We start from the raw sequence: 133,891 nt of genomic DNA, 5'->3' as shown, positions 1-133,891 counted from the left end.
ACGCCTATTTCTGAGTACACCCGTCCCAAAACGTAAGATTTCTCATACAAATTGTTTTAATTTCATTTTAAGCCATATTTATTTATCGACACGTGTGATTGGTTTCATAAATTGTACTTATCCTGTATAATTTCGTTTTACTGCGTGTATAGATTACAGTGATACGTGGTCGATTAAGTTGTCATTCCTAAGCGCAACACTATGTTGAAACATGCAGCTTTAGTTTTTTAAAGTATTATTGTTTTAATTACCTACAGCTTATATTTTTTAATGTTTACTACACACGGATTACGAATAGACAGGTTTTTAGTAAATTATTGTGTAATTTTTTAATATTTTGTATAACGAATGCTTCGCCGAAATATGTTTTTGGACCTCAATACTGCCAGTTAGAATGAACATATTTTGGTCGAGTCGTGTGCGAGAACAGTTTGTGTGAATCGGTTGATTTTAATTATAAAGTGGATATATAAATTATATATACGAATAAATAAATAATTTTCGGAGCACCCCTTTTTTGTTTTATTGATTCATCAATTTTGGTTGTAACTATTTGGCGGTACACACACTCACTCCTGTCTAGGTATAATAGAATTGTAAGTGATTGACACAATCCTCATTTGGATTTGGTAATAAATCCCTTTGTGGTTCGGTTCCGGCGGCATCACCGCCACACCTATTTCTGCCTTATAACAGCAGTGTTATGCGCTGTTGTGTTCTGGTTTAAGGGGTGTGGTAAGCGAGGCCTACTTTTGCGAGGCGTTCCAGCAGTCCTCGGGGGTAGCGGGGCATCTGTTGCCAGCCTTAGGAAGGAATCTAATTCTATCTGGGGTTGCATGCTACTCCAATATTGGGTGCTAATAATAATAGTCAACTCCATTGTCATAGACTATATTATAAACAAACAATTTATAACAAATACATTGTTATATTATTATAGTTACAAGTATAATTTTTATCATAAGATTGTTCTCACTAATTAAACCTTTTTAGATTCTATAATTGACATTCGATAGCACAGGATATGCCATGAGGTGAGGAGACATGGTCAAAATTTATTAACACTAATAAAACACCTTTTTCAGTTAATAAAAGTAACAGAAAACTCATTGGAGCCAGCCCTGATGTTATATTGACAGAGATGGTGAGATGATTGAGAATTATTAACTTTGTTTTTGGTTAATTATAAAAATTAAAAATACTAAAGAGACTTGGTCAGTTTGCAAAATACTGGTTGAAGTCAACTCAACAAAATTCACTCAGGCCAGCCCTATAAATTCTAACTCAAACGCTGTTAACGCAAATAATTATTGACTTTGGTCAGGCCTGCAAAAAGTTACACAGGCCACTCACATATAAAAGATAACCGAAGTCAGCTCTGCAAATAACTGACATAGGTGTGTCCCGCATATGCTGATCGACACCCCTATATAAAGCTGATCTTTGTCATCTCTGCAAAAAACTGACTTAGGCGAGCCCTGCAATATAATGACTCGGGTTAGTTCTTCAACACCTGACTCGGGTCAGCTTTGCAACGCCTGACTCTGGTCAGCCTATGCGTTCTCAGCGGCCAGTTTCGCCTGAGCCCTCTTCATCTTCATGCGGCGGTGACTCCGTTTCCTGTTCGCGGGTATACTTCCTATCAGCTTACCGGCCTTCTGTAACGCTATGAGTTTCGCTGACTTGCTCTGTAAATAAAATAATTAAAATGAAATGAAGTTCTCGACAAAACGAAGATACTCACAAACTACATTTCTAAGTAACCAAATATTTTGACATATATTTTCTTTCAATATTACTTCTTGAATTTAGTATAGCACTTAATATGTACTTAAATAACTAACGCCCATTATTATTAATCAAACTATCCAATGTTTTGCTTACCAAAGATCGTTATTTGACAATTTCTTTATAGTCAAATTTGGATGTATGGTAGACAAAGTATATGGATAGATTGATTATTAAAAAGAGACATAGGTCAATGCATGAACTACCCAAATTGACAGTTTCAATTTAAAAGGTAAAAATAGTTGCAAAGTTTAGAAAGAAAGGAAGAAAATATTTTATTCAGGAATATTGCAACACACAGTACAATTGCAAATAGACAAAATAAATAAACAATATGCACGGTTATAAAAGTTAATAATAAATAAGACAATCAATTTCGAAAATAATCCTTATATAAATTTAAGAGTAAAAAAATACAATACACATCTAAACTTCTTTTTTGTTTATTACACAATAAATGAGTTTATTATAACATGCTATGTGCTGTTACAAACGTGAATAGGGCCAAACTCAGCGAATGCCATGACCAGGTAGACTGCGTCTTGGCTCTGAGTTCCAAGTAAAAGTTTCCAAAGTTTAATAAAAATGTACTGACCTTAGCCTCAGTTTTGCTGACCTTTCCATTCTTCTGGGTTGTATATAACACATTTATTCTTTTACTACCAAGCATTGAATGATGCTTTGAGAGGGCCAACTGCGAACAAACAAAACATTAATTTAAGGAATTAACCTATATACAATATAGACCTTATTTGAACAAAGGGAGGACTACTATCTATAAATACTAATATCGTATAAATAAATCTACATTTAATATAGATCTTATTTGTACAAAAGAGACCTGAGACATGACCAAACATAAGATCCGTAACCGTCAGATAAGTATGTCTTGCTTACCACATCCTTCAAACTGGAACACAAGTGTTAGACAGTGTTATAAGGCAGAAATAGGTCAACTTAGAAACCTCAAACACAATATTATAATTGCGTTTGAGGTGGAACCACAAAGGGTTCTACCAGATACAAAGGGTCTGCATGTTTATGCCTTTTGCGGTCCATAGCACCAATGACAGAATTGTAGCTGGGTTAAGTGTAAAAAGATTTGATCATTGCATAATACCTCATAACTAGGTTCATTCTTCAGTTCCACATATGCTATGCTGCTCTTCTTGTCTTCTGGCCGCTTGGGTATCCGGATGTCCACAATACACTCATTGAACTCAGAGAAATGCTGGAGAATCTGTCAAAATATTAAATATTATTGAACAATTTGTCCTTAAAGAGTATTTTGTGATTCCATTAGCGATTATGGTGCCCAATAGTGCCCAGGACAGTAATGGGTTGATTATGATTACACGATTATCTGTTTTATAATATTGTGTTAAGCACTGGTGTGTTCAGTCTTGAAGTGCATTGTAAGAAAGAGACTTACTTAGCAACAGTGGCCACTAACGGTCACCCATCCAATAAGGTTACGGTCCTAAAGGGTGACAACAGATTTGTGATCAGCTTCAGGTAGGAACCCTATTCCATATGGAGTTGATAACATATTACTATGTCCGTGGGCATTTAACACTTAGCATCTGCAAGCTTATATGCTACTTTAATTTTATAAAAAAAATTTTGGCACACACCTTCTAAAATGAAGTCATAATTACATCAAAAAAAATTATTTTTATTTATTTATTTTATTGTATTTTCGACACAGACAGTCATGTATTACATTACAACATCTTAAGCTAACTTAATATATGTTATTCTAGACTTTGAGTGCCAACAATTTGTGTATTAAAAATACATTAGACAAGTTTTTACGATATTGAATTGTATCTCAAGGTACATTTTATTATGTTTTAGTAGTTACATATTACAAGGTATCATACATTTTTTAAATAAGGATTTTTTAACTTTTACTTTAAATTTACTAGTTTTTAAATATTGAATTGTATCTCAAGGAACATTTTAGTGTGTTTTAGTAGTTACATAAAATTCTCAAAGGCATGTCAATTTACCGCTAAAAACACTATTAACTCACCTTTTCCTTATCAATATCTGGTGGTAAGTTCCCTAGGAACACCACATATCGTTTAGGGCCTTTAACTTTGGGAACCACAACTTTTTTTACTTTACTTTGCTTTTTAACTACATTAGCAGACTTCTTCACATCGCCCTGTTCTGCTGTTGTATCTAGCTTTTGTACCTCAGTATTTTCTGTATTTTTAATCTGTGGGACTTCTTTTTTATCGGTTTTATCTTTATTTTTATTTGGTTTTCTATTTTTCTTTTTAAGATCGTTATTTTTTTCTGATTTCAAGGCAGTTTTTAACATATTGTAGAGTATTCTGACTTTTCTCAAGTCTGTTTCGGTGAGAGTATCAGTAGAGTTGAGGATAGCCTGTATTCTGTTGTGAATAACATCTGGTAGGAGGAAGTCTGATGTACCTTTTAAACTATCCTTTAGTAGTTGACGGATTCTGCCTGCAAAAAATACTTCTGAATTTTACTTCAAATAATTTTCACAGTTGTTAAATGTTATATAAAAATATTATATATTCCGCTCCAAGTCCTGCAACGCTGCAAGTCCGCTCTGAAGTTGTTGCGAGCAGGTGTACAATACAACATACAATACAATATGCTATGGTGACGTGATTAATTTCTATATTTAGCATACTGCATGGTTTAAAATATATACCATCATACATATTTGTAGCGGATTGTTGCGAAGTAGTTTTAATCTTAACTTAATAGCATGGATTTCCGCAAAGTAACGCCTGATACAATTAACTTCTATATTTAGATCGGACTATCAGTTTTACGCGGAGTATACCATCAAATGGATTGCATCATTAGCTTTTTCTATATTATAAAAATAAATAATACAAAATTACCTTTTTGATTATTAGTCATTGGAACACTAAGAAACTTATGAATCAACTCATCATTTTTAAGAACCGGATATCTATTGCTTATATCTTTTTCTTTATCTGTTCCTTTTGTATCTTTATCTTCTGGTGTTGTTTCCTGTTTTCGAAACACAGGTGGCGCTGATTTCACTTTTTTGTTCTTTAATTTCTTTGGTGACAAATCAGTTTCTAGTTTCAAATTGTTTGATTCCATGAGAGGTTTTGATTCTCGCTTGCGTTTCTTTGCTGTTTTGATCTCTGTTTCTGGGTTCTCCATTCTGCAAAATATTTTTGAACTATGAATTATTTTGAATAGAACAAAAGAAATATACAGGATGATTTTTTCAAATGGGCCTTCAGGGCCAAATCTCAAACTATAAGGATTAGTAAAAAATGCTGAAAGGATGTATGAGGCCGACTTTGGTAAAAACTAAAATTGTGTCATTCTTTTTTTAAAATACATTTTCACCTAGCTGGGAATCAAACGAGTTCAGATTTGGCCCATTTCCAAAATTCACCCTGTATAATAAATTAGCAGACAATCAGCTATTATTATAATCATAAAAGTAGTAATCATTTTAAAATCAAAGTAGAAAAGGTACTTGAAAATGTGTTCATTTTATGTCAATATTTTCTGAAAGTTAGTAGAATCAATATGGTGCGACTGGGGTAGCACTAGTGCTATATTATAGTGAAGAAGTTTTGCCTTTTCATCATTGTCATTCATGGAAGGGTGTGGAATACCAGCTGATTTACATAACTATGAGGCGATCATTTTAGTCCTCAGGAGTAGCATTGCATCCTTGATTGGCTTCAGGTAGAAGTAGAACCTGTTATATATGGAGTAGGTTACAGATGTCCATGGGAGGCTATTGCCACTTACCATTACCTGGACTCAATGCTCTTTTGCTAACTTAATTAATATAAGAAAAACAATAGAAGAAATGTTGTTTTAACCTTACCTTAAGACCATTTTTAACCAATTTTGAGGTTACTTGAAGAACAATAATTTTATCCTTAAAGAGATTGCTACGTAATTATTAACGATAGAATTAACAATTGTTGCAACACAGTTAAAAAAACGAAAGGAGTATTGTTTTTTAATTCATAAAAACACGTGGTTTCTTCGGCAAAGTATAACAGCTCATGTTTGCACTATTAGACTCACAAATGTAGTTTTAAATGTAGCACTCGTAATCATAATTCAACATTACATCTGGTTAATTTTTGAAGTTAAGTAATGTAATGTTAACTTGGGAATTGTGTGCTCTTTTATTTAAATTTTGTTTTCATCCTGAAATTGTATGGAGAATGACTGACAAGTGACAATGATAAACTGACAAGTGACATTGGCATTTGTTGTAAGTTAAAAAGTCAAAATTATTCCGGTTATACAACAAAACATTTCGAAAAGTAAATGAAAATGAAAACTATTTCAATTAAATTATTATTTTAATAATTTTATGGTACATTATTTATTTTTTTGGTAGCTTATTTAAAATAATTACGTATTAAAAATAACAATAATTTTCTTACAGTAACTATTATTACATTATTTTAACGTATGTACTTTGTTACATATTAGACGTTTTATATATTCTATCTTTCGTGGGATACTATGCCTGATAATGTGGGCATAGTATAGGAATAGGTATTAGGTCAATTATCCTTATACTATACGTTTTCACGTCTAAAGGTAGAGTTCGCGCCAAACTGCTAGTCTGCTCGGAATATAGAAACGAGTCGCGTCGCAATAGCAAATTGTAGATATTAGCGGGACGAAGACGGCGCGGGTCCCCGCTGCCCGCTCTCGCCCACGGGTATATACCTGCGTTAGTATGCCCTTATTTTGCTACGGAATATATGCTTGTAGTTTTCTCCGACCGAATTGGCTCTCTCACTGACACCGCATTAACTTCAGAGCGGACTTGAAGTTTGGCGCGGACTATACAACCTGTATATGTTACTATACTCTTTGGGTACACCACACAGGCAATCTTGATCGAATCCGGTTGTATAAGTAATGGTACTATTAAGAATAATTTTCGAATTTATCCAGAATACGGAGAGAGCTTGGTTTCGATCACGTCTTGGGTTTTTATGAGTCAAAAGTTATGTAACGGTGAATTCAAGTTCCATGAGTTTATTAATATTATCATATTTTACGTAACTCCTTACAAGAGAAATGAATCATCATTCTATATCAAATGAAATTAGTCATAACACCAAAAATTGTTGAAAATACTAAAAATAGTTGATAAAATGATTTTCGCATTATATCTATTTCAAAATCGACATGACAATAATTTCAGTGATGGTTATGATAAAATTAAATAACGGCTCAACCTTTATATTATCTTAAACCTGAACTTAGTCACACTAAACTTTAAATGGCTCGTTACTACAGCCACTTAAGCGCTGCTGTGTTCTGCTTTGGAGGGTGTGGTAAGGGAGACAAACTTTTCCGAGGCGGTCTAGCTAAGTCCTCAGTGATAGCGGCGCATCTGTGGCCCACCTCAGGTATATCTAATCCTATCTGGGGTTGATTACCATGTTCATGGGCGGCAGTAGCCACTTACCATCAGGTGGACTGCTCGTCTGCTGCTCCCATATTATAAAAAAAACCGCAAAAGCACTTTTTTTAAAGCCAGAGGTTTAACGTAGTTTAAGGAAGGTTGAAATCAAGGAGTTTATATGAGTATACATTTATGAATAGTAGATCTAAGATTATGTACCTAAGCATAACAAAGACGATTTTTAGGGTTCCGTACCCAAAGGATAAAAACGGAACCCTATTACTAAGTCTCAACGGTCTGTTTATTTGTCCGTCTATCATAGACCTCTATCTCTGGAACCGTAATAGATATACACTTGAAATTTACAGAGTATGTATAATGGTGGCCGCTATAACAACTAATCGGTAGGTACTAAAAATTAAAAATATATTGATATTTTACAGCATTTTTTGGCTTTATATATTGAAGCGTAATAAGTAGACAGTAAAATTTTAGACAATGCATTTACTTTTATGGCTGCTAGTGCTACGATAGCAAATACAAAAAATAAAAATGTGAGCCGTCACGGGACGCCTGGCAGATGTGAAACATCGACATTATTTTGTAAAAGTAATATGCAGAAAAGAACATATTGTGATAGGAACTAAATATGTCATAATGATAAAATAAAATATTACCATTTTTTCCAGATAACGATGACTATTTATTGAATAAACATTTATTTTCATTAAATACAAAAAATTACGAATTTATTTCAAATCGTGACTACTTAATTCGTTTAATCAGTGACTTCGGTAATAGTTTGCGCATGGCGACGCGTCGCCACACCGTACACACTACTGCATATAGACTGTATACATATACCATCGGCATGCGTCGCCACGCCAGAAATCGGTTTTACGTGCGGCTATAGATGTTTCACATCAAAAAACAAATGAAACGTTGGCAAAGGGAGATCTCCCGCCGGGCTATGTGATCATACCGGGGAGCGGCCGTGCTCCAGACAGTCTCAGTTCAGAGCTTGTATATATGCAAGATGTTTAGAAAACTTCGATAGCGTGATTCAGCAGCCCCATCTCTGGACGAGTAGCAGGAAGTCGATGCAAAACTTTGGTGGTACGGAACCCTCCGTATGCTAGTACGACCCGCATTTGGCCAATTATTTATTAAAACCGCTATCGTCAAGCGTTCCGCAGTTTCCGCACACCGAAAAAATAGGTTCAAATAAACGTCATATACCGACAAGGCTTAGATAAGTAAAATACATAGATTGATCACTCCTAACAAGAAAGTTTAACCAGTTTTGAGAATTGAAATTGTTGCGTAAATAAAATTTTGCTAAAATGTCCCTAAAATGTTTGAAATACTTATCTGTTTATTACGTCAATTACGTAGAATTAGTTCTATCTATACGTAGATTTTCTTAAAAAAAATATAATTATTTGACAAGAATTCAAACAATCCATACTAATATTATAAAGAAGTAAAGTTTGTAACTTTGATTGTTTGTTTGTATGGGCTAAAATTCGGAAATACTGAACCGATCACGAAAATTCTGCCATAATCAGAAAGCTACTCAGGAGTACTATAGGCTATATTATATTATGATCGAACAAAAAGTTCAGACAAAAATTTGTATATCGAGGATGGTTTACCGGCGTGCGCTAACTCGGTATAGACGAACATAATGTTCATCAAAAATATTGTTCTCCATTAGTGCTTACCATAGACTTAGAATTTTTTCGCTACGCTAAATTTGGTTCTCACAACATAATTGCATCACAAAAATATAATTAACGTCCAACGAAGTGGGCACGGGTCGACTAGTAAATGATAAAATCATCCTTTGTGGCTTCATTCAATTTCAAGGCGGTGAAGTATCTTTCTATTCTACTTATCAATGTGACATACCTACGTAGATAATCCTAAAACAGGTATCGTGAAGCGTTCCACAGTTTCCGCACACCGAAAATACGTCAAAAATGAACATAATATACTAACAAGGTCTTAAATTAGCATAAGTTATTCAATAGCGTATATATTTGAACTTGCATTTTAATAAATTATTATCAAATTAATAATTTTATTCAAATATTATTTAATTAATTATTAATATATACAAAGTACATACCTAATAAAGTTCAGTTTCTAACGTTACGTTTGTTTAATTACACGTTAAATAAAGCTTAAATTATTAATAAATAAAAACTTTATTTATATGTATACTTGGGCACAATTATGTATCAATAGATGGATAATACGTGGTGTTATTACCATAGGTACTTAAATATTATTTGGCACTTCATTCTCCTTTTTCGCTTACAAAATAACAACAACACTTAAATTCTTTAGTTATTTCTTTTTCTTTAAATTATTCATTAAAGCGTTTTCTTTTTACTTTAAAGCTATATACTTTTTATAAACCCGTAACGGTTTAAAACGGTTGCACAGAGCAATTATATATAGCATATCCCTACATTATTAATCTGTGCTATAAAATACAAATAATCCTACAATCAAAGTAAAATTACCTCTAATTGTAATCTAACGAAACCAGTTAATTACCGAGGTAGCGCAGTACCGTTGGATTCCACCGGATTCCAACGACACCTCTGGAATCCAGTTTCGTCCTTTGTAGGCCGATAGTTATCGACTTTCACGGTAGTCTGCCGCTTAAATTTGCAAGTTTTCGATATTAGTACTTCTTACAGGCCTTGGTTGCGCTACTTTCTAGACTTTTAAAGTAAACACTAATCCTTTCTAAGTTAGTAATTTTTTTTAGGGCCACTTTTATTTCGTTTAATATCTCCCTTATAACAGAAATAGGCACTTAGTTCTGTCTTAGGCAGGAATACAATAAATGCATGACGCTTAAGCTTAGTTTTAAAGAATATCAACACATTTGTGACTATGTTAGAAATTTTTAAAGTAAATAATTATTTTAAAAGTTATTAATGATTATACTGTCAAGTGGACTTTATGTTCATCTGCTAGTTCAATTACATAAAAATGTTTGTGAGTTACCCGCCCTTAGAGGTCGGCCACAGATCTACCCCTGAGGACTAAGTTGGAATGTCTCGGAAAAGTATGTCTCCCTTACCACACCCTTCTAACCAGAACACAGCAGCGCTTAACACTGCTGTTATTGGGCAGGAATATAAGTGGCCGCCGGAGTCAAACCACAAAGGGTTCTACCACCTTCAAAACACCTTTTAAACTTACAAATTTTATCGTGTCATATTATCATTATTAAAGCTCGATTAATAAAAAAACCTAATTGCATATACGTAAAGTGTGCAATAAACATAAATAATTTGATCAGTGCGAGTCATACTTGTGCACGGAGGGTCCCGTACCATTTTTATTTTTATATTTAGTTTTTGTTATTAAAGGAACTATAAAAATAAATTATATAAATTAGGTAAGTAAATTGTGAAACTTTACAAGTGTACCTATTACGGTTCAATTAATAATCCAAAACAAAATCAAATCAAAAAATACAAGTTGAAAAGAACCCCTTTATATTGGAGTTTTTAAAGTTATTCTTCTTCAGGCGCGACATGAGAGGAATAATCTCTCTCTCTATAGTCGATCCCTCGATGCTTAAGATCGTGACTTCTTTGCTTTATAGCGTCTTTCCAGAGATTGCGATTAGTGGCCTGGTGTATCCCCTCGCTGACCGGTATCTTTAGATGGTCCGATACCTGGTCTGACCATCGTTTTGGGCTGCGTCCTCTGGGTCTCTTGCCCTCCACCTTGCCTGTGACCAGTAGTTTAGAGAGGAGTAATAAGTATTGGTAAAACGATATTAGTAACGGTAACAGTTACGCTGCTATGACGTCATAATAATAATATTTCATTGTTAGTATTTGTTGTTATAGCGGTCATAGTAATACGCTGTAAAATTATCAAGATAAATATCAAGAGCCCTATTACAAAGGGACAGACAGTAGAGACTTAATAATAGGATTCTGTTTTTACACTTTGAGTACGGAACCCTGAAAATTGCAAGATATCTGCAAAGTTTCTTTAGTATTAAGAAACTTTACTTATTGATCGTAAATGTGTTTACGATGCTAATAAATTGTATTGAGGCCATTTTAACGTTAAAACACTCTGTACTTTAATGGACCAAATTTTGTCTTATGCGGACTAAGGTAAGACTTAAAAATGTACTTATTTTTATTTTGAGACCCTGTTTTACCACTTATGAATTTTTCGCGAGATTTGACGAGTTTTGTATTTATATACCATTTGTTTAGTAAATGTATGGATGAGATACATAAAGCATTCCGACTTAGTTTCCAGCGGTAACATTTGTGGCGATATATATTTTTTTAATAAATCACATATTCAGTTCAGTACATTTTTTATGGTAATTGCTTAATATAAGTATTGAAAGAGGTTAATTGATTACTTAATCTAGGGGTTCGAGGTTCAAGTACCATTTGTGAATTTTGATGTTATATGCGTATGAAATTAATTCTAATTATATTACTTAATACATTTACGCTGAAGGAAAAATCGCGAGGAAACCTACATCGGAGAGTTCTTAAAAGAAGTTCGTAAAGTTGCGAGGAGTCTACCAATTCGCTTGGCTAGCGTGGTGGACTATCGTATAAACTTCTCTCTCTTACAAGAGATCCTTGCCCAGCAGTGGGAGATTGTAAAATAAAATACTTTTTATTACATTTACTTACAGTCGAATTTAACAATAATTAATACACACAGGTCGGAGTATGCAATAGACGGTCTTATCGCTAAGTAGAGACACTTAAAGTTAAAAATTAAGTATCCATAAGCATAATATTACAATGTAAGTCTACTAGAGTAGGTGAACATACAGATTCAAAGTAAACTACACAGGGAAAACAGGATCGTTGGCTGCCTTATCTCATTTTTTCTAGACGCACAAAAACTATCAAGATCAACTATGACAAGACAAAAAAATTGATAGACAAAAAATGCGAGCTGGCCGCGACAAACAAAGCTTAAAGCCAGATAGCTTATCTAAGCTTTCATTCTGCAATCCGGAGCTTCTAAAAAACAAAGCTGACCGGAATCAGTGCAGCGGAGCGAAAAGTAACTGTTGGAAAGTAAATTACTAGCAAGAGCTTGCATCGACAACAGCGAAGTCGTTTACTGGCAGTACGCTGCGGTCAAGGCTCCGCGGCGAACGCCTGTGCCTCTTAAAAAAAAAACAAGAAAAAAAATAAAAAAGCGCGCGCGCGAACTGTCAAACATCGATTGTCAATCGTAGATTTACTCGAAACTTTTTTTTTCACGAGCGATTAGTTGCCAGTTGTTAATTCGTCTTTTAGTACGAATAACTGTTAAATCCTCAGTGCCGTGGATAATGAGTTCGCTGTGATTGTGAGAGTATTCATTCGTCTTGGTGTCCGTTAAACAGGTGAATATAAAATCGATTTCATATTAACCGTTCTCTTGTATTTTTAGCAACACTACTTAAGTTTTTTTGTGAATTTAATTATCTATGAAAAAAAGGATTAAGTTTTTTTTTATTTGCAATGACTTTGGTATTATACAGCCAAAGTAATAAAATACGTTTGTAATTGTAATGGTTGAAAGAATAGCAGTTTTTTCTGTAGTTATCAGTGTTCATTCGATCGGGTATAACGGCCCTGCAATCATAGGTTGTTGCTCTTCCTGGCCGGGAATAAAACAAACTCGTTTAAAGGAAAGCCTTTAGACTAGACTAGCCTTTGCCTATTTACCAGTTTAAAACTATTAACTTTAATTTTATAGACGCACTAAAGTCATAATCAAACTATTATTATTATTGTTTTCTGTAAAATTGGAAACGAGTTATTTTTTCTAAATTATTGGTTTTTAATTTGCTTATGTATGAGGACAGAGACGTTTATAAATAAGAAATTTAGTTTATTCTTCAAAAAAGCAGGCATTTTAATAAAAAAAAAGAAAATTAAGAAGATTATAGGGTCTTGAAGGGTACGGGTTGAAACCAACCAGACATACTTACGTCTGGTTGGTTTCAACATTTACTAAAAAAATAAATAGTGTCTGTTTTGTGGTGATCGATAAAAAATATAGAAGGAATGCGGGATAGATATTTTTATACGTCACATTACTTATTTATTTTTAAAGATTTTGTAATAATGATGAGCTAGCGTAATTATTAATGTAGAGCCAACATTGTTTGCTATTTTAAAATATAAATAAAATTAGTTACTTCCTCCCATGAGCAGATATAATTGACCAGTTTTCAATAGAAACCCTACATTCTTTGATAAAAGGTCACATAAGATGCTATTTTTAAATGAAAGTTTGAACTCTTGTTTCCGAAAATTAGGTACATTTAAAAAACGAGTATTATTGAAGAAAGCCAAATAATATTTTGTTTAATTAATCAATACTATAAACCAGTAGTTATTTTCCAATTATGAGACGAGCATTAAAAATGTATTTAGATGTAACATTTTGAAGTGATAAATAGTCAACAAACTATTTATATTAAAAAAATAATTTAGTTAAAAATTGAAGATTTTTGTAAGCAATTAATTTGTAAGCAATAAAACAAAACACTAAACGAATTCATATTAAAAATAATTGGGAAATATCTAAAAGCTTTTTGAAGTTTTAAACAATTAGTAAGTAGCCAACAGTAGTTAAACCTATATTAACAAAACCTATATTAACTATACAAAAAAAAACCTTAGTTATTTAATATTTTAACTCCGTAAGCAACAAATTAATAGGCAACACAAAGGCATAGCGGGTCGCAAGTCGTAACGTCGGTCGTGGGTCGTCTGCGTGAATGTAGGTCAGTGAAATGATCGAAACTCGGTCCCGTTCGGAATCCGACCGAACGGCTGACTGATTTCGTCCGGCATTCGGCATTCTTTTATTATTATCACCGAATTTATTCGAAATCTTACGTGCTATCTAATGGAAAGTCCTTTGGTTGTAACATATGATATATAAATATCATTGGGTTGTAAACATTGTATTTCGTCCGGCATTCGGCATTCTTTTATTATTACCTCCAAATTTATAAATCTTACGTGCTGTTTAGGGGAAAATCCTTTGGTTGTAAACAAAGTGTTTCGTTTCCGTCTTTCAACATTCATCATCATCAACGCTTTACTGTCCCACTTCTGGGCACGGGTCTCCTCTCAGAATGAGAAGGGTTAGGCTATAGTCCATCGCGCTGGCCAAGTGCGAATTGATAGACTTCACATACCTTTCAAAACATTTTTTTAACATTCGTCAGGTATGCAGGTTTCCTCACGATGTTTTCCTTTAACGTTTAAGCAAGTGATAAGTAATTTCTAATACGCACATAACTTTGAAAAATCAGAGATGCGTGCCTGGGTTTTGATTCTCGGACCCATTCAACATAATAAATATAATAATATTATTACTACCAAATTTATTCGAAATCTTACGTAGGTACTGTTTATTGCAATACTTTTTCGTTTGTAAACATTGTTTTTTATTTGTGATATCAAAAGTATTTTCTTTTACATATTATGAGGAATTTGCTCAGAGAATTTACGAGTATTGCAAGAAACGGAAACGCCGCATACGTTACGGAAGCTGCGAACTGTATCAACACTTTTGAAGTTAGTCTATTAAGAAGGGTGTGGTAAGGGAGGCAATCTTTTCCGAGACGTTCCAGCTTAGTCCTCACACCTCAGAGATGGCGCATTTGTGGCCGACCTCAGGTAGGAATATTTAATTCTGTCCTGCTTTATTAAACATGTCCATGAGCGGCAGTAGCCGCTTACCATCAGGTGGGCTGCATGCTCGTCTGCTACTCCTATATTATGAGAAAAAAGAAAGTAAACCTAATTTAAAATTTCATAAAATTTTGGAGCTAGCAGTCTACCTGATGGTAAGGCACTGCCGCTTATTGACATCTGTGACTACTTCCGTATAAAACAGGTTCTACTTGAAGCCTTATACGTTGCCACTCCTGAGGGCTAAGCTCGCCTCATGTAAGTCAGTACATCCACACCCTTCCACCGAAACGCAGAACTGCTAAAAGCTAGACATTATTATTGTTACTACCTTGGAAGTACTATCTTTAACTATACAAGGGTTTCTTGCCATGAAAAGACCATCTACCGCGGTACTCAAGTATAGTCCGCGTAAACTGCTATTCCGCTCCGAATATAGAAATGAATCGCGTCGCCATAGCAAATTGTATGACTACACCTGCTCGCAACAACTTCAGAGCGGACTAGCAGTTTGGCGCGGACTATACTTATCGAAATATTTAACATATTTTTGATAATATAATGGGTTCTTGTGCAAAACCTGTTTTCTTTACTGTTATTGCGAATTGGGATAAAAACTTGTGCATAATGTGTTGATTAAATAAATATTTTATGTAACACATTTTTATGCTTAAAGAGGATGTGTAAATGAGATTTTTTTAATCAAAATTCGCTTAAATTATAAAATGTAAATGGTTTCAAATCATTTACAATTTTGATCACAGCGTATCTGCAGTAAAATATACCATTTCGTCAATTAAAAATAACGTGTTATGTGTTTAAAAGAAAATAATATAACATACTAACATACATAAAACTGAAAATTGGTACCTTCAACTTTGCTAAAGATCATCACTTGATCAAATGCATAGTTTCCGATTCAATCCTTACTAATATCGATATAAATAATCGACGTTTTGGGTACAAAAGGTCGATTCTCCCATTAATCGATCTTAGATCGCTAAAATCGATCGACAAAAACTATCCTATGTCCTTTCTCGGGTCTCAGACTATCTTTGTACAAAATTTCATTAAAATCGGTTCAGTGGTTTGGGCGAGAAGAAGAGACAACCAGACAGACAGACAGACAGATTTACTTTCGGATTTATAATATTAGTAAGGATTTAATTCTCCACAAAAAACATTCAGAAATATATGATGATGCCAAAAAATGCAGTGCGCATTTCCATACTCGATTTTGATTGCATTTAGTGAAAATTTTAAGTGTTTTAATTGCAGTATAATATAATCCATTTCTACCTTGTAAAATCAGTGTTAAAATCTATGTTGGTTTGTTTGTGGTTTGTGGGTGTGAGAAGGGACATACAAATACAAGGTGTTCCAACTTAGTTTTCGATACAACAAAACTTCTATGGCAGACCTCAGGCATATGAATATTATCTGAGATTAAGTATACAAGATTGCAAGGCTGTTGTCGCCCATGGACATCTGTAACCAACCCTAGATAAAATAAAATCTATCTGAAGACAGCTACAGATGTTACACCTGAGGATTAAGCTGGTAAGCCTTGGGATAGTGTGCCACCCTTACCACACCCTTCAAACCAGAAGACATTAGCGCTTAACATTGCTGTTATAACGTATTAATAGGGAAAAAGAGTAAAGGGGGACCTCTACTTATATATAAAATTCTCGTGACACAATGTTAGTTATCGTTATCGTTACTCCTCCGAAACGGATTTTCACCAAATTTTATATGCATATTCAGTAGGTCAGAATATCGGCTACTATCTATTTTTCATACCCCTAAGTGATAAGAGTTGTTCACACTTACCATTTTTTTATGTATATGGCAAAACAACGTTTGCCGGGTCAGCTAATATTATACAAAAAAGAAAACATATTTCTACTTTAGGGAAATTTTAACGTTGTAGAAATAAGGGCAGCCCTAAGGTTCCTTTTGTAAATATCTAAGTTGGTACCACACTTTCCCGAGGCGGGGTTAATGACCCCGCCAGAACCTGCTATCTCGACCTTATCTCGATGTAAGTCAATTGAAATAAGTACTCATGGTATCATGTGGATCTGTTCTAAATTATTAAGAGGTTCGAAAAATATATGCCGTTTTAAAGTTAGGTATCATACGTAATTTATTTTTAATTGTAAAGTTTAATGTAATTATATTGTAATTTAATAGTGTCTGTTGCTAATTTGTTGTATAGTCCGCGTAAAACTGCTAGTCCGCTCTGAATATAGAAATGATGGTAAGTGGCTACTGCCGCCCATGGACATCTGTAATCAACCCCAGATAGGATTAGATATTCCTACCTAAGGTCGGCCACAGATGCGCCGCTACCCCTGAGGACTAAGCTGGAACGCCTCGGAAAAGTATGTCTCCCTACCACACCCTTCAAAACAGAACAACGTAGCACATAGCACTGCTGTTATTAGGCAGAAGTAGGTGTGGCGGTGGTGCTGCCGGAATCGAACCACAAAGGATTCTACCACCTTTAAACTATAACAACTTTTATATAACTTTTATATAACATACTTTAATAGATAAGTGACTCTAATATTGCTTTCAAAATTACGAGTTTAGCAATTCACCCGCATATTTCTCTATGATTTTTTGCATAAAATGAGGGCATTGGTTGAACATAATCTGTGTTGATTTACTTTTTCTATTTTTAAACGTGTATTCTTTATGCTCGTTAGAGATGCCAGTAATTTTACATGTCCATGCACACCGTCACACAAAAAACGACAGATGAAATTGGCCATTAAATAGTGATCTTAGATTAGTTTTCTAAATGTCTAGTTGCGAAGAAGTAAATTATTATAATTATTTATTGACTAGCTGGATCGGCAAACGTTGTGTTGCCATATAATAAAAAAAATGTTAAGGGTTAACAACCCTTATCACTTAGGAATATGAAAAATAGTTTGTAGCCGATTCTCAGACCTACTGAATATACATATAAAATTTGGTGAAAATGGGTAAAGCCGTTTCGGAGGAGTACGATAACTAACATTGAGACACGAGAGTTTTATATATAAGAGAATCAATTATTTGTTTGGTATATATTTTGAAAAGTATTAAACGGGACCGATATATCGTAAAATAATGAACGCCTTTACATAAATTATTAATAATGTTTTACTCCTAAATTATAAAGGTTGTAAGAAAATGAAATAATAAATTGTAAAGTACAGCTAGGTAATTTAAGAAAACAATTGATTAAAATCTTTATATTACCATAGACAAACAGTTGTAACAACTGTTATTACTATGTGAATAGCGTAAATGTAATTATTTAGAAGTTACTTCATTTTTATTAATTACATACTTAGATAAAATCTTTTATATTCTTTAAAAGGACAATTACACTAAAATAATTCACACGCGTACTTTTCTCACGAGGAAGCTTCGTAATATGTTATTATGTTAATGAAAATGTCATAAAACCCATTAAACCTCTTAAATGTCTTCTGAAAATAATACATTTCTTAAAGTAATTTATTGTGACTTCCTTATAATAATCATTATTTTAAAAGTATCTTTTACATTGTAATTTGATTGGGTAATAATTTATTATAACACAAGGTGTGCCTGCGACTTTGTTCGTGTGGATTGAGAATATAAGGTTTATTATACGAGTACGACGCCATCTATCAAGCTCACAGAGTACATCAGTAAACTGAATTTTTCCACCGTATATACACGCCATATAAAATTACAAAAACATCTGACTTTAAATAAGAAAACTTTTGAATAGTTCATTAATATGAATGAAATCATCATCATCAGCAACCCATTACTGTCCCACTGCTGGGCACGGGTCTGCTCTTATAATGAGAAGGATTAGGCCATAGTCCATCGCGCTGGCCAAGTGCGTATTGGTAGACTTCACGTTCGTTTGAGATTTTTTTATAAATCTCTCAGGTATGCAGGTTTCCTCACGATGTTTTCCTTCACCGTTTAACAAGTGATAATTAATTTATGATACGCATATAACTTTGAAAAATCAGAGGTGCGTGCCTGGGATTTGAACCTCGGACGCCTCGATCGAGAGGCCGAGTTTCTTAGCCACTTGACTATCACTATATGAATGACTACATTTCAAGACCAATTATTTTTACACACCCCATAGTAAGGTATTCTTCTAGTACGTATTCTTCTAGGAAAACATTCCTAGAAGAATACGAAAACGAAAAATTAATTATTTGCCCGAATAATTAATATCAAATTAAGCCACAGCAAAGTGCGAATAAATTAGCCAGTGTAAAAATAAATTCGGAACTGCGACTAACTGTAATCTGAATTCAAAGTGATAAATTAACACACAATACACTTATGACCATAATTGATTCTGGCGTATTCGAGGCACGTGCGATAACGATATCGTACGATAGAGTTGACAGACAATAATTCATACGTTTTATCAATGAAGAATAAAATATCATTAGCTTTTCTGTGACTGTATTGTAGACTGTTCTAATTGTATTAGATTTTTGAATAAAAGGAGGTGTAATTATTAAGAAAGTATCCATTTACACATGTATCGAACAGGAAGGCTATATCTAGTACCTACCAGTATATCTAGCGTGAAGCCAGGTGTAGAGGCCCTGGCGCAATGAAACAGTGGAGGCCCCCAATTATTTTTCGAATTAAAAGAAACAATTTCATTCGTGACGTCTTGCAAAAATTACTGTCAACAAATTATTTCAACACTGGAAAAACACACGTAATACTGTTTGGAAATAAGTAGGTAATAAGTTACTGACCCAAAAGTTAGATGTTTTCTGTATTTTGAGGACATTTCTCCTGTGGAAGCAGTAGTCACTCCTGTCTTATCCCAGTGTAGCCTTCCGTGGAGGAGTTCTCCGTTAGAAGGGTGTGGGAGGCTGCCTTACATAGGATGCGACCATCTCAGTTATCAGGACTGGCAAAGTATTTGTGATCGCCTTCAGATAGAACCTGTTCTATATGGACTTGATTACAGATGTCCACGGTCAGACGGCCACTTAATAGCAGAAAAGGTTCTTCCACTGTTCATAAGAATAACTTTAATTTTTTACCCACATAAAAATGCATATTAAGGACGGCCACCGGGGGCCGCGGGTTTTAGTGCGGTAAAAATCCCACATAGCCCGGCGTCGCTCCCACATCGTCGGGTATCCTTTAAAGGTTTCCCCCCTCGTAAACAAAAAAAAGGTTAATGACGTTCAAAAAGAATTCTGAGGCAATGTACGTGAATAAAATATATTGATTATCATTTTAAGAAACGCCTTGCGAAGCTCAAATAGATTATTGGCATTTAAAAATAAATCTGCAAAACTATCGTAAATAAAACATTTAGACGTTTATTTTTAGATCCTACATAACATACGGAAATGATGCTAAAAATATTTGCGAAGCGTTTATACACTAAGGCTGCGGAAGGCTCTGTTGAAATGTCCTTTCATCTAGCTAACGGGACCTAACGAGGTGTCGGGTATAACCTGCTTTACAGCCTTAATCACGATAGTCCTAGCACTCGATTTTAGCCTTAAAATATTGTTTGGGTGTTTTAATCATAGGAGGTTATTAGTGATGACTTGAAAAGAAAGTTGGTCACATTATTTAGTCAGATCTACAAAGAAAGAAACAATTGAGTATATTTTATTTTTGCCTATTTTTTGGTGTGGTAGTATTATGCATAAGTAAAAACTATGGTTTAAAGGTGGTAGAACCTTTTGTGGTTCAACTTCGGCGGCACCGCCGCCCCACCGTTTTCAGCAGCGTTAGCGCTGCTGTGTTCTGGTTTGAAGGGTGTGGTAAGGGCGACTTTTCCAGGCGTTCGAGTTTAGTCCTCAGGGGTAGTGGCGCATCTGTGGCCGACCTCAGGTAGGAATATCTAATCCTATTTGGGGTTGGTAACAGATGTCACTTGCAGTAGCCACTTACCATTAGGTGGAGTGCATGCTCGTCTGCTACTCCTATATTATAAAAAAATGAAAAGAAATCTGATTATGTTTAAATTCGACCACATACCGAACGTGACTACACGTTGACTGACTACACGTGGAAGATTCCAGGTTTGATTCTCAAAAAGACTTAGATGATTCATCCATAACGGTTCCAAATTCAATCCAGGCCGATAATTAAGTCATGGTTTAAAAGAAATTAAGAAAACTATTTTGACTTTTTAACCATACCACCGAACTCATATACATTCAAACAATTTGTCCATATAAAAGACATCAACGAACGCCAACGGGTTAGTACTTTTTGTCGACAAGGGGGCAACCTTTAAAACGATATATGTAAAAGGTTATATGGAGTTTTCAACCACTAAAACCCTTCGGTGGCCGTCAAAGCTACATGGCCTCCAGGATCTCCAACGAATCACAACTGGAAAATACGAAATGTAACATAACTGTTTTGCGTAATCTCACTAATCTATAATGTTCGGATTACGCTGCTTCGCTGACTTACTGGGTTAAGTGTACTGTACTGTGTACACATGTATATTGAGATGTCATGTAAATAGCGATTTAGGTTTCAAATCTAAATGATAGTGAAGTGCGCAGCGCTCTGTGGTTAGTGTAAGTCGTAATTTATATAGAACTAGTGGTGCCCCGTGGCTTCGCCCGCATTTTAAAGAAATAATATGACATACATAAAACGGAAAATTTGTACCTGCATTGGAGTGACAGTGGTGTCATCTGTCGAAAATTGGTTTTACCAACTCCCACCGTCGTGGGCTCTTGGACGACAACTTTGCTAAAGATCACTTGATCAAATGCATAGTTTCCGATTCTATAACTACTTACGAATTAAAAATTAATTAAAAAAACCTTTTCCCATGGACTAAATTATAAATCTAAACCATTCTCATGTCCCCTTGAACACACACAACAAATTTCATCAAAATCAGTCCAGTCGTTTAGGAGTTCAGTGACATACACACGCACATAAGAAATATATATATACAAAGATGTATGTCAGTCTGTAAGGTATATATGATATGGACCACTGTATTCAATTCTACTTTTGTACGAGTATCTTTGTTTATATTGTCTGAAATAAATAATCAAATAAATGAAGGGGTAAATGGCATCAGGGTTGCGTACGTCCACAACTTTCACACGCTCTAACAGTCGGCTAACGGTACGACGGGCGAGTGACACACATTTCCGTCATAGTATCTGTGCCGATTACCACAGATTATGTATGCTTTTCAATTTTTGTGATCGAGTGTACTTACCTTCAGGGTTGGGTTTGTCTATGGCTGTTTATATTTTTTATGTTGCTACTGCGTGTCTGACTGACTGCATTACTTACTAATGTTTGCGTTTTATGAGGTAAATAAATATTTTAAGGCATCCAATAAAACCTAAAGATTGATTAAATAGCTGTAAATGTTGTAAGTCAAATAATTAAGATTAAAAATAGGCGTTCTTTATCTATTAAGCCTTACAAAAATATCGAAAATTGTGTCAATAGAACGACCGAATTTATTGCGATAAATATTACATATTTCGTCATATAATCTCGTAAATAATAAAGTTTCATCTCACGAATCGTCGATCTAATGTTTTACCCACCACAGATTTCTGACAAGTATAAATATCTGTCGGGTTTGGTAGTGAATTTATTATTAAAATTTAACTCCAAATTATGAAAGATTATTTTTATAGATACGAAATTAGTCAACAAAACGAAATCAAAAACAGGTATGAATCAGATTAGGAGTCTAATTTTTTGAGGTCACACAAATACGAGTATATTCATTCTAGAATCAATCAGATTAGTTTCGTAGCAATGCGCGGACTAATCTACATATATGTAAAAATGTAAATGTAAATGTAAATGTAAAGATTGGAAGACCTAATAAGTAGATTATCGTATGTAAAAATATTACAGTTTCAATCACTTTGAACATATAATTAATCATCAACCCATTACGTCCCACTGCTGGGCACGGGTCTCCTCTCAGAATGGGAAGGATTATGCCATAGTCCACCGCGCTGGCCAAGTGCGTATTGGTAGACTTCACATACCTTTGATTTTTTTTATTTTGTAGGATCTCATCTATGCAGGTTTCCTCACGATGTTTTCCTTCACCGTTTAAGCAAGTGATATAATTAATTTCTAATACGCATATTATTTTGAAAAATCAGAGGTGCCTGGGATTTGAACCTTGGACCCCTCGATTAAGAGGCCGAGTTTCTTAACCACTAGGTGATAAAGTTGGGCTACTCTATGTTAAGGTCTGGCGTTCGAATCTTACGCAACATAAATTGAACGGCAAGTTATTCTCTTATTTGAAATTAATTACTACTTGCTTAAACGGTACATGAAAATAGCAGGAACCCTGTCTAAGCTTTCTATTAAAAAAGTTCTCAAAAACGTGTGAAGTGTACTAATCCGCACTAAGTAAGTGCGGTGGATTTTGGTCTGAACGCACTCACTTTGAGAGGAGAACGTCACGTCATCAACCCATTACTGTCCCACTGCTGGGCACGTGTCTCTTCTTAGAATGAGAAAGATTAGGTCATAATCCATCGAGCTGGCCGAGTGCATATAGCTTCACATACCTTTGAGATTTTTTTATATAAATCTCGCAGGTTCCTCACGATGTTTTCATTGACCTTTTGAGCAAGTGATAACTTATTTTTAATACGTAAAATCAAAGTTGAAAAATCAGAGGTGCGTGCCTAGAATTTAAACCTCGGACCCCTCGTTCGAGAGGCCGAGTGAGAGGAGAATAGTTCCCAGCAATGGGAAAGGCTTCCCACACTCTGTGAGGCCTGTGCCCAGCAGTGGGTTGGCGATAAAAAGTACGTTAACTTGTTCAATTGTTACAAAATTGCTTTGCCCTCAAAGCAACAGCTCAACTGCTGTAAAAGTTTAAAACTAATCACAGAAAGTGTTTTTACGTGTTTTTCTACTGCTGTTCTTAATTAGATGTTTTACGTCTCTTTTTACTGGTTACCTCATTTCTGTTGGAAAGCATAACATTGTTAAGGTTTTTTAAACGACGTTGTAACTTATTTTAACCTAAAAAGTAATCCCATGGTGAAAATAATAATATATTTTGTTTTGTTTTCGTCTGTTTTTTTAGTACTCAAATGATTCTAATTTATTTTTATTATTATAAGAGTAAATAATTCTACTATTATCTTGAAACCTTATAAACTGTTTGGCAACCATAGAAATGATTGTTTATTTAAAACACTACCTAAGTACTGCTTACAGGCTAAAAATATTTAAATATATTGTTAAAATTAATTAAAAGATTTATTTACCTAGTACTTAGTACCATAAACTTCTCGTATAGGAGTAGTAGACGAGCATGCAGTCCACCTGATAGTAAATGGTTACTGTCACCCATGGACATCTATAGTTAACCCCAGATAAGATTAGATATTCCTATCAGAGATCGCATCTATATGCGCCGTTACCCCTGAGGACTAAGCTGGAACGCCTCAGAAAAGTATGTCTTCCTTACCACACCCTTTAAACCAGAACTCAGCAGCGCCTAACGCTGCTGTTATGAGGCAGAATACGAGTAGGTGTGGCGGTGGTGCCGCCGGAGTCGAGCCACAAAGGGTTCTGCCACCTTCAAATGTTTCAATGTCAAATTATGACCCCAAAAACATCATTATTAAGTGAATATAATTTCAAAGTTCTTGTACAAAATCACTTATTCTCACTTAAGCTTACCTAGTACTCAGTCTAACGGTTCGGCTATTTTCCTAGCGGTGCCGTGCAATTTGCAAGGTTTAATATACAGGATGTTTCGTTAGAGAAATGTCTGAGTCATCGTTCGTAATTTTATTTCCATATCATATATCGGGAGGGTAGGATATGACAGTCGTTAGATGGATTTAGTTATAACTTATTAACTAACTTAGTTATCATTTGCTTTGACGGTAACGGAAAATAGTGAGAAACATACACGCCTAAGAGTTTTATAAATAAAATAATTCGCCAAGTACGAGTCGAACTCGCACATGGAGGCTTCCGTACCGCCAAATGTTCATTTTTTTACATCTTTTTACTCATTTTATTATTTTCAAAAATATTTAATTATCAGACAACAATAGATGGCGTTGGGGTGATGATCATTGAGTAACAACGTATAATAACATTAAAATAACTATATTAAAATATGTTTTATGGCTCTTATTTGTATTTATCAGTAATAGTAAACGAATTGTAAACAAAATCAACCGTTTCCCTAGTACGGCTTAACGGTTAGATCGAAAAATGCCAAAAAATACCGGTTTGTTGTATGGAGACGCCCTTTAATATTTAACTTTTTTTAGTTTTAGTATTTGTTTTTATAGCGGCCACCGTTATCCATCCTCTGTAAAAATTTCATGTGTCTATCTATTCCGGTTCCGGAGATATAGCCTTGTGACAGACGGACAGACAACGAAGTCTTAGTAATAAGGTTCCGTTTTTACCGTTTAGGTACGGAACCCTAGAAAAGGGTAACAAGTCACTCCTAGCCCTCGCTGGATTTTGTTGCGTTTCTTATTAGGTAAATCAAATCAAACATCTTTCTTTGCCAAATAAGCTACAAAACTCTGGTGAAATGTGTCCTAAGATACAAGAATCCTCTTATTTTACCATTTCGGCGTACAAATATGGTTTTTACAGTAAGTTCATAGAAAGTTGCAGATAAACATACTTCTGAAGTCGGCGCTCATATTAGACACGCTGTTTACATCGTTATCCAACGAAATATATAGAGCGCCGACTTCAAAAATATGTACTAAACCAACATTTATTTCAATTATTTTTTACTTTGTAGTACATAGAAGTCGGTTGTATTTTTTTGTTAAATTTTTTTTGCCACATCTACACATTCGAGATCCAAATAGGTACGTGCTATGAAAATGAATACTCTCTTGTTCATATGCGACGTCGTTATCTAAGTCAGGCTTTTTTTTAAATTATTTTATCCTTTCTCAATTACGTTTTAACTGTCGTGGGGTTTTAAAAAATGTGTTTTTATTATGATGCTGGTAATATTGAGGCAACTGAGCGAAGATTGGTATGAGTGAGAGAAGTGAGTATGAGAAAAAAAACATTTTTCAAAAGATGTGTGTTATGGAGTTTCTTTCGCCGCTTCTTCTCCATAACAAAACACCTTGTGAAGTGGTGGTAGTTTTACTGACTTTCAAAAAGTGCTCTGTAAAGAACCTATTTTGAAATTGATTTTATTTGATTTGAGTTCAATTCCTAGACTTAGAACTATACCAATGATCAAACTCCCAAGAAACCAGTCGCTAGCAGGATTCATAACTGTATCCTGCAACTTCCTGTATTCCCGGTATCGAGAACAGGTTGGTTAGGTTTAATAGCAACGATTTGATACTGATAGAAACAAATTTGTTTTACTGACTAATGAGGAGAGATAACTAATTATCTATGTAAGTTATTAGCCAGTTTAGTTACTTACTTTAGTATGTTTGTAGAGGCTGTGTAGAGTTGCAGGTTCATTCCCGGTTGTAACCAATTAACTGGTTGAAAAGCTATAGTGTCTGTAGTGATTATTTGAAGGTTAAACACTTTCTGGTTCGACTCCGGCAGCACCACCACCACACATATTTCTGCCTCATACGAGTAACAGCAGTGTTGAGCGCTGCTGTGTTCTGGTTTGAAGGGTGTGGTAAGGAGGCATACTTTTCCGGGGCGTTCCAGCTTAGTCCTCAGAGAAAACTGCGCATCTGTGGCCGACCTCAGGTAGAAATATTTAATGCTACCTGAGGTTGATTACAGAGGTCCATGGGCGGCAGTAGCCACTCCATCAGATGGACTGCATGCTAGTCTGCTACTACTATATTATAAAAAAAGTTATTAGCCCGTTGAGTTGGATACTTTTCTATATTTGTAGAGGCTGTGTAGCAACGATATATTAATAGCAACGATATATTAATATCAACAATGATTTATGTATTATCTAAATACATAAATAATTGTTGTCTAGTCGCAGATTCATTCTCGGATGAAACCAATTTATTGCGTTAAAATTTGAATACTATTTTGATAACAGTAAAATAAATAAAATGGGACTGTTTTTCTGAAATCAAAAAATGTTTTCTTAAGTAATTAATATCTTTCATTTAATGACAAAAGATGAAATATAATGAAGATGAAATATGATAAATAAAAGACCAAAAAAACCATCTGTTTGTCCATCGGCACGAACCATTCTGGCAATGTCATGCAAATGTGAAAACTCTATTTATTCAATTATTTTTTTACAAAATAAGAGTTCTTGTCTCCTGAGCAATTTATGGACTCAAATTTGGATTTTATTTAAATACATCAGGAGCATACTTCAAATATCTATTTTAATTTTTATTTGTTACAATTCAATATATTTTACTTAACTATTAATATTTTTCTTTGTTTCAGAAACTCGTCATCACCTTCACAAGATGACAAAATCATAGCATTTAACAAACACAAAAAAAAAACAAGATGGGTCCGCCAATAAACACGTGGCATTACAGCCATCCTCTCCATCCCGTTCATCCTAGGATAGCAGTAACGGAGGATGAAGTGAAAGTGTACAGGAGTGACAGTTTACATAGGAAGTGTTTCGTTGTGAATTTGGTGGACAATTTTCGCGTAATATGGCTGAACTTTACGTTCGCGGTAATATTATTACAAGTGTGTTTAAATTTGAGTTCGGTGACCGCTGGCCCTGTGATTCTCAACCTGGACTACTTACAAGGTAATATATTTTACTATATTTTAATAGGACGTGTAAATTTGTTCATTTAAAGTACTGTTCTAAGTTTACTCTATTTTATTACTACTTCTATAATAAAATGGAAATCTATTTTCAAAAATCATAATTGTGTAGTGCGGTCTGTCGATAGACGGTAAATGTATTACAACTTAAGTTCCCTATATTTGGAGCAAACAAAGAACGCCAATATTTTTCAAATTTGTTACATACTTCTTAATGCAATTATAATTATATTCTTGTTATTTTTACTTTTACATTGTGAAGGATAATGTTTCATTCTTTGGCATGTCCTACAGCTCAACCGGCTTGACGGATTTTAGCATATGAGGTATCGTTGGATTCATCTAAATTATGGAAGTGTTATAAACTATATTTTTAAGCCTTCGGGTTTTTATATTAATTATGTAGTTTCACTTGCGTAAGTTTATGGACTTTTGATTCATAGTTTGTGTGGTGCTCAATATCTGACACATCACACATATTACGAAAAAAGTAGTGAAAACACAGCCTAAGACTGCAAGAAAGAAGGCGGCGCCAACGCATCCAAACCACGGAGAGATCCATACAATATAATGTCAATTACTGATTTATCTTATTTTCGTCAACACCCAATTACACGAACAAAACACTGTTGTAACTTCAAAATTGACAGCTGTCAAGCCGCCATTGTTGTCAAAATGAAATTAAAAGTTAGAAAACTTTCCCCGGCTGTTGACTGATTTCTGTGACAGGCGAAACGAATTAGCGTGATGTGTTAGGAGGTGATGTATAAAAGTGAAATTGGTTGTTACAAATTGGAAATGGAAGTCGAGAATCTATTCCACTTAGCACTTTGTAGTCAAAGTCGTGGCAGGGGGAAGGGAGGAGAGGTTTGGGGGTACAGACCACCCCTGAAATCTTAAATTACCACTGTGCATTAAATAAAAAGAAATATATATTTAAAAAACAAACAAGTTTGTAGTGACAATTAAATTATGTATTATTACTTGTTACATGCACACAATATCGAACATTGGAGGAACCTTGAGGTTTTAAACTAAGGTAGGGTTCATCCATTAACCTTTAAGTCTTTAAAGTCCATTATAGGGGGCCATCTTCCTTAGAATCTCTAGAATTGCCATAGCCACTGCGCAGTAAAATAAATAAATAATTTGATCTATTGAAGTTGGTTACAGAAAATGAAGTTAATTACAGATAATACGTTAAATAGTCATTTATCAGCTGATGATAAATAGCTACTGCGCATGGATATCCGTAATCAACCCCATACAAGACCAGATTACTACCTGAGATCGGCCATAGATGTGACTGAAAAGTAATGGCTAGAATACCTGGGAAAAGTATGTCTCACTTACCACGCCCTTCAAATCTGAACAAAGTAGCACTTAACAGAAATAGGTGTGGCAGTGGTGCCGCCGGAGTCGAACCACAGGTTTCTACCACCTTTAATTGTTTAGCTTTAATTTAATTGTGCTACCTTAATATTATAAAAAAAGTTGCTTAATTACCCATATTTCTGCTTTTTCCTTGTCATAAAATCATTTATATATGCAAAGGTGGTAAAACTCTTTGTAGTTCGACTCCGGAGGCACCACCGCCACACCTATTTCTATCTAACAACAGCAGTGTTAAGCGCTGCTGTGTTCTGGTTTGAAGGGTGTGGTAAGTGAAACATACTTTTCCGCGGCGTTCCAGCTTCGACCTCAGGTAGGTAGGCAGGTAGTGGCGTAACTGTGGATGACCTCAGATAGGAATTTAATCTTATCTAGGGTTCATTACGGATGTTGATGGGCAGTAGCCACTTACCATCAGGTGGACAGGAGCTCATCTTCTACTCCTATATTATAAAATAAAAGCATAAAATCAAAACACAGGTACGTGTAACACATAAAAAGTTTCCGCTAACGTGTTTTCCCCATACTTTCACTTCCTTTCGTCAGACTGGGTCAGGTGTGTCACTCCGTCTTAAGGATATATCGTAGGTGCGGTTTTTGAGATCTCTTTACGAAATTGCAAAATATATGTGAGACAATCAGTGACGTCATTGGGATTATTTTGGTTTATTTATTAATTTTGAAAAAAAAGCAGTGATAGCCTAGTGGTTAAGAAACTCGGCCTTTTGATCGAGGGGTCCGAGATTCAAATCCAGGCACCACTGATTTTTTAAAGTTATGTGCGTATTAGAAATTACTTATCACTTGCTTAAACGGTGAAGTAAAACATCGTAAGGAAACCTGCATACCTGAGAAATCTTAAAAAAAATCAAATGTATGTGAAGTCTACCAATACGCACTTGACCAGCGCGGTGGACTATGGCCTAATCTCTCATTCTGAGAGGAGACCCGTCCCCTGCAGTAATTTCTAATACGTACATAACTTCCAAAAATCAGTGGCCTGGGATTTGAACCTCGGACCCTTCGATCAAGAAGCCGAAATCGTAATTTGTTACCATCTTATAAAATCAAACAAAATTCTTCACTGTAACATACTTAACGAGATACGAGGAAAAGTTTTTGCCCTGAGCGGAATTCCTCTACTAGATAACGTTTTCCTGTTCGCCACCCCGTGGCGTGGGTTAACAACTTTGACTTTTTGTTTTGGTTGGATAAGACCTACAACGTCTATGAACAGATATTTTTTACTTTGATATTATACGTATTGTATTTGTTATTATATATGCCGGCGGGTATAAGGGAGAGGTTTAGGGAGACTAGACCCTTTTAAGCATTGACGAGAAACACATATATACACACAAACATATTTAAATTATTTTCGTTTCAATGTCTGTTTATGTTAGTGATATATTACTGGATAATGGGAGAAGACGCTGGTTCCTGAAACACAGTTTTGACTAACTCAGGAACCAGAGGCTTCAAACTTCTGAAATGTACTTACAATTTTTGTGTCAATAAAGTTATTATTATTTTATTGTTACATATTTTTTTAAAGCAATAAAATGAAGTACTCTTCACATATGGTCTCTTTTAGTACTTCCTTTTTTTTTTTTACTTGTAACTTATACCTTTTATATTAGCATGCAACTGAAAAATATTTACAATTATAATTAAACTTACAGAAAATGAAAAGAAATAAATTAAACTATAAATATAAAACAACTTATTTACAAAATTTACATATATGTATACATAATTTTTTTTTAAATAAGATGACTTTTCTGTTTCCCACACTCGCTGCTTACTTCAGCAGGGATCGAACCAAAGATTTCATGTCTAAACCAAGTAACTTGCTTTTCCATGTGATGGATTACGACAATCAGTAATTTATTATAGTTTTAGGTTTTACATAAAACAATGACCACCAATATTTTTTGATCATCTATTTCTAAGGTATTTTATTAGCTGTTCCTTAAGCCCTTTTTATTCTGAAAGGAGATTGGTACCCGATAATAAAGTACGAATAGGTTGATGTTAAATGTGTTACTTTATTTTTGATGTTATTGCGTTTAATTATTTTATTTTATCATTTCTTTAATGTTTAATTTTCCCGATTCATTTCTTTAATGTTTAATTTTCCCGAATATTCCCTCTCTAATTCTCCTAAATTGGTTTGAAAAGGTTATATGGAGTAGGTATATGGAATATTTCAGTTACCTATACTTATCTTTACTTATGCTACTACCTTTACTTATAATAAAGGCCCCTTGTGGTTCGACACCAGAGTAAGGGAACGTACCTATACTACGTGATCCATTTAGGGCGGGGAGGGAGGTCTTTAAAATGTTACGCTAAATCACAGGACCCTGGCTTAGATTTTTGTCACGTAGTAAAATTCATGGAAAGAAATCTCGCAAGCAAGCAAGTCGACGAGAATCCGTGTTACAGGCGTATACAATAATGTCGTTGTACGATCGGCTGCTTTTGCTCGTCGCGTCGATTCATGACATGGTTCCCGTTTTTTTTTCATACATTTAAGGCATACCTAATCGCAGTTCACCTAGTACAACCCATCTCTAATACTACGTAACAATTTGAGGAGGGGGGGGGTGTCTTAGCATATACTACGGGTGGTCACAGGAGGGGGGAGGGGTCGAAAAATATTAAAAAATAGGTCACGTAGTATGGGTACGTTCCCTAACCACCGCCACTCATATTTCTGCCTAATAACAGCAGTGTTAAGGGCAGTGGTAAGGGAGACATACTAATCGGAGGTGTTTCAACTTAGCAGTTGGACTCTAATCTTAATTGAAGTTGATATCGGATGTCCATGGGTAGTAGCCACTTACCATCAGTGGACTGCATGCTAATTTGAGTTTAATGACCGCAAAAATTATTTCACAATTAACTTCACAATGTCCTTAAGAAATACTAAGTAATAAGTATATATTTATTTATTGCCAATAAAATTACCAATCCACTTAAATGGTTTTGTCAATAAAGCACTTTATGCTAAGAAAATGGCCGGTATGTTGATTACGAACAATACCCTTAGTAATGAGTATTTGCGTTTTTACAAAAATGTCCGTTTTTGTATTTGTTTACGTATTTCCCATACATTTCCAATCAGTTCTGATACAGTCCGCTGGGGGCGCTGATTGGAAATGTATGGGCAAATACATAAACAAATAGAAAACCAGTCATTTTTGTAAAAACGTAAAAACTCATACTAAGGGTACAGACAATACAATTTATTTATTATTGAAGGCTCTGTCAATAACCTACATCCTAAATCAATAATGTATGTCAATATCCGTCAGAGGTGACTCATAAGTGTCGTTGGTCTTAAATGAATCACAAAAGTCCGGTTGGTCTAAAAATCTTACATAAAAAATGTCGTGGAGAAAGTCCATTTAATAAAAGTTGAATAAAAATTATAATAATTTTCTTAGTAAGTATGATTAAGTAGGAAACGAACATGCAGTCCACCTGTACCCTTAGTTTTTACCCTCCATGAGTTTTCGAAACATCCCACAATTTTACGTTACGTTTACTCAATCCATTATTCTGTTCCGTTTGCTTCAGTCAAGTCTTTTTGTCGCCCTCACATGTTCTCAAAAAAGAGAGACAATTTATACATTTAATGTTTTGTTACTGACACTATAGTTCTGATATAATCCGCTAGGGGCGCTGATTGGAAATTGTATGGGCAAATACGTAAACAAATACCAAAACAGTCATATTTGTCAAAACGTAAAAACTCATAGTAAGGGTACTGATGGTACAGTCACTGTCGACCTTGGATATGTTTAGATTCCTACGTCTACCTAAGGTTGGCTGCAGATGCGTTGCTACCCCTGAGAACTAAGTTGGGACCCTTCGGAAAAATTAATCCCTTACCAAAGTCTTCAAACCAGAATACAGCAGCGCTTAATAATGTTGTTAGGCAGAAATAGGTGTGCTGTGATCGTGATGCGGCCGGAGTTGAACCATGAAAGGTTCTATTACCTTCAAAATAAAAGCTGAACAACAAATGTTACTCACTTTTTAGTGGCATTTATGTAGGAAACGAGTATGCAATCCATTAACAGTAACCAACATTAAATAGGGATTCTCTCTTGTTTTTCAACAACGTGAGAAAGACGGTCGTCCTTTCGGGAGTCGCTCGCTGGGCAGTTAAGCTCCTACTTTTCTGCCTGCAACCCTGACAGCCCCCTTTTAGTCGCCTTACGACAGACAGGGAATACCGTAGCTCTATTCTGGTCCAGAGACTATAGAGACAAAAATAGGGATTCTATCTGAAAAGACTATTTAGTCTGCCGTTGACCATAAGAGACTTTGTAGTATGCTAAATAATATATATCTTTTCAATATTCTACGAAAGATATGAGTCACCAGCGTTGCTAATAGTCGATCGAAATTAATCATAAAATCCGGTTTATCTATAAAAGTAGAGAAAGTTTAATCAAATTAATGACAGTTATTTATTAGGTTGGCAACTAAGTTCTCGCTGTTTTTACATTTGAATATTTTGCATATGATTTATTAGGTCGGCAGTTAAGTTCCTGCAAATTTATTTAATTTAAGTATTTTGATTATAATCAAACGTTTCTGGCCTTTTGTGTATAGTCATTTGAAAATTCTTATAATCATCTGGAAATTTATGTTTTCTTTATCAATTGCGGAAAGTAATGTTTTACGAGCGTATGCATTTTTTTCGAATCGTATCTCGGCCTCTTAATCGAGGGGTCCCAGGTTCCAATCCCAGGTACGCACCTCTGATTTTTCAAAGTTATGTGCATATTAGAAATTAATTATCACTTCCTTAAAACGGTGAAGGAAAACATCGTGAGGAATCCTGCATAGCTAAGAAATCTTTAAAAAAATTTTTTAAAGATATGTGAAGTCTACCAATTCGCACTTGTCCAGCGCGGAGGACTATGGCCTAATCCTTCTCATTCTGAGAGGAGACTCGTGCCCAGTGCCCGTGCCATTTTATAATAAGAGGTATCGTTGGATTCATCTAAATTGTGGTTTCGTAATCATGTAATTATGCTGTTTGGTTATGTCATTCCCATACTTATATAATTTTTAATCAAATAACTTAAACAATTGGATTAACATCTTACTAATGCGCGAAATAATCGCGAACAAAACGTAATTAACAATGAATAAGTAATTATGTTCCATCAGTACTTCCATTGTGTATACAACAATAATTTATTCATATTTGAACTTGAAAATATAAATGAAAAATGATAAAATCTCGCCTTAAAAATGAACATGGTATGTAGCATTGTTTCAGTTTTAATTAGTCTTGATATGATTCTTTAGGAAATTATACTTAGACACAATTCTTTAGAGTGGCCGTGAACATGTTTTTTTAGGCATAGTCCGCGTAAAACTGCTAGTCCGCTCTGAATATAGAAATGAATCGCGTCGCCATAGCAAATTGTATGAATCACCTGCTCGCAACAACTTCAGAGCGGACTAGCAGGTTGGCGCTGACGCTGACTATACCTACTTAATATTAGAAGGACCGAAAAATAATTAAATTTTTGCTATTGTGAAAATCAATTATTTATAAAAAATATCTTAAATGATTAACGATAAAATTAATATGTTTCAAGCAAATGGTATTAAAAATGGTGGAAACTTATTTTATTAATAAACTTTTCTGAAATAGGTAACTGTTTTTCGTCAGCAAACAAATTTTGATTAATTGTTGTATCCTCCTAACATATTTCCTCTCAGAAAGAGGAAAGTTTAGGACATATTCCTCCTTCATATACCTACTTAATATACTTTTGAAGATGTTATAGAAAATTTTCAGGGTATTTCCTCGCATATTTTTTTGTTGTTGACAAATGATATAATTTCTAATTCCTCAAATGTAATTATGTGCTTAGGATTTAGTCTCTAGACTCCCTGTATAACAAAGATAAATACAAGACTATTAACTCGTATGTGAATAACAAAATAACATTATAATAACAATCAACAACATTACAATCATCATCCATCATCGTCAGCAACGCATTACTGTCCCACTGCTGAGCACAGGTCTCCTCTCATAATGAGAAGGATTAGGCCATAGTCCACCGCGCTGGCCAAGTGCGTATTGGTAGACACATACATTTGTAAACTTTTTTTTTAAGATTTCTTAGGTATGCAGGTTTCCTCACGATGTTTTCCTTCACCGTTTAAGCAAGTGATAATTAATTTCTAATACGCACATAACTTTAAAAAATCAGAGTTTTGAATCTCGGACCAAAAAGCCGAGTTTCTTAACCATTAGGCTATCACTGCTTGCACACTCATAGTCATAAAATTACAGTATCATCCTAAAAACTGTTTGTGATAATGTACGTGCCTCTGTAACGAGGTATTTTGCTATGACTGGGTATTAGGGTTGCCTGCTGTACTGTATAATAAAGTTATTGTTTATTTCAGATAAACGTACTTTACACTTTAAAAAGGCAATCATTTATACGAAAGCACTTACTTTTTAATATTTTTGCTAATATACTTAGTATGATTGCATTGTTCCCCAAATTGTCACTGTTGGAAATTCAGAACAAATTTGAATAACACGAACAAAATAAATAATATAAACGACATTAATAACAACAACAACATTAATAATGGTTACAACATTGATAACATTAACAACAATAAAGAAAAACTATATTCTGTAATATGTACTTCGAATATGACTTCTTTCGGCATTACAGGCACAAACATACTTTAATTTATTTGTATAGATGTGGTTTCACGTTACGTTAAATAAATAACGAATATTCGACGATAATAATATTTATTGACATAATCTAAAGGAACCGCTAGTATTTCATATGTGTGTTAAGAGTCCAAAATCGTTTACCTTGGCCGACAGGTTTCTACAACGGTACTCAGACGTCACTGTGACGTTTATACGTGACGACTGACGTGTCGTGCAATCGGTCCTGACGACCTAAACAACGTAAACGACTTTTTAAGTGACCTATCGTTTCCATGTTTTTGTATAAGGTTGAATGGTTATTTTTATATAGTAACTTTCCATATATGTTACAGTCGATGTTAATTTTGTCTGTCCGTCTCTACCCTTAGTAGAAATGATAGAACATATTTTAATAGTTTATTTTGGATTTGCTGTTTATTAGGGAATTATTTAGTTAAATTTTTACTGAAAGTTTAAACAATTATTTCCAAAAAAAAAAATATTTTAGACATATTTGGTTGGATTTTGTTCATCACATTTTTATTGTAATTTTAATTTTTGTCTTTTTCTTTTTCTGTGTGTTGTTGGTTGTGTAAGTCAGATATAATGAAATAAGTTCATAAAAGTAAGAGAATTTTATTATTATTATAGGAAGCGTTATTAGCGCGTTAGTGGTTAGCGTTAGGTCTGTCAGTATAGTAGCTGAAATCTGTCTGATTTTATAAGTCCCACAGCTGGCCCTGAGTCCCCTCTTGGAGTTAATGAAAGAGGTTAGGTCGCAATCCACTACGTTGGCCAAGTGCGAATTGGTCACAAGCCTTAAAGAAATTTATTTTTCTAATGAACTTCAAAAAAGTAGGTTTCCTCACAATTCTTTTATCACCGTTAGAGCAAAATATAATTAATTTCCAATGCTTACATGACTTTGAAAAATCAGAAGTGAGACTGGGATTCGAACCTGGGACTCTGAGGCCAAGTCTTAACCACTAGGTTATTCAATCTTTAAACCTTAAATCAATTACCATATTTCCATTTCCATTCACATTAGCATCATTTCTGAGCATTCATACTGATTAATTCATCATTAGCAACACGACACGATTAGTCGCAATCCGCGTCGTGAGATATAAATGTATTTAACACTTATAAGCTCGTTTAACTCTCATCTTAATACGATATTAGGGTCGTCGGCCTCTGTATCCGCGAATATTATTCCATTTCTGTATTTCTAGGTCAGGTCTGACTAGTTTTATGGTGGATATTGAAATACCATGATATTTGTTATTAAGACTGATAATGGATGCATAGCTACCTGTAAGTTAAAACGATTCGTAAAATGATGAAGGGTTTCGTTATTTGACATTATCAGATACTTTTTAAAAGGATTATTAAAAAAAAATCGGCAGTCATGATACAAACCGCCTACAAATTACAAAAGTAAATGTTTTCATAATATTATAATTAAAAATAATATCCAAAAATAAGACTAGGTCTGCTTGTACTAAAATAATTTGTTAAAAAGTTATAACTTAAACTTATTATACCTAATATTATAGTAAAAAACGATTTAGCGTATAAATAGTTAGATGTCTAATGTATTTTTAGAGACAATGTTAGCGACTTCCCGCTACTCGTCAAGAGATGGCGCTGCTGAATCACGCTATCGAAGTTTTCTAAACATCTTACATATATACAAGCTCCGAACTGAGACTGTCGGAGCACGGCCGCTCCCCGGGCACGATCACCTAGCCCGGCGGGAGATCTCCCTTTGCTAAAACAACATATCTTTTAAAGCACTTACTTTATGCTTTACGAGCCTTTGCCCGCGGCTTCGCTCGCGTTACGAAGTAATATTTTCATCCCCTATTTTATCCCTTTGGGGGAAGAATTGACAAAAATCCTTTCTTAGCGGATGCCTACGTCATAACATCTACCTGCATGCCAATTCAGCCCGATCCATCCAGTGGTTTGCGCTGTCCGTTGATAGATCACTATGTCAGTCAGTCACCTTTGAGTTATATATATTTAGATATTTACAACATAATTTTGTAAATGTGTATTGTAGTAAATTTTTGGTAGGTACCATTTGGTAGTCAGTTAAATCAGATCATGCCCGAAGTTCTAAAATATTTTATCTAATTCATATTCACAACGTAGCAACTCAAATGAAAACATTTTGCCTAAAGTCGAATTAAATTCGAAACAAAATAAACATTATTCTATAGATCAAACAGAATGACATTAAGGTCACCGCCCACAGTATGAAAATTGTACCATGTCTTATAACGGGGTCGATTTACCTTGTTAAGTGGCATTTGCTGACATCTGTAGTAAGTAATAAATAATATAAGACAAATTATAATATCTGACACCTGATATTTTCTGTATACCTGATATTTATCTGATCTGATATTTTGTATCCACTCCGGTGGTACCATCGTCATACCTATTTCTGTCTAATGAGAGTAGTGTTAAGCGCTGCTAATTTGAAGGGTATGGCAAAAAATATACTTATACGAGGTGTTACAGCTTAGAATTTGTAGCCAACTTCGGATAGGATGCCCTATCTGGGATTGATGGTAGATGTCATCAGCGGCTATAGCCATGCTCGTTTGCTCACCACTATTACGACATAGGTATTACAGTAATATTACTATATTACTAATAAAAATATATCTAAATGAAGAATTTGGATTACTGTTTTGGGTCTGGGTGTTTTTTTATGTCCAGTGCACCCACGACATAAATCATCTTAGTGTGTGGCTATGGGTGTAGAAAGTTATTATATTTTTATATGAATTAATGTGTATTTTCTCTTGTTTCAGGTCCAGTGCCACTAGCTAGGAATATAAGACACTTGCCGTGTATATCAAGACGGACAGGGCAAGAAGGGTTATGTATGTTCGCGATAGATTGCCTAAAGGCCAACGGTTCACACCTAGGAACCTGTATAGATAGGTTTTACTTCGGATCCTGCTGTCAAATTCCCGACAAGACAATTCTCCCACAAATCATCGGGAATAATATCGATGACAACTCAATAGACACTTCAAATTTCGTTCATCCACAAACAGAGGATAAAGTACAAAGTCTAGTTAACAAAATTCCCGGTTTTCCCAAAAAGCCAGTGAAAATTCCCAGTAAAATTCCCGAAAGACCAACGACTGTGACACCTGATACAACTGTTCCAACTAAAGCTGAGACTATACAAGAAACGACTCCAGAAGATCTAGAACATAAGTCGTATGAAGAAGCGTTGGATAATAAAATACCGAACGATGACGCCAAAACAACAGTTGCTACAGAAACAACAACGCCAACGCCAACTAAGACTACACCAGAAATAACAACAGAAATTCCGATCAGACTATCAACATTCCAAACGGTATCCAGTGATGTAAGCAATGCAACAACAAAGCCAGAACCGATCACCGAAAAGGTAACACAGATAGAAATAAAAACGACGACACAGCAGATCGAAACGACACAGAAACCAAAACCAGCGAAGAAACCAGTGAAACCGACGTACAAGCCAAGACCTTCATACAGGCCGAGTAACTTCACAAGGCCGCACTACACAGGCAGTACAAGACCGTGGCATAAGCCTATCCCAGCGTATAACACTACAAGGAAACCACCGTACAGACCACCACCCAAGCGACCTTCCACCAAGAAACCATTGCCACTCCCACCTAGATTAAATATCACTATACTACCTCAATCGACTAGTTCTAAACCTATTTTCACTAGACCATCAATCCCATCTATTACGTATATAAACACTACAACATCGAAATTAGAAGAACCGACTACAACCTCTACCATTTCAACAACAACAACAACGACAACAAGTACTACAACAACGACAACTCCTGAACCTACAACAGTGCCATCGTCCACAACAACAGTTTCAACAGCTCAAACTGTGCCAGTAACAACAACAGAACTTCCGACGGAGACCACAACAGAAATAATTGAAACAACAGAAAAAGCTACTGAGAGAATAACAACATTATCAACATCAGAAACAACAATTGCGGAAACATTACAAACTGAGTCCGAAAAAGGGACGACAGTTGAAGAAACCTTCGTAACAACAGAACGAGAGACTCGACCAACAACTGTTGATGTAACAACACAAAAGACAGTTGTAATATCTTCGACAGAGTTCCCTCCATTGGTGACCTGGTCTACAGTAGAAGCGACGAAAGCTCCAGAGAAAACTACTCCATCATCTGATGGTAAGTTATCCTAACTATTTAATTAATGCGAATGTGAGTTTCTTTGTTCCGTCATCATCATCAACCCATTAACGTCGCACTGCTGGGTACATGTCTCCTCCCAGAATGAGAAGGATTAGGCCATAGTCCACCGCGCTGACCAAATGCGCATTGGTAGACTTCACATACCTTCGAGATTTTTTTTATTAATCTCTCAGGTATGCAGGTTTCTTCACGATATTTTCCTTCACCATTTAAGAAAGTGACGAAATTTTATACATACGTTGTCAGAAGCACAAATTTTCAAACAGATTCATTTTTTTTTAATTCAACTGTTTTCCTGCTACCCTTTAAGAGTTAGATCGAAAAATACCGGTTTGTTGTAGGGAGACCCCCTTTAATATTTAACTTTATTCTATATTTAGTATTTGTTGATATAGCGGCTACCGTTACGCATCCTCTGTAAAAATTCAAGTCTCCATCTATAAAGGTTCCAGAGATAGAGCCCTGTGACAGACGGACAGACAGCGGCCTTAGTAATAACGTTCCGTTTTTACTCTTTGGGTACGGAACCCTAAAAACAAGGTCTTAAAAATCTGGATTTGACCAGAATATTGGACTATGGTCATAAACCTTCTCAGTCGGATACCTATACCCAGCAGTGGGACAGTCATGGGATTTTGGTAGTCATGTAATTTCTTTATTATTAAATCTTTAAATGTTTACATTGTATTAGCCTTATATCAGACATGTTAGCTACTGTTAAGTGCTGCTGTGTTCTAGTTTAAAATGTGATAAGGCACGTATCCTTCGTATCATATGGACCATATGATACTCGTACATGAATCGTTCCAACTTTGTTTTCATAGCAACAAAGCAAGGCGTTTCATACACTTTAGATAGTACTCCTATATTAATAACATGAAAGTCACAAATATTTCTGCCAAATAACAGCAGTGTACCGCTGCTGTGTTCTGGTTTGGTATGGTATGAAACATACTTATCTGAGGCATTCCAGCTTAGTCCTCGGGGATAGCGATGCGTCTGACTTCAGGTAGGAATATTTAATCCTATCTGGGGTTGATTATGAATATGCATGGGCGGCAGTAGCCACTTATCATCAGGTGGATTGCATGCTCGTCTACTACTCCTATTATAAAAAATAAAAACAGGGACACGAGCGAAGCTTATCTTTGTGTAAAACTCATTATGTTTGTAAAAATTGTGACTCATTGAATACCTGTGTGGTCAAATGACTACCTACGGTGAGTCGCCGTTACTTCAGATAATACATGGGGTTCACATGGACGAATAACTCAAATAGACTCCCAATTTGAGTTTTAATTATTCAGAAAATACGGGAAAGTATTAATAATAAGATTTTAAATTGATTGCCATATCTTACTTTTTTAAATGTTAATTTTTATTATTATAAATATAATTTATTACTTTATTAATTAGAATAATAGGGTTAACCGTTCTAATTAATTTAATACATAAGCTTAATATTTTCTAGTTACAAAATTAAAAATGATTTTAAAATATTTTCGCTCTATCTACATAAGCTTTGGATACTACTTAGCAGGCTTTAATTCTTCTGATAACATAAAATGAATGAAATCAATTTTCTAATGATTTTTTGAACTAAATAATCGGTTAGTGGCCGTGTCGAATGATTTTAAACAAGATATCTGACAATGTTTATGAATTATTTGTTTATCATTTATAATGATTATTATCGGAAAAACCCTCTGAATCATGAAGCTTATACATATATTTATCTACTAACGGTCACCCATCAAACTGACCTGCTCATCAACATAGATCAGTTATTATGCACACAAGCTAATTAAATAAAAAGTATTAAAGACGAAAACTAAACAAAAAGTTTTAGTATTTTAAACGAGAGAGAAATCTATTTGTTTCTTTCATCAAGGGCCAAGCATACCTCGATAACAGATCTCAAACTTTTTCTTACCTCTACCCACAATGATAAAAACAATACGCCGAAATAATTGTATAATTTGCACATTGTTCGAACAAGTCAATGATCTCAGATTTTAATTAAGTATAGCTGTTTTAAATAATTGTTTCAAATTCGTCAGGGCTCGGATCCCTAAGGCAGCTCAGGATTTTTTTTTCAAATTTTCGTTTTACAAATTATTTATCACTTCCTTTAACGATGAAGAAAAACATCGTAAGGTATATGAAGTCTACCAATACGCACATGGCCAACGCGGTGGACTATGGCCCAATACTTTTCATTTTGAGAGACCCGTGCCCAGAGGGGCAGTAATGGGTTGACAACGAAATACTTTCTCTGTATTTGCCCTAAGGAGGTGCGTTTTTTATAATTTTAACACATTTCATTATTAGGGTTCCATACCAAAACTCTCTATTTCTCTGTATGAATAAGAAAGGCGTATTTTTGTAATTTTTGAGTTAATCTATTGGCTTATAATAGGTCTACTTAAGTTTTCTATAGTTGCTTTTGATAGGAAATACAAAAATAAAAATTTAATGGGACCCTTCGTCTGCAAGTTCGACTCCTAGCCCAGTTTTATACTTATTTGTAGTACGTTAAACGTTTTTGAGTCCACCAAACTAGGTAGGTCACAGTTTTTCGAGCCCTAAAGTTCTCAAAAGAAAGTAAGCACGATTTTCACTCAAACAATATGCTGACCTGTGCGACCGCTTTACGTGACTTGAGTACCTTTGTTATCTGTGCGTTAGTAATCGTGTAGACTGCTAATTCTGATTTTAAATAATTTAAATTCAAATTCTTGGCTGTTGTCAGGTCTATTTGCTTGTTGTGCGATTTATTTGTGAATTTGAAAGAGCATAAAGCAGTTCATAAGTTAAGGCTGTATTTAATAATTATATTAAATAATTATTATAGTTTAAAAACTAAAAACCACGCTCAAATCGCACAAGGAAAATCGTTAATCCTGATTCCTGACGATCCTGATGAGGTGAATGGGATACAATTATTAAAATCGTGTATCGGTTCTTGATAATTGTTCAAAATTTTAAATTAATTGGACCGTTCAAAGTGGGTTAAAATCTAGTTCAAAGATTCCATAACATACATACAAGTGAAGCTAATAAAAGAGTGGTAAAAATAGAACAGAGCAGCACAGAGCACAGCAGCAGAACATAATTGTTTTAAGGAAATAGGTGTGACGGTGGTGCTTCCAAAGGGTTCTACAACCTTTTAGGTGAAATTATCTAGAAATACCTGTATTAATTCTACATTAATATAATTACAGAAATATGGTCACCTATAACGCCTCCAGAAGGATGGGTACTCATATCGAGCATCCCACCAAAACCAACAGAAACCCCTACAACAACAACCACAACAACAACAACGACGACGACAACAACAGAAGCACCAACAACAGCTGAAGTACAGACTGAGACAACAGTGCTTGAAGCTACAACTGTTGAAAAGACAACTGCAGCACCAATAACGGAAACAACAGCGTCAATTGTTACTATAGCTTCAACTGTGGCTTCATCTACTTCACAAACTTCACAAGCTTCTTCAGTATCTTCTGAAACAGCTTCTCCACCCACAAGCGAAGCGCCAACTTCAGGCACGACTGCAGCTGCAGCTGAATTCACAGTAAATGTCACGCTGTCCCCGACAGCACCGACTTCAACTTCAAGTGTAGGTTTGACTCCCAGTTTGAGCAACGTTACTGTTGCTAATCAAACTGATGGGTCAACGGAGGCTTCAGCTTCTTCTGAAGGTGGTAAGTGATCACACGTTATTGTATTATTAACAACAAACGCCCACATCTCACAAACTCTTCTTACTATTATAACGGATTCCAGAAATACAATATATTCTTCCATAATCATCAATATTTTCAATAATACATCTTTATCCACAAATTTATCACAATTACATTGTATACGACATTGCAAAAATTAGCTGACAATTCATAACTCAAAACAAGACTGAATACTTACTTATTTCAAAAATATAAAAATAGAAAAGTATTTAATAATAAATACTATTATATTATATATTTATTATCAATACTATTATATTATATATATTATTATTATATATTTAGGTCACTTATGACTTAAATTATGAAAAACCATGTGTCTGTAACACTAGAAATTGTTAATTTTTGAGATCTTTTTTAGCAAAAAGGATGCATTCATTATCCATAATGGGCGATAATAAATTCATTCATTCAATTCATTAATGACGATAAATTAATCTTCATTTCCTTTAATTCACTTACATCAATAATTTATTCATAAACTATTATTCAAATTGTTTCTTTTATTAAATTCATTATTTTTTTCTAATTTCAATTTCTTATTTGTTTTATTCATTTCGATTATTGAATTCAAAATAAATCTTCAAATAAATTTAATTAATGACTATAATAATAATTTCTCTTAACTGCTTTTTCATAAAAAAATATTTGAATATCAATAAATTAGCATTATATTTTTTAATTAATTTTTGCTAACTAAGAAATAATAGTTTTCAATATAATTATTTCAGTGATGTCAAAAGATTATTATTTATTGATTATGCGTTTAATACAACACGCATCACGAATAAAAATAATGTATAGATATTCAGAAAACCGCCTTCAATTTACAACGGTTTTACTATTAATAGCAGACCCCTTTCAAGTTACAATGTTAATATATTGAGTAAATATTATAATAGCATTTTTTACCTTTACAGTTACCACCTCGCCGACGACAATGTTACCAGAAACCAGTTTAGATAAATACAACATCAGTAGCAACTATAAAGATGGTAAGTTGTTTAAAATATTTTAAAAAATACAGCGTGATAAAAGATACTGTGTTCTAGTTTGAAGGGTGTGGTGAGGGAGACATACTTATCCGAGACTTTCCAGCTTAGTAGGTGTAGCGGCGCATCTGTGGCCGACCTCAGGTAGGAATACATAATCCTATCTGAGGTTTAATACAGATGACCATGGGCGGCAGTAGCCACTTACCATCAGGTGGACGCCATGCTCGTCTGCTACTCCTATATTATAAAAAAACATCCTTGATTTTCCGTGAACAAAATAGACTATAGAATATTACCAAAAGCGTTAGGGATCCGTATAAAAACTTCGATATTGTAATTAAATGTCAAATATGTAATCAAATAAATTGAATAGGTTGAATAACGTTGGCAAGACTGACCAAATATTACTAAGATAGCAACATTAACTAATAACAAAGCCTGTGATTAAGTCGTCAGTGTAATTATGGTCCTTGGAGATACTTTAACTTACTTCCTAGTTGGTATTGAATGGGATTAAGATTACTTCATTGTTTTAATGGGATTGACTAATCGTTGACCAAACAGCGAACGACGCCTTACCGGTTTGACACGCGAGGTCCGGGTTCAATTCCCGGGAGGACAGATATCTAAATTATTCAATTCATACATGTAAATTCAGAATTCAGATTTCTGTAATTTAGATTTACATTTTAAATTATGAGTTGAGGTTTTTGATGAATTCTTGATGATGTGAAATTCTTGATGATATGAAATTCTTGATGAACTAAGATTTCTGTTCTGGGTCTGGGTGTTTGTGTTTTCGTCGTTGCGTTTGTCCATGACACTTACACAGGACAAAAATAGTGAGAGGCTATAAGTTTAGAAAATTTATATAAAAAACAATTCGTGCTAAAACAATCCAGATTAGGTACTTACAATTTTTCAGCAAAATTTTGCAAATAATCTTATTTCTATATCAACCTGCTTTTTTTTATTTTTACGAATCGAATCCCAAGTTTTATTTACACTTTATAATATCAACTTAGGCCGCAGGGTAACAACATATCTTTGGGTAAACTCAGATAGGCAACCCCTGTGGACTAAGTTTGAATGCCTGTCTCCTTTACCACACCCTTCAAACCAGAACACAGTAGCGCTTAACGCTGCTGTTATTAGGCAGAAATAGGCGTATCGGCGTTGCAACCGTCAAAACACAGAGTTCTACCACCTTTGTTTTATAGGTAGTACTTATATCTCGTTTTAAATTACTAAAACCGATAACACAGGATAATAACCAGTAGCAACACCATCTCAATTACAATAAACGTTGAAGGCCCGCGGTTAATTTTACGGTTGTGGTTAGCAATGTTATAACCATTCAACCATGTTAACCCTGATGTAACCGCAAGTGTGGAGATATAAATACCGTTATTAATTTAAAATATTTTTTTTATATTTGAACCTGACGATAAAGCAGACGTGCTACCTGATGGAAAGTAGTTAACGTCGCCTATAAACATTTGCAACACCAGAGGAGTCGCCACCAGGCCAGTCGAATTAGCTTTTCTTAATAATTATATCACTGTAGTTATAACTATTAAGAATGAGTTTTCTGTTTTAATAAATTTAAAAATAAATTTTGCATAAAAGATATAAATTGAACTTTAATATCTACAAACTTATTTATTAGATATTATTATTTTTAATCTATTTTATACAATCGATAATTTTCAGTTTTTAAGTCTGATTATTATTAGTGTTAATAGTAATATTATGATCTGTATATTTTTATAATTCATATCCCAGATAGTTCTATAGACATGTGACAATAATTATAATAATGGCTTTAATATAAGAAAAGGGTGATTAATTAATTTAAGAAAAAGAAGAAAAGAAAAATCAATGCTATTTATTATTAAAGAAATATATTACCGTTCACAAGATTTCCGTTAAATAAAATAGCTGTTACTACAAATTAATAATGGTACGGTTATTCTCAAAACCAATAAAGTTCAATTTCGTTGCAAAATAATGTTTTTACAATTCTTGCGAAAACAAGGCAGGTCAAAGAACTACAGGAGCATTCGAATAACAAAAAACGAAGTAAAAACCTGCCATGTGTGAGGTAGGTGCGCTCATAAAAGGTTCCGTATCATATAATATAAAGAGTTATAGTTATAAATTTTGTATAAAAAAAACATTTTGTATAGAATCTTACCTGTATAGTCTAGCGACCGATATTAATATTCAATCTATCGAAAATTTCTGATAGGCATACTTTGTCAAATATCTTTTGTAGCCATATCATTGAATTAATTTATAATTAATAATGAGCGTGGTTCGAATTCATATTGTGTGCATTTTTTATCAAAACATAAAACATATACTTAATAATTATTATTTAAAAAAAATCAATAATATTTGACGAGTTATTAATAATTGATATTAACGGGTTGATTTTTACGGCACCTTAAAAAATATAAACATAAAGCTTATTTATTATTATTTTCAATATCATACAACACTGCCTCTATCCTTCTATCGGCTACTTATAACGTACTAATATACAGACGGACTGTCAGATTGACAGCGCAATTATTCATTTCTGTACAGTACCCTAATAAAAAAGGTCCTTGTATTGAGAAATGAGACAAAGAGTAGTACGTCGGTAACCGCTGAGTTGAGACGACACGCTATCCGTCTCACGACTTTAAAAACAAAAATAAAAAAGCAAAAAAAAACAGTGCTGTTTAAAAAAGTGATAAAATTGTTGTCTAGCAATGTGTCAAAATGTCATTACTATGAGGAAACGCGCGTTTTTATGTGTCAAATAAATAATTAATTAGTCGCGTTCACGATAAGGATTTTAATAATTGTTTTTGTGCTGTAAATAAGTTAATTTGTGAATTGCTAATTATTAAGAGGAAACAAAACCAGTTACTGACTGCAAGACTTCTGTACTCTTAGTTTGAGTTTTACGTTTTTACAAAAATAACTGTTTTTGTTTTTGTTTACGTATTTCTCATAATATTTCAAGCAATTCTGATACAATCCGCTAGGGGTGCTGATTTGAAATGTATAGACAAATACGTAAACAAATACAAAAACAGTAATTTTTCGAAAAACGTAAAAACTCATACTAAGGGTACTGGTAGCATTAATCATGTAGTTCGACTGTTTCTAAACGGACATTGGCCTTATGCACGAGTAAAAAAGCATAAAACATCGCGGTATTATGGCGGGAAGATAAGATTTTTTTACATTACAGAAGTCTGAAGGTGGTAAAACCCTTGTGATTTGACTCCGGCGGCACCGCCACACCTATTTCTGTCTAATAACAGCAGTGTTAAGCGTTGCTGTGTTCTGGTTTGAAGGGTGTGGTAAGGGAGACTCTTTTCGAGGCATTCCAGCTTAGACCTCAGGAGTAGCGGCACATTTTTGCCCGACCTCGGACAGGAATTTAATCTTATTTGGGGTTGATTACAGATGTCCATGGGTGGCAGTAGCCATTTACCATCAGGTGGACAAAATGCTCGTCTGCTACTCTAAAAAAACTGTGCTAAGTGGACACTGTCTATAGACATCTGTAATCAACCAAATTCAGATACGATTGGACATGTAAGGGTGACCATATACGTTTCTGCCTCTTAGGACTAATTAAATGCCTCGTATACGAGTCTCGCTTATCACACCCTTCAAATTAAAACAGTAGTTACACGTCTGTTTAGACAGAAATAAGTGTAACGGTGGTGCCTCCATAGGCTAACTACGTAGGACCCTTTTAAAATCTCAAAATCAAATATTTTCCTTTTAAATTTCCTTTATTTCAAAATAAAACTATAAAACTTTCTTAACTCATCTTTGTAAAATTCTATGTATCCAATAGAAAAACGAAGGCCTTGGTAAATCATTATGAATTATCTATTACTTATGTACATATGTCGGTTAAGTGTTCTCTGCTACGGACAATTTACTTACGAATATACATATTCAGTACTCTTAGTATGAGTTTTTACAAAAATAACTGTTTTTGTATTTGTTTACGTATTTCCCATACATTTCCAATCAGTTCTGATACAGTCCGCTAGGGGCGCTGATTGTAAATGTATGAGCAAACGAGCTTTTGCCCGCGGCTTCGCTCGCGTTACGAAGTAATATTTTCATCCTCTATTTTATCCCCTTGGGGGTAGAATTCATCAAAATCCTTTCTTAGCGGATGCCTACGTCATAACATCTACCTGCATGCCAAATTTCAGCCCGATCCGCAGTGGTTTGGGCTGTGCGTTGAGAGATCACTATGTCAGTCAGTCAACTTTGAGTCATATATTTAAAAAAAAATAAAGATACGTAAAGATTAAAATATAATTGAAATGTACAGTTCATATATAAAATTTTCCATTATAATTTATTACGTTTAAGTGGTAATACCATTCTTAAATAAAATACATAGTAATTAATAACTAACGATAAACAACGTTTTGATATTTTATATATTCAAATGACATTAATGATTTAATGTGCATTATCATAAAACACTTATTAATTTCCTTAAATTATCAATTTAAATTTCTCACATTTACGCAGGTGCACTAAGAATAACATTATTTATAATTCAACAAATTTTGCTGTATGAGAAACTTTATTTCTCACTATTAGACACAGAAAAAGATATATTTCGTAGGTTATTTTTTATGAGTACTAAAGATTGTAGCAATAAAATGCTAATAACTTGCGTACTGACTATGCACACGACGCGGATAGTAAACAGTGTCGACGCGGATAGTCCGCAGTGTCGATGCGGATAGTAAGTAATGTTGACGCGGATAGTACGCAGTGTTGATGCGGATAGTAAGTAATGTTGACGCGGATAGTAGACAGTGTCGACGTGGATAGGGCCAGTTGTCGTAGCAGTAGGGTAGCATATACATAAAACTAACATCTTGGAAATATTAATGAATCTATTCTATGCTTAAAATAAATAAAACTAGAAATATAAATTTGAACCAAGACTTTCAAAATTTTGATAGTATTGAAATAACAGATATTTCAATAATAAATAATTACTAATATAATAGCAAAATTAAAAAAAATGAAATGTAAGTTTACATAATCCAAAAATATATTTGCAGTTGAAGATATATTTTTACCGCGTACCAGAAATATAAAATCGCATAAAAATAGCCATGCAGATCAATAACTAATAAAGAAAACTACTTATAAGTGAATCAGAATGGAACTAAGACAATATTTTGTGTAATCAAAAGTAAAATATCCATGTATATGTAGTTCAGTAAACAACAAAGCGACTTCAAGTGACTCAAAATGGAACTCAGGCTATATTTTCAGTGACTTTAAGTGTTTATAAGTGTAAAATGCTAATAAACTCCACGTTGTTGGTGCTGGCAGTGTGCGGTCGTCGCATGTGGCCGCAAGGACGGATAGTGGGCGGCGTGAAGTCGGCGTTCGGACAGTGGCCGTGGCAGATCTCGCTCAGGCAGTACAGGACTTCGACGTACCTGCACAAGTGTGGTGCTGCCTTGCTGAATGAGAACTGGGCGATCACCGCAGCGCATTGTGTTGAACAGTGAGTATTGTTGTTTCGTTTTTTTTTACTACGCTATTATTAGCTTAACCTATATGGATCTAGGTATGTATGTATGTAACGGAATCTTTGAAATCCGAACCGATGACAATACATGATTTAAAAAAAAATTGGCCTAAGTATTATGCTTATCAAGATTAACAATTTTCAAGACGGTGTTTGAGGTAAAATAATCCTAATCAATTTGGGATTAATTTTGGAAGTATATGACCGGTAATGGTCATTACCATCGGGTTCTAAAGAAAGAAACTAGGATTAAGTAGTTGATCTGACCACTGGTGATTTATCAGATATCACCAGCATGGAAGACATATACGAAAAATTCCTATCTAAAGCCGATCACAGGTACATTGCCACTCCTGAGTCGCTACTCAGTTGGCAGAGGGTGCGTCGCTACGCACCCTTCACGATTTCAAACATTGCACTAATTCTATTAGGGGTTGCTCATCTTTAAGCCACCCTACGGGCGTCTTGAAGATAACAGAGATGCTTATAGGTAGTGGTGGTGACGTAGGAAGCTTATGATTGAAGTAATCATAAGAATAATTAATGTTTATGAGTTCGCTACTTAACATACGTACATATAGCTATTATGACGAATGTGTTGTCTCTTTCTGGTAATATTTATAATTGAAAGGGTTTTCCACATTATTTATAAAGGACAAGACAATTATTTACAGAGGATTTTATTAAGACCAGAATGAGATCATTAAAATATTTCCTTATATTAATATAACAATATTATAGCCAACATTAAGATGACAAAAAGTCAACCATTCAAAGCAAGCATCTTTTTGCATACGTGTGATAAAAAATCGACGATAAAACTTGAACTTTGCGACCTGGGAAGAATTTGTTAAGGAAAACGAGGAATATTACCCGCGTATTAACGTGGATACAGATTTCAGATAATATAATCGCAGTGTGTGTAATTTTAAAGACATTTTCTAGGGTCAGTAACATTATGCTTCTTTTATGCACAATTAGGTATTTCCCGCAATTACACAGATAAAAATATAGGTAGTAAGTACGTACAAAATAAAACAAACATTTAATCCCTATTTAAGCCCCTATTTAAGGATGTCTACATCATACATTCATTTCAGATTCAAATTAACTACATAAAGTGATTTCAGTTCATTTCTGATAAGGGTAATCGATTTCATTACGACATAAATAAAAAACTGAAATCTTAACAAAATCGGATTTTTAAAGTCAGGAAAAAGAAACATTAACAGGAAAACCCTTTCTTTCTATTAGGGCTTAAATAAATGACAGTCCGCGTCGATGACTGTAGCCGACGGTCGGCACTAGTCGCTTACGACAAGCCACGTCGTTAACTGTCGGTAGTAACTGCTACCAACAGTCAGCGACCGCCAACAACAGTTGTCAACGCGGGCTATCGCTTGTATGTTAAAGTCCAAGCCGAACTTCTAGTCCGCTCTGAAGTTGTTGTGCGCAGATGTAGTCAGAGAGCCAATGCGGTCTAACACAACTACAAGCATATACTCCGTAGCAATAGTAAGGGTACACTAACGTAGCTACGAGTATGTACCCGTTGGCGAGAGCAGGCAGCGGAGAGTGCCGGTGGGGTCCCGTGCTGTCTTCGTGCTGCTAACATCTACAATTTCCTATTTGCGACGCGACTCGTTTTTATATTCAGAGCGGACTAGAAGATTGGCGCGCACTCTACCCACCTTAATGAGAAAATAAGTTTCTTTAGAAGAAAGCAAATAATATGAAAAGACAATTTTATAACCATGAAAATAATAAAAACATAAAAAATGCTAATTCTTTGTTTTTACTTTCAGCGTTCCACCATCAGAACTCCTGGTCAGGCTCGGAGAACATGACCTGGCGAATGAGGACGAGCCATATGGCTTCGCGGAACGCAGGGTCCAGATCGTCGCGAGCCACCCACACTTCGACCCATCTACCTTCGAGTACGACCTGGCTTTGCTGAGGTATGTCTTGGTGGAAATTCTCACCTTGGAAGTTTTTTTATAATATAGGAATAGCAGACGAGCAGTCCACCTGATGGTAAGTAGCCACTGCGCAAGGACGTCTGTAATCAACCCCATATAAGATTAGATATTCCTACCTGAGGTCGGCCACAATGCGCCGCTACCCCTGAGGACTGAGCTGGAACGCCTCCGAAAGGTATGTCTCCCTTACCACAACCTTCAAACCAGAATACAGCAGCGCTTAACACTGTGGTAATTTTTTGAAGGTGAGAGAAATCTTTGTGGTTCGATTCCGCAGTCCCGCAGGCAATACAGCCACACCTATATCTGCTTATTAACAAAAGTGTTAGCGCTGCTGTATTCTGTACCCTTACCATGAGTTTTTACGTTTTGACAAATATGACTGTTTTGGTATTTGTTTACGTATTGGCCCATAAGATTTCCTAGTTTTGACACAATCCGCTAGGAGCGCTGATTGGAAATTGTATGGGCAAATACATAAACAAATACCAAAACAGTCATATTTGTCAAAACGTAAAAACTCATGGTAAGGGTACTGGTTTGAAGGGTGTGGTAAGCCATGATTATCCGAGGCGTTCAAGCTTATTCCTCAAGGGTGGCAATATCTGTAGCCGATCTTAGTTAGGATTCGTGTAATCATATCTGGGTTTGATTACAGATACCTTTAAGTGGCAGTAGTCACTTATCATAAGGTGGTGAAGGTGGTTTCCCTTACCATATCTGAACCGTCTGGCCATAACACAACACTGGCCAAATATCTTAAGTTTACCTGGGATTTGAGCCTCAGACCTCCATATTGCAAGGCCTTATTGCTTTTACTACTACTGCCTACTATTACTGTTTTTAATAACGTACAAACACACACACACACACACACACACACAACAACAACAACAACAAATGAACGTACAAACACACGACTTATATATATTAAGATAAGATAGATAAGGTCGCGTTGATAATATAGCTTGTCTGAAGGATAAGGTCATATGCAATGGTGAGTGACCGTCGCCGTGACGTCACACCACTTGTTGTTAAGTGAATAACTTCACGTGTATCATTGTATTTAAATTATAATGAACTACTTTTAAAACTTTAGGGGTTTCATCATCATCATCAACCCATTACTGTCCCACTGCTGGGCACGGGTCTCCTCTCAGAATGAGAAGGATTAGGCCATAGTCCACCGCGCTGGACAAGTGCGTATTGGTAGACTTTATATACCTTTGAAAACTGTTTATTTTTATTTTCTCGGGTTAGGGGTTTAGAAACATGATATTTTCCACAGAAACTTCTTATATACCTAACGTGGATAAGAAATATTTTTTGACAATCCTAAGGGTATAAAATAAAATAAAAAATGTTTATAATTTTGTTATGTTATAATCTCATGCAAAAATATACCCTAGCAGCAAGCTGAAATATAAAATTTTCAATTAAACGACCAGACTAGGGATGAACTCTGAACTCTGCTTATTATATTAATAAAAAAATATAAATGACTTCAGAGTAAAGTACAACTAATAAAAATATTAATAATTTTGTGTAAAGTACAAATTAAGTCTCATTTTGTGCTCTTTGCGTTAAAATAAATAATTTTAGATAGCATTTTAGGGTAACATACATACTTACAACCTTTTAAAGTGACTTATAAATAATGGGAAACTGTTATCAAACCATTGCATTGTCATCGGTCCTTGATACGTGTGCAAAGTTTCAAATTTATCAAACTTCTAGCATAGATTGGTTAAGATTACTCACTCTTAACAAGAAAATGTACCCAGTTTTGACAATTGAAATTGTCACTGACATCTATTTTCGTGTTTGAAAAATATTAGAAAAAATATTTTTAGAGCATTTACGAAGGAAATGATATTTCTCCGCACTTGTTCTTCGATTTTGTGTCCTTTTTGCACCACTTATTTGCACATGTCGGCATTATTCCGTGTAAATTACACCATGACAGTCGGAGACGTAATGGGAAAACAGTCAGCCATTTTACGTATGTGTCGGCCATTTGAGGCTTCTTTCAATTACAAGGCGGTGAGATATCTATACTTCTCTATGGCTTCTAGAAACGGGTGAAAATTGAGCTCAAATATTCCGTTACATACATACATATATACATACATACATACTTACATACATACAACCCAAGCTAATAAAAGCGTGTCAAAAAGTAACATAAAAAGCGAAAAATAAAGGTCTCCTTTGAGTGGTATCGGGTCGTTTTCGTATCAAATTGAAATGCAAGCAGGGTCCCAGCTCCATAATAAATTGCTTTATATTCGTAAACGTCTGACATATTAATGTGGTACGCCTTAATAGTTCCATTCAGGTTTATTTTGAAACCAAATTTTGCAGACTACATTTTATATATTTTTAAGTTAGGCCTAAAAAGGATTTGAGATTTTCTAAAGTAGATATTAGAAGAAGGAAGGAGTAAGGAATCCAATAGACTCTTGATGTACTGTATTACGATAGGATTTGTCAATTGGCCTATATATGAGAGGGTAGATGAAAGGACGAGAATTAAGTAAATATAAGAATGCTGTTATTTAGGACAGATAGTAAACTGGTCGAAATAACCTACTAACTTTTAACCAATAAATTTAGTAGATTATCGTGACCGGCCGTAAGTGGAAATGTTTGGATATTTAAATAAGAAAAAAAATGTGAGCCGTCACGGGACGCCTGGCAGATGTGAAACATCGACATTATTTTGTAAAAGTAATATGCAGAAAAGAACATAATTATTGTGATAGGAACTAAATATGTCATAATGATAAAATAAAATATTACGATTTTTTTCCAGATAACGATGACTATTTATTGAATAAACATTTATTTTCATTAAATACAAAAATTTACGAATTTATTTCAAATCGTGACTACTTAATTCGTTTAATCAGTGACTTCGGTAATAGTTATTGCGCATGGCGACGCGTCGCCACACCGTACACACTACTGCATATAGACTGTATATATATACCATCGTATCGCACGGCATGCGTCGCCACGCCAGAAATCGGTTTTACGTGCGGCTAAAGATGTTTCACATCAAAAAATTACAAAATTTAAGGGGGTTATATTTAAGGTTTAAGTTTTCTCATACTCACATCATACAGGGTAAAATTACAATACAAACAACACTAATATGATAACATGAGATTTAAAAAAGGTACGCGTAAAACTGCTATTCCGCTCTGAATATAAAAATGTATCGCCATAGCAAATTGTATGACTACACCTGCTTGCAACAACTTCAGAGCGTACTAGCAGTTTGGCGCGGACTGTATCAATATCTGGAACTCAATACAAAAATGTCGGAAAGTTGTCACTATTTACATTTCTTTAATAAATGTTCTCTACTGTTCTCTACGTAATGTGACTCTACTTGGTTACATAATTTATCGTTCATCAACAAATTTGGCCAGATCCTAAAACAATATCTTAGTCGTACAACCATGTACTTAGGTTAACACAGTCGCACCTGACCAACATGACGTTGGTTGTGCAACTAATATAGACTATAAATAGTATAAACTACTCGTACAGTAGGAATTAATATTAAACAGATAATCGTGAGAACAGATTCACAGCCACGATTCAACAAATCGATCCTACGTGCTTTGAATAATACTAATAAGTTCATTTATTTATTATAATCAAAATCAAGTAGCCTTGTGCCTTGAATAAAGTTTGATTTCTTTATCGCCCCTTAGAAGGATAAATTTCTAAAATTCTTTCTGGGCGCGATTGCAATTTTTATTTAGTATAGAAGCAATTGATATCGACTTTTTTATAATATTGAAGTATCAAACGAGCATGCACATGGACCGTGGTAGAACCCTTTATGGTTCGACTCCGGCGGCACCACCGCCATACCTATTTCTACCTAATAACAGCAGTGTTAGGCGCTGCTGCGTTCCAGTTTGAAGGGTGTGGTAAGGGAGACAGACTTTTCTGAGGCGTTCCAACTTAGTCCTCAGGGATAGTGGCGCATCTGTGGCTGAGCTCGGGTAGGAATATTTAATCCTATCTGAGGTTGATTACAGTTGTCCATAGACGGCAGTAGCCACTTACCATTAGGTGGACTGCATGCTCGTGTGCTACTCCTATATTATAAAAAAAACATGATCGTAAAACTTTGATTGTATTTATTATCGGACAGTGATGACAGGCGATGACAACCGATGACCATCACCGACGATCGAAGTTTGTCGTTCGTGTTCGACAACGACTGTCGTTAGCAACTGCTTACGACAAATTAACCATTCGGTCACGACTTCATTTTGTACCGTTGAATTGTTCTTATCAAAGCATAATTCTTCTTTCTTTCTTTCTTTGTATTAGTTTACTGTCGCTCGTATGCTACCACTCTAAGATAATCCGTTAATTCCAGGTTCTACGAGCCAGTGAACTTCCAGCCGAACATCCTGCCGGTGTGCGTGCCGGACAACGACGACGATTACGTCGGCAAGACCGCTTACGTCACCGGCTGGGGGCGGCTCTACGATGGTGTGTAAACTTGTTTATCATTAGAATTTCTAGTTTATCATTAACATTTCTATTCACCATTTTTTTAATTTTTAAACTAAGTCCCGAAGTATTTTACCTGGTATTGCGAGTAAAATAGCCTCATGATACTGTAAAATATATATTTATTGTGGCTATTCGAGTGTGATTTGATGAGACTCGAGTTCCCGATGCTCAGGTGTATAACACTGATTTTGACGTTTAACGCTGATTGAAAGCGCTTTAATAAATACGTTAAGTGTTTAATGAAGCCCTGTGAAGCCCTGTTAAATGTAATCTCATGATTAGTCAAGTACATGCAAACTAAATAACACGCGCACGCATACACACACATGCACACACGCACACATACCCACACACACACATATTCACACACGTACAAACACACACACACACACACACACACACACACACACACACACACACACTCGCAAATATACGTAATATTAGATATGTTAAATTTATTATAATAACTATACAAGTAATATACTGTTACAAAAGCAAATTGTATTAATATTAGTATGTAAGATACGGAAGAGCGGGGCATCCTGGCACAGGTATTATATTTACTTAAAAGGATGCTCCAACACCAACTCATATGTATGTACACAATTTGTTAACGTAATAAAGTATTTTTGATTTTTGATTTGATTTAATACAGATGCATTGTATTTTTTTTAAACTAGATTCATTGACAACTTGGTAAGATAATAAAATCTGCTTTAGCTTGTTTCAAATGCCTTTTGAACTATAACATAACTGCGGCATAACTCTACGAGACAAGTGTCCGTGATCCTACTCCACGCGCTTGAAAATGCAGTTAATAAAAACATAATGATTACCACTGTTTGCGTCTCACTCTCGGGCCTATGACGCTTGGGTGTCTAACACTCGGGCGTATCACGCTTGGGTGTCTGACACTCGGGCGTACGATGCTTGGGTGTCTGATACTCGGGCGTATCACGCCTGGGTGTCTGATACTCGGGCGTATCACGCCTGGGTGTCTGACACTCGGCCATACGATGTTTGGGTGTCTGACACTCGGGCGTATCACGCTTGGGTGTCTGACACTCGGCCATACGATGTTTGGGTGTCTGACACTCGGGTGTGCGATGCTTGGGCATCTGACTCTGAGGTTAGGGCAGTGCCTAGTGACACTGTTACTAGTATTATTCTTGTTTTGTGGCTGGAAACACATATGATAATACATATATCAGACACAAATAGGTACATGAACAATAATAAATATTTACAATGAGACTCAGAATTGGAATCTTAATTCATCATTAAGGTGGTCTGGCCGATAATCGACCTAGGAACCTGTTGCTAATTAGGTGTCTAACAAGTCTATGTAATAAAAGTCCATGTGCTTCCAGATGGTCCTTTACCCAGCGTGCTGCAAGAGGTGGAGGTGCCCGTCATCAACAACACGGCGTGCGAGGCCATGTACAAGGCCGCCGGGTACAACGAGCACATCCCTAACATATTCATATGCGCTGGCTGGAAGAAGGGAGGTGCTGACAGCTGTGAAGGTAAATAAATTTAAATTTAACGTTTGATGCTCGGGCATAACATGGTCGGGCATTTGACATTTGTGCATATTGTGTTAGTTGCGTGTTTGATGTTTTACTGTATTATGTCTGGTCTATTGATGTTTAAAAGTAAGACACTCGGGCTTTTGATGTTTCAACGTAACAAACTTAGGTTTTTGACATTTAAAAACTCGCTTGAATGTAATATAAAAAAATTGTTGAACATGTGAAAATGAGGTGCTTCTTGCTTGATTGTGCAACTGTTAAGCGAATTAAATTAATAATAAATTAATAAATAAATCTTAAAAACAATGTGGGTAAACCTTAAAATTTTAAAATAGTAAAACGTGAGAGATATAGAAGTCTGTTTAATCCCCAGGCGACAGCGGCGGCCCCATGGTGGTGCAGCGCGAGCGCGACGGGCGCTTCGTGCTGGGCGGCGTCATCTCGTGGGGCATCGGCTGCGCGGAGCCCAACCAGCCCGGCGTCTACACGCGCATCTCCGAGTTCCGCGACTGGATCAACCAGATCCTGCAGTTCTAAGCACGTCCTGCAGTTTTCGACTATATCCTGCAGTTCTAGGCATACGTTCTGCGATTCTAGGGCTGCGTTCTGCAGTTTTAGAGCTACATCCTATAATGTTAGAGCGAGGGCATCCTAAGCAAGTTCTAAGGCTGCAACATCTAGTGCTAGGGCTACATCCTGTAGCGTATGGCGGGGATATCCTGAAATTATAGAGCTACATCCTACAGTTCTAGGGATAAATTCTGCAGTTCTAGGGCTACATCCTGTAGTGTTAATGCGGGGATATCCTGCAGTTCTAAGGTTACATAATGCAGTTCTAGAGCTGTATCCTGCAATTTAGGACTATATCCTGCTGTTCTAAAGCTACATAATATAGTATTAAAGTGGGGACATCCTACAGTTCTAGGGCTATATTTTGCATCTCTACAGCTAGATCCTGCAGTTCGGTGGGTAAATTCTGTAACTCTAGAGCTACGTCCTGCAGTGTAAAGCGGAAACATCCTTCATTTAGAAGGATATATCCTTGCAGTTATTGGGCCACATTCTGCAGTTCTAGGGCTACGTACTATAGTGTAAAACGACGACATCCTGCATTTATAGAGCTAGATCCTGCAGTTCTAGGATGAACAATCATATCTATCAAAATATCAATTCTAAGATGATAACCTACATCCTGCAGTCCTAGTTTCTGTCAACAAAAACTAACACTTTTAAGATGGGCAAGTACATCCTACAACTTTAGGATGATCAATAATATCGTCCAGTTTAAGACTGTATCAAGGATATTACACGTTCTAATCTGAACAACTACATCCTTCAGTTCTAGACTAATTCAGAAAAATCATACAGTTTCGTCAAGATCTTAGTTCTACACTGGATAAAAAAAGATTAAAGTTCTAACAACATACTGTAAGAACAGGCAATAACTGCTCAAGATCTGCTAACCTTATTTAATAAATGCTTAATACATCAAAATAATTCATATAGTTCGAATAACAAATTCTTGTAGACTTTACACTACTGCAAAACCATTTGTTATTCAGTGCGCATAATGCTACAGAATGTGTTCAGAAAAAATCTGAAAATACCTACTTAATTGAAAGCGTATTTATTTAAGTTATGCTCCAAAATGTCTATAATATTAAAATTTTGAACTTAGCAAAAGCAAACATTTTATAAATAAATCGATAAAAATAAAGGCAACTTTACATGCTAATAATTAAAAAACTAATTTAAGAAATTGTGTTATTATTTTTTATAGTGACAACGAATTTTATAATATTTTTAAAATAAGTAATATTTAAGTTGAATGTTATTTGCCAAAATACATTTGTGTAAAGAAATAACTAGGGAATTATTTAATTTTGATATTTTTGTATAATATAATATTTATTTGTATTTTTAAGTGTCTCATATTGTTTTGTGAGAAATAAAATACTGAAAAACTATTTTTTAAAATGGATCGTGATTAAGTACTTTATTATTTTCTATTTTCTCGTAATTTCATGAATCAGAAATTAAGTATTAAAGAAAAATTGTAAATAATATTATTTAAATGCATTTACTAAATATATTTATAATTTAGCCATAATTTTAGACAACGTGAGTGGTTTATTTTATTGTTATACAAGCGATCGAATTTCGTAATTTATAAATAAATATATTAAATATTTTTTAAGTTATTATTTTGTTTTATTTGTAGAACATCAAACACAATAAAAAGCAATTCTTTATATTGTATTTTTTAATTGATAGTGTATCTCATAAATGAGAAAAATACAGTTATTAATGAAAAATATTTCATTAATAAAAGTATGAAAACTAAAAATGAGATTTTTTTAATATAATAAAAAAAATTCTAATAATAAAAAAATACTAAAATACTTCATTTAATAAAATAAAACTAAAATTAAAATAAATCCCGACGATAAGATTCGAACCCGAGCTTCAGGAACGACTGACAACTAAGTTCCGCGGGGGACCTAATTTAAGTCGTAAAATAATAATTCTTTCACAGCTTTTTGGTTCAATTATTAGGGAATTTTAGAAAATAATTGCCCAAAAAATGTGGAACGCTTCACGATTTTGCGTGTCATCCTTGCGCAGGGGCCATGCTAATCTTCTCTGTATCGTTCCAATTTTAGTATATGTACTGCCGTAGCAAGTACATTGGGAACTGACGAAATCCGCTACCGTTTCGGCGCGAATGACATTTATTAGTATCAGCGCCATCTGTTGGGTGGTTGTACATTTGCATCAACGCCATCTTGTCGCAAAAATATAATTCAAATTAAAAATATGAAGGTGTAAAAAATATGTTATTTTTTTGCAAAAATAAAACGTATATTTTTATCCGTTATGAAACATTGAAATCGATTATTAAAAACTAAAAATCAAATTTATGTCAAATGTGGGATTTGAACCCAGGACACAGGATCAACTAGCGCCCAAGTAGCACGTTTTGCCACATAAGCATTCTAAGTTCTTAATTTTTTAATTCTATTGATAATATTTAATGTTTTTAACTATAATTTTAAGAGGTTCAGAAAATAATCGTTCAAAAAATAATAATAATAATAATACTCTTTATTGTACCCGGATGTAGAACATAAAATAAAAAAAACATACAATTTAGGACGACACAAAAGGCGGTCTTATCGCTAAAACAGCGATTTCTTCCAGACAACCTTAGGGTGAGAAGTTAAAGAAAGTATGAATTACAATAAAAGGTAGGGAGCAAAATAATTAAAATTATAGCTACTAATATGTAAAATGAAGTGTAAGTTAAGGGATAGCATATAGTAGGAGAAGAATAAATAAATAAAAGGGAAAGAAGCTAATAATTAAATTTAGAAACAAAGTATCATTTTTTTTTTAGATGATTAATAGCAAGAGTACAAATTTAGAGAAGGAATAAAGTTAGAGTTGAAGGTAGTGAGATTTGACCAGATTTTTGAAGGAGTATAGGGATTGGGAGTTACGAATAGATACTGGGAGGTAGTTCCAAAGGCAGATAGCTGAAACAGTGAAGGATTTTTTATAAAAGGAAGTTGAGTGAGAAGGCGTATAGAAAGCAAGATTTTCTGTAGAACGGAGAGATCGGTCATGGGACAAGTGTAGAAACTGGAAGTGTTGTTTGAGGTAGGGAGGCGCAGTTGGATTAAATAGTAAACAATAGAGAAGAGATAGAATGTGAGCATTCCTGCGAAGGCGAATTGCGAGCCACTTGAGTTTAGTAGTAGTGAAAAATGTGGAACGCTTCACGATTTTGCGTGTCATCCTTGCGCAGGGCCATGCTAATCTTCTCTGTATCGTTCCAATTTTTAACCGACTTCAAAAAGGAGGTTTATCAATGCGGCCGGTATCTTTTTTTTTTATGTATGTACATGAATTACTCCGCCGTTAGTGAACCGAATTTAATAATTCTTTTTTTATTGTGTAGAGACGAGCTGGAAGTTGGTCCCATTTAAATGTGGTTAGGATCCATCGATGGGTTCTGGAGAAAATGAGGGGAACTCCTCCACCTATGTAAATATAACAGCCATAACTTCGCCGTTTATGAACCTATTTTAATGCCTTTAATTTCATGTGTGGACTATTGCTACGAGTGGGTCTCATTTAAATATGATGAGGATCAGAGTGGGTTCTGGAGACAAAATATGTAACTCCTCAACCGATGGGAATAATTGAGTTGTGTTTGAAGATATTTGGTGTAGGTTCTAATGAAATTGCAAAGCCAGTTCACCATTGACTATTTAAGGGTCAGATAATGTGGCTCGGAGACAAAATATGTAACTCCTCAACCGATGGGATTAATTGAGTTGTGTTTGAAGATATTGGGTGTAGGTTCTAATGAAATTGCAAAGCCAGTCATCATTGACTATTTAGTTAAGTTAGGTTGGAACATATAAGACAATATAAAACTAAAGGAGCAGGGCGCGGTAGCGCCCTGCGAGTGGGCGGTTCCAATCAATGAATTCAGAAATATGTACTAAACCAACATTTATTTGAATTATTTTTTACTTTGTAGTGACATAGAAGTCGGTTGTATTTTTTTGTTAAATTTTTTTTAGTATATGTACTGCCGAAGCGAGTACACTGAGAACTGACGAAATTCGCTACCGTTTCGGCGCGGATGACATTTATTAGTATCAGCGCCATCTGTTGGGTGGTTGTACATGTGCATCAACGCCATCTTGTCGCAAAAATATAATTCAAATTAAAAATATGAAGGATTAAAAAAATGCCATATTTTTTTGCAAAAAGTAAAACGTATTTTTTAATCAGTTGTGAAACATTGAAATCGATGATTAAAAACTAAAAATCAAATTTATGTCGAATGTGGGATTTGAACCCAGGACACAGGATCAACTATCACCTAAGCATTGCCACGTAAGCATTTTAAGTTCTTAAATTTTTAATTCTATTGCTTATATTTAATATTTTTGACTATAATTTTAAAAAGTTTAGTAAATAATTGTCCAAAAAATGTGGAACGCTTCACGATTTTGCGTGTCATCCTTGCGCAGGGGCCATGCTAATCTTCTCTGTATCGTTCCAATTTTAGTATATATACTGCCGTAGCAAGTACACTGGGAACTGACGAAATTCGCTACCAGTTCTGCGCGGATGTACTTTATTGATATCAACGCCTTCTATCGGTAAAAGCATACATGTATGAACACCATCTTGTGACAAAATTATAAAGTGATTGTACAGATTATTACGTTAAATTTCTATTTTCTATTTTTATTAGCTTGGGTTGTACGTTTGTATGTATGTATGTACGTAACAGTAACGGAATCTTTGAGCCCGATTTCTATCCACTTTGAACGTTAAGTTTAATTCAAAATTTTGAAGAATTCTCAAAAACCGATGACAATACACGATTTTAATAATTTTGTACCATTGTCCTTATCAACATCCTCAGGATTAACGATTTTCGAGGCGACATTTTTCAAGCACCTTCAGCAAAGTTCATCGCAAGTTTAGATTGCAAATAATTATTGCTTTTTAGTTTCAACAGGCGTTATGGCGTGATTTTTAGTTTAGAAAATAATAATGTTATTTTACTAACAACATAGTACTCAATATCCTATGTTGTATTAAAAGTATTGAAGATTATGTAAATTAAACTGGCATTAATATTTATTTTATCTTCTTGTGTTCGCTATATTGAAACCGAAATTGAATTTAATTTTAATGTCTTCATATTTAAAGTTTGCTTTTTCTATATAGGTTACTATATATACTCTACTCTACTATATATTTGGTTTGCTCTACCATAATATACTATTACTGTAATGCTTATTTAATAAATTAACACATGTGCATTCTACAAATTATCATTCAAATCTCATATTTTTCTCATTTAAGACATACATTTAGCCTCCTTTGTATTTCCAAGAGTTACTTCAGGGATAAGCTTTTATGGCGTAAAAAATAGTTACGTTTTCATTCCGTAGAGGCCACAGCCCAATCGTAATCATTTTAATGGAGATTTTAACTATTGAATTGAATAATTATATTTGTAGATAAAAATATTGTTTCAAAAATGTATTTTAACTAAACAATCATTTTATATTATTGGCACAAGATGGCGTTCATACATATATGCTTTCACCGACAGATGGCGCTGATATCAATAAACCACGTCCGCGCCGAACCGGTAGCAAATTTCGCCAGTTGCAAGTGTACTCGCTTCGGCAGTACATATACTAAAATTGGAACGATACAGAGAAGATTAGCATGGCCCCTGCGCAAGGATGACACGCAAAATCGTGAAGCGTTCCACATTTTTTGGACTTTATTAAGTTGTTTTTACATATAAAATCCTTTATAATGCCTCAAAAAATTATAAATTTAAAGCTTTTTTGTCTTGCAGGGTATAGGGCCTATCACGCGGGTGTTCTGGGTTCAAATCCTACAGTTGACAATTTTTTATTTTTTTTTAGTCTATTTATAACGTAATGACATTTATTTTACTTTGTGTAATTTGTAAGCCCTTTGTTTATTTTTTAAGAATTTAATATAAATTTGGTAGGTACCTTTATTCTTACAATTTTCTTACTTGAATTAACAATAGGCATGTTTAGGGTCAGGAATGGGGTCTGTTACATAGGACAAATTTGTTTTTAAATTGTACAGTTTTTGATTTTTACAGTCATTAATTAAGTAAATAATTAAAAATTAATAATTGGCCATTGGTCAAGTACGAGTTGAACACGCACAGGGAGGATTCCGTACCACCAAATATTCATTATTTTTAATTTTTAGTATTGGGTATCTTAACAGTCATAGAAGTAAATGCATTGCGACAATTTTAAGTCTGAATACCTCCTAATACGGTTCACTAGATAATGCGATAAATGCCGACGGTATTTTACACGTATCCCCCACTTTTATTGGCATTTGCATAGTGGCCTCTGTTACAAAAGCTGTAAAGAAAAGTGTCTATCTATTATATCAGTTCTATAGATAGAGCCCGACTAGAGTGACCGACGGACGGGCCGTGTAGCCTAATAGTTCCGTTTTTACTTTATCCCTTTTGGTATAGAACCCCAAAAAATAACAGGTTCCGATCGAACAGGAACGCCTTCAACCCAATTTTTTTTACTTCGTACTTATATCTCACTCACAAGTTTGTAGTGTTAACTGTAGAATTATAGGAATGCCCGCCTAGAGATGGAGTGTAAAGAGAGATATTTTTCAGAGGTATTCCAGCTTAGTCCTCAAGGCCTATTATGTTATGTTGCCGACCTCAGGTAGGAATCTAATTTTAACAGGGGTTGATTACAGATATCCCTGGGCGGGCGTAGCTTACCAACATGTGAACTGCATATTCGTCTACTACCCCAATATATAAAAAAATAGAGAAAAAAAATATTATGTTCAAAATGTATATTTCTTGTATGTATATTTTCTTGTATTTTCGAAGTAAAGCAACGTAAAGTTCTTCAACGTAAATAAAACAACAATATAGCCGTAAATTAGTTTATTCAAGCTATAGAGCTCGCGTTGGACGCGATACGGGGCCAGAGGTCCGCGCACTCCTTCGCCACGGGGCCCGTGATGGCGGAGCCCTTCATCTCGCCCTTGTTGTTCACTATCACGCCCGCGTTGTCCTCGAAGTATATGAACACGCCGTCACGCCTCCTAAATGGTTTCCGCTGCCTGATCACCACTGCTGGCATTACCTGAAATAAATAGAGGTAGTTGTAATAAATATTGGTAAGATGTGATAAGATTCTGTTATAGTGGGTCATAATTGTGCTTTTATTGGACTGTTCATTTAATTATCGAATTATTATAAAAAAACAAAAACCAAATTCCTTAAAATATAGGGTGTGTCACTCCCACAATTTAGATGAAATCTAATAAAACCTGATCTTAAAAGCAGTGAAGCCATTTGGGCTGTAGGATATGCCAAAGAATAAGACATATACTTCAAAAAATCTACCCTCTACAGTTGGGTAAATAGAAAAAATCTAACCGAATAAAAAATTCTGCACAGTCAGATCTCTACTTATTTAGAAAAGTTTATACATTAAAAGTAAATCAATTAAATTATTTAACATAACCACATAGTAATTAATACCACCACAATGACAACAGAAGGCATAAAAATATAAACAGTAAGATTAACCCTACATCAAATCATTATTTTAAATAATACTAGCTGACCCGAAAAAATGTTAAGGGTGAACAACCCTTATCACTTAGGGGTATGAAAATTAATAGTAGCCGATTCTCAGACCTACTGAATATGCATATAAAATTTGGTGAAAATCGGTAAAGCCGCTTCGGAGGAGTACGGTAACTAACATTGTGACACGAGAATTTTATATATAAGATAAGGTTCAAATATTAAATAATAATAGATTGCTCAGTCAGCCAAGGCATTTCAACAAACTGAATATATCAATTCTGATGAAAATTTTTAGCGAAACCTTTGGCATATCATCATAGCAATCTTAGTGTCAGATATTAATGATTTAACTGGTAATAAAATTTTGAAGATGGCAGAACCATAGAAGATGGTTCCACTCTGGAGTCATCATCGCCACACATACTTATTCTGCTAAAATATGCTGTCTGCTGTGCTGCTGCTTTTAAGGTTGTGGTAATGGAGACATACTTATTGAAGATATTAGTAGGGGCTGACCTCGGTGAACTAGGTAGATATTTATACCTAATTCAATAAACCTTTATAATTCCTTTACTTTGTTAAAGTGCATAGTTTTTATCATCTTAAGAATGCGATACACATGTAACAATAGGTAACAGTTAATATTATTATCAGAAAGTTTTACCTTATTGTAGAAGCCTATATGAAAAAAATGCATCAACTATTTATAAATATCCTTTTTATGTATATCTATGATTATACTTTCATGTACAATAAAGTAATGAGACTAAAATAGCCAAATATCATATTACTTTCTCAAAAACATTATTTGTACATTTTAAAACTAAAATGTTACATGTCATTTAAGCATGCACCATATTTCGTCCAAATTACTGATTCTTAGTACATGATAGTATTATTGATATAAAAACCATACCTTTTTCCTGAGTTCTGGTTTGCCCTTTTTGACGGTAGCGACGATCATGTCTCCGGAACCTGCTGCCGGTAATCTGTTCAGGCGACCCTTGATACCTTGTACAGCGATTACATACAGATTCTTTGCTCCTGAAATGTGATTGATGAGGTTTTTGATAGTATTATTTTTATATATCAACATGATTATAAGCTAAAGAATAGTTATTATATAATTAAATTAAGGTTGTAAAATCTAAATTTGCACACTACCATGGTAAAATAAGAGGATGCTTGTAACTATATGACACATTTTCAACAGTTTTTGGCAAATACAGTTTTCTAATGATTGATTGAAAATTTATTAAGTAGTAGCCGAAAGATAGTATGGTTGGAGTGGGAAGGTATCACCGTCACACATATCTCTGATGTGAAACAGTTATATTTCAATTAAAGGGTGTATATGCTTACTTTCACATACAACAATCACCTTAGTCTTTAAGGGCAATTGCATCTGTGGTTGGATTCAGGAACAAACCCTGTTCTACATAGAGGCATGGGTCTCTCCTTATTAGTAGCCGCCTCATGTGAGATGATTTCACTTAGTGACTAACTTGGGACAAATGATTTTAAAGTGCAAAAAAAGGCCAATTGCCATCCAATGACAACTAGAATTGACACCTTGATACAATGTATACTAAAAGCTCATAGAAATTACAGGATTTCACAAATTCTCACTAATAATAAAACAAAGAATTCATACGAGATTTGTACTAAGTTGTTTATTTTACCAGCACCTAAAAAACAATGGTGCTTCAAGCAAATATTAAAGTATGAATTACATTTCAGTAATGAGAGCATTGTATTTGTAATCACTAGAAACAGTAAATCAAACCAAATTATATTAGATGGATTGGGTAACTTCAGACACAGCCAAGGAAGAAATCATTATATATCAAAACACATTAGTGTTCTTCGATAGATATCATCACCAGTTAACCCAATCCATACACCAACTTGTAAGGTTAGGTTTGTTTGGGTAAAGTTTTACCTGTGTTATCTGCGCAGTTGATGACGGCACCCACTGGGAGACCCAGCGAGATGCGGAACTTCGCTCCCGCGGAACCACCACGTCCTTAAAAACAGAAAAAACCCACACTTTAACCATCTTTCACCAAAACACTGCACATGAAGACAAGTCATGTCGGAGAAGTGAAATAAACATGCATTGACATCGATTAACTGATTAACCACGTCTCTCACATTTCCGTATAACATTATTAATGATTTATAACGAGATTTAAACGGATATTTTGGATTTCACGAACCTCTCTTAGACATTTTGTTGTGTCAATTTTTGAAGAGGGAATCAAAAGAACGTGAACTTAGTTGCGCATTACGGTTTGAGTGTTTGTCTTTCGTTCTGAAATTCGATGACAGTTTACAAAATAGTGCCAAGTGAAGTTAGCTGCATATGTATAAAATATTTACAAAACATTACAAATTTATATAATTTAATACTCCACATACCATGGTTTCGAAAACATGAAAATTTTAGTTATTTTGGTTGGTTCTTTTGGTTCCATAATATTTTTTTTTGTATTTTGTTAATTTCAAATTCGTTTTTCTGAACGCAGAAAGTTTCCATTACACGTAAGTTCACATGATATGATGATGATATGATAGATGTTCCGTTCTATTCGTAGCAAAACAAATGCTATATTATTTCGTTAAATATTATTAAAAATATTAATCATACTAACTCAATACGTTTTGTAAATATATAATAGATACAATATTTTTGTAGTATTTAATTTACAAACTTAAATTATCATTGAAATATACGCCGAAATGGAACGTTTTCCAAAAAGTGTTTGTCATTTACTAATTTGTCATTTGCAATTGCCGCTTGTCATTCTAAACAGATCTAAAATCGAGCATTTTGCATTATTGTCGTAAACTAAAATTTTATTTGTTCTCTCGTCATTAATTATAAAATTGTAGCAATTATTCAAATACAAGATGGCGTTCATGGGTGATTTCATGAGCCCAGCACCGTTGTGGCAAAATGGACCTTCTCCAGGAGCCTTTTACAATTTCCCCGGTAACTCCTCAAACATGGGCCCTGCAAGGCATGTAGTTCAAGACTTCAAAGCTCAGTAAGTATTATTATGATCTTTTGTAATCAAAAGACGTCTTAAAATTGCCTCCAAAAGTGAAATAAAACGCTATAAATTTGTATACAGAACGCTATGTAGCAACGTCAGTCTACTAGTGTGTATAGTGTTCTCCAGTAGCTTGAAGTGTATGTTGAACATGATAAAATAATGAAGAAGCATTATAAAAACTGTTGGAACCTTCAGTTTTCATAGAAAGTACTTTATGGAATGTATCATAGCTTAACCGATTCCGTGCGGATGGCACAACAGTTGTGCCATGCCATTTCTTTTGTATATGGCGGGTGGCACCCGAGAGGTGCCAAAATTTGAAGCCATAAAACTCAGATAAATTGACATTTCAATTGACATTTATCAAAGTTGTTCTGAAACCAAAAGTGTCTTTATTTATCACATAGTTCCTTCCTAGAATGTCAGTTTTAGCAGATCATGTAATTTCACATACTTCAGAGATTGTAAACCTGTCAAAAAAATATATTATATTGCAAATTATTGTGATTGTATTACTATAATAGTACCTACTTTTCGTTAATAGTAAGCTAATAGAAACTGGATTAAAATATTCGTACTTTGGTGTTTATCTTTGTCTGAATAAATAGCACAATCAATTTCGATATTCTATTAGAAACCTATCCATTAATAATTTGAATTTTATTCTAAATAAAACACCAGAAAAGAACTAGCACAGCGCTCTCCACGTCTCGAATGTTCATATTTAATTCTATAGTAACACTAAAACAATCAATTCATCAAAAACTTTCAAAAATGTTTACAACACCTGATAGAAATAAGACACTTACCTTCCATTTCCGTTATTACACGTAGATAGTCAGTTTTGTAAACACTAATCGAACTGTTAAACCATTCACTTTCGCTTTTGGGTGGCTACTAAACTTACAGCATGTGGAAAAAGCAAAAACAACGATAAGTTACAATTCATGGCGGATGGCATCACAGTTGTGCCACAAAATATTTGTTCACCGCCAGGCGTTAAAGTTTGTCCAAAAGGTCGCCGCATTGAATCGGTTAATAGCAGAGTTTTTTTACTGTGCTATGAATTCTATGAACTATGAATTCTATGCTTCTCTATGAACAGCAACGTTCTGGGAGTTTCACTAGCAAGCAGTGAAGAATCTTATGTGTAGCTATGAGCTGTGAGGGTAGTGTACTAGTGCTTTAGAGATTCAGTCAAACTATAATCATTGTTAAATAATGTTAAACGTTAAAGTATGGTAGCCGCTTGCTTGTAACTTGTGGCATTTTCGTTAATGATCCTTTTTTATGTACCCAAACTACTTCCATTCATTCCAATCATGAAAAACAAAATTTAAAAATAGTAGTATATTTATTTAGTAGTAGTTAGTATATTTTTTCCTTTGGAGATGATTTCATTTTGATATTCATTTTTTACTAATTCTAGCCTGCTAATACTTACTATGTAGCGTTTATTACCAAGAATTGTCAACTACTCACGCACAAAACTAATACTAACCTACAGTATCTCTTGTAAAACACCCATTATGATTCCAGCTCAGCAACACCAATTACAACAACGACAACAGTCATTGGAGTGAAGTATGACAAGGGTTGCATCGTCGCTGCGGACACTCTAGGCTCGTATGGCTCTCTAGCCAGATTCCGGGACTGCCCAAGGGTGTTGAAGGTGAACGATCTGACCCTGCTCGGCTGTGGAGGCGATTATGCTGATTATCAGTACCTCAAGGATATTATTGAGCAGAAAATGTAAGTGTTACATATGTAATCATCAAATACAGTTTAATTTAAAACATGCACATTGTAAATGTTTTCATAAATCTGTATATTTTATTTATTTGTCATTATTTGTCTATTTTATTGGTTAAGTTACTAGCGTAAAATAGAAGGTGATAGAAGCCTCTGTGGTTCGACTCCACTTGCACCACTGGCACATTTCTTTCTAATAACAGCAGCGTTAAGCGCTGTTTTCTGGTTTGAAGGGTAGGGTAAGGGAGACATACTTTTCCGAGACATTCCATCTTAATCCTCAATGGTTGCGGTGTATCTGTGATCAACCTTAGGTAAGAATGTAATCTTATCTGGGGTTGATATATAGAAGACAGAACCCACTTACCATCAAGTTGACTGCACTAATTTGCTACTTCTATATTTAAAACAAAAGATGTTAAACTTCATATTATTAATTTCAGTATTGATGAGAAATGTGTGGGCGATGGTCTTCAGCTCAAACCTCGCTCCCTCCACTGCTGGCTGACACGTGTCATGTACAACAAGCGCAGCAAGATGGACCCCTTGTGGAATAACTATGTAGTCGCTGGAATTCAGGTAACTTACTATCGGAGTCTTTCTGAAATTCGTCAAGAGATGGGGCTTGTGAATCATGCCTTCGAATTTTCTCAACATTTTGTATATATACAAGCTCTGAACTGACTGTCGGAGTAAGGCTACTCTCCAGGCATGTTTACCTAGTCCGATGGGAGATCTCCCAATGCCAATTGTTAATGAAGACTGTGTCCCTTTTGTACGTTTCTTTATATTTAAAAGGTGGTGGAACCATGGTTACTCGAGGGAGGTACTACTTCTGCATCTATATCCAGCGTCAAAAAATCTGTTACTCAGTAAACAGTTACTTTGTTATACAGAAAAATAGAAATATGCAATCAAATTGAATGGTAAAGACTTTGTCAAGTCGATTTCTATAATCTTGTAACATTTTATAATACTTTTTTAGGATGGAGAACCATTCCTAGGAGCAGTAGACAAGCTGGGGACAGCATATGAAGACTCCACCATCGCAACAGGCCTTGGTGCCTATATGGCTACTCCGTTGTTAAGAAGTGCCCTTGAAAAGGGACCTCTGGATGAAGAGAGTGCTACGTAAGATTTTTTGTATATATTATAGTTAATTTATAACAAAACGGTAAAACAGCTGTGTTTAATGATTCCTCAGTTAACTTTGAGTATATTTAGTTCTCAAGTCAGGGTTAGCTAAGCATCTGTGATAGAGCACAGGCAGATCTCTAAATCCATTTGGGTTTGCGTATAGATGATTAGAGATGACAGATAATTTACTATAATATAGATTATCCTCTGCTACTTTATTGTATCAATCCTATATGGCGGCAAAAAGAGGGAATTCAGCATTTTGAGAAAAAATTGATATGTATTGCTATTTTTCACAATTGTTGTGATTTTTGCGTGCGTGTCGTAGTTTTCCACAACGCCCTATCGCATTATACAATATAGCAACTTACTATGCTCTGTAAAGAATCTATTTTAAATAAAAAAAAATGATTTGATTTGAAAATATATTCGGTTACACGACTATTAAGTATTATGGTCTGTATTTCTAATAACATTTTTTTATTATTACTTTTCGCTGTAGCCTAGAATTTTTATGTGCCCAGGCCTCCGCATTCATTAAGTCCTGCGTAAAATTCATTGCGCACTTAAGGCTTCTATGAAAACTAATTTCGTGTATACAGGGTGAATCTCCATAAAGTGCACATATTGAAACAGGTAAAATTAAATCGCATTTTGTCGACAAAAAAAATATAAAAAAAATAAAAAAAATTTTTTTTTGGGTTTTACGACCTTTTGAATTTTTTTTTTGGAATTGTGCACCTGAAGTAAATAAATCGCTATAACTTTTAAACTAAGAGGGTTATCAGGTTCAAACAAAAATAACAATGATTGCCAATGATAGGCCGTACTGATCCATGGAAAAAAAAAAACAAAAAAAAATCATCTTCCCAGGAAAAAAATGTCAGATTAGTGCAAAAAGCACTTTTTTTAGGTAAAATTTTCAGTAATCATCAATTTCCTCAAAATAATCTAGGCATTTTATTTTTTTATTATTGTTTAATGCAATTCTACGTCGTATTAGCTTTCAAACACTTAAAAAGCCACGCCTCTAACTCAAGTATAAAGTTTGCTAGGAACGTTTCAAAAAAGATACTCATGACGCGACGCACGTGCGCCCTAATAAAACTGGTATAGTCCGACCCATAATTAGTTGTCCAAAATATAAACAAAGAAAACTATCAAAAATATGTTTCAATGGTAAATTCATGGTAGTTTCTTATTTTTGACGATATTAAAGTGATAAAACTGTAATAAAATAAATCTTTAATAATTAAAAAAAAAACACTAGTTTGTATTAAAAATGTTATTTATTACCAACACCCTTAAAAACTGCCTTTGTTTAAGCGCTCGTAGGAAACTTTATACTTAAGTTAGAGGCATGCTTTTTTTAGTGTTTGAAAGCTAATACGACGTAGAATTACATTAAATAATAAAAATAAAATAAAAAGCCTAGATTATTTTGAGGAAATTCACGATTACTGAAATTTAACCTAAAAAAATTGCTTTTTTCACACTAATCTGACTATTTTTTTCTGGGAAGATAAGCTTTTTTGTTTTGTTTTTTTCATGGATCAGTACGGCCTATAATTGGCATTCATTGTAATTTTTGTTTGAACATGATAACTCTTTTAGTTCAAAAGTTATAGCGATTTATTTACTTTAGGTGCACAATTCCAAAAAAAAAACTTCAAAAGGTCGTAAAACCCAAAAAAAAATTTTTTTATTATTTTTTTTATTTTTTTTGTCGACAAAATGCGGTTTAATTTTACCTGTTTCAATATGTGCACTTTATGGAGATTCACCCTGTATTATCCAGGGCACTAGTCCGCAAATGCATGGAGGTGCTGTTCTACCGCGACGCGCGCTCGTTCCCGCGCTACCAGCTGGGCGCCGTGACCGCGGCGGGCGTGCGCGTGCTGCCCGCCGTGCAGCTGCAGCACGACTGGACGCTCGCGCACATGATACAGATGAAGTGAATGTGTTGAGGGCTCTATCGTGATCCGTGGTATATTTTTTATTAAAATCGATGTACTGAATTACAAGTCGTTTTATTTATTTAACAAGATAATTGAGTTTTGAAGGTAGTAGAACCCTTTGTGGTTCAACTCGAGCGGCACCACCGCAACACCTATTTCTGCCTACTAACAGCAGTGTAAGGCGCTGCTGTGTTCCGTTTTGAAGGGTGTGGTAAGGGAGACATACTTTTAGAGGCATTCCAGCTTAGTCCTCAGGGGTAGCGGGGCATCTGTGGCCGACGTCAGGTAGGAATATCTAATCCTATCTGGTGTTGATTACAGATGTCCATGGGCGGCAGTGGCCACTTACCAACAGGTGGACTGCATGCTCGTCTGCTACTCCTATATTATAAAAAAAAAGTTACGATGATGGGCGTGAAAAAAGTCTGATCTAGGTAGGTAGGTACTACGATGCGACACTAGTACAACAAGCGATACATTTTTTCGATATTAAAATTGAAATTGATCAATTAAGTAATTGGTAATGGTAGTTTTATTTGTTTAATGAAAAAGATTTTCCTACTTTTAATGAGCGTATATTGGGGGTAGGGGGAGGCGCCCTTACACTCTTAGGTGGGCGAATAATTTTACGAAGCGATTAATTAGCAAATAAAAGTTTTTTCCACCTACATTATTCTATGGGAATTCTTATTTTTTCGCCTGAAAATTATAAAGAAAATATAAATTTCAAATTCCATGTAAAATTGAGAAATACCCATAGTCTGTCCTGAGCTGTTACATTTAATACACAAGAAGCTTGTAAAAATAAAACACAATTATTAGAAGAACTTATATTAAGCATTATCCTAGCATACAGTGTTACGCATCGCACTTCAGAATTCTTTTAAATTTAGGTTCTTACTACTAAATAGTAGATTTTAAAGTAGTAGTTGATGTGGATTCAACTTCTTACAACCCAACAATACACCTTACAATCCAAATATTAAACTAACGAACCAATAGATCTTTCAATTGATTTATACTCATCAATATAATAATAACTTTAAATGTGCAAATTAAATACAAAATAAAGACAGTTATAGTCCGCGTAAAACTGCTAGTCCGCTCTGAATATAGAAATGAATCGCGTCGCCATAGCAAATTGTAAGACTACACCTGCTCGGAACAACTTCATAGCGGACCAGCAGTTTGGCGCGGATTATACTAAAATTAACCTATAAGTTTAAACATAAACAAAGTAACCAAACAGACGCCTACTGCAAGACTTTTACTTCATAGAATTCGATATTGACGCAATCTGGTCAAATAGATCTTATAATTTGTCTCATAATCACTAATGATTCTAAAAAACTAAATAATTTAAATTACGTTATCGAAGTTTTCTCAACTACTTGCGTATATAAAATCTGAGATTAGAGGTGAGTAACTCAGATATGAACCGGTTCAAATATTCAGATCACTTCTTATATGAACTTGAGCTGCAGCTCAAACCTACAGATCAGGTCACGATTCACGGCGGTGCGTGAATGCGAGACCATTGATTAATTGTGTAATTTTAACTTTTAACACCTAGAATAAAGAGTTCAATATCGAAAAAATACAAAACATTTTAATTTATCATTATTTTAAACATCAGTAAAATAATTACAGACATTGCTACTTTTACTTGACATTATTCATGATCAACACAACCATTTGATCAGCATGATAATCTAGTCGTGATAAGCATGATTGATTGGACTTGTTGAAAGATCTCCCTAAGTCAAATTATCATTGATTTGTTCTTAGTAGTATTACTAAACCCGACTTCTATCTATTATTCTGACAATAAATTTATTTGGTTACTTTGTTTATACTAAAAATCATACAATTCTTGTTCATTTCCACACTAGTCCTTATAAAACATCTGAATTTATGAAGAGTATCATTGTGCAGTCCGTAACTGTGTGCGTCGACGTGGTGGTCAGCGACGCTTCTTGTGACCTTTGGTCGGTCCCTTCACAAAGCACCAGTCAACTGAAATTGCTTGACCGAGTATGTCTGCACCGTCGAGAGCTTCTCTGGCGCTCTGAAAAAACACATTTAATTGTTACCATAATTTTTGTCTCATTACTGAGAACAGGAGTCTTTATTTTTTTTCCATTTTTTATATGATATAGTAGTAGCAGACGAGCATGCAGTCCACCTGATGGTAAGTGGCTACTGCCGCCCATGGACATCTGTAATCAACCCCAGATAGGATTAGATATTCCTACCTGAGGTCGGCCACAGGTCGCTACTCCTGAGGACCAAGCTGTAATGCCTCTGAAAAGTATGTCTTCTTTACCACACCCTTCAAACTAGAACACAGCAGCACTTAATACTACTGTTTTTAGGCAGAAATAGGAGTGACAGTACTGGGTCCAGAGTCGAATCACAGAGGTTTCTACCACCTTCAATAATGGTTTGATGATGATTATGATGCAGGACAATAACATAACCATAATCTTTGATAAATAAAATAGAAAGATATGTATTTTATCATTATTGTTTGAATTCTTGACAAGTAAAAAACATTTTTAGAGAAAATGTATGTATAAATAACTAATACTACGTAATTTACCTAATAAATAAGTGTTTCAAACATTTTCGGGACATTTTATTACAGAGATGAGGCAATATCTTACACAACAATTTCAATTCTCAAAACTGGTTACACTTTCTTGTTAGTCATCAATCTATGTATTTTACTCATCTAAGACTATAATATACTTACCGCAGCCTGCTTGTAAGTCTCATATTCGACCAGAGCATAACCCTTCAGGAATCCTGTGCGCCGGTCTAGATTCAAGTGGATGTTCTTGATTTCACCAAATTCTGAGAACTGGTTCTGTGGGAGAGGGATTATTTATGAATTTATGATAAATTAACTTGTATACATTTAAGAGGAAATTTTGACAGTCTCATGACAAATTAACCTATGTATTTATCCAATGTATGTTTAGGTGTTATCTATAAAACCTAGGCAATTATCTAGATCAGTGGTTGATAATGCTTAGTTTTTTACCATATTTTTTTTTATCGCTATTGTCCAGCAATCTGCCTCTTGAGGCATTATAACTATAAAATTTCAAAAACTATTTTGTTGCTTATATAGTAGTTTTGTTTGTAGCTATTACGGCCCCTATTGGCAAAAATTTAACTATTGCTTATATATAGTAATAATAAAATATCTTGCGCATGACCAATCCCATACCTGTATATCTTCCTCCTGTGCTTCCTCATGTACATTGCTGACAAACAGGATCCAACCTTCGACTGACCGCTGTGGCCCTGGTGTGTTCCCATCGCCTTCAGGAGCCAGACTATCATATCTGAAACCAAATCATAGAACTGGTAGAACAGACATGAAGGTGGTAGAACCCTTTGTGGTTCGACTCTGGCGGCACTACTGTCACACTTATTTCTATCATAACAGCAGAGTTAAGCGCTGCTGTGTTCTGATTTGAAGGGTTTGGTAAGGGAACTTTTTTGAAAGCTGTCCATATGAAAATTCAACAATATTTTAAATAATTGATCAGTCTTGTGAGACACATCAATTTTCTGATAAGAGAAGATCTTGGGTATTATTTTTTTAATCTTCACACACTAGGAATCACCCCTGGGGTAGAGCAATAATTTTTTTGGGTGTTCTGGTAGAAATAAGTACTATTGTCTTATATAAAATGTGGACTAAGTAAATTTTGAGGTCACATAAGTTTGTAGCCACTGAAGTTTCACTTCACATATGAGCATAATATTATTTTGTACTGAACATACCTTCCCCTGCTTCCTCTTTCAGTTGCACCACCACTACCGGCTTCGCTGCCAAACCCACGACCCTTGCGTTTTCGCGCCTTTTCCTTCAACCTGGCGATTCCCTCTGTAAACATTGTTTTTAGGTGCCCTATTAACTTTTATATGCATTTTGGCTGAATGCTCAATGGTCACCTTTGTAAGAAAATGTAAATACATTTTAAAAGTCAAACTTTGACATACATAACCTAATTACATTAAATGCACAAATATTGTAATAAAAATATTTTTCTAATTCAAATCAACGTCAAACTTACTATAAAGGACAAAATAATAAAAAATAATAGATTTACACAAACACGTTATTGATATAAAACAATAAATTTACGTACGTTCACCATCTTCGTCGACCTCAAATTCTTCCGAATTTTCGATGTCCAATACATCAGCCATTGTGTTTTTTATTCCAAATTTAGCTTAGCACTCAAAATATTATAATTATCACTAAAACTAAAGATATTATTTACTTTTTACAATTGATTCACCGAATTTTCTTTTCAATGCGTGTCAGATGCAAATTGTCAATATTTTTTTAATAATGCTTATTTAGGATACAAAGCTTAGGCTTCCGTGTTATTCAGCCGATAATGTGAAAATATTACAATATGCTTTTTGGCTACATAATAAGAAGTAATTTTATAATTTAAGTAGTTAATATTTACTAGATAGGTAATTGTTTATGAAATATTATTAGTATATTCAAATATTATTTTATTTAAAGAAAGATGAAAAGGTACTCAAAGATTGACAAGAACATGACAAATTATTTTGAGACAGACGATTCATATATTTTTTTATAAATTATTATTTAATTTTGGTATTCACATTCAAAGAAAATTGAATATGAGTGTTTACGCGCTATGGGACAAAGAAATAACAGAATCAAAATTAAGAACATCCATATCTACTGATTGGTCATTCGATTCTCCCGTTAGAACTCCAAGGTCATCATCTCCAAGCAGTAAGATTGGTGAAACAATTTTTCACAAGTATATAGAGTTTGCTAATTCAAGGTGTGATTTATCAACGGATATTAAGTGCACAGAACCTTTGGATAAACCATTTGATTTTGCTGATGATGAAGAATTTGCATTTGGAATTAATTTATTGAAACACAATGTCGCTTGTGTTGGTGATAATATCACTAAACTAATTCAAATGTGTAAGTATTTATTGTAATAAATACTAGGATTCATACTTTAATTAGTTTTAATCATATTATCGTGGGTTTTTCTCTTATCAGGCGGGTTTATTGTTATTCTCTGGTACGCGTGTTTCATACAAACCATGAAAAACCTATTGGATGCGAGTGAATTAGATAAATCCGCGTAGTAGAAAAAGTCTTCTGCCTTTAGATAAAAATTCAGATTATTGTGGCTGTAAAATGGAGGTTATTGTTGTCTTAAGAATTAAGAAAAACAATTTCGATTTATGACACATGACGTCGTCACTTTGACACTTTATCTTCTAAGTGAATGGAGAATCGTGCTTTCCGTGTTTTGAATGTAGAATTCTGTGAATAATTCTCCATAACATAAAGTGGAAATTACCAACGATTATAATCAAATAACATGCCGGAAGTATCCCTTTCAGATACTATAATAACATCCCTCAGTGGTGAGTATTTTAGGCAGAATTTGTTTACACAATTACATAATTCCGGTTTTGCCTAAATATAAACTTTTCGTTGACATAATTATTTAATTTTAGATACGGCCTGACCTATTTGCGTTACGTCAGTTCGTGGTATTATTCAAATATGATCAACTTCAAAGATGACTTTGTTTTCGGTATAATTATATATGTATGAGTGTCCCTTTTGTGCCTTTAAAACTCTGTGAAAAGAGATTTCGTGGATTTTCGTTTAAAATATCTGTGCCTGTTTTGCCCCATAAAAACATAACCTTAACAGTAAAAATAAAAAAAATATGATTTTTGAATTTCGAGTTTTATCCTTACACTACATGGATTTAAAACTGCTGTTTTCATCGATCTTAATAGTTTTTGTAAAGGTTTAATGATTGCATCATACACTTAATTAATTGTAAGTATTAAACTGCATAATCTCCATACATTGCAATTGCATGTTCTTACTGATAAAAAGCAAGCTACAATATCAACACACATGATCACGTTTTTTTGTGTATGTGTGTATATTGTTTTGGATGTATACTTGTGGTTGCTATGCACACATATAAACTTACATATCAACGGATCCTACGTAAACTGGTGCAAGTGCATTTTTACAACTTTACAGTAGAGCGATTTGAATGTTCTAATGTGTGTAACTTTTACATTATTCACATATAATGCAGTATTTTTCAAAAGGATTCAATTATACCATTTTAAAATTTTAACTATGTATGTTAAATAATGTTAAAGTTACACGCAGTAGAACATTAAAATTGCTCTACTGTAAAGTTGTGAACACGCACTTGCACCAGTTTACGTAGGACCCGTCTATATGAGATGATCTTCGTCCTCACTTAGTGGCAATGCATATATGATTAACTGCAGAGCCGCTCTTCTATATACAGTTAGTTTCAAATGAACATGGCCGCCAGTGGTCCCTTACCATCTGGTGGACCACATAATTGATTGCCACTTTCATGTAAAAAAAATATTCAGAATTGGAATTGAATCATATGTCCTTTTTACAATGATCATTACACAAATTTGTCACTTATAATTAAAAGAATTACAGCAGTGACCATCAGATTGACTGCATACTTGATTGCCACTTACATGTAAAAAACAATCTTCAGAATTGGCATTGAATGTGTGTCCTTTTTACAATAATCATTACAACTGTCACTTATAATTAAAAGAATTACATAATAATGCATGTTTTGATAATGTAAAGTGATTAAAACAGAAAATAAAATCATCCATTACCTTAACAGGACCAAGCATTCATTTGATCAATGTTAATATATTACTATTCTTTCAGCTCAAGAGCCATGGCCGGACAATGTGAAGCTATTCCAGCCTTACGAGGTGGAGCAAATATTGCTGCCAGACAATGCCAGCTGTTTGGCTGTGCAGGCTTTTCTGAAGGTACTCATATATAAAATGTATTTGTTTTGAGGTAGAAGTGGCAAGGTAGTGGTTTAGATTTGGAAGCACCACTACCACATATATTTCTGTTTAACAGCAGTTTTCAGCGCTTCTGTGTTCTGGTTTGAAGGGTGAGGTAAAGGAGACATACATTTCTGAGGTGTAATAGCTTAGTCTTCACTGGTGTTCATTACAGATGTCCATGGGCGGCAGTAGCCACTTACCATCAGGTGGACTGCATGCTCATCTGCCACTCCTATGTTATAAAAAAAAGCATATTGTACTTTTGCATATTAAAGTTTGTAAGCATATAGTATAGAAATGAAACCTTCAATTGACTGACATAATCATGTCAGTAGGTTTTCTGTATTTTCACCATTTATTAGACGCATTTCAATTTCGAGCGCCCTATAACAGCCCTAAACCTTCCCATTACAGATGTGCAACCTGCCTTTCGAAGTGGAGATGCGTTGGAACGCGGAGTTCATGTCGCCCTCTGGCCGTGTGCCGTTCATCAAGTGTGGAGCCTTCGTGGTCTCGGAGTTGGAGCCCGTGGCGCAGTTTGCGGCGAACAAGGGCGCCGCGCCCTGTGGGAAGTTGACAGCGGAGCAAAGGGCCGAGATGAGGGCGTATATGAGTCTGGTCTCCAATGTGCTTGTTAATGCTGAGGTGAGGGTTTTACAGGGTTGTGAGGACTGGTTAGTTGGTAATTACCCTGATGGGTTCTTAATAATCAAACAGATACGATTTTTAAGGGAAGTTTGGTCCGCATAAAACTGCTAGTCCGCTCTGAATATAGACATGAATCGCGTCGCCATAGTAAATTGTACGACTACACAAGCTCGCAACAACTTGAGCGGACTAGCAGTTTGGCGCGGACTATACCTGCTAACTAAAATTAGAAATAATCAGGTAACAATTGTTTAGCAGTGATAGCTTAGTGCTTGTAACTCTGTCTCTCAATCGAGGGTCCGAGGTTCAAATCCCAGGCATGCACTTCTGATTTTTCGAAGTTATGTGCGTATTAGAAATTAATTATCACTTGCTAAATGGTGAAGGAAAACATAGTGAGGAAACCTACACACCTGAGAGATTTGTAAAAAAAACTCTACCAATATGCACTTGGCCAGCGTGGTGGACTATGGCCTTATCCTTCTCATTCTGAGAGGAGACCCGTGCCCAGCAATGAGACAGTGATGGGTTGATGATGAACTGTTAAATGTATTCCAGCTCTACATATCCTGGGTGGACACTGAGACGTTTAATGCTGTGACCAGGGTCCGCAATGCGTCGGTGTACCCCTGGCCGTTAGGCTGGCTGCAGACGAGGGCCAAGCGGAACAACGTGATCAAGCGGCTTAAGGCGCTCCACTGGCATGATAAGACGCTGGAGCAGGTTTTGGCTGATGTGAGTTGATATTATTAGTAGTTATGGAAAGAGATAGACTATTTTTTTTCAACTCTGATAACTTTTATGTAAAATCTAACTAAACCCTGACAATTGTCTTTTTTTTATAATATAGAAGTAGCAGATGAGCATGCATTTCACCTGATGGTAAGTGGCTACTTGGGCCAATGGACATCTGTACTCAACCCCACACAGGATTAGATATTCTTACCTGAGGTCGGCCACAGATGCGCCGCTACCCCTGAGGACTAGGGTGGAACGCCTCGGAAAAGTATACCTCGCTTAACACAACCTTCAAACCAGAGCACAGCAGCGTTTAACACTGCTAAGATATTTAATTTAAAATGATTTGAAGTTGAAATTGTTAAAGACTTGATATTTTTAAAAGTTTAAAATTAAGTGTACTATATTTATGATTTCCTTTTTCAGGTTGAACAATGCTGCAATTCTTTGAGTCAGCGATTAGGCGACAAAGATTACTTCTTTGGAACGTGAGTATTGCACAATTTTATGGTATGTTTTGGGTAATGTTTAAATTTTCTAGGGCTAAAGATTTTCTTTCAACAATAGTGGGTAAGGAACCCAGGAATTACTTCATTGTAACTGTCACTAGATTGTATGACAGAGTTAACGACAACGATAACGTTAAAATAACTAAAGGGTTAAAATATTTCTTCGGATTTATTGGCCACGTTCATTTCTTGCTAGGTTAATGCATATAAATTTTCCAGTCCAACGACATTAGACGCTCATTTAACGACCACGTCTAATTGAAATTATTTGCAACAATGTGTTTGCAAAACAATGTAATGTCTATGAAAACGTTTTGGAATACATTTTTAATGAATTTAACACTAAACGCGTGTCTTCTCCCAATCCCTTCCAGCCTGACATTCATCTGTTATGTACCCCTCCTATACTTTTTCAATCTAATACCAATGCAAAAGACGCTCTCGTGTCCTACCACAGCATTAGGCGTGTTATAGGCCCCTTAGGGGCCACATTTTTTTCATACATATTTAGTTGTAAATTCGTAGGTTCATTTGTAACTAGGTAGGTAGTATAACAGTTTTCCAGTCTCCTACAATGCGTATAATATGCTACAATTGCGCACGAATTGTCGTTTATCAAAGGAATAGACGAATGTCAACAATGCCTTTTTTTTTTCAATCAAACGCTCCTAGGCTCTCTCGTGTACTAACACTGCACTAGGCGCATTGTACGTCTCTAAGGGGCTAAGATATTTTTTCTTCGGTTATTTTATACGAGTAGATTTACTAGTAAATCTGTGGGGTAATTTATAACTAGGATAATGCCTACCAATTTTCCAGTCCGACGCCCCTAGACGCTCTGGTGTACGGCCACATGCGAGCGTTGCTGTCGGCTAGGGGCCCGAAGGCCGCGGTCATGATAAAGCCGATAACAAACGTGCTGCTCGCGCACGTGTTAAGGATGACCGACCTCACGCAGATGATGTTGACGGTGATCGATTGGTGTTGTTGGTAGAATCATCATCATCAGATCCGGTGGCGGACTAAGGTCGTCGGAGACCCGGGGCGGAAATGAGGCCCCCAGTGTAAAAAATTGACTTGATTTTAACAAAATTACAAATGTGTACAAATTACTTATTCGCTGATAAATACGTATTTCAGTGATGGTTTGGCTCCGGCTACCTTTTATTTTTCGCTGGCGACCTTTGAGGGCTCTCCAGGACCATGGGACCGCCCCTTCCGCCCCCACTTAGTCCGCTATAGATTAGATCCGCGTTTCTCAACCTGTGGTCTGCGGACACCTGGGGGTCCGCGAGTATATGTATGGGGGTCCGCGGTGTCACCTCCGGATCATACATAAATTGCTCATTAAATGCAAAAGGGCCGCAAAACGAAAAATCAGTAAACCAGTTTTATTAGAAAAAGTCATCTAAGCACACGGTATTTTAAAAAAATAAAAAAGATGCATCCAATGATGTACACTATTATTAATCTATATTTAAAAAAAAAAATGAAAAAAAAATCGGTTTTTCGGTATGTTTTGGCTGGGATTGTTTTTTTTGTTCTTTATTTTATTAAGGGGGTCCGTGAAAAATGTGCTTGTTTTCCTAAGGGTCCGTGGACTGAAAAAAGCTGGGAAACGCTGGATTAGATCATTGTTGTATTTCTGAGTATAGGTCTTCTCTTAGAGTTAGAAGGCTTTAGTTTACGAAGGTCAAATATGGACTGATAGACTTCACATGCTTTTAAGAATTACTTTACAAAAAAACGTGGACTAGTGGTAGATTATTGAAATTAAAACACATATGTGTTATGTTGAATTAATCGAAATGTTAATTATAATTACATAGTTGTTATCGTTTATTTCTCTAAAATTGCGTAGTATTATGTAGTTGTTTTTATTTTTAGTTTATTAGTTTATTTGCCGTAAAACATAGTGCGTAATAGTACTTTAATAATTGGCCATTTTGACATATTGGTGATATTTAATAAAAAAAAAATTGGGCATTTTGGTAATATTTTGAGAATAAGAAGTTCTGTATAAACTCCAATTAGACATCATCTAGTGAGAGTAGAAAACAGAAGCAAAAAGAGTAGAGATTATCCATTACTTATTACAATCAACTCTTCTATCTCTTTCTTACGTATTACGATTAATATTCTCTCTCCCTCTATCAGCCCCAAGAGGAATTCCTCATAAGCCAAGCGTTCAGCATGATCGCTAGACCCCAAATAATGCCAGAGAGGCGGACCTCAAAGATTTGTACGAGGATTAAGAGGTCTAAAATGTGCATCAACCCGAGCCGGGATCACATCCCTATGGCTAGTGATGGGGACAGTAGCGGTAATAGTGTTTTCTAGTGTAGACTTTTTCTTTACATGTTTGGAGAAGAAACAAATCTAAATCGGTAGTTAGAATACTGTTTATGTATAGAAGTTGAAGATGGTTCAATGAAAGTGGTCGAACCCATTGTGGTTCGACTCAGGCGGCACCACCGCCACACCTATTTCTGTTATAACAGCAGTGTTAAGCGCTGCTGAGTTCTGGTTTGAAGGGTGTTGCAAGGGAGACATACTTTTCCGAGGCGTTCCAAATAGTCCTCAGGGGTAAGGGCGCATATGTGGCTGACCTTAGGTAGGAATCCAATCCTGTCTGGGGTTGATTTCAGATGTCTATGGGCGGCAGTAGCCACTTACCATCAGGTGGACAGCATGCTCGTCTGCTGCTCCTATATTACAAAAAAAGTATACTAATATATGTCAAGACTAATGCCCAGTAGTGAGTCAGTAAGATGACATAAATATTAAAAGAAAGAAAATAATTTCAGATGCCAAATCCACCCAAAGAATACAAAGTAGCGAAGACATAAGCGTCGAAGCCTTATTGGAATCTTTGCGTAAAAAGAATGCCATCTACGGAAGTTACTCTGAAATGGCTGAATTGGATTAGTATTTTAACTAAACGGCTGAAATATTTTAGGAAATTGATTTAAAATGACGTAGATATGTTTGTTTGTGTGCCAGTTTGTATGTTTGTGTTTGACGCGTTAGTAATCGTTTGAATAATGTTTTTTTCATAGTTATCGATACGTTATCGACTCAGGACTCTTAAAAATAGGATATTCAGTATATCATATTCATAAAATGACCGACTAACTTATATATGAGGCGACAATCTTGGTACTTAGTGGAGACGCATATATCACCTGCTTTAATCAAAATTCCTGTTCTATTTGCATTTGGTCACACATGTCCACGGGCGAAAGTGGTCATTTACCATCAAGTGGACTGCATGCTCGTTAGCTAAATCAATTAAAAAATATAAGATTTTATTCTAAAAATACAAAAGAAATACTTTTAATTTTTGTTTGTGTGCGCGGTCATGTGTTATGTGTGGTTGGTTTTGCTATTTCAACTATTCAAAAAGGGTCTATTCATATTCTAGTCGAATAGACATCTAAGCAATTAGAAACAAAAGTGCTATGAAGAATCTCATCATTTTATTGCATCGTACCAGACGTCCAAATTATTTAAGGATTTATTTATTCCACTATTTAACCCAATTATTTATAAAAATACGGGTATTCCAATGTTGCATATTTTTTTATGGAATTGTACTTTGTGATTGTTTAAATAAATTTAAATTATTTTCATGTTGTTTTTATTATGAGTAGTGAGTCATGAGTCATTTTCTTAAACCAAAGGGGATAAACGCAATTGGTTTACAATTTTATGTTTATATAGTTACTTTATTCCGATATTATTGATAATACATAACGAACTTAGTTTACAGTCTATGTTGAATGAGTTATTCTGTCAATTGTCGTTGGACTGGAAAAAGAATCGATTTATCTTAATATTTCAGTATTATAGTCTTCGCAAATAAATGAATACGAAGTGAGCATTGAGCATTATCTCAATGGTCATTATGAGAACTATTGATCATCATGAGCATTGGCCATTGAGCATAGTAATACGTTCTTGAGCTATTCCGCTTTATTATTGTGTTCTTGTGATATATTTAATCGATATGATGAAATAATGTGAACCGAGCATGATGTTCAATGCTCATGTTGATCAATAGCTCGTGAGAACATAAGCGTATGGTCTCATGAGCTATTCTTGCTTGCTTGCTATGTTCTTATAACTAAAGATTGTACCTACTGTAATAATGTTACCGACTGAGTTAAACACTTTTGGAAATATTTATATTATTTAAAATGCCTTTAGGAACCTGCACGTAAGTTATTTTTTGTTAAATTATTTTTATTTACTCATAATTTTGTCAATTCAACGTATGATATTATTATATTGTCTCATATGTATTATAAATTATTTGTCTCATGTATCTCATAATAAATATTTTGATCAAAACCTATGCAATAATTCTATTTTACTTTTGTGAAAGAGAAAGCAGTTGGTAGTTTCACTTCATCACGTGTAAATTTTAAGTCTTCGTATACAACATCATGGTTTCATGTATTACAGTAAGCATTTTCATTTTTTATCAACAATACTTACTTTTCTATCGTCTTGTTTTGTTGTAGATATTCGTTTCAAAGGCATATTTATTGTTTTAATCCCATGTATTTATCTAATAATGAAATTTATTTAACCAAAAATAATAAAATAAAATTTCTCCTTTCCACAGCCCCACAGAACTAGACGCATTAGTCTTCGGGCACGTTTTCACGATAATCACGACGCGACTGCCGTGTCGTAAGCTCGCGGAAACAGTGCGACGATACGACAGTTTAGTCGCGCTCGCCAAACGCATCGACGAGCAATACTTCAAGCGAGCATAGCGCGAGGTGTTCAAGGACATCTCCACGGTGTTCAAGAGTCATTGAATAGCTCAATGATTGTTGAATAGCGTGGCCGTTCTTGAATTGAATAGCCGTTTCCTCTATGAACTCTTGTAGTGATTCTAGTAGTGTACTTCAAGTGTAGTTTTAATGTGAACAAGTATGATGCTGATAGACGTGCGATTATGCGAAGAATTAGTCGCATTCAATTAAATTGACGTAAGAGTGACCTATACAAATACACGGGGTTGTCCCACTGCTGGGCACAGGACGCCTATCAGAACGACTGGGATTTAGTCTAAGTCCACACCTTTGAGAATACTAGAACATCTCAGGTGTATATTGCTATGTTCATGATGATTTCTTTCGTCATAAAAACAAATGATAATTAATTTGTAAAACGCACATGGTGTCACAAAGATGAGCTTAATTTATGAAACTATTTCCGCGCAGAAAATAATCGCACGTCTATTGCGTAATACTAACTATTCAAGGGCATCTCGTTTAAGAGTTCTTGAATAGTTCAATGATCGTTGAATAGTCCGGGCGTTCTTGGAATGAATAGCCGTTTTCTCTACGAACTCTTTTCTAGTGACTTTCTTCTAGTGTAGGTACTTCAAGTGTAGTTTTTACTTCCGTCTTTAAAAATCGCTTTTAATATGTAAATGTTGTAATATGTATTACTCTTCACTTTGTTTCGATTGTGTAATAATTTAATAAGTAGTAGTAATAAATACTATTTCAACAATTTTGTGTATGTGCATGGTTTTGTAGGTGTGTGTGATTTCAAATACTGTTGTAGTTGAACTGTAGTTGTGTAGCTATACGTAGGTAGTGTCAATTTGATTGTATTTTTTATAATATAGAAGGGGCCGTTCAAGTATTACGTAAGCAGATTTATAACAATTGTTTACCCCCCATCCCCCTCGTCAGCAAAAGTAAGAAAAGCTCTTACCCCCTCCCCCATGCTTACGTAAACATTATTCAATTAATGTATTGTTTTTTTTATATTATAATTATAATTTTAAAAATGCCTAAACGTATGCATGATTTGCGGGAATCCCCGAAAATGCATCTCGCTTTCAAGTAAAGACAATGTGAGGGTGTGTAAACAAGTAACAAACTACCGATGACGTAATCATCATCTAGACTCCCCTACCCCCCCATGTCATCCAAAATATACAAAGCAAAGACATATACCCCCGGCCTCCTAAAAGCGTTTACGTAATACTTGAACGACCCCGAAGCAGCAGATGAGAATGCAGTCCTTATGATGGTTAGTGGCTTCTGCCCATGGACGTCTGTAGTCAACCCCAGATAAGATTAGTTTCCTATCCGAGTTCGGAAACTGCGCCGTTATTCCTGAGGGCTAAGCTGGATTGCCTCGGAAAAGTATGTTTGTCTTCTCATTGTATATATATGGATATAAAGATTTCATATTCCATCACGCTGCCCCAGTCCAATGTGTATTAAAGCATGCATTTTTACATTGTCATAAATGTTTGACTATTAACTATTTTCAATATTATCTTAACATAAATAAAAACGTTTTATGGCAATTTAAGAAAACTTATATGATAAGTAATGTATGATCGTAACCTTAGTACTTACAACTTATTCGTACTTTAGTATTCCGTAATATGTGTTATTTCTGAGGTGCTTGGTTGGTATTCTGCGTTAGATTTTTCTATTTTTAGATTTTAAAAAAATGTACATAAAATGAGAAGCTTGCAATTGTGCAAGTACGGTGAAACAAGCGTAAACTTCAATGTAATAATATACATTGTGTAATGTAATCTTGTGTGTAATAGGTCGTAAGTATTCAATTTTTATTATATTTTCAAGAAAAGTAAACCTTTTATAACGAAAGCGACGATTTCCAAATCTTTGTAATGTTTTAGGAGATTTTCGTTATAAAAAGTTTGCCATATGTATCAAATATTAAATAAAAATAAGTTGCAGGCCAAACAGAAGTGTACATGAAAAATATTTTTTTGCTTTTCAAATTTGCTTTCAGATTTTAATTATGAGTATGTGCAGGACAAATTTTTAATCTGAATTTTCATAATCACCCAGGCAGACGTTATAATAGATAATTGGCTACTTGACACTATTTGGGAAACTGTTTTAATGAATTCATATACGTATTATATATGCCTTTCATTGATCATTTTTTCGAAAAAAGGGCTATTTATTAATAAAAAACATATTTTTATTACGGTAAACGGAACGTTACGCCAAAACAGGCGGTCAAGTGTCATTTCGTAGCGTGACGTCAACACATTGAAAATATAGAAATAAACTACGACGCTACACATACTTCAGGGGAAATCTTGGGAATTATTTAACTTTTATTAGTACAATTGCAAGAATGTCAAATTACAAGGCGTGTGCAGTGACGATGTGTACAAGTACGATCGCTAAATATCCTAACAAATTTGCTTATACAAGTTCCTAAACCCAAATCTCATAAACGTTAAAGAACTTGCAGATTCTTATATGTTTAAATCCTCTGTTTGCAAGCAATGACATTTTATACTATCTATGTAAGAGAAGTATTATTGAAAAAAAGGAATAAATTAAGTAACTCTCGAGTGATTCGTCAATTCCAAATCATTGGAACGGGACGTAATCAAAACAAAACAGCAAGTGGAAGTATTCATATATTTAATATATTATATAAATGTCTATGATAAGAATAGAATTATAAGACGTCTATGAGAATTCTATTTTAAGGGCCCATTCTGTAATTAATAGGACACAATTAAAATATTTCATGACTGTGTTATTATTGATGGTGCATGTGCACTGATTAAGTTACATAACTGTATAATTAAAAATACATGATTTGCTAATATTAGTATTTTATTAACCGATTTCTTTGTTTATTTGGTATATATGGTTCTATTAGTGAGTACACATGGTAGAACTTTTGTATATATTTATCATATGTTACAGTTACAATAATTACTACAGATCACCTAAGCTAAATTTTTGTGCTGCTTGTGTGTCTGCTTTTCTTCATTACTAAAATTATTTTCCGTAACAAATTGATATATATTTTTATCACTGTCATTTTCAGAATTAAATTGCAATGCAATAATAGGAACTGTATGGTCACTTTTCTTCTTTCATCTTGTTGGGTAGGTCACGCAAGTAAAGAAGTACTATTTCCCGTGTACTTTACTTTATGTATTTCAGACTGGTGCCCACTTTCGAAACTTTTGGCTCCTCACTTCTTCTAGGCAGGACAGTCATCACATTTTCATTTTCATTGATGTACCTTGTGTTCAGGACAACTTTTACTTTTCATGAAACACAAACTTGCCTTCCTCTTAAACTGCACATACTCTATAACGTCGTCACTATACGATTGTCGGGAAGTTCTGTAAATATAAATATAACCAATTAATAACCTTAAAACAGTTCACATAAGAATATAAGTATATTTAAAAAAATCTTAATAATCCCTTGAAGACAACCTTTCTTCTGTCTGAAGTCAGTTAAGAAATGTTTTAATTGTCCGATATGATTAAATGTAAATATAAAGAATGTTTTACTTACGTTGTTTATTTGATATTTCCATAGGTTATCTCACGGAAGTTTTTGTATCCATTTTGATTTATTGCACTGCATATATGGAGATTCTTTAAGCAGGTTCACGCTATCAGCTTTAATATAGTATGGCTTCATTTCGGTTCACAACATAAATTCAACCAACTTTAACAGCAAACGATTTAATTATTATTTGTCTTGTTTGGTTTCGATGTAGTGACGTCACATGACATTTGAGGCAGCACTGTCGCCGTTTTGGGATTTAAAATCCACAGATAAAAAATCGAAAATTTCTTTTTAAAAATTAAAATACTTAGAACGTATTAAAAAATAAACGAAATACTGCATAATATATGTTTACTTATAAGCTATCATATCCAACATATTTCATATTTTATTGTTATAACTGTCAAGTACCCAATTAAATACTGATTTTTAAAGGAGATTAATACGTTTGTTCTGATTTTTTGTATCAATAAATTATTATCAAGAAAAAAAATGGTTTTATAAGTTTGCAGTGTTTTTATGAATATTTTGATCAAATACAATTTGTCCGCGTAAAACTGCTAGTCCGCACTGAATATGGAAATGAAACGCGTCGCCATAGCAAATTGTATGACTACACCGGCTCGCAACACCTTCAGAGCGGACTAGTAGTTTGGCACGGACTATACATAGAGTTAAGTAATACTTAAGTACTTATGGTTGAGATAACGGACATATAAATAAGTATTATAATATAATGTACTGAATAACTTCATTTTAATAAAATATCTTTACAGATAGTAAAGTACAATCTTAGTGATAAAATTGAATATATTTTAATCGTAGTGTAATTTTTGAATTTGGTAGAGCTCTTAGTTTGGTTGTGGAGTTGCTGGCATAAAATAAGATCCAAGTTATTATCCGTTGTCAATAATCAGTCTTTCCAATTTTTGCCTACCATAGCATATTTACCATACCATACCATATTTGACAATTTCTTCATACAAACACGATGTCATTTTCCGATCTTTGGTAGGGCAAGTTATGGATGGATTGAGTATTAATAATAGGCGTCTGTCGTTCGGTAATGTTTTTATGGTAAATTGATTATTAAGAAATACTTTTTGAAAGCTGAACATAGCAGCACTTCACACTGCTATTATAAGACAGAAATAGGCATAGATCCTACTGACGAAAATAGGTGACTAGTACAACCAGATTCGCACACCGAAAGGTTCTGCCAGCTTTGAAACTACTTTTGGGTAGTTATAGATTATAGTATCTAAATAAACAATCCATTAACACCCGTTATTAGTAATTAATCTATCCGTATCTAGTATAAATTGTGAAATGCTGACCTTTTGTAGGCAAAATATTGGATAGATGGATTATTAACGTGCGCTAGAATATTTCTTCACATTTTTTTTATAACATAAGAGGAGCAGACGAGCATGCAGTCCACCCGATGGTAAGTGGCTACTGCCGCCCATGGACATCAGTAATCAACCCCAGATAGGATTAGATATTCCTACCTGAGATCGGCCACAGATGCGCCGCTACCCCTGAGGACTAAGCTAGAACGCCTCGGAATAGTCTAGTCTCCCTTACCACACCCTTCAAAACGGAACACAGCAGCGCCTAACACTGCTGTTATTAGGTAGAAATAGGTGTGGCGGTGGTGCCGCCGGAGTCGAACCACAAAGGGTTCTACATTATTTGTAAATTGGTTTTTACATTGTTAAGCACTTAGCATTTTTAAAATTTTTGTTTTTACTGCATATTATAGGCACAAATAGTACATTTAATTTAGTTGTTGCAATGTTGTTGAATTGTTTGAAAGATTGGAATAATATTCGTCAAGTATTTTAACGCATTTGCTACGAAAGTAATGTTTGTAAGATTATTAGAAATATAACTTTTCGTTTCACTTGGAGTTTTGTTTGTGTACAGACTTTTTATATTTATCTGCCATACCCGGGATCGAACACAGACTTCTTTGGATAACCATTTATATAAAGTGGTTACGTTTCGGTAGTAGTTCAACTTATTAATTCAGATTTTGATCTCAAAACAGTATAATGACTAGATTTTAAAAATAATAGACTTTTTTACCCAGCCCATGTCTTCGAGGGTATGTCTCATGACGAATTCTAACAATGTGTCCTTGGATTCGTCTAAGTTTTGAGAGTAACCAAAGGCTATATTCAAGCAGCCGGGTTTTTGTTTTACACTAATTATCTCTATTTAATATGGGCAAAGTCCAACATTACTGGAATCTTGACATACATTTCGATATCATTACCAAGGTTAAGGTAGTGACGGTTTCTCTGATGAAGGTCATCTCAGATTCTTATTTTCGACTGATCAATACAGAAATGCAAGGAAAATAAAAGAGCCAAATTGTTACTTTGTCTAGATTTATTTGGTTTCCATCACAATTCAAACAGTCGCAAGGTACTTTCCACATCATTTAGTATATATCCCATTCATACGAGACTTAAAACTTATCGCTAATTAATTTTCAAATGAAAATAATGTTCACGCAACAGTCGCTCACAGAATGAAAATTAAAAATAAATTAATTTTTACATAATCTGTCTACATTTTTTTCATAATACATCGACCACTCACAGAATTAATACCCGGGAAGACAATTTTGAAGCGTCAAACTATCCTAAATTTAACTATTTAATTGGTCGAACTTCAAAATTGCCTTCGTGTAAAGGCGGGAACCGATTAACGACATTGTAATGTAACAAGACAAATTAATCCTAAATGGAACATATGTTGACAACGTTGTACATCTGTTTCCACCTTAATACTGTATTGCCATTTCGTAACATATTTAGAAGCTCAATACAATAGGAGAGTTGAAACGTGTTGTCTATTTGATATGCTTTTTTCTCGATACATTACACACGTCTGCCGGTTTACGATGGTATCGTTGTCCTGGTGGTTTAGATTCGTCTGGACTGGTGGAGGATCATCTGGCGGACGCTGAAGGTGGATACGCCAAGGCCGATAGCGGCGAGGGCTAACGCAGACCTGGACATCATCTTCTCACGGTTCGCAGGCTGAGGAAGAAGAAAAATTCTAATTAAAAATTTAGTTCTGTACTCTATACTTATTATTTCACCTCTTAACTGTATGCTAAGTCTATGAATTCAAAATAACTGATATTCTCAATGGTCCAATTCTCTATGCTGCTTTAAACAATACCAAAACAAATAGTAGTTCTCAAAAGATAGTTTTTTTTGTGTTTTCTCTACCTACCGCTTCATGTACTTAGACAACAAATATATCATTTAATAAAAAATCTAGGTAGAGGTAAGTCTGTAACAATATAATATTCCTACTTAATGTCTTTTAGAACGGTAATGGGCTGTAAATAATATTAAATGATTTGGAAACGGTCTAGAAAAAAATACATAAAGAGTTTGTTATAGGGATAAACTTTGTCAAAACGATTCGAAAAGCGAGCAATACAGTTTCTTTGCAAAAATGTTGTTTACAAAATGTGCATTATTAGAACCAAACAAATTAATCTTTAAGTCATTGACAATTCTCCAGTTATTTATACGTGGCGTCCCGACGTCGGGAATTATAAATAAAACGGAAATACTTCGCCTTCCCACGCTGTCACGTTTGCATACGTTATCTGCGGTTAACGCCATCTTGGCACTATTTCAACTCTTAATTCAGTGTTAATGTGTGATTGAAGTTGATGAACAATCTTTGTTTTTAATTAAACTGAATGAGCATACTAGCATGCAATCCACTTGATGGTAAGTGGTCACTGTCGATCTTAGATAGGATTGAAATCCTACCTGAGACCGGAGGTCGGTTAAAGGACCACTATATTGCTAATATTGGGGGTTAAGGCCCGATTTTAAAATAAATGTATGCCTTTTTTGGCTAGCACAGATATGTAGATAGATCTACGTAACTTTTGTTTACCAAAGAAAGAAATTTAAAAATTTCTAGTAAACAATAATTGTCAAATTTCTATCTTTAGTAGGCAAAACAATTCATAAGTAAGTTCATAGAGATTTTCATTAAAGAACAAATTTTTGAATTGAAAAGAGCGTCACGGAAGATTAATAATCAAATTACTTTCAAAGAAATCATACAAAAACGTTTGCCAAAATTTTAAACGGCTTAAAACCACTTTTAACTAGAAATAAACAGTGTAACACTAGTTAAATAACCGGCAGGTTGGTAGCTATTAACGAATTAGTCACGAATGGTTGAGTAGGAGAAGTTATATAAGCGACATTGACAAGAATGTGTTTTGTCACAATTTCAGCTTTATAGAACTGAGTTTTCTTCTTTTTTCCTTTGTGTAGAAGTAAACTATCATGCACGTAGTCCACCTGATGGAAAGTCAGCGATGGAAAGTGAAAAGAATTCAACCCCAGATAAGATTAGATTCTATGATTTTAGACTAAATATATCGCAGAATTGAGACATTTTATTATGTAACGGGTACTCACGATATGCGATTTTCATTGCCGATATTTCGACCCAGTTGCATGGATTGTGGTCACGGCGAAACTCCACGACCAGGATCCATGCGACTGGGTCGAAATATCGGCAATAAAAACGCATATCGTGAGTTACATAATAAGATTAGATTCCGACCTGAGGTCGGCCAAAGATGCGATACTACCCCTGAGGTCGGTCATAGATGCTACGCTACCCCTGAGGATTAAGTTGGAACGCATCTTACCAGTATGTCCTTACCGCACCCTTTAAACCAGAACACAGCAGCGTTTAACACTGTTGTTATTAGACAGAAATAGGTGTAGCGGTGGTGTCGTATGAACCACAAAATGTTCTACCACTTGATTGAAATAAAGTACTTTGTAAGAGGCACTTACATATTGTAAGTTACTTCTGGATTAGTTTCTTATATACATTTGAATAAAGTACTCATTAAATTAGAATTAGCACTGAAATGGCGATAGAACGATTTTATCTTATGAGTGATCGATAACCGTTGGGTCTTTGCGGTTATCGCGTGGAAACTATGAATAGAAGAGCATAGGTCGCCCACCCAACCAGGTGGACTGATAACCTGAAGACGGCATTCATAGGCCAAAACACCATATAGACTGGAACTAGCCTATTTGTATAATATAGGAGTAACAGACGAGCAGGCAGTCAACCTGATGGTCAGTGAAAATCTGTAATTAACTCCGACTAAGATAAGATTCCTACCTGAAATCGGCCACAGATTCAACGCTACTAAGCTGACTAAGCTGAAATAACTTGGAAAAGTATGTCTCCTTTAACAGTATTGTTTTTAGGGAGAAATAGATGTGGCGGTGGTGCCACGGGAGTCAAACCAAAGAGGGTTCTAACTTTCAAAGAAGTGAATAAGTATTTTGAAGTTGCAAACGAGCTGTTAGTCCACCTGATGGTAAGTGGTCAATGCCGCACATGGACATCTGTAAACCCACTAATACCGGTGTTTTTAAAACTCTCTTTTCCACGTGGTATAGTCCGCGCCAAACTGCTAGTCCGCTCCGAAGTTGTTGCGAGCAGGCGTAGTCATACAATTTGCTATGGCGACGCGATTCATTTCTATATTCAGAGCGGACTAGCAGTTTTACACGAACTATACCAAAACAGACGTCGCTAATACAGATAAAACTAATGAGTGGATAAAAATGTAATCAAATTTAGACCAAGGAAAAAGCAAATATGACCTAAATAAACCCGTTATCAGAGTAAAATGGTGCAGAGGAAATATAGTTACCATATTAAATGAAATGATAAAAGGTCAAGTCAAGAACGTACGTCAAAGCACTAAGATAACCGTTTCTGTGATTAAACTTGAGTCACTAAGATGGTAGTTCTGCCTAGAATAGCATTAATTTTAAAGGTGGTAAAACCCTAGAATAGCATTATATTTGTAGGTAACCCTTTGTGGTTCCACTCCGGCGGCACCTCCGCCAGATCTATCTGCCTAATAACAGCTTTGGTAAGCGCTGCTGTGTTCTGGTTTAAGGAACACATACTTTTCTGAGGCGTTCCACCTTAGGCCCTAGGGTTAGCAGCACATATGTGGCCGGCCTCAGGTAGGAATCTTATCTTATCTGGGTTAATTACTGATGTCCATGGGCAGCAGTAGTCACTTGCCATCAGGTGGATCGCATGGATGTAGACAACCAATGGATTATATCGAGAAGCTGGGCAGCGTCCTGCGAAGATTACTGCAGTCACCAACACATATCCAGTACGGTGAGTGTGACAATCTCTAGACTTCTAGAGGAAGCCTATGTTCCGAAGTGGACTTTTAACCGCTGGTAGAAAAAATAAGAAGCATGTTATTTAATAATATTATCGAATATTTCTGCACACATTCTAATGGACTGTAGGTGTGGCACAATTTAAAACGACAGTGTGTTAAAATTGTAATTTTGTTTTTCACAGATAAGCCCTGGACATTGGCGGGACTAAAAATAGTCTGCTACCGGTTCAGTTGTTCAAACTTATTTTAGCTGAATCTAAGATTTATGTCTGTTTCTTTAGTTTTCACGGCTAAACAATGGGACTGATTTTGATAAACATTAACATTGATATAGTTTAACCATGAGGAAGGACATAGTCTATTTTTACCAAACTTTTATTAGCTTGACCTATATGTATGTATGTAACGGAATCTTTGAACTTGATTTTTGCCCACTGAACAATCCCATTCATTTAAATTTTTTAACATTTATCAAGAACCGATGACAACACACGATTTTAATAATTTTATCCCATTCACCTCATCAGGATCGTGAGGAATCTGGATTAACGAATTACCTTGTGCGATTTTAGCGTGGTTTTTAGTTTTTAAACTATAATTATTTTGTCAAAAATTCGATTTGAAAAGAAATATATAAAATCCCGCGTAGATCTAATATACAATCGTGAATGGGTTTATCAGAATATCAATGAGAAAAAAACAGTTATCATACGCTTGAACGGCTATTACCTGATTTAATATGCTCGCGACTGCATATGGGAAGAACCTCGATGCAAAATGTTGTTTCCTTAGCTTTAGGATACAAAATCATTCTACATACAACTTATATACTACGTCATGTTTTCTGCTATCTTCAACATTATTTATAGATAAAGAAAAGTTTATTAGAATTAATAGCATGATCAGAATATATTGTAGGTTTATCTTTAAATTGTTTCCATAACCAAAAAAGGAAGGGTTTTTCAAAATTAAAAAAAATATATTGATGAAAATCCGTATTTTTTTTAGTTTCATGTTTATAACAATGTATTTAACATTAAATAGTTATATTTAGTTCACTAAAATCTATGTTTTTGTTCCTTTTTCTCTTCTAACCTAAAATTTTCGTTTTGCATCCTGATATTTGTGATTTATGGGCAAAAAAACTATTTTTAAAAGACATCGTAAATTATTACGTAACTTTTACATTCAATAATGCCATTCATTCCCCTTGCGTAACATAATATGTATTATATAATAATAATATGTATAGCATACAACTATTTAGAGACATACGTGTAATTTGTATAATATGACAACATTCAAAGCATAGCATTAATTTGGATGGAGACTGCTCTGAGCCAGATATTAGCCAAAAATAGATTTGAAATATTGATCATTAGTTCTAACCCTACGACTGCGCTTTACGATACGAGAAATCACTTTCTCTGGGACATTTTTTTCCCTAAATTTTATTAATGTAGTCATCGGCATAAAAATACCCAAAATAGAACGGTGGGATCGCCAGAATAATATTGTTTTGTAATAGATTGCTAGTTAGTTCTAACACTGTAACTGCACCTGCGCTTACGATATGAGAAATCACTTTCAATGGGGCGTTTTCTCCCAGAATGTTTTGCTGTTAGGTATCAGTCTAGTACCAAATTCATAAAAACTTTAAAATGTTAACCCTACAATTTATCTGACTGAATATATGAAAAAAAATCATAAAAAATAGACTTTTTAGTAGTTTTTAATTTTTTATAATTGCGTCTATAAAGTTTCACTTATCGTGATCCACGCACACTAAAAAACACCGAATACATATACTACAAATAGTCAATTTTAAAATTGATTTATAATTTTTTGTACTAAATTGTTGCAAATAGGAATCGATATACCTCGTTTGCTTTTTACAAAATCTACCTTAAACAGGTATTTTTCAAAAATAGTTCGTAATAATCTATTAAGTATTTGACAACTTCGGTTATATTCAGACCATAATTTTTTTCAAATCCGAGTTAAATAAATATAAGCTCGAACAGCTATCCCGGGTTTCGCTCATATAATAATACATATATGTAAACAAAAGCACATGATCCGAACTACAGATGTAGGTATAATGTGATTCATGTACCGTCGCCAAGGTAGCAGAATGGTTCCCCTGAACCGAGTTGGCAGGCATTCGGTACCCAAAATAGAACGATGGGAGCGCCAGAACAATATCGTTTTGTAATAACATGATTTTGAATATAAAAAAATATTCTGTTAGTACGGAAGAAATCGAAAATAAAGGAACTCGCTTAGCAGGCTTTGCAGGGTGATTTTTTCAGGTGGGCATGTCATATAGACAAGGTGGTGAAATCCATAATTTCACGGATTACCGAAAAAAAGCTGAAAGGAGATGAAACAACGCGAATGTTCATAAAAAATATAAATGCAGTATTCGTTTAAAAATATATTTTTCCCTAGCCCGGGATCGAATGATTTAATTTTGAAAAATATTGTTAATAAAATTTACCTGTATCATTGCTTCATCGCATAGTGTCGCTTATAAAATTCAAATTTTGTAAGGCCATGATGAAAGAAACTAAAGGATAAGGGTTATTTTAAATAAAATACATATGGTGACCAATTTTCCCAAATCAATTGCCGTGCTTGTTTTCATTAAAAAAATCAACGGGTCCACTCCAATCCACTCCGGGAGTGCCGACAGAAGTGACATCTTTCGAAACCTAACCTAAGTAATAAAATATAGTAAAAAAAAAAGTTAAACTGACACCCATTGACCTATTTTTTCCATGCTGACACATCTTGACTTTTGCAGTTTGCTTTGACGTCTTATGAATTTTTGATCAGACCACGTGCTGACGCGAGTTAAACATTTTTTACCCATCACAAAAGGTGCACAACGACGCTAAAGAAGAAGCTAATAAATCGCCATTTCACTCTTCAAATTAAGGAACCAAAAACCTGATAAGCTATAAGCTATAAAGCTATAATATAAAATTGTTATCAGCTAAATACTAAGATTGGCTATCTTATCACGCTGGCGGGGAATTCGCGACATTCTCCGCTCAATTACTCAAAATGTCAACCTATTTTATTTGCTAGGCTCGAAAATTGCGACTATTTTTGGAAGCTTCTGGAAAGATTGATTTGTTTTGATGCGAACTACGCACACGCTCGATAAATAAGGTACACAAAGATGGTAGAACCCTATGTGGTTGGACTACGGTGGCTCGACTATGCCCTATTTCTTCGCGATAAAAGAAGTATTGCGTTACTACACAGTAACGCAGTGATTCTAAGGAAATGGTAAGGGAGAGATTCCAGAGAGGTTCCAAATTACTTCTCACGGACATCTACAGCACATCTGAGGTCATCTTAGGAAGAACATCCGTTTTCTTTAGTACATTCTCTATGATTAGATATCCTCGGTTGATGGTGCCCATTTACCGTCAGGCGGACAAGTGCCCTTTTTTATTTCAGTTTCATAAAAAATAAGCCTATCGGTCCTTCAAATTTAATACAAATTCAAGTTGAAGGGCCGAATTCTAACAGATTCATCTTTATCGTTTTAAAATTTGGTACATACACGAAATGAATCATCACTTGCACTTCCTTCACGGTGTAACCGTAAAACATCTTAAGGAAATATCCTCATCCTTAAGAGTTCTTCATTGTATTAAACGTGTCTAAAAACTGGAAACATTAAATTTTGTGATTTCCTTCTTCCAACATAGATTATTCGAAAATGTATTTCTATTCGCAAAATAGTCAATGAAAACTTCACTTATACATAATATAAGAAGTGCCATAGTCTTGGTTCATAAGTGGAATATTTTCGAAAATTTTCCATTGTTAATTTATAAAAAAAATATATAATTCTCCTCAATACCCATAAAACAAAAAATAAACAATACATAGTCTATCATAAAACGTCCTCCTTTTTGAAGTTAATTAAAAACGTATTAAATTAGTAGCTAATTTAATACGTTTTAATTGACTTGACCCAGCAAACTTTGTGTTGCCATATAAATAAAAAAAATGTTAAGGATGAACAACCCTTACCACTTGGGGGGTATGAAAAATAGATAGTAGCCGATTCTCAGACCTACTGAATATGCATATAAAATTTGGTGAAAATCAGTAAAGCCGTTTCGGAGGCGTACGGTAACTAACATTGTGACACGAGAATTTTATATATGAGACTTTATTCGAATTTGGATCCTTTTTACCCGACTGCCAAGGAAGGGTTATGTTTTTCGCGCGTATCTTGTATGTTTGTCTTTCTTTATTTGATCCGATCTAACAAACGGCTGGATGAATTTCAACAGTTAAAGTGTCATTATATTTGTCTCAATGACCCGAGTGTCCTTAGATAGGTGTTAGTAAAAAAAAATCAAAATGGCGGATTTTTGGCGCGAAATAGTAACATATTTAAAAAAAAAAGTTAACCGAACCTATCGAGTAGGGTATCAAATGGAAGGAAATTAAACGGAGATTATAAAAACATATTTGTATATATATAAAACAGTAAGGTGACTGACTGACAGACTAACTAAATGACTTTTTCATTTTTCAGAAATCAACGTACAGCCTAAACCAAGGACCTTACAGTTCTGAAATTTTGCACACAGGTTCTCTATATAGCTTGAATAAGTACTAAGAAAGGCCTTTTGGAAATTCTACCCTTAAGAGGGTAAAATAGGGGAAAACAGTTTTTTTGAAATCCTTTAATTTTGAAGCTACTACTATAAAATTTTGTATTTGGCTTTCTGGATAGGAACAAGGACGCTCTTATTTATCCCCCTCCGAAAAATCAACCCCGTAGAGGGTAAAATAAGGGTTAAAAGTTCATTTGAACAATCGTCAATTTTGAAGCAAACACTATGACATTTTTTATCAGGCTTGTTGGATAAAAATAATGAAATGCTACCTCTAACGAGGTGAAATAATGACCGAAACTTTGATTTACTGAAGTTATATATTTTATAGACCGTAAATGGTGAATTTTTTCGCGAAATAGTAACACGTTTTAAAAAAAGTTAATCTATCGAGTAGGGTGTCAAAATAAAGGAAATTAAGAGAAGATTACACATACATTATATAATATATCTTATATATAAAATTCACGTGTTAGTTACCGTACTCCTCCGAAACGGCTTCACCGATTTTCACCCAATTTTATATACATATTCAGTAGGTCTGAGAATCGGCCACTATCTATTTTTTTTACACCTAAGTGATAAGGGTTTTTCATCCTTAACATTTTTTTATTTATATGGCAACACAACGTTTGCCGGGTCAGCTAGTACATATATACTCGTATATACACATCGAGATGACTGTCTGACTAAATGAGTGAGTTGCTGTGCCAGAGATCAACGCAAAGGGAAACCGCTGAACTTAAGCGTGCTGGAATTTTACACATAGGTTCTTTATATAGCGTAAATGAACACTACGAGGATAAAATAGGATAATATTGTTTGAACATGTTTTGTTTTTGAAGCAGACACCTACTATGAAACTTTATATTTGGCTTTCTGGATAAAAATAATGAAATGCCTATTTCACTGCTTTTGGAAATTCTACTTCAGCCTTTCTGGTGCAGTCGGGTTTTTGATTTTTTAAATTAATTTACCGTTTTGTTTCTTGAGCATATTTTTGGGAATGAGTTTTCAATTTTACAAATTGTGTTTCATTCAAAATTATATATTGCTTGGGTCGCCAAACATAATTCGTTGAAAACAAACCAACAAAACAAATTCGAAAATTATTTAATTCTAGTTACATTACCACATTAATATTTTTATTAACTTTGAGTAAATTGTCTAAAATAATTTTTATTCAAAACGATTAATTTCAATCGCCAAACAAAACGCATTTTAAAACAGACCAAACAAAACTAATTCCGCATTTGAGTGGCCACCAAATCTTAAATTTAGTAATATTAGCGCGCAAATATTTTTTATTAATTTTGGCACTTGGCCATCACCTCGGGCGACCTTCGCTGGAAGTGCCATTTCCACACAAACTAGCACAATACGAGTATTGGCACTACTTTCTACTACGATGGCCATTGATGACATGTTAGGGAGAAGATTATTTTGTGTTTTTATAAAGAAATAACAGATTTGCAGTTCATCTGATTTGTAGTGGAAACTCACATGATCCCTTTTGCACGACTCATGATGCGAAGCATCAGAGAGTGCTTTACGATCGAAAAATTTTTTTCGCTTCATTTTGGCGGCTAGTTTTATTATTATAGCCTTGATAGTTCACGGAATCAAGATATTTTGCATACTATTGTCGAGATAATTTAATGGAGATTAATTCCATACTTTTTAAAAATTGATTTACTGCAATAGAATTGGAAAACAACACCAAAATAGGTCAAAAAATTTTCCTATCCGTCATGTGTGAAACTTGAAAACACTGTAACTTGTGAAAAAATCCATCATTTGTGTTAAATTTTTTTTTTAAAAATTCTAATCGACGATTGTAGGTCGAAAATTCTAATCGACGATTGAATGCGAATGATTAATTAATTCAGTGTCGTTTAATTGCAATTAATAAAAAACGAAAACTACAAGACTGTATATATCTATAGATATTATGCACATTTATTCCACCAGGGGCGCTTGTGCAGTACCTTCTTCCTACTACAGCTGTTTTTTCGGCAATTAATTTTGAACGACTTAAGTTTTTTTTTTTTTTTTTTTTTTTATTTCATAATTAAATGAGCATTATGAGTCGTGCACTTTTGGATTTTCCAAACGTTTTTATATTTTAAATGTGGTAGAACCTATTGTGGTTATACTCCGGCGGCACCATCGCCACACCTATTTCTGCCTCATACCAACAGTGTTAATCAAATCAAATCAATTTATTTGTGAATAAGGTAACATGTTATAGCTGTTGGATGTCAAAACAATTTTGGTCGATCTCTTATTCTACCACTGAGTGGCTTACAAATATATATATATATATGTAGATTAAACAATTCAATTTAAAATTAAAAAAATAATATTTTCATTATAACAAGTTCTAAATAATTAAAATAATTATAATACATGTCAATGGGTATGTCGTCAGAGTAAATTAAATAATGCTTAAAACTAAAACCATGCACTTAGTCACAAATCGGAATTACAACGCTGCTGTGTTTTGAAGGGTGTGGTAAGGGAGACATGCTTTTCCGAGGCCTTCCAGCTTAGTCTTCAGTAATAGCGACTCACCTGGGGCCGACCTCAGGAATATCTAATCCTATCAGGGGTTGATTACAGATGTCCATGGGCGGCAGTAGTCACTTACCATCAGGTGGACTGCATGCTCGTCTGCTACTCCTATATTATTAAAAAATGTATTTGTTCAAAATTGTTATTTTTTTCGTTAACGTTATACCTACTGTAATACCGATTTAAACTACGAAATACGATTTAAACTTTGCCTAAAATATAATGATTAAGTAACATTATATATTTTTTTGTTAAATTATTGTTTGGGGACTTGGGTTGAGTGTTTAAATAAATAATATTGCATTGTCACCAGATTCACACAAGCTAGTTTCAGTAGAATCAAATAGCTGGAAATCAGTCAAATATGCCTTGTATAAATAAACTATTAAAATATTTACGTGATATGTTATTAAAACCCGCGTGAATGAGTTTTCCAAACACTAAACATTTCGCTGGCCGTGAAAAAAATCGATTGGAGAAAGTCACAAGCGGCCATGATTCATGCGAGATAAACATATTAATCGAAGAAAAATTCGAGGCGTGGGAAAAATGTCTGACTAAACAATTTTATTATATGCCTGGGAAATGTTATAAATGTGACGATCTTTATCTTTTATTTAATACTAGCTGACCCGGCAAACTTTGTACCGCCTCAAAATCTATTTATCAAATATATTTCATATAAAATATAGCCTATGTTACTCGTGGATAATGAAGCTTTCGAATGGTGAAAGAATTTTTAAAATCGGTCCAGTAGTTTTTGTGCCTATTCATTACAATCAAACAAACAAACAAAGTTTTCCTCTTTATAATATTAGTATAGATTAAAGTAGCAAAGCATGCATTAAATAATGATTAGTGGTCACTGCCGTATGTACATCTGTACAACTCCATATAGATTAGGTTCTACCTGAAGCCGATCACAGCGATGCCACTGAGGACTAAGATCCTCCTCACCCTTCCAACCAAACACAAGAACTGCTCAGGCTATAAATAGGTGTGACGGTGGTACCTTCCAGGTCGAACTAAATTAATTCTGCCACCTTTAGTAAAAGCTTATAATGTCTATACTGCAGCGTTTTTTCACAATTTTTTGCCACTTATTTTCTAACACTTTTTGCCACAAGTGGATGTTATTTTGTTGATTTTATAATCTACTAGCTGACCCAGCAAACGTTGTGTTGCCATATATGAAAAGTTGATAGTAGCCGATTCTGAGACCTACTGAATATGCATATAAAATTTGGTAAAAATCGGTAAAGCCGTTTCGGAGGAGTACGGAAAGTAACATTGTGACATGAGAATTTTATATATAATCTATTTAATTTATTTAATAATCTTTAGTAAATATCGTTTCGCTAGCAAACACAATTTTGTTTACTTTTCAGATTTTCTAATAATAAATTTGCAACTAACCCGAATATGGATAATATTTCGCCACTTCATAGTAGAGACAAATAAAAACAAATAAACTCAAAAACAAACAATATAGATCTAAAACACACTGCGAACACACTAAACACACCTATCACACTACCACTGTCAGAACACTGTGATTACATTGATGTATCAGTTACCGCACGTGATATGACGCATTGGGCGCCACTTGAAACAGATAATATCAAAATTTTTGACGAATTGTAAGAATAGACTCCTAATTTAGATACCAAAAAAAATGTCAAGTGTTTGTCTTGTTCAGCGATTTGTAAATCAGAACTATTTTCTAAGCTCGTATGTAACATACTTCGGTCACGATCGTTACGGTAAAAAAATACTTTATTCAGTCACTTTATCGTATCGTGGCGAAAAGCTTAATTGACAAAAATAATGACCTACCGACTCACTTATGCTTAGTGTACTTTTCGAAATCATTTAGAGTTATTTCTTAAATTTTAAAAGTGCAACCTCGCATAATAATATCGCACGCTAAAACTTTTGTGGGTCAAAGGAAAGAACGCTGAATATTTCGGAGTCTACTTAAAAAAGAACATTACACTACAGAAAGTGACTGCTTGAAAGAAAAGTAAGAAAGAAAGAAAGAAATATTTATTTGTAAAAAATACTACAACATGATGCGACATAAATAATAGTAAATATAACTTTAAAATCAGAACATTACTGCAGTAAAATAACACAAGGGTCCACACTCAGCCTCACCCCGGCGAACCACGGCTACTGATTTTCAGTGTGCATTGTAAGTCGATTTTGTTACTACATCGTTGTTGCAATAAATAATAATTTAATTCTAATTCGACTGCATATCAGTTCCTAACGACCATTATGTAAAGAAATTAAAGGAAAATACGTATAAGCCAAAGTCCATTCCCAATTATCAATCTCTAAAAACAATGACTGATAAGGACTTTATAATGTATATAATATTGTTTTATTATTACTGACCCAGTACTGGGCGCGGGTCTCCTCTCAGAGTGGTTTAGAGCCTAAACCTAAACTTAGGCCATAGTCCACTTCGCTGGCCTTTGAGACTTTTTAAAGCACTCCCAGGTGTGCAAGTTTCATGAAATTTTCCTTCATCGTTCAAGCACGTGAAAATTAAATTCAAATACGCATTTAATATTTAACTAGCTGATCCGGCAAACTTTGTACTGCCTCAAAATCTATTTATCAGATATATTTCATATAAAATATAGCCTGTGTTACTCGTGGATAATGTAGCTTTCGAATGGTGAAAGAATTTTTAAAATCGGCCCAGTAGTTTTTGAGCCTATTCATTACAATCAAACAAACAAACAAAGTTTTCCTCTTTATAATATTAGTATAGAAGTATAGATAAAGCAGTGATAGCCTAGTGGTTAAGAAACGCGGCCTCTTGATCGAGGGGTCCGAGGTTGAAATCCCAAGCACCTCTGATTTAAAATAATGAGAAGAATTTGATTCTCATCTTGATTTTTTTATAGTTTCTATATAAAAATAGATAATAAATGGAAATTTCGTCGTACGGAACCCTCAGTGCGACGTTCGATTAGCACTTGGCTATTTTTTATTGTTATTGTGTAACATTGTTATATCATATTAATTGAGATGATGATGTACCCATGAAAACCCAATAAACAAATCAATGATAACTTAAAATATTTCGTACAACAGACGTTCTGACGTAAATTCCTGAATTACATAATATGTCTGTCCGTAGATAACATTCTGTTTTGTATGACGCAAAACATTTTATTATTACATGCTATTTTAATAAATTCATTAATGATTCGTAGCTCTAGTTAAACCATGTTTAATAATAAACGCTTTCTACACTCACAGCCCCACACTAGGATTCCGTGTGTCGTGGGTGCCATGGACACATACATAGACATATACATAAACACCCAGACCCAGAAACAGAAATCTAAATTCATCTAAGTTCGGCCACAGATGCGCCGCTACCCTCGAAGACTAAGCTGGACCGCGTCGGAAAAGTATATCTCCCTTAAAACACCCTTCAAACCAGAACACACTGCTGTTATGAGGAAATAGGTGTGGCGGTGGTGCCGCCGGTGTCGAACCACAAAGGGCTCTACCACCTTCCTACCTTATTCTACCTGAAGATGTATTACATATGAGACCACCTTATTTCTTAAGAATGGCAACACAGTAATCGGCGCGAATAGAACCCCTGTTCTATTTGGGTTACAGAAATCAAATATCCATGGCTCTTACCATCAGGTGGACTGCATGCCTGCTACTTCGATCATATAAAAAGGTATTAGTTGGGGCCACGCAGTACTATATATTGAATAAACTGCGTCTCTAACATTGCTGAAAGATACGCGTAGTTAAAATAGACGTTATTAATAGACAGTGCTGTGTGTCATCAATCTAACCTTTGGACTTATTGTTCTACGACTTAATATTCTGAAAGGAGCTCGGTCTTAACTGCTTGAAATACTAACTAATTTAATCATCATCATCATCAACCCACTATTGTCCCACCGCTGGGCACGGGTCTCCTCTCAGAATGACAAGGATTAGGCCATAGTCCACCGCGCTGGCCAAGTGCGTATTGGTAGACTTCACATACCTTTAAATTTTTTTTATATAAATCTCTCAAGTATGCAGGTTTTCTCACTATGTTTTCCTTCGCCGTTTAAGCAAGTGATAATTAATTTCTAATACGCACATAAATTTGAAAATCAGAGGTCTGGGATTTGAACCTCGGACACCTCGATCGAGAGGCCGCGTTTCTTAACCACTAGGCTATTACTGCTGTTAACTAATATTATAATTACGAAAGTGTTTTTTTTTGTATGTTACGCTATCACGCCTTAAACATCAAACCGATTATAATATAAATTTGTACACACGTTGTCAGAAGTCCAGAAAGGGATATAGAGTATCTTTTATTCCGAAAAAAGTACTTTTCCCTAAAGATAGATAAAAAACAATTGTTGTGTGCCTTTGAACGCGAACAAAGCCGCGGTCAAAAGCTAGGTATTTGATATAGACACGCAGGAAATTAGCATGTAGTCCACCTGATGGTAACTCATCCATCAACTCTTAATTAATCAAACTTAGATAGTATTTTAATCCTAACCAAGGTCAGACACATGCGTTGCTACCCCAAGTGGTTAATAAATGCTTCAATAAACGCCATATTTGATTGCCTCGTCAACTATAATTGTCCCACTGTTGGGCACAGATCACCTCTCAAGATTCCATAATCCACTAGTCAACTGCCGATTGCTACACTTCACACACCTTTAAGTTTATTCTCCGGCGCGTTAGTAACAATGGAAGTGATGACGTCACGGAAGGTACAAAGGGAGGTCATTGAACGCTTATCACTCTTCCTACCTGTACGTCCGCCTTCCCACTTCCGAGTATTGGACGTGTTTAATCAATATATACCTACATGTGTTTTATTCAAGAATGTATTTTTATAGAGGCCACAGAAGGAAGATAGAACTCGAGTGTGGTCATTCGAATTTTATCGTCTTTTGTTTTTGTTGTTATGGTTGTAATGGTCACTTCATCACCAACCCATTACTGTCCCACTGCTGGGCACGGGTCTCCTCTCAGAATGAGAAGGATTAGGCCATAGTCCACCGCGCTGGCCAAGCGCGTATTGGTAGACTTCACATACCAATACGAACTTTTTCTTTTATTTTTCTCAGGTATGCAGGTTTCCTCGCTATGTTTTCCTTCACCGTTTAAGCAAGGGATAATTTCTAATACGCACATAACTTTGACAAATCAGAGGTGCGTGCCTGGGATTTCTCGGACACCTCGATCAAGAAGCCGAGTTTCTTAACCACTAGGCTATCACTGGTTACATAGTGAATCTAATAAAAAGGTTTATGCAATGGGTAAACAGTAGAAGCTGCCCTTGATATTGATTTTTATAAGTAATCCGAGTTACATTGTTACGCAAAGGAAAACCGCAGTATTGAGGTTGACATACAGTATTGGATAAAAAAATCTTCTTTACATAATACAATTTAAATTAAATTGACTGTTAGTTACATAATGTTTGCAGCGCTTAACACAGCAGTGTTAAGTGCTGCAAACATGCTGTGTTCTGGTTTGAAGGGTGATAAGGGAGACATACTTTTACGAGGCGTTCCAGTTAAGTCCTCAGGGGTAGCGGCGCTTACCATCAGGTGAACTGCAAGCTCGTCTTCTACTCCCATATTATAAAAAAAATAATGTGCGTGCATACAGCTGGATACAGGAAAGACCCAATAATCTTCTAAATACGAGTATATATAACGCAAAGGTGACTGACTGACATAGTGATCTATCAACGCACAGCCCAAACCACAGGACGGATAGGGCTGAAATTTGGCATGCAGGTAGATGTTATGACGTAGGCATCCGCTAAGAAAGGATTTTGATCAATTCTCCCCCAAGGGGATGACATAGGGGATGAAAATATTACTTCGTAACGCGAGCGAAGCCGCGGGCAAAACCTCGTAATATATACACTAGGATTCCTTGTATCGTGGGTGCCATGGACACACACAAAGGCGATATCTAAATTCATCAAAGAAGATATCTAAATTCATCATTCAGATATCTGTCTGGCCGGGGATCGAACCTGTAACCCTGTGCGCGTCAGATACGGTGACCGCTCCGCCACGCGGGTCGTCAAATGTTGAAGATTTAGTTCAAAACATTTTTGTTTGCGACATATCTTTTGTGAAAGACCGTCTTTACGCGGTTAACCTTGACAACTCCATTTTTTAGTAACTGGTAACTCGCGTCTAGGTCATTACACTCTCCTCGTCTTAGGGTCTTAGATAAAAACCCCGGAAGATTTGCGCCTGCTCACAGAACCGCTCACAAAGACTTTAATTGGTTAAAACAGACAGAGTTGATATTTCATGCAGTTCATCTGATGGTAAGTGGCTACTGCCGCCCATGGGCATTTGTAATCAACTCCAGATAGGATTAGATATTCCTAACTGAGGTCGGCCACAGATGCGCGTCTACCGCTAAGGACTAAGCTGGAACGCCTCGGAAAAGTATGTCTCCCTTACCACACTCTTCAAACCTACACAGCAGCGCTTAACACTGCTGTTATGAGGCAGAAATAGGTGTTGTGGTGGTGTCGCCGGAGTCGAACCACAAAGGTTTCTACCACCTTTCATATGTACATTTTATCCCTTTATAGGTACATTTTTTTCTTGATATATTTATCTAATGACTGTAAATTTCCATAGAAAATTGAATACAAAACATCGACCGTTAGTCATTATTTTATTTTACTGAGAGAATCTTATTCAACCTTAATTCATTTTGAATGATTTACCTCATTATAGAAAGAGGGTATTTTAATTTGATTGTTTGAAGACAAAGCAAAGTAAATATGTAATCAGAAGTGTCAATGACCGGCCGTGATTCATTGATAGATGTTGTAGGAATGTAGAAATCCTTATCACTAATAGATAAATCTATTTTATGTTTGTGAATTAAGTATACAAATCAATCTCAATAATGATAGTTTAATAACTAAAAACCACGCTAAGATCGCACAAGGAAAATCGTTTCGAGAAGAATGCGATGTCGTTCGAAAATTGAGATATTTTAGGGTTCCGTATTCAAAGAATAAAAACGGAACCCTACTACTAAGCCTCCGCTGTCTGGCCGTCTGTCACAAGGCTCTATAATCTGAACCGTAATAGATAGACACTTGAATTTTTTATAGAGTATGTATAAGAGCTTGCACTTAGCCTATGATTTAATCCATTTTACAGAAAAAACTACCTGACCCGGCAAACGTTGTGTTGCCATATAAATAAAAAATGTTAAGGGTGAACAACCCTTATTACTTAGGATGAAAAATAGATAGTAGCCATTTCTCAGACCTACTGAATATGCATATAAAATTTGGTGAAAATCGGTAAAGCCGTTTCGGAGGAGTACGATAACTAACATTATGACACGAGAATTTTATATATGAGATAACATCACATCATTTTGATCCTATAATCTGATAGGGTGGAATCTCTCAATTCAATTTGACTTACGCATCAAACCAGAACATCGCAATGCAAGGCGGAAATACATATGTCAAACAATTGTACCACCTTTTCAATACGAATTGAAAACTGTTTAAAAACCATTGTCTGTCAATGCCAGGATATTGTAAGAACAATGTGAATCATAATAAACACGGAAGTATTCGTAATAATGAATTGATACGTGAAAAGAAACAGTTATAGCTTAGTGGATTAAAATAGAGGTAGTGATAGCCTAGTGGTTAACAAATTCGTTCTCTTGATCGAGGAGTCCGAAGTTCAAATCCCAAGCACGCACCTCTTATTTTTCAAAGTTATGTGCGTGTTAGAAATTAATTATCACTTGCTTAAACGGTGAAGCAATACATCGCCAGGCAACTTATACGCCTTAGAGTTCTTTAAAAAAGTTCTCAAAAATGTGTGAAGTCTACCAATGCGCATTTGGGCAGCGCAATGGACTATGGTCTGAACCCCTTTAATGCAGAAGAGAGACACGTGCCCAACAGGGCGACAATAATCAGTCTACACAAAAACTCAGACACAAGAACAGCAATCTGAATTCATTGATATGTCTGTCTGGCCAGGGATCGAACTCCAGACATTCTGCGCGTTAGATAGATCTTCGTTCAATTTTTTTTCTAGAATAAATACGAGTATTTCGAAGAGAAGAGAAAGAGTTTATCTTTAAAAATACCCGCATGGCGGAGCGATCACCATACCGGTCTGACGCATAGAGGGTCCCGGGTTTGATCCCCGGCCAGACAGATATCTAAACGATGAATTTAGGTTTCTGTTTCTGGGTCTGGGTGTTTGTTCGTTTGTCTCTGTGTTTACAGCACCCACGATACAGGAATCCTAGTGTGGGGCTGTGAGTGTATATATTAGTATATATGTTTTTTTTTATATTGTCTTTCAATGCCAATCACATTACACAAAAATATATTCAGTACTGTAATATACATATGACATAACAAATCTGCTTTGTCGCATTGCGGGAAGCGCCTGCAAAACTGCACACCTATAACTAGATCTAGAACTATATCTAGACCCAGACTGGTTGCGCAATGGTTTATCGCAAAAAATGCGATTTATCAATCTGTTTTTGATAAACGATTGATGGTGATGATAATAATTCTAGGCGTAAAATGCACGTGTTCGTCTGGTTCTTGACTTTTTATAAGATGCGAAGGAATTTGGCATCTTTGATAAAGGATTGATAGTGGTGATAAATTGTTTGTATTATTTATTGTGAAGGTGGTAGAACTCTGTGGTATGACTCCGGCGGCACCACCGCGACACCTATTTCTGCCTAATAACAGCAGTGTTAGGCGCTGCTGTGTTCCGGTTTGAAGGGTGTGTGTCTCCCTTACGGAGACATACTTTCCCGAGGCGTTCCAGTTTAGTCCCCAGGGATAGCGGCGTGGCCACCTGTGGCCGACCGCAGGTAGGAATCTAATGTTATCTGGTTGATTACAGATATCCTTGGGCGGCAATAGCCACTTACCATCGGGTGGACTGCACGCTCGTCTGCTACTCCTATATTACAAAAAAAAAAATATTTTTTTCTTTACTCGCCTATAAGGGCCTCTGGCCCTTTTCACTCAACAAAGACCCAATAAAAGGTTTCCCCTTTTATTGAGTATTCATTACATAGGAAAAAGCATTAAGTATGTTTTTCGAAACACCAAAATATTGAAGTATAGAAATTATAGACGCTATTTGACATCTAAAATGACAATGACTGTTAAGTCTTTTAAGGACCTTATGGGCTATTTGAAAACATCTGACATGGGGTTGCCAATACCCTGGTACCTTCCACTAATAACAGAATTGAGAGACATGTCCATTATTGGGATATAAAAATGATGCACCCAATTTCTACACTTAGTGCCAGAGTGGTTTGTATAAAGGTATGAGTGACTTTTTTATGATATTTGTGTATGAAACAAGCAGTGCAGTTCACCTAATAGTAAGTATACAGGGTGAATTTTTAAAACGGGCCTTCAGGGCCAAATCCGAAACTATAAGGATTAGCGAAAAATGCTGAAAGGAGTTACGAGGCCGATTTTGATAAAAACTAAAACTGCATCATTAGTTTTTTTAAATATTTTTTTCCTTAGCCGGGAATCGAACGAGTTCATTTTGAAAAAAATTACATCTCTATATTATTCCACTATGTGATAGTGTCGCTTGTACGGATCAAATTCTGGGAAGTAATGTTATGTGACAAATTAAAGGAAAAGGAAAATTTTGAAGAAAATACGTTTTTTTCCATACATTGGCATACTAATCCTTAAGGATTATACATAATAAATGATTTATGTATAATTCTTTTGAACATACATAAGTCATACCATTGAAGAATTTGTTGGTTAATCAATTAATTATTCGATGTTATGACTATGACATACGGCTTAGTATGAGAAAGTAATAGTTTGGCAAATAAGTTACCGCCGTTTTTAGGATTTATTTTTTAATGAAAATAGATGACTGATTAAATAGTAAATTCTTATTGTTTGTTGTTTACAACTTCGTTTCAACATTAAATATGATTTTCTAAATCTCTTATTTTAGTAATCACTCGGATTTGACTCTAAAAAGTAATTCTCGCAAATTGTCAACTTTACATCTGTATCAAACAAAACTCCGCCCATAGCTAAGTCGGACATAAAAATATAAATTATTGAGAAACAAAACGTCCATTTCGAATGATTAGAAACATTGAGCCAAAAAAAAATGTAATTACACGAAATATTTAAATTGATGAATGGCGGGAACTTAACTGCCAAATTAATATGAAAAAATATGTATTTTCTTAAAATTGTGGCTTTTCCTTTAGTTTGTCATTTATCATTACTTTCCAGATTTTGATCCTTATAAGCAACACTATCAGATAGTGGAATAATATAGAGGGTGCATTTTTTTTCAAAATGAACTCGTTCGATTCCCGGCTAGGGAAAAAGTTATTTTAAAAAAGTAATCATGCAGTTTTAGTTTTTATCAAAATCGGCCTCGTAACTCCTTTCAGCATTTTTCGCTAATTCCTATAGTTTTGGATTTCGCCCTGAAGGCCCGTTTGAAAAATTCACCCTGTATACTGCCCATGGATAAAAACTATGATAAACGCCAGCTAGGGTTAGATTTTCAGCTGTGGTTGGCCACTAATGTGTTGGTAGGCTGAAATAGATGTGGCGGTGGTGTATTCAGATTCTAACCACAAAAGGTCCTACCACTTTCAATGATTAGAAGATAATATTATAAAACTACTGTTGCAATAAGATTTATAGAAAACTAAAATCCGTGTAAACTCTCATTGTAGGGCTCGCCGTTATGGTCAATACTTTATAAATAATATAAAAAACGGGTTTGATGCAAAAGTGTTGACGCATACCTAGTCAGCATGTATTTTCAGTTAATTAACTGTATTTATAAAATGTGATCTTTAGATTATTCTGTATTTATACCGATTTAAATAATGTTGTTATTTTGCATAACATTTATGTTTGTAAAAATTTAATACAATTGGCATTGATGTATCTGATTTTTTCTTATGTTATAAAGGAATAAGTAGATTTTGACTTGATTCTATCTTTATTGACATGCATAATACCAGAATTATGATTAATAGAAACAGCTAATTAATATTATTATCTTATATGTAAAATTCTCATGTCACAATGTTAGTTATCATACTCCTCCGAAACGGCTTTACCGATTTTCACCAAATTTTACATGCATATTCAGTAGGTCTGCGAATCGGCTACTATCCACTTTTCATACCCTTAAGTGATAAGAGTTGTTCACTCTTAACATTTTTTTATTTATATGGCAACACAACGTTTGCCAGGTCAGCTAGTCTATACTAATATTATAAAGAAGAAAACTCTGTTTGTTTGTTTGATTGTAATGAATAGGCTCAAAAACTTCTGGACCGATTTAAAAAATGTTTTCACCATCGAAAGCAACAGTATCCACAAGTAACATAGGCTATATTTTATATGAAATATATTTGATAAATAGATTTTGAGGCGGTACAAAGTTTGCCGGGTCAGCTAGTATTCTATATATTGAATAATATTAAATGTAATTTTTAATTCCATTACCTTAATTATTTACATTGCATTTAAATTAAATGCCATTTTCACCTGTAATTGTGGGCACATTACCTTTTTATTTAAATCTTTGTAATATTGTTAATTTTTGTATTGACTATTTGCGCGGCAAAATTGCGATTAAAATTCGGATTGAAGTGAGACTTAAGATTGGTCATAGTCATAGATACTTTATAAGACTATGTTGGAATACCCATGTAGGTATCTGTTTATCATACTTTATACCAGAATCAGAGTTATAAAGTGGATAGAATTTATTGGCGCCGGGAGTAGAATTATGAAAGTTTTATTACGTTTAAATATTAGTATCATTTCTTTATGAATTGGTATCGTAGAAATTACATTGAAATCACAGACAAAAATTTTATTTATACGTAGACTGATATTAGAATATTTAAGTATATAAAAGATGATGAATAAAAAATTGTCTTACCTGCGAATATGTGAGTCTCAAAGCATAGTACGCAACTTGAGTGGTTCTCATTATGGCCGTACCAGTATCTAAGCTGGAAAACAAGTAACACGATCAAAAAACAAGAAAACCATTCGAAAATAACACTTAAATACTTAGAAAACGGAAAATCACAACGAAATGCTTTCGGATAAAAGGTTATCCAGTGACACTCGTGAATTTTGACAAAGAAAATTTGAAAACTACATTCGGAATTATTTTGGCTTGACGTAAAAAACACAATAAAAACTTTTTAGAAATTCACGTACATACTTCCGCCGAGTTCTACGATTGAAAGAAAATTCCAATGCGTATCGGTAGGATCAATGAATCGAAAGAATGAATGATCGCTGTCAGATTTTAATGTTGGCTAAACTGAATGAGTGAGCAAGTGAACATCGATTGTCAGCATTGTAAGGATTGGTGTTACCATATCATCATACAGATTTACCCTAAAATCTTTAAGAACTTCTTAAATTAAACTAATAATACTAATAAATGTTCCCTCCACCCGTGCTCCAAAATTCTGTATCCTCAAATTTTATTTTTTTTGTTACATTAATCCAAATTGGACAAGGGTTCTGAAAATTATTTTTAAAAACTTTACAATATTTAAGCTCATCATAAAACCGTTGTATCATTTTACTGGAATTAGAGCATTTTATTAAAGATATTTACTTTTACTATTTACTTTTTATATACATTTATATATATATATATATATATAATTTATATATCATTTTTTATTTATACTATTATCATATTATATTATTATATCAAACTACAATCATTTATTTTCGACTGCTATATTTTAATATTGTCTCCTTTGCATTTACAACTTTTTTGGAAATTATCATTACATGGCAACTATATCATTATTTAGTTTTAATATGTAAAAAGCACCAGACCAATCAATATTATGCCAAATTCAAATTATTATTTAAATTAAGTAATTTGATTTAAAAATTGTTACTGAAATTACTTCTTAGTTTTAGTTAAAGTTTTATAAAAGTTAATTAATATATTTAAAAAATAAATGTATTGTATGATAAGATGAACACAAAATGATATCTTTATCAACATACTTAAGAAAACAATACGTCAAATGAAAATAGCGCGGGAAATACGGATAAAGATAACCATCAAAGTGAAATGTCATTTCTATATTTAGGGCGTTTTACGCGGACTAAACATCCATTCTTTCTATTTCATCTTTTTTATAACTTTTTTAAATGTATTATAGGAGTAGCAGACGAGCATGCAGTCCACCTGATGGTAAGTGGCTAATGCCGCCCACGGACATCTGTAATCAACCCCAGATAGGATTAGGTATTCCTTACTGAGGTCGGCCACCAATGCGCCGCTACCCCTGAGTACTAAGCTGGAACGCCTCGGAAAAGTCTGTCTCCCTTACCACACCGTTCAAAACGGAACACAGCAGCGCCTAACACTGCTGTTATTAGGTAGAAATAGGTGTGGCGGTGGTGCCGCCGGAGTCGAACCACAAAGGGTTCTACCACCTTTATTAGATACAATAATACAACATAGATTAGTAAAGAATACTCACTCCTAACAAGAAAATGTAACCAGTTTTGATAATTGAAATTGTCACTGTCATCTTTTTTCGTATTTGAAAAATATTTAAAAAATGTAGTTTTTAGATCATTTACGAACTAAACGATATTTCTCCGCAATTTTTCTTCGATTTCATGTTTTTGCACCACTTAACAGCACATGTCAGCATTGTTGAAGAAGGAGAAGAAGAAGAATACACTTTATTGCACGCTTACAATAGAATTTAACAGTAGTATTAATTAAGGTTAAAACAGTATGCAATAGGCGGCCTTATCGCTAAGCAGCGATCTCTTCGTTGTTCCGCGTAAATTACACCATGACTGCCATTAAATTTAAATTTAAATCATTTGTCAGCCGTTTAGCCATTTAATGGCTTCCTTCAATTAAAAGGCGGTGAGATATCTATACTTATATATGGTTGGCAACTTTGAAACTTATTTTCGAGGCCACCTCGGGTCGTTGGGAGACTCCGCCAACGCAACCACTCTTGGAAATCTTGGAATATCTACATACTATAACTAGTATCAACCTGTACCTCTCTTGTTTATATATATATTTCTTATGTGCGTGTGTATGTCGTGTGTAAACGACTGGACTGATTTTGTTGAAATTTGTTGTGTGTGTTCAAGGGGACTTGAGAATGGTTTAGATTCACAATTTAGTCCGTGGGAAAAGGTTTTTTTAATTAATTTTTAATTCGTAAGTAGTTGTTGATTTTGGAATGTTTCACATTGGATTCGACAGACTTCGCTACCATCGCAGTTTTATAGAATCGTAAACTATGCATTTGATCAAGTGATCAAGTGATGATCTTTAGCAAAGTTGTTGTCCAAGAGCCCATGAGGGTTTGGGAGTTGGTAAGACCAATTTTCGACAGATGGCACTACTGTCATTACAATGCAGGTACAAATTTTCTGTTATGTATGTCATATTATTTCTTTAAAATGCGGGCGAAGCAGCGGGCACCACTAGTCTACTATAAATCAGTACCTATGTATGCAGAACTGAATTTAGTAAATAGTTTCATAATTTCGTAACAGTGTTAAACCAACCGCAGTCATAGTTTGCACAGCTTCTCTTATCTTATATGACACTATCTACGGAATTAGGGCAAGTAAGGCCGGAGTAGAAGTATTTGATTATATCTAAATTAAGTAAATAAAAAACAAAGTATCTAGGTATAGAAGAAAAATGATAGCTGATAGAATATGAGATAAAACGACCTTTCAATAGTCCAAGGCGAGACTCCTATCCTTCGATTTTTCAGTTACATATTAGAAAATAATAATCATTTGCTTTAATTAACTAGCGCGGATTAAGTATAGCCTTTTTTTTTCTTTTTTTTATTTACGAGGGGGAAACCTTCAAAAGGTACCCGGTGCCGTGAGAGCGACACAGGGTTATGTGGGATTCTTACCGCACTAAAACCCCCCGGTGGCCGTCCTCAGCGTTGCCAAGAGGACTCCGGGATCTAAGTATAGTCTAACCTACCGAGAGGTGACCTGTTCCCATGCTGCAGTGTAACGGAATAAGAAGAGCAGTTTATGGTTTTTAATCTGTCTGTCCAAATATTGTTTAGAGAAATATAAATTTGTCTGACACGTTCAATGTCTGCAGACATAAATGTGGGCCTTACTATTAAAAATATTAAAATATTTAATATTTCGTTTACCAATAACCTTATTTATTACGTAATTAAAATTATTTATCCAGTATACATTGTGGATTGTTTTCATTTTATTTCAGAGAATTTAACTATCTTTAAGTAACTTTCACTATTCTTCCTCGATATCTATGGAACTTCATACAATTATACAAAAACTGATACTTCAAGCCAGTCAGCGTAACATTATCGAGGCTATAGTAAATAACGCTTGGCTATTTTTCATGTTTTCAAAATCGTTTTTGAGTTAAAATAGGCTTATAATAGGCTTCCATACTTAATCCATTTTTCAAATCTAACTACAACTAAAATATAAAATAAAGTAACGTAAAATATAAGTCACAATATCAATTTTATGAGTGTAGGCTTTCTTAACTACGTATTAATTAATTTATTTGAATTTTTAAGCTATAAAATTCTACCTATTCCCTGTAACATATTCTTGGAGTTACTGGGTGACCATAGGAAAATAACAAAAATCAGGATACAGTTTACACGTTTACGACCTATCTCTACAAAAGTAATGTAAAAGTTGATTTAATATAAATGATAATTGCCATTTTTATAAAAATATCTGGTTTTCAAGTTTTGGAACTTCAGCAAGAGCGAGCGAAACCTTAAACTGTTTTACAGTTTAATATGTAAGTAAGTTATAAGAGTGAAGAAATATATTTAGAAAACAATGCTTGAGACATCTTTTAGAATGTAAGTACCTAAGTACCGTTCGTAAAATCTGAATCGGCACAAGTTACACTAGACAATTAGTAGGAAGTTTTGCTATGGAACTGAATTAGTCCAACGTTCTATTTCCTGCAACAAAAAATGTTTATGGATGGAATATAAGTTACATTAATTATTTTTAATAATAAGTGGCTACTAAATCATCTCGGGCCAATAAATTTTATTCTACGACAATCTAATATTTTGGTCTACGACACAGAAACTGCAATTCTTTACTACTTTTAAAGATGAGTATCGACTATTGAGCATTTTTGAAGAACCTCTATAATTTTTTAAATTAATTTTAGTGGCAATACCTGTAGCAATACTGTAACACGTTACATTGATTACTTTCGTTTTTTGATCCTGATTGCATCATCGCCTCCTCTATTTCTGTCTTTTAACAGTAACGAAGTGCTGTCCTCAATATTGATGGAATTGTTATATTCAATATTCCTTAGCAATATACTGCCGACCTCATCATTCTTAATTACTATATAACGCCTTGCAACCATGTGGCCGGCAGTTGCACGTAATCCGCGTCCGCGAAACATTTAAGTTCAATAATATAAAAGAAAAGTGAGGGGATAATTTCTCTGTAGTTTTTAAAGACATTAAACCAGTAGTGACAGCAGACTGTGTTTTTTTTTAAAGACAATCAGGGGCTGCCGCGTAACATTGGTGTCAGAAGTGGGATCTCGTAAGTGGTTTTAGAAGAGAACCCTGAGATCCCGAACCCCTGGCAGGTCCCCTCGATAGTTCATATTGACCGACGGTCAGTCTCAGTCAGCTCTGAGCCCGCGTCAGGCACCAGCAGTCGCTACAGGAGAAGCATCGTGGTCGACAGTTAGTCTCACAAATCAAGTGAGCCTGCACCCGATCAGCAGCAGAAACCCTCGTCCAACTACAACCAGCTCGTGCAACTCAACCAACGTCGGACACGTCATCGTCCTGACGGAGCCACGTCATCATCGCGTCGCCGTCAGCGAAGCAAGGCCAGGTCATCGTTTGTGCTGAAAGGACTAAGTGATAACTAGTGATGATCGCGCTTCTAATAGTTTTGTGAGTAACTAAATGTAATTACTTTGTCTACATATACTTTCACTATAATTATTTTACATTAACTTATATTTTGTAATTGTATTTCTATTTGTGTTCCAACTTGTGTTATTAATTAACTATTTCTTTTGTGCTGTATAACTGTAACTTTTATTAATTCAAGTTAAAATGTCTCTAAAAGGCGAACCTGCTGATAAATCCGATAAAATGACGTTAAACTTTTTGACGAAATTCATAAGACCCTATAACGGCGATAGGGATACCTTACCAGCATTTTTAACAAATTGTGAGAATGCCATGTCATTAGCTTCTGCAGACCAACAAGTCATATTATGCAAATATATAATATCGCAATTGGAAGGTAAAGCCCAAATAGCTTGCAGTCTCAAAACTTTTTCAACTTGGCAGGATTTAAAACAATTTTTAAAAACAAATTTTGGCGAAAAGAAACATTCCTCGCATTTGCTTATTGATCTGCAGAACTGTCGTCAGTCACCATCCGAATCTGTATCTCAATTTTCCCTTAGGTTGGAGACGTGTTTAACCCGTATCCAAGCAGATATCCACTACTCTTGTTCTGATAGGTCCCAATTAGCGGGTAGAATAGCGGCAATGGAAGATCTAGCTTTAAATACGTTTTTATTGGGGCTTAACCCCAATATCTCCACCATAGTTAGATGTAAAAATCCGTCGTCTCTCAACGAAGCCATTAATAGTGCCGTTGAAGAAGAAAAAATATACAAACTAACCAGAATAACTCAACGCCCCTCGAAACACTGTTCTCTATGTAACAAGCAAGGGCATCTTTCGTCAGACTGTTATAGGAACCATCATACATCCTATCACATGCCAAATCCTGCCATACCTAATTCATTTCCAAACAATATAAATAGTAATAAGTTCTGTAATTATTGTAAAAATAAAGGCCATATGATAACCGAGTGTCGTAAACGTGAGTTCAATAACCGGCGTCGAGTTACAGAGTTCAAGTCGCAACCTGAGCCAGGTCAATCTACTCAAAACAGCAACGTTAACTCTAATGCAGCAAATGATGCAATTAATTATTGTGCAGAAGACGACACTTATTACGGTTATAATTATAATAATGAGGATGGTAATTTAAACTAAAAGGGATTTCGGATCAGTGCCCTCCGAAATCGTCAATTTCAAGTGGCACAGTAACCATTAGATATCACCCAACTCGGTCCAACCCTTCGAGTTTTTATAATATGATTTCATCTCAGTTTCAACAGCTGAGTCCTTCCAAGACCAACGCATCTCAGTATAAGAAGCTGAGTTCCCAAGCATCTCAGTTCAAGCCACTGAGTCTTTCCAAGTCCAATGCATCTCAGTCCAAGTCGCTGAGTCCTTCTAAAGCCAACGCATCTCAGTCTAAGCCACTGATTCCACAAGCATCTCAGTCCAAGCCGCTGAGTCTTTCTAAAGCCAATGCATCTCAGTCCAAGCCACTGAGTCTTTTCAAGTCCAATGCATCTCAGTCCAAGCCGCTGAGTCCTTCTAATGCCAACGCATCTCAGTCTAAACCACTGAGTCCACAAGCATCTCAGTCCAAGCCGCTGAGTCTTTCTATAGCCAACGCATCTCAGTCTAAGCCACTGAGTCCACGAGCACCTCAGTCCAAGTCGCTGAGTCTCTCTAAACCTAAAGCATCTCAGTCTAAGCCGCTGAGTCCTTCTACCTCCGATACGCTTCAGGTTCTAAATCATCCTAAAACCTATGCAGAATGCTTATTACAACCGAAGTCATTGAGTCCTAGCAAGTTATATACAAAACCTGAAAGTCAACATGGTGGCAGGCCTCTCCCACCTCAGCCACAGAAGCTGAGTCATAATACAATGTCTCGTTTGCCTACAAATTCAAAACATTCAGTGCCTATTTTCGAAACTTGCGTAAATAAATACAAAGTCTCTTTACCTTTCATAAACATGATGACAAAATACTCACAGAGACCACTTAGTTTTCTCATTGATACGGGTGCTAGCGTGAGTATAATCAAAGAATCAAGTTTAGTAAATAAACCTCAATTTTCTTGTGACATTATCAAACTCAAAGGCATTAATGATAACGACACCTACAGTGAAACTCTGGGTTCATTTAATTTACAACTAGATTTGTCTGACAAAACTTTACAATACAAGTTTCACGTTATTGGTGATGGAGTAAATTTAAAATATGATGGAATCATCGGCACAGATTTTCTTAGATACTTTAATGCTAATATAGATTATGACTCTAAATGCCTGTCTTTATACGGTCAGAGCGTCCCAATTTTATATGATAAACCTATTTATATCGTCCCAGCTCGCTCAGAAGCTGTAATTGAATGCATAGTAGCAAACAAATCATCAGACTTACCTAATCTGCGTGAAGCGCTCATTTTAGATCATAGGGTCTGTGATGGCGTTTACGTCGCTAATTGTATTGTGTCTTTAAAACCAAATAACCGTGTTAATGTTTCCGTGCTAAATACAACAGAATCCGAAGTTCGTATTAACGAATTCAAAGTTAATTTAACCCCAATTGATTTTATAGAAATTTCAAAAATAATTCCCAGCACCGAAATGATAAACACAATCTCGTCCTCACCCTCAGATCGTATTGATCGCGTTCTTAATTTAATACGACACGAACATCTTAACTCAGAAGAGAAGCAAGCCCTTCTAAATTGTTGTTCCAAGTATTCAGATATATTCTACCTAGAAGGTGATCCTCTCACGCATACAAATGCCATACAACATTCAATAAATACCGGAAATGCCGCACCTATTAATGTTAAATCTTATCGTTTTCCTGATTGCCATAAAGAAGAAGTCGACTCACAAATAAAAAAAATGTTAAGCCAAAAAATTATACGACCTTCTATCTCTCCCTGGAGTGCCCCAGTTTGGGTAGTACCCAAGAAATTGGACGCTTCAGGTGTAAAAAAGTGGCGTATTGTAATTGACTACAGACGCCTTAATGACGTAACCGTTAACGAAACTTTCCCTATACCGTTAATAACCGATATTTTAGATCAACTAGGGCATTCAAAATATTTTACTACATTGGACTTAGTCTCTGGCTTCCATCAAGTAGAATTAAATCCTGAAGATGCATCCAAAACCGGATTTACTATTATTAATACTAACGGCACATCAGGCCACTACGAATTCACCAGAATGCCGTTTGGCCTCAAAAATGCGCCCGCTACCTTCCAACGCCTTATGAATACCGTCCTTTCAGGTCTTCAAGGCCTCCACTGCTATGTATACTTAGATGATTGCATTATTTATAGTCACGATTTATCTACACACATAAACAAACTACAATTAGTATTCGATAGATTCAGAGAATATAATTTAAAACTACAACCCGATAAATGTGAATTTTTGCGTCGAGAAGTATCTTACCTTGGACACATCATTACCGATAAAGGTGTATCCCCGAACCCAGACAAGGTCAAAGCAGTCTCTTCCTATCCAGCCCCATCAAATCCAAAGGAAATAAAATCATTTTTAGGCCTGATTGGCTATTATCGTCGCTTTATCGATAACTTTTCTAAAATCACTAAACCGCTTACTTCTTTGTTAAAAAAGGATGTTACTTTTCACTGGGGCCAAGATCAACAAAATGCATTCGAACTATTGAAGGGAAAACTAATCACAGCTCCACTTCTCCAATATCCGGATTTTTCGCAGCCTTTTATAGTCACTACAGATGCAAGTAATTACGCCGTAGGCGCAGTTCTCTCCCAGGGCATAGTAGGAAAAGATAAACCGATAGCATACGCGTCCAGGACATTAAATAAACAAGAAGGAAATTATTCTACGACAGAGAAGGAATTACTGGCAATTTTATTTGCGGTTAAGACCTTTCGTCCATACCTTTATGGCTATAAGTTCAAAATTATAACCGATCACAGACCACTTGTGTGGCTCTTTAACGTCAAGGATCCAGGTAGCAGACTCATTCGTTGGCGCCTTAAACTCGAAGAATATGACTACGAGATCGTATATAAACAAGGTCGTCTAAACTCAAATGCCGACGCGTTATCACGCTATCCCGTAAATCTCGTCGATATCAATAGTCTAAATAATTTTTCTTATGAACAATATTTTAAAGCTCAATTTTCTAACAAAACTCCTAATTCTAATACTATAATTGAAGAATGCACTCAAGGACTGCATTTATCCAAATTAAATACTTAATTGTATCAGGCGTTACTTTGCGGAAATCCATGCTATTAAGTTAAGATTAAAACTACTTCGCAACAATCCGCTACAAATATGTATGATGGTATATATTTTAAACCATGCAGTATGTACCACCCTCCCTCCCTCAAAGGATGCATGCAGATGCAAAAATTAAAAATATACACCACCATACATACCACCACCAACACGTGTTTCGCTCCAAAACGGAGCATCATCAGGGTAAGTTGACTCTACGACGGTTAATCGCTAAGTGACGCTGTCAACCTAATGCATGCCTTTTATAATGATATCCAACCCTCCCCTCCACAATGAAATGTAAACAACTGATGACAGTTGTGTGATAATAAGGTTATAGATTAATTATTCGCATTAAATCTGCGAATAATCATCTGTTTACTGATTGTTGGTAAAAATATGAAGTAAAGGAGAGCTGGACACATTAATTTGTTCATTCAGCAGTGTAATCCTACTGTTGTTATTATGCTTAATAATCTCCCGTTGTTCTAATATATTAAGTCTACAGCCCTTTTCACCCGTGTGTAAAATTTCATACGTATGGTTACTTGGCACATTATGGCCCGCGTCTAATAGATGTTTAGCGAAATTTGACTTGTCTGCGTGACCACTTGTATACGCGGCTAGATGTTCGCGATAACGAATATTAAAATTTCTCCCAGTTTGACCGACGTAAACGCCATTGCAATCAGAACAAACAATTTTGTAGACGCCTGATTGTTCATGTCTACCTCTTTTTTCTTTACAGTTACAGATGGATTTAATATTATTGTTTGTTCTGAAGGCAACGCTGATGTTATGACGGCGAAGTGTTTTAGCAATACGCTCTGAAATAGGACCGAGATAAGTCAAACTGGATCTATACTTAGGAGGAACCACATCCCTTGGTACCGCATACAATTGATCACGCACCATCAAACTTCGCTTCTTACGGATAAGATTATCCACCATCCCCCTACTATACCCATTGGCAACCGCAATATAATATATGGTATTTAATTCAGATCTATAATTTTCTTGTGATAATGGAATAGATAGTAATCTATTTATATAACAGTGAAACGCTGCTAGTTTATGTTGCCATGGGTGGCAAGAGGATGCCGGAATTACCGTATCCGTATGTGTCGGTTTGCGGAAAATTCCAAAGACATGTTTATTGTTGATTCTACTAATTGTAAGATCTAAAAAATTTAAAGAATAATTTTGCTCAACTTCTAGTTTAAATTTAATTTTAGGGTGAATTTTATTTAACTTATTAACAAATATATCCAGTTGTCTGTCGGTCCCCGTCCAGCATATAATTATATCGTCAACATATCTGTAATAGTATAAAATATGTTGATGGTTTAAAATATTCTTATTTTCGTAATTATCCATAAAAATATCTGCCATCAATGGGCTCAAAGGAGAACCCATTGCTAAACCTTCGCGTTGTGAATAAAATTGATTATTAAATCTGAAATAATTTTGATTCATACATAAGGTAGTGAGTTTAATAAGATCATCTTTTTCCCCCGGGTGTAATTTTGATTTATCGAATAGGTCGGATAGTATATTTATGGACTCAGAATGGGGGACATTGGTAAATAGATTTTCGACATCTAAAGAAATTAATTTGGATCTATATGGTAAAGTTAAATCTTTAATTTTACTTACTAAATGGAGACTATTTTTTAAACCAAACCTGGGAGAAAAAGATGTCTTGTTTTTGATAATTGAATTAAGCCGACGAGCTAAATTATATGCTGGAGCCCCAATGTATGAGACGACTGGACGTATTGGAATATTGTCTTTGTGAATTTTCGGCAAACCATATAGAATAGGGGCGCGAGGATTCATCGGGATTAGTGAATCTGGTGGTCTAGGAAAAATATAAGATGTGCTTTTGAGAGCACGCTTCAACTGAGCTGTGTATTTATTGGTTGGATCGCTATTTAACCCGATGAAATCCTCGCCCTGTATAATGTTATTAACCTTGTCGACGTATGAAGCTCGATCCATTACCACAATGGTGTTACCTTTGTCGGCCTTTGTAAGAACTAAGTTGTTCTCTTCTATACGATGTTTTATTGATCTTAATAAAGTAACCTCATTATTGGCAATGGACCGATTCGGCTGCACCGCAGACTTAATCTGCTCTGCAATCAAGTATTTGGTCATGTTATCGCCTTTGTTAATGACAACAGCCATCTCTGCATCCACGGCCAAGTTTTCTAATGATTTAGAAGATAATTGTGGATAAAGGTTATATTTCAAACCCTTATTCAAAATATTTATTTCACTATTTGGAAACGTGACATTACTCAAATTCTTGACCCGTGGATGAAAAGAGGGCGGTGCCTGGTTATTTTCAACGTCAATTGGCTCACTGTTAGCATGATTTTCCCTCAATTTCTGTAACTTTCTATTTTGGATTATGTATCTATTATGAGCTTCTAGAGAGGCTAACTCTCTAGCTTTATGATCCAATAGATCAAATTCTATGTTATGTAATTTAAAGGATAATTCCATATGGAGATATTTGAGATGTAATTTGAGGTTATCTCTAACAGTGAACCAATGACGTGACTCCTCGTTTAACCAAATACTTTTAGCTTTAGTAATGGCGATGTTAGCCGCTCTACTACGTGTACCACACCGGATATTAATATAGTTAGGAATAACATTATAATGTTTACACTGCTGATTGAACCACACATTTTGAACAGCAATACGATGCAATTTTGTTATTCTAATGTAAAGTCTAGCCTGTACAGCCGTGCTCGCTGATGTTAGATAGTTAATTGTATCAGGCGTTACTTTGCGGAAATCCATGCTATTAAGTTAAGATTAAAACTACTTCGCAACAATCCGCTACAAATATGTATGATGGTATATATTTTAAACCATGCAGTATGTACCACCCTCCCTCCCTCAAAGGATGCATGCAGATGCAAAAATTAAAAATATACACCACCATACATACCACCACCAACACGTGTTTCGCTCCAAAACGGAGCATCATCAGGGTAAGTTGACTCTACGACGGTTAATCGCTAAGTGACGCTGTCAACCTAATGCATGCCTTTTATAATGATATCCAACCCTCCCCTCCACAATGAAATGTAAACAACTGATGACAGTTGTGTGATAATAAGGTTATAGATTAATTATTCGCATTAAATCTGCGAATAATCATCTGTTTACTGATTGTTGGTAAAAATATGAAGTAAAGGAGAGCTGGACACATTAATTTGTTCATTCAGCAGTGTAATCCTACTGTTGTTATTATGCTTAATAATCTCCCGTTGTTCTAATATATTAAGTCTACAGCCCTTTTCACCCGTGTGTAAAATTTCATACGTATGGTTACTTGGCACATTATGGCCCGCGTCTAATAGATGTTTAGCGAAATTTGACTTGTCTGCGTGACCACTTGTATACGCGGCTAGATGTTCGCGATAACGAATATTAAAATTTCTCCCAGTTTGACCGACGTAAACGCCATTGCAATCAGAACAAACAATTTTGTAGACGCCTGATTGTTCATGTCTACCTCTTTTTTCTTTACAGTTACAGATGGATTTAATATTATTGTTTGTTCTGAAGGCAACGCTGATGTTATGACGGCGAAGTGTTTTAGCAATACGCTCTGAAATAGGACCGAGATAAGTCAAACTGGATCTATACTTAGGAGGAACCACATCCCTTGGTACCGCATACAATTGATCACGCACCATCAAACTTCGCTTCTTACGGATAAGATTATCCACCATCCCCCTACTATACCCATTGGCAACCGCAATATAATATATGGTATTTAATTCAGATCTATAATTTTCTTGTGATAATGGAATAGATAGTAATCTATTTATATAACAGTGAAACGCTGCTAGTTTATGTTGCCATGGGTGGCAAGAGGATGCCGGAATTACCGTATCCGTATGTGTCGGTTTGCGGAAAATTCCAAAGACATGTTTATTGTTGATTCTACTAATTGTAAGATCTAAAAAATTTAAAGAATAATTTTGCTCAACTTCTAGTTTAAATTTAATTTTAGGGTGAATTTTATTTAACTTATTAACAAATATATCCAGTTGTCTGTCGGTCCCCGTCCAGCATATAATTATATCGTCAACATATCTGTAATAGTATAAAATATGTTGATGGTTTAAAATATTCTTATTTTCGTAATTATCCATAAAAATATCTGCCATCAATGGGCTCAAAGGAGAACCCATTGCTAAACCTTCGCGTTGTGAATAAAATTGATTATTAAATCTGAAATAATTTTGATTCATACATAAGGTAGTGAGTTTAATAAGATCATCTTTTTCCCCCGGGTGTAATTTTGATTTATCGAATAGGTCGGATAGTATATTTATGGACTCAGAATGGGGGACATTGGTAAATAGATTTTCGACATCTAAAGAAATTAATTTGGATCTATATGGTAAAGTTAAATCTTTAATTTTACTTACTAAATGGAGACTATTTTTTAAACCAAACCTGGGAGAAAAAGATGTCTTGTTTTTGATAATTGAATTAAGCCGACGAGCTAAATTATATGCTGGAGCCCCAATGTATGAGACGACTGGACGTATTGGAATATTGTCTTTGTGAATTTTCGGCAAACCATATAGAATAGGGGCGCGAGGATTCATCGGGATTAGTGAATCTGGTGGTCTAGGAAAAATATAAGATGTGCTTTTGAGAGCACGCTTCAACTGAGCTGTGTATTTATTGGTTGGATCGCTATTTAACCCGATGAAATCCTCGCCCTGTATAATGTTATTAACCTTGTCGACGTATGAAGCTCGATCCATTACCACAATGGTGTTACCTTTGTCGGCCTTTGTAAGAACTAAGTTGTTCTCTTCTATACGATGTTTTATTGATCTTAATAAAGTAACCTCATTATTGGCAATGGACCGATTCGGCTGCACCGCAGACTTAATCTGCTCTGCAATCAAGTATTTGGTCATGTTATCGCCTTTGTTAATGACAACAGCCATCTCTGCATCCACGGCCAAGTTTTCTAATGATTTAGAAGATAATTGTGGATAAAGGTTATATTTCAAACCCTTATTCAAAATATTTATTTCACTATTTGGAAACGTGACATTACTCAAATTCTTGACCCGTGGATGAAAAGAGGGCGGTGCCTGGTTATTTTCAACGTCAATTGGCTCACTGTTAGCATGATTTTCCCTCAATTTCTGTAACTTTCTATTTTGGATTATGTATCTATTATGAGCTTCTAGAGAGGCTAACTCTCTAGCTTTATGATCCAATAGATCAAATTCTATGTTATGTAATTTAAAGGATAATTCCATATGGAGATATTTGAGATGTAATTTGAGGTTATCTCTAACAGTGAACCAATGACGTGACTCCTCGTTTAACCAAATACTTTTAGCTTTAGTAATGGCGATGTTAGCCGCTCTACTACGTGTACCACACCGGATATTAATATAGTTAGGAATAACATTATAATGTTTACACTGCTGATTGAACCACACATTTTGAACAGCAATACGATGCAATTTTGTTATTCTAATGTAAAGTCTAGCCTGTACAGCCGTGCTCGCTGATGTTAGATAGTTAATTGTATCAGGCGTTACTTTGCGGAAATCCATGCTATTAAGTTAAGATTAAAACTACTTCGCAACAATCCGCTACAAATATGTATGATGGTATATATTTTAAACCATGCAGTATGTACCACCCTCCCTCCCTCAAAGGATGCATGCAGATGCAAAAATTAAAAATATACACCACCATACATACCACCACCAACACGTGTTTCGCTCCAAAACGGAGCATCATCAGGGTAAGTTGACTCTACGACGGTTAATCGCTAAGTGACGCTGTCAACCTAATGCATGCCTTTTATAATGATATCCAACCCTCCCCTCCACAATGAAATGTAAACAACTGATGACAGTTGTGTGATAATAAGGTTATAGATTAATTATTCGCATTAAATCTGCGAATAATCATCTGTTTACTGATTGTTGGTAAAAATATGAAGTAAAGGAGAGCTGGACACATTAATTTGTTCATTCAGCAGTGTAATCCTACTGTTGTTATTATGCTTAATAATCTCCCGTTGTTCTAATATATTAAGTCTACAGCCCTTTTCACCCGTGTGTAAAATTTCATACGTATGGTTACTTGGCACATTATGGCCCGCGTCTAATAGATGTTTAGCGAAATTTGACTTGTCTGCGTGACCACTTGTATACGCGGCTAGATGTTCGCGATAACGAATATTAAAATTTCTCCCAGTTTGACCGACGTAAACGCCATTGCAATCAGAACAAACAATTTTGTAGACGCCTGATTGTTCATGTCTACCTCTTTTTTCTTTACAGTTACAGATGGATTTAATATTATTGTTTGTTCTGAAGGCAACGCTGATGTTATGACGGCGAAGTGTTTTAGCAATACGCTCTGAAATAGGACCGAGATAAGTCAAACTGGATCTATACTTAGGAGGAACCACATCCCTTGGTACCGCATACAATTGATCACGCACCATCAAACTTCGCTTCTTACGGATAAGATTATCCACCATCCCCCTACTATACCCATTGGCAACCGCAATATAATATATGGTATTTAATTCAGATCTATAATTTTCTTGTGATAATGGAATAGATAGTAATCTATTTATATAACAGTGAAACGCTGCTAGTTTATGTTGCCATGGGTGGCAAGAGGATGCCGGAATTACCGTATCCGTATGTGTCGGTTTGCGGAAAATTCCAAAGACATGTTTATTGTTGATTCTACTAATTGTAAGATCTAAAAAATTTAAAGAATAATTTTGCTCAACTTCTAGTTTAAATTTAATTTTAGGGTGAATTTTATTTAACTTATTAACAAATATATCCAGTTGTCTGTCGGTCCCCGTCCAGCATATAATTATATCGTCAACATATCTGTAATAGTATAAAATATGTTGATGGTTTAAAATATTCTTATTTTCGTAATTATCCATAAAAATATCTGCCATCAATGGGCTCAAAGGAGAACCCATTGCTAAACCTTCGCGTTGTGAATAAAATTGATTATTAAATCTGAAATAATTTTGATTCATACATAAGGTAGTGAGTTTAATAAGATCATCTTTTTCCCCCGGGTGTAATTTTGATTTATCGAATAGGTCGGATAGTATATTTATGGACTCAGAATGGGGGACATTGGTAAATAGATTTTCGACATCTAAAGAAATTAATTTGGATCTATATGGTAAAGTTAAATCTTTAATTTTACTTACTAAATGGAGACTATTTTTTAAACCAAACCTGGGAGAAAAAGATGTCTTGTTTTTGATAATTGAATTAAGCCGACGAGCTAAATTATATGCTGGAGCCCCAATGTATGAGACGACTGGACGTATTGGAATATTGTCTTTGTGAATTTTCGGCAAACCATATAGAATAGGGGCGCGAGGATTCATCGGGATTAGTGAATCTGGT

At 35.0% G+C, this 133,891-nt stretch overlaps 7 protein-coding genes, 1 long non-coding RNA gene and 4 other non-coding genes across 15 annotated transcripts; 5 read left to right on the top strand and 7 right to left on the bottom strand.

The window, feature by feature from the left end:
• Positions 1–875: 875 nt before the first annotated feature.
• On the bottom strand, positions 876–6,029 carry LOC140748637 (uncharacterized). The gene is made up of 6 exons (XM_073081481.1): positions 5,654–6,029; positions 4,677–4,969; positions 3,824–4,266; positions 2,909–3,028; positions 2,384–2,482; positions 876–1,688 (listed from the first exon to the last, which is right to left on the bottom strand). The coding sequence occupies exons 1-6, from the start codon at positions 5,662–5,664 to the stop codon at positions 1,554–1,556; spliced, it is 1,101 nt and encodes a 366-aa protein (XP_072937582.1). The 5' UTR covers positions 5,665–6,029; the 3' UTR covers positions 876–1,553.
• A 6,313-nt stretch (positions 6,030–12,342) lies between these two features.
• On the top strand, positions 12,343–60,659 carry Np (serine protease notopleural). Of its 2 annotated transcripts, none has more exons than XM_073081566.1 (10): positions 12,343–12,617; positions 27,346–27,667; positions 38,626–40,041; positions 43,290–43,775; positions 44,741–44,815; positions 50,201–50,378; positions 52,208–52,360; positions 56,787–56,902; positions 58,297–58,452; positions 58,832–60,659. In XM_073081566.1, the coding sequence occupies exons 2-10, from the start codon at positions 27,412–27,414 to the stop codon at positions 58,993–58,995; spliced, it is 3,000 nt and encodes a 999-aa protein (XP_072937667.1). In that variant the 5' UTR covers positions 12,343–12,617; positions 27,346–27,411; the 3' UTR covers positions 58,996–60,659. The 2 variants fall into 2 exon arrangements, with proteins under 2 accessions (XP_072937667.1, XP_072937666.1); XM_073081565.1 differs by having other exon boundaries at positions 43,290–43,778.
• Positions 60,660–61,038: 379 nt separating this feature from the next.
• Positions 61,039–61,145, bottom strand: LOC140748814 (U6 spliceosomal RNA). The gene has a single exon (XR_012102981.1). It is a non-coding gene; the product is annotated as a U6 spliceosomal RNA (small nuclear RNA).
• A 1,076-nt stretch (positions 61,146–62,221) lies between these two features.
• On the bottom strand, positions 62,222–62,323 carry LOC140748817 (U6 spliceosomal RNA). The gene has a single exon (XR_012102983.1). It is a non-coding gene; the product is annotated as a U6 spliceosomal RNA (small nuclear RNA).
• Positions 62,324–63,461: 1,138 nt separating this feature from the next.
• On the bottom strand, positions 63,462–63,568 carry LOC140748816 (U6 spliceosomal RNA). Its single transcript, XR_012102982.1, has one exon. It is a non-coding gene; the product is annotated as a U6 spliceosomal RNA (small nuclear RNA).
• Positions 63,569–64,670: 1,102 nt separating this feature from the next.
• On the top strand, positions 64,671–64,777 carry LOC140748812 (U6 spliceosomal RNA). The gene has a single exon (XR_012102979.1). It is a non-coding gene; the product is annotated as a U6 spliceosomal RNA (small nuclear RNA).
• A 1,179-nt stretch (positions 64,778–65,956) lies between these two features.
• On the bottom strand, positions 65,957–68,994 carry RpL23 (ribosomal protein L23). The gene is made up of 4 exons (XM_073081568.1): positions 68,845–68,994; positions 68,568–68,651; positions 67,542–67,669; positions 65,957–66,173 (listed from the first exon to the last, which is right to left on the bottom strand). Exons 1-4 carry the CDS (start codon positions 68,855–68,857, stop codon positions 65,976–65,978), a joined length of 423 nt encoding a protein of 140 aa, XP_072937669.1. The 5' UTR covers positions 68,858–68,994; the 3' UTR covers positions 65,957–65,975.
• A 406-nt stretch (positions 68,995–69,400) lies between these two features.
• Positions 69,401–74,591, top strand: Prosbeta7 (proteasome subunit beta type-4). The gene is made up of 5 exons (XM_073081567.1): positions 69,401–69,675; positions 71,224–71,436; positions 71,880–72,015; positions 72,422–72,567; positions 74,372–74,591. The coding sequence occupies exons 1-5, from the start codon at positions 69,539–69,541 to the stop codon at positions 74,529–74,531; spliced, it is 792 nt and encodes a 263-aa protein (XP_072937668.1). The 5' UTR covers positions 69,401–69,538; the 3' UTR covers positions 74,532–74,591.
• Positions 74,592–76,213: 1,622 nt separating this feature from the next.
• tsu (40S ribosomal protein S12 homolog tsunagi) lies at positions 76,214–78,897 on the bottom strand. The gene is made up of 5 exons (XM_073081482.1): positions 78,698–78,897; positions 78,330–78,432; positions 77,767–77,884; positions 77,287–77,400; positions 76,214–76,599 (listed from the first exon to the last, which is right to left on the bottom strand). The coding sequence occupies exons 1-5, from the start codon at positions 78,756–78,758 to the stop codon at positions 76,495–76,497; spliced, it is 501 nt and encodes a 166-aa protein (XP_072937583.1). The 5' UTR covers positions 78,759–78,897; the 3' UTR covers positions 76,214–76,494.
• Positions 78,898–79,119: 222 nt separating this feature from the next.
• Positions 79,120–89,289, top strand: LOC140748610 (metaxin-2). 3 transcript variants are annotated; one of them, XM_073081450.1, is made up of 6 exons: positions 79,120–79,527; positions 81,316–81,422; positions 81,861–82,091; positions 82,653–82,829; positions 83,259–83,320; positions 87,972–89,289. In XM_073081450.1, exons 1-6 carry the CDS (start codon positions 79,209–79,211, stop codon positions 88,123–88,125), a joined length of 1,050 nt encoding a protein of 349 aa, XP_072937551.1. In that variant the 5' UTR covers positions 79,120–79,208; the 3' UTR covers positions 88,126–89,289. The 3 variants fall into 3 exon arrangements, with proteins under 3 accessions (XP_072937551.1, XP_072937552.1, XP_072937553.1); XM_073081451.1 differs by lacking the exon at positions 79,120–79,527 and adding an exon at positions 79,813–79,982 and having other exon boundaries at positions 87,972–89,285; XM_073081452.1 differs by lacking the exon at positions 79,120–79,527 and adding an exon at positions 80,098–80,155.
• On the top strand, positions 83,357–86,979 carry LOC140748478 (uncharacterized). The gene is made up of 4 exons (XM_073081291.1): positions 83,357–83,445; positions 84,161–84,311; positions 85,499–85,664; positions 86,149–86,979. The coding sequence occupies exons 1-4, from the start codon at positions 83,357–83,359 to the stop codon at positions 86,268–86,270; spliced, it is 528 nt and encodes a 175-aa protein (XP_072937392.1). The 3' UTR covers positions 86,271–86,979.
• Positions 89,290–91,049: 1,760 nt separating the features above from the next.
• LOC140748609 (uncharacterized) lies at positions 91,050–92,097 on the bottom strand. The gene is made up of 2 exons (XR_012102958.1): positions 91,690–92,097; positions 91,050–91,511 (listed from the first exon to the last, which is right to left on the bottom strand). It is a non-coding gene; the product is annotated as an uncharacterized LOC140748609 (long non-coding RNA).
• Positions 92,098–133,891: the final 41,794 nt, after the last annotated feature.

This window comes from Epargyreus clarus, unplaced genomic scaffold (assembly GCF_041222505.1).
Source record: "Epargyreus clarus isolate Ecla_fem2 unplaced genomic scaffold, WU_Ecla_fem_2.2 ptg000016l, whole genome shotgun sequence".
Classification (NCBI taxonomy): domain Eukaryota; kingdom Metazoa; phylum Arthropoda; class Insecta; order Lepidoptera; family Hesperiidae; genus Epargyreus; species Epargyreus clarus.
Note: the sequence above shows the minus strand (reverse complement) of the source record. Positions and strands in the feature narration are given on the sequence as shown.

What these genes read in the sequence shown, in the direction of transcription:
- RpL23 (XM_073081568.1), bottom strand. An exon ending in CAACTGCGCAGATAACACAG is followed by an intron (nt 67,670 to 68,567) that starts GTAAAACTTTAC and finishes ATCACATTTCAG; the next exon opens with GAGCAAAGAATCTGTATGTA. An exon ending in AACCAGAACTCAGGAAAAAG is followed by an intron (nt 66,174 to 67,541) that starts GTATGGTTTTTA and finishes TATTTATTTCAG; the next exon opens with GTAATGCCAGCAGTGGTGAT.
- LOC140748478 (XM_073081291.1), top strand. Translation starts at nt 83,357, where the DNA reads ATGTTTAAATTTTCTAGGGCTAAAGATTTTCTTTCAACAATAGTGGGT. An exon ending in ATTGTAACTGTCACTAGATT is followed by an intron (nt 83,446 to 84,160) that starts GTATGACAGAGT and finishes CCAATTTTCCAG; the next exon opens with TCCGACGCCCCTAGACGCTC. An exon ending in TCACGCAGATGATGTTGACG is followed by an intron (nt 84,312 to 85,498) that starts GTGATCGATTGG and finishes TCCCTCTATCAG; the next exon opens with CCCCAAGAGGAATTCCTCAT.
- LOC140748637 (XM_073081481.1), bottom strand. An exon ending in AATGACTAATAATCAAAAAG is followed by an intron (nt 4,267 to 4,676) that starts GTAATTTTGTAT and finishes TATTTTTTGCAG; the next exon opens with GCAGAATCCGTCAACTACTA. An exon ending in CAGATATTGATAAGGAAAAG is followed by an intron (nt 3,029 to 3,823) that starts GTGAGTTAATAG and finishes ATATTTTGACAG; the next exon opens with ATTCTCCAGCATTTCTCTGA.
- Prosbeta7 (XM_073081567.1), top strand. Translation starts at nt 69,539, where the DNA reads ATGGCGTTCATGGGTGATTTCATGAGCCCAGCACCGTTGTGGCAAAAT. An exon ending in GATATTATTGAGCAGAAAAT is followed by an intron (nt 71,437 to 71,879) that starts GTAAGTGTTACA and finishes TATTAATTTCAG; the next exon opens with TATTGATGAGAAATGTGTGG. An exon ending in CTGGATGAAGAGAGTGCTAC is followed by an intron (nt 72,568 to 74,371) that starts GTAAGATTTTTT and finishes TGTATTATCCAG; the next exon opens with GGCACTAGTCCGCAAATGCA.
- LOC140748610 (XM_073081450.1), top strand. Translation starts at nt 79,209, where the DNA reads ATGAGTGTTTACGCGCTATGGGACAAAGAAATAACAGAATCAAAATTA. An exon ending in CACTAAACTAATTCAAATGT is followed by an intron (nt 79,528 to 81,315) that starts GTAAGTATTTAT and finishes CTATTCTTTCAG; the next exon opens with CTCAAGAGCCATGGCCGGAC. An exon ending in TGGAGCAGGTTTTGGCTGAT is followed by an intron (nt 82,830 to 83,258) that starts GTGAGTTGATAT and finishes TTCCTTTTTCAG; the next exon opens with GTTGAACAATGCTGCAATTC.
- Np (XM_073081565.1), top strand. Translation starts at nt 27,412, where the DNA reads ATGGGTCCGCCAATAAACACGTGGCATTACAGCCATCCTCTCCATCCC. An exon ending in CAGTAGCAACTATAAAGATG is followed by an intron (nt 44,816 to 50,200) that starts GTAAGTTGTTTA and finishes TGGTGCTGGCAG; the next exon opens with TGTGCGGTCGTCGCATGTGG. An exon ending in CTGGGGGCGGCTCTACGATG is followed by an intron (nt 56,903 to 58,296) that starts GTGTGTAAACTT and finishes ATGTGCTTCCAG; the next exon opens with ATGGTCCTTTACCCAGCGTG.
- tsu (XM_073081482.1), bottom strand. Translation starts at nt 78,758, where the DNA reads ATGGCTGATGTATTGGACATCGAAAATTCGGAAGAATTTGAGGTCGAC. An exon ending in GAAAGAGGAAGCAGGGGAAG is followed by an intron (nt 77,885 to 78,329) that starts GTATGTTCAGTA and finishes ATTTGGTTTCAG; the next exon opens with ATATGATAGTCTGGCTCCTG. An exon ending in AGACTTACAAGCAGGCTGCG is followed by an intron (nt 76,600 to 77,286) that starts GTAAGTATATTA and finishes GTGTTTTTTCAG; the next exon opens with AGCGCCAGAGAAGCTCTCGA.